Source organism: Pinus tabuliformis, chromosome 7 (assembly GCF_031772625.1).
Source record: "Pinus tabuliformis cultivar Carrire ecotype Pingquan chromosome 7, CPIR1, whole genome shotgun sequence".
Classification (NCBI taxonomy): Eukaryota; Viridiplantae; Streptophyta; class Pinopsida; order Pinales; family Pinaceae; genus Pinus; species Pinus tabuliformis.
In genome coordinates, this window is record NC_142293.1 from 967993858 (window position 1) to 968138036 (window position 144179).

General features: G+C 38.8%; 1 protein-coding gene across 1 annotated transcript; it reads left to right on the top strand.

The window, feature by feature from the left end:
- The first annotated feature begins 38804 nt into the window (after positions 1-38804).
- Positions 38805-104396, top strand: LOC149250832 (DIS3-like exonuclease 2). The gene is made up of 7 exons (XM_089459251.1): positions 38805-39327; positions 85718-86244; positions 86418-86471; positions 92065-92133; positions 100447-102741; positions 103094-103165; positions 103273-104396. Exons 1-7 carry the CDS (start codon positions 39198-39200, stop codon positions 103705-103707), a joined length of 3582 nt encoding a protein of 1193 aa, XP_089315377.1. The 5' UTR covers positions 38805-39197; the 3' UTR covers positions 103708-104396.
- The last annotated feature ends 39783 nt before the right edge of the window (positions 104397-144179 follow it).

Sequence of the window (144179 nt, forward strand, 5' to 3'; positions counted from 1 at the left end):
CACACTGTTAATGGGAGGAGCCTCCAATATCATAGCTCGTGATTTCAAAACCCTCTTAGACAAATACATGAGCTACTCAGGAGGTATGGTCAACCATATCAAGAGCTGCATCTATGGTTGGAACACTTCTACTCAAGTTCTTCATAACATTTCCAGCACATTTGGGGTCCCTTGCAAGTTAGACTGGGGGCATTTCACTTATCTGGGCATGCCAGTGAGTGCTGGTCCTCTGAAAGCTGAAGTATGGGATACTATCATAGATAAAATGAAAAGGAAAGTGCAACAATGGGGCTCCTCTTGGCTTAATCCAGCAAGCTGCCTACTTCTTCTAAAAACAGGTCTTTCTTCTTTTCCCTTATACCAATTCACGCTTCTGCAAGCTCCTGCCAATTTTCATCACAAGATGGAAGCCATCCTTCATCATTTTCTTTGGCAAGGGGGGAAAATGAAAAAAAGAAGTACAACCTTATAAATTGGAAACAGGTCATTCAAGCCCAGGAACGTGGAGGTTTAGGAATCAGATCACCTAAGCTCTTAAATCTGGCATTTGGTGGCAAGATTGTATGGAGACTCATTAGTGGCCAATCTACTTGGTGGAAAAATGTGTTGGAAGCCAAATATCTTAAATCTCCAAGGCAACACCTCTTGGATTATGATATCCCTAATAGAGCTTGCTCTAAAATCTGGAGGTTGTGCAAGAAAGCAATCCCCTTTCTTGCCCAAAACATTTCCAAAGTCCCCAAGGGTGGCAACAATATCAGAATCGAAGCAGACAAAATAATGGGTCAGCAGCAAACCTAGAACTTGTCATATTCTATCCTTCTTTGATAGCATAGGGTTTCATTGTTTGGACCAGATATCTTAGTGGGACACTCAATCATAGATTTGGACAGGATGGATCTTCCCAGACATACCCATTGATCTTGAAGCAAGTTTTGCTAATCTCCAAACCCATCTCCATAGCATTGCCCCAATAAATAAATAAAACAGTAATGATGGCTTCCATTGGGATCCTTCAGGCTCCAATTACACAGTCAAAGCTGCCTACCAGCATATCTGTAACAATGAATATCCCATGCCCATTTGGGCGCATTGGAAAATTACCTGGAAATCAGAGACCATTCCAAAAATAAAATTCTTCATTTGGGTCCTCCTAAAAGGGAAAGTTCTCACATCAGATAATTTGCAAAAACGAGGCATAATTGGTCCATCCTGCTGCCCAAACTGCCAAGCAGCTGAAGAAACCATCCAGCACCTTTTCATCGTTTTCCCCTTTGCTACTGCCTGTTGGAAAGAAATCTTTCTAAACACCCATCTCCCCTAGAGCTCCCATAACTCCATTGTTGAAGTTTTGCATCTTTGGAAGAGGAACTATCCATGGCAATGAAAGAAGAACAATATTGCTAGAAGAGTTTGGGATGCTCTTCCCTACTCTCTTCTGTGGAACATATGGTTGGCAAGAAACCATATGGTCTTCAAAGACAAAGAAACCAACATCAGGAAATTATGTAGCAAGGCAAGGAGCCTTACATTGGAAGCTATCTCAGTCAAAAGTCAAAAGAAAATTGACATCGTCGATCTCTGTGTTGAAGAAAGGAATTTCATAGGGTACTTGTTGGATAAAAGTAACAGTGGCCAAAGCGGGAGTGACATTAGCAGCCAATGCAACAACTCTAATCACAGTTGGAAAATAAGAATGAAAGATGAGGAGTTTTCCATCTGGCTCAGAAACTGTAACACTCACTATCTTTTCTTCGATGGGGCCTCCAAATCTAATCCAGGAATGGCAGGGGCTGGTGGAATCATTTGCAATGCCAATGGAGATATCAAAATGGCTTATGAATGGGGATTAGGCCCCCTCTCCAATAACAAGGCTGAAGCTCTCGCACTATACCAAGGGCTCATTCAGCTTCAAAAACTCGGCATAAGCACTGCAATGATCCTTGGAGACTCGGCCATCATCATTAGTCTGATGGTATATAATCGGAGTGCCTCCAATGTGCTCCTGCAACAAACTATTAATCGATGTCAAGCACTGACCCAGAAAATGAAAGAAGTTCATTTCTTCCATGTACTTCGCTCCCTCAACAAGGAGGTCGATACTCATGCAAATAGAGCCTACTCCAAATCCATAGGCAATCTTCGATTTAACTCCATCGAATCTCAAAATTACCTGCCATGATCAGAAGCAAATCAATCTTCAAACACGGTCGCAGAAATTTTTAATAACATTGGGTACCTCTTCACTGTCACTCGCAACGTCTTCAAGCTGAATCTGATCCTTCTTGCAGCAGAAATATTCATTGAATCTCATAATGATAAGTACTTTGCCACCATATCTCTGAAATCAATCTGCAAATCCCACTTCTGTCCCATCCCCCAAGGTGTTATGATTCTCTCATCCCTTACCCATGATTTATCTCTCAATTTACCCGTGACTTCCTCTCTAATCTTCCTTATCTCCTTGTCGAAGCTTACCTACATATTTGCGCTCCCCTTTGTTCAGAATCAAAACTCTCCCTTCCCTTGGCTGCATTCGCTTCATCCCTCGTTTGTTCCTGACCAATCCTATGTTGCTTTGAGCCTTCAATCTCCTTCCCTCAGGTTCATTCCTATTAAACCTTCACCAAGCTTTTTCTTCCCAGGCTCTTTGGAACAACACTCTTGCAGCACTCTACCTTTGTTGCGCATGGATAAATTAGTTTCGCCATACTCAATGGCGAGAAACGAAGACTGCTTACACTATGCCAATCTGCAGGCAGAACTGGAGCAAATTCGAGCTTACCAAAAGATCTTGGACACCAAAATCGACACCCATGCTCGGATCACTAAGGAGAAGCATGAGGTCGACCTCAATCTCTTTCTTCATAGAGTTTCATCCCTTCAGGAGCAGTTCAATGACCTTTCAAATAGATGCAGTCATGTCCAAGAGTCCATTGACATCCTGAAGTACATCATGGAAAAAAGTAACGTTCCTAGCACCAGCTCATCAGATTTAGGGAATGTAGGTGTCGAAGGCAATCCCGAAGAATCTACGGCCCACCAAATCAGTCATATAAACATTGATTAAGCATGACTTGCAAATTTTGTCTCCTACTGCTTCAGTTTGTTAGAATCTATACTAGTTCAGGTTTTCCAAAAGTCAAGAATGACGGAAGCAAAGGGGAATTTTGTCCCTCCTGCATTATTTCCTTACTTTGCTTCTCAGGCATAACGCCTTGTAACAACAGATTTTAGCCTCCCCAATCTTTTTTGAATAGAAACAGCAACCGATTATGTAAAAAAAAAAAAAAGATGGAAGAGTTGAAGGAAGGTTTGACAAACTCACTGCAAGAAAGGCTTCCTAGTGGTGACAAGGTATTCCATGAAAATAAGGATGAGGAAAAAAGGAATATGAATTATGATTTTAGAGACTTCGATAGTGGGTTGAAGACTAACTATGTTCCAAAAATCGATATGAGGAAGTTTGATGGAAATGATCCAATAACATGGATACTACATATGGAGCAGTTCTTTGATCTAGACGATGTGCAACACACAAAAAAGGTATGCATTGCATCTTTATATTTAGAACCCAATGAATTTGTATGGTATTGATGGCTTTGTTCTCATAAAGCACTAGTCACTTGGACAATTTTTACAGAAGAATTAATAACACATTATGAGGATACAAAGAGAAATATCTTATTTAGCCAAATGATAAATTTCAAACAAAAGGGTCTGTGGGGAGCACAATAAGGACTTCTAGAGATTGAATACCAAGGTAACTGATATTCCATCAGAGGATCTGATTAATGTCTTCATAGGGACTTTAATGGATAACATACAACATGATTTTCGCCTTTGGTAACCTAAGTCATTGGAGAATGCATTCAAGGTGGCAAGAAAAGTTGAAAGAAAATTTATGGTAACAAGGAGGTATACCACTCACAACTATAAATATTATTATTTCTAACTTCCCACAACCTACAAGTTGACACCACAACATTTGGAGTAAAAAAGAGCAAAAGGGCTTTGTTACAATTGTGATAGAAAATACACTAAAGGTCATAAGTATGTTGAGAAGAAATTATTTTACATAGATTGTGAAGAGGAGGGAGAAAATGAACAAGAAACATCAAAAGAAGAAGATTACACCAGGAACTAACCTCGGGGGCTAAAAAAGAAGAAATGAATCCGACCATATCTTGTAATGCATTGGCGGGAATTATCACTCCCTCAAACTCTCAAAATAGAAGGATATATACAGAAGAAAGAGGTAATAGTGTTGATTGATTCAAGTATTAATCGTAATTTTACTAATTGTAAGATAGCCAAGGATTTGAATTACTTTCTATACCCAACACTAGAGTGTCAAGTGATGGTTGCAAATGGAGGTATTATAAATTGCTTAGGGAAGTGTTATAATATCAATCTAACCATGGGGGATTATGTATTAAGCAATCTAATGCTTGCCATTCTAATTGGTGGTGTGGATGTTGTATTAGGAGTCCAATGGTTATAATCTTTGGGGGTAATAACTTTTAATTTTCAAGAATGTTTCTTGAAATTTTCTTGGAAGGAAAGGAAATTGAATTAAGGGGTATCATAGGGAAACCTAGAGAAATAATTAGCTCTAATGGCATGTCAAAGCTTTTGAAGGAGGAACAATGGGGGTAATTACACAATTATGTTCACTAGATGTTCAAACGTCTAAGTCATCCATTTCTCCATGTATCGAAAGAATCATTGACAATCATTCCAAGGTATTTGAGACTCCCAAAAGCCTCCCACCTATTCACAATCACGATCATGCTACTCACTTGATTCCAGGAAGTGTTCCTCCAAACATTAGACCTTACATATATTCATATGCCCAGAAGAGTGAAAATGAACGTATGGTTGTAGAAATGTTAGAGGTAGGTATAATTCAACCTAGCCAAAGCTCTTTCTCTTCTCCAGTAGTATTGGTGCATAAGAAGGATGGATCATGGCATATGTGTCCAAATTATAGAGAGCTCAACAAGCTCACTATTAAAGATAAGTCTCCCATTCTTGTCATTGATGAATTGTTGGATGAATTACATGGAGAAATTTATTTGATGAAGTTGAATCCTCATTTAGGATATCATCAAAATAGAATGAAGACATAAAACATTACGAAAACAACATTTAGGACTCATCAAGGTCATTGTGAATTTTTGGTCATGCATTTTGGCCTTACTAATGCAGTTTCCACATTTCAAGGTTTAATGAATTCCACTTTCAAACCCTTAGAATTTTTTTTGATGATATACTAATCTATAGAAATTCTTGGAAAGATGATGTTCAACATGTTGACTATGTGCTCAAACTATTGGAGGAGAAAGAATTGTATGCAAAATCCTCCAAATGTTTCTTTGGAGAACATGAAGTGGAATATTTGGGTCATATTGTATCCGATGAGGGTGTTAAGGAATACCCTAACAAACTTAAATCCATCAAGGAATGGAGAATTCCCACAACCTTAAGGCATATTCGAGGATTTCTCGGGTTGACGAGGTATTATCGAAAATTTGTTAAGAATTATGGGAAGATAAAAACACCCCTAATAACAATATTGAAGAAATATGCATTTTTTTGGACTCCAAAAGCAACTAAGGCCTCTGAACAGCTTAAAGAGACAATGTGCTAAGCTTCGGTATTAGCTACACCAAACTTCACAAAAACCTTTATTGTGGAATGTGATGTCTCAGGAAATGACATTGATGATGTTTTAATACAAGAACGAAGACCCATTGCTTTTGAAAATTGTCCAATTAAGGGAAAGTATTTATAGAAACCTACTTATGAGAAGGAAATGCTAGAAATACTACATGCACTGAAGAAATGACACCCTTACCTAATGGGAAGACACTTCAAGGTAAAAACATATCATGATAGTCTTAAATACTTCTTGGAATAAAGATTGTCTTCTGAAAAGCAGCAAAAATGGGTCACAAAGATGTTGGGTTATGACTTTGAAATCATCTACAAAAAAGGAAAACAAAATGTTTTTGCAGATGCACTCTCAAGAACGGACTAGGATGTGGAAGCATTTCTTTGTGCCATTTATATTATCCAATCTGATTGGATAACTGAAGTAAGGGATGAATGGAAGAATGATGAAGAGGTATGGACACTCATTCAAAAGTTGCAACAATATCCCAATGCATCTTATTCATTTATTTGGAAAAATGATTCACTGTGGTACAAAGATCGCTTATATCTATGTAAGAACTCCCAACTTAAACAAAATGTTCTTTTGGAATTTCACACCTCTCCTATAGGAGGGAACTCATGATTCTTAAAAAATTACTACATGGTCAAGAAGGGCTATTTTTTGGATGGAATTAAATATGATAGTCAAAAGTTTGTGGTGGAATGTTTGGGTTTCCAACAAATGTCTTTTACAACTATTAGCCTTTCTACGTCAACATTGGGAAGAGGTCTCAATGTATTTTATCATAGGTTTTCCCAAGTCTGAAGGAAAGCGTATCATCGTGATGGTCGTTGATAGACTTAGCAAGTATGCACACTTTTGTCCACTATCTCATCCTTTCAAAGCATGTACAATCACTATTGCATTTATGGAAATAGTTCAAAAGCTACATGGAAACCCAAAGATTGTTGTAAGTGATCGAGATCCCATTTTCACTATAAATTTTTGGACAAAATTATTTGCTTGTCTTGGTACTCAATTAGCTCATAACTCATCTTATCATCATCAATTTGATGGGAAAATGGAGATAGTGAACAAATGTTTGGAAGGATATCTTCGTTGATTTGTATATGATAAAGAAACATAATGGAGCAAGTGGCTACCCTTGGCAGAATGGTGGTATAACACTTTTTTCCATACTGCAACAAAAATGACCCCATTTATGGCGCTTTATGGATATCATCGATCATCGATCACATCGCCTTTAAGAGACAATTCTAAGGCTCAAGAAATGGAAGATCACATCGAGCATCAACAACAAGTTCTCCAACTCTTAAAGGATAACTGATCTCTAGTGCAGAATCGAATTAAACAACAGGCAAATTAACATCGTAGTGAAAGAAGTTTTGATCTAGGGATTGGGTATTTTTACAACTACAACCATACAAACAAATTCCCCTCAAGCAAGCTCAAAAGGATAATAAATTATCACCCAAGCACTATGGCCCTTATATTGCAAAAGATTGGTATTAGGTGTACAAATTGGAGCTACCTACATCTTCACGAGTACACCCAGTTTTCCCTGATTCATTCTTAAATAAGGTTATAGGTGACAAGCTTCCAATTCAAATTATATTCTAGAACTTGACGAGGAAGGAAAAATCATATTGGGGCCTGGATCAATCACAGAAAGAAGAATATGATAGCTATGGAACATATCAATTTCATAGTATCTCATTAAGTGAAACTTACCTATTGAAGACTCCACATGGGAGGATGAGTATTTTATTCAGAATCATCATGAACTACTCAAGCGTTGAGGACAATGTTTTTTTGAAGGAGAGGGGCATGTTAGGTCCCTATAATACTAGTGTAGCCCCCATATTGTTATTGTTGTGCCCCATAGAATCCCACTATTGTTATTGTTGTGCCCTTACATTATTATTGTTATGTAGGCCCTAATTATATTTTGACCCCTTAGACTCCTATATATACCAAGGAGGTATTGTCATTTGAATCATCCAAGAATTGTTCATTTATGTGATGTAAAAGGAGGTTTCCCCCTCGAAGAGGCTTATTTTCAAGTCGTTGATCTATATTTTCTTCTGTTTTGTGATTTGGTTACATAACACTTTCTATTGAGCCTTTAATAGATGTGACTTCTTCCCAATCAGATTGGTTTGAATGGAATCAAAGGATAAATCACTTAGTGAAAAGGGATTGTCTTTTTGTTTGATTCTTAGTCTGAGGGCATATTCCCTTTTTCAAAGTGAGGGCACCACCCAAACCCAAGGGAGAAGGACCATGCTTTGCCTCTGAGGCACCAACACTATTGTTATAACTATTTGCATATGTAGGCCACATGTGCGATGGGGGCATAGGGGACAAGGCAACAAAGCTACAATAAAAAGGAGATGAGACTAGGGACGCATGCTTCATCGTAAGGGTACCCTCACCCTGATCTAATCTGACCTTCTTATCCATAAAGGATTGGGAAACATCAATTAAAAAGATGCAGAAATAAATATACTGGAATCAATGCTTGAAGGCTTAGGTTCATCCCTTGCCTTGGCTCCTTGAGATTCTTGTAGAACAAAATGAGAAATCCCAACAATGTCATCCACCTACTTACCTAATTCCTTATCACCAACCTTCAACACAACCTTGGATTTTTCACCCTAACTTTCTTGATTCGCTCCACTTTAGGATATGCCTTATTATATTGAGCTTGAAGATGACTTGCCTAATGATAGAAGAAACAATGGAAAGGAAACTTCCAATAGTCAATTTTTTACTACCCTAAAATCCACTTCAACTTGAATCCACACACACCTCCTATCGACCTTAAAATCCCAATTTGAACCCAAACCTACAAATTTCCTTATCTTATTTCCAATAGGTTCCAAAAAATCCTTGTTCCAAAAAACTAATGGCAGCCTGGGAAGGATGGGCCACACCCAAATGATCACGACTAGAGCCTTGTAGGATCAAAATTCACCGACTATTTTTGGAGAACAAGACTCAAAGGGTCCCAACTCCACCGTCACCTGAGAAATTTCTCGTTATTACTCTTTGAATTGAAAATAAAACAAACCTAGTTGTGCACCAAAACATGAAAAAAGGGAAAATACCCTAACAAATGAACCCAATTGAGCTCCATCCATTGAAGCAGAGAATCCATAAATATTGCCTTAAGAGTGCATATATTTTGTAGAGCTTGAGTGGGCCAAATGGTTAAGAACATGGATTTTTTTCCCTTGGATATCACATTCAATTCTGAATGAGGGTATGGTATGTACAAGTGACCAAGCTATTTTATGCAAATATTAGTGTGAGGTTGGAAAGGTATTAACACTCTCATGCTCACTTACAAGCTAGAGAATGGGATGTGTTGTATTTCCTAGCTAACTAAGGGGAAAAATAATGCACACTTTCAATAGAAATAAAAATCAAAATAGTTGCATCTCTTTACTAACGACACTCCTTTGTTCACTGGCTAAGGGATTTTGAATTTCTAAAATGATGTAGAGACTCTTCCCTTGTTCCTCTGTTCGCTCAGATTAAGCACCCTCTTAATAATTCTAGTTACTTTCGTATTTTTCTTAATGTTAGCATGGCATTGGTTCGTTTGGAGATTGGTAGGGTGAGAAAGTTTCTAGATTTCATTTCTCGTGATTTGTTGTCTCTGCATTTGGAACTTTCAAATCAGATCTCTGCTCCCCTCTAGTCAAGGATCGAGGCATGCTCGACACTGAAATCTACTCGTCTAGAAGAAATCTGGAAAGTAAAGAAATCCAAGAAGTTCAGTAAGCTTTCAGAGAAATCGATATTGCAGCCTAATGAGTCTAGTTGCTTTCGTGGTCTTTCTAGAAGCATAATTAATTCTAATCAAATCTATGCTCTTTGATCTTGGGTTGACGGTGTTTCTCACCCTTTCGCCATTGAGGGTGAAGCTGGAACGATCTCGTGTTTCGGTTGTAATAACTTTGCAAATTCACCAGGTCAGATTCCCTTAGGTTCATTGTCTGTTAATTCTTCTTTGGTTTTTGTTGGTTTCGAAAATAGTGGAAGCGGTTCTATTAATAATAATTTTTATAATATTCAATTGAATAATAATAATAATTATTATTATTATTTGTATAATAATAATATTAATTGGTTTAATAGTAATAATAATAATAGTGATTGTATTTTCACTTCATATAGGAATAATAATATTAGGAATAGCAATAATACTTTATGTTTGGATGAAAAGGGGAGAAACAATTATTGCGAGATCTGCGACGGCAATGACTCTCTGTGACTGTCAAGATCTCGGCGACTTCGTCTACCCAAAGCCTGATTCCGTACGACGTTCAGTGACCTCTGATGCGCCGTCGAGAGTGGGGTTTCTGAACTTTCTGCTGAAGTTGGAGTTTCGAAGACGATCAGATCTGGAAACCTAGACGGCTCTTTTGATTGTCGTGTCTCCTCAGTTGGAATCCCGCGTTGGACAAGCACCGATCGGATTTAATGAAGCGGCTCTGCAAAGGACGGACGCGCGGATCGGGCGTTCGACATTTTGCTCAGCGGCTGTAGCCGATGGAGATGAAATCGCCGGTATTTTGGAATTAGAGAAGCTGTTGCAGTTTTGTTCAGGAAAGTACCCCTCGCTGAGTCTCGGTTTCTTCTTTTTTAAGAGGGTTTCTGGATCAAAGATCAGAGGCGCCATAGTAATGCAGTCCAGCGAAGGGGAGGCCCGGTTAATAACTCCGGATCTCTAGACTGAGAAGTGTCATTTAGAGAGGAGCTTCCAAGGGCTAGATCGAAGTTCTCTCATAGTTGGGCGATTAGATCTTGGGTTTCGAGCAGAGCTAAAGCATGGATCTGGGAACAAATCTATATTTTTTGCCACGGATCCCTCTTTAGCCGTAGATGGTTTCCTCAAGGCAAGGCAGATCCAGAACTCTGTTCATGAGATTAAGGTTTTACACAGATATGATATGGATTTGGATGGCTCGGATCTGGCAAGAATCGAGGTACCCCAGATTGCCAGATCTGGTTTTGATGGGACTATTCCCAAGTGATTTCAAATCTTTGTTAAAACGCCCAAGGGAAACACAACCGTGATCTAGATTTATGATAACGACAGTGTTACAAATTTGAAGAATAACATCGCCGTTCAGACTGGCTACCCGGCTGGGAAACAACACCTATTAAATGGGGGCATATCGCTGCAGGATTGCAGAACCATGCAAGATTACAACATCAAGTCAGGTTCTACAATCATTCTCAATATGATACTACGAGGAGGTGCCGAAAGCTTTGGAACTAGCTCGCAAAATAAAGGGTCTTTCAAGGAAGCAGTCAAGGGCAAAGGGAAAACAAACCCCACAGCTGCCACTAAACCCCCGGGGCTGTACATTGTAGATCAAATTCCGGAGAGCCCATCTATCTCCATCGATATACGAGAGGTAAATGATATATATTCAGAACTACAAAAATATGTAGTTATTTGTAGATTTAATGGTTTTTGGCCCAGAGCTGACGTATTGTATCAATGGATCCATACGGTCTGGACAAAAAATTGTGAAATCTTCCTATACCCTAAGGGGTTTTTTATAGTAAGATTTCACATAGAAGAGGAAAAGGAAATAGTCCTCAATCAAGGGCCATGGTTCTGGGGCAGTGCTGGACTATTCATCACCCCATGGTTTCCTGACTTTGATGCCAATACTATGGTGGTATCAAGGATGCCAGTATGGGTTAGGCTGCATAACCTCCCTTTACATTTTTGGCATCAAAAGGCTCTAACCGCTATTGGAAATACCTTGGGCAGAATTTTAAAGATAGATGCAGAGAGACATCTAAAAGGAATATTTACTTTTGCCAGAATATGTGTCGAGGTAGATCTCAGCCAAGGATTACCTGAAAGTATAATCCTGAACTTCAATAATACACAGTGGAAACAACCCTTGGACTATGAGAACACAACATTCAGATGCCGGGGTTGTCAACAAACAGGTCATTTGTACAATGCGTGTCCATGCCCCAATAAGAGTAAGCAGCAACAAAGGAAGCCGAAAGGATGGCAGAATATAGAGGATGCGTTAATGAAGGCAGCTACAGTAAAGAAAGAAGAACATAATGCAGCAAAAGATAAAATTCAGGATAATAAGGAAAAAGAGAACAATTTGGAAAAGGAACAAGAACTCCAGCTGGAAATAAGTGGTACCAAACGAACTCATAGCCCCGAAGGATCGGATTCAGACAAGGAACAGCAAATGAACATAGTGGAAAACCAGCTTGCCATTATTGACTCCACTCACAACACTGATGGTTGGCGAAAAGTGGAGAAGAAGAAGGGCAGGAAAGCTTAGGCTAGCTAGACTATTTGTTTCTATTTTCTCGCATTCCTGATATCAGGAACAACACATTTTTACTTTCTTCTTTTAGGAAAGATTGTATCATGTGGGCTCTATGATTTGCTCTCATACAGCCAAATTGAATGCTTAACTGCATATGCTATGTAACTTTTTATTTTAATAAAAAGTTCAATTTTTTCTTTGGAAAAAAAATACTTTATGTTTGGATAATAATAATAATAATTTCTATAATAATAATATCACTGGGCTTAATAATAATAATAATAATATTAATGAGGTTAGTGACTCTGTTTTCAATTTTGATAATTGTAATAATATTAGGATTTGTAATAAGGCTCTAGGTTTGGATAATAATGCTTGTTCCAAATTTCTTTCCTCTTCTAAAAATCGGGTTGTCAATCTCTCTAGCTTTTCTTTTGATCCCCCTGTCTTTAGTCTTTTGGAGAAAGATTTAAATTTTTCTCTTGCTCCTAGAAAGATTCCGGTCAACGATATCATCTTTGACATTGAATATGGTATTAAAGACTTACCGGACGTCACTAAAGATATCATTCGTTAAGACTATGCAGTTGTCCTTAGAAAGGTAAAGCCCCCCAAGAACAACATCAGCAACCTAAGTTTGATTCTCTCAAATCCTTAAACAATAATAAGAATATTGTTGTTCTCAAAGCCGACAAAGGTGGTGTTGTGGTTATTCTTGATAAAGATGATTACTGTCAGAAGATGTTGGACCACCTCCATAATAGTGGGAGCTACAAGAAACTCAACAAGGATCACCTGAAGAAGATTTCCAAAAGTGTGCCTCTTGCTATAAAGGCTAGTAGCTTGGTCAGCTCTTTCAGTCATAAGCTTCTAGAAAGTTTCCCTCTTACCCCCAGAATCTATGGCTTGCCAAAGATTCATAAGGAAGGGGCTCCTCTAAGACCCATTGTCAACATGATAGGAGGGCCAACTTATATTCTTGGTAAATATTTAGCCCAGAAGCTTAAGCCCCTTATTGGCCATACAGAATCCTTCGTCAAGGACTCTGCATCATTTGTCAATGAGTTAAAGAGCTTCAAGCTTGATCTAGATGACAAGCTTGTGAGCTTCGATGTGGTCTCCCTATACACTAATATCCCTATCAACGAGGCCATCGAAGTCATCAAGCACATTAGGGATCCTGATACGGCTAATTTAGTTGGTATTTGTCTTACTTCTACTTTCTTTTCATTCGATGGGGAATTCTATAAGCAAACTTGCGGTGTCGTCGTGGGTTCCCCCCTCTCCCCTGCGGTAGCTAATCTATTCATGGAGGATTTTGAATCAAATACCTTAGCTTCTTCTCGTCTTCTACCTAAGACGTGGAAGAGGTTTATGGATGACATTTGTGTCATCTGGTCCCATAGTAAGGAAGAGTTGGAATTGTTTTTCCTCCATCTTAACAATCAAACTAGTTCCATAAATTTCACCATGAAATTTGAAAGCGGTGGTAGTTTGCCCTTCCTTGACATCCTCCTCTCAAGGAATGATGATGGCTCTTTTTCTCATCAGGTATTTCATAAAAAAACTCATACAGAACAATATCTTCATGCTAATTCTCATCATTTCCCAGCTCAAAAGCTTGGTGTTCTCAACACCTTAATGACTAGAGCTTTAAGAGTTTCTGATGACAACCATCTCAATGAAGACAAAGCACATCTCCTAAATGTTTTCTTTAATCATGGGTATAGTAGACATCAATGTACTAAGGCTTTATTTAGAGTTGAAAAAGGTCCTAGTACTAAGAAAGATACCAAGGATCAATTTTCTGGTGTTCATCTTCCTTTTATCCAAGGGACCACTAACAAGATTGTGAGGATCCTAAGGAAGCATAAGGTGGCTTCAACCTTTAGGTCTTTAAATACCATCCAAAGCTCCCTTAGATCTGTCAAAGACCCAATGGACCCCAAGAATATGAAGGGTGTTTACGTTATCCCATGCTCTTGTGGGACTCCCTACATTGGTGAGACTGATTGCTCGATTAATCAAAGGATTCATGAGAATGTCGTTGACATCAAGCATGGCAGGACTCGCTCCTTTACATTGGTAGAGCATGCAGATAAATCTAAGCATCACATTTGCATTGAGGAGGCCCAAGTTGTTGCTAGGGTTAGTCATTTCCATCACCGTAAATTGAGGGAGGCCCTAGAAACTGAAAAAAGACCCAATACCTTGAATAGAGACGATGGTTGGAATATTAGTAGAAGTTGGGTCCCTCACCTGTCCTCCTAGTTTTTAAAGTTTCTTTTTGGGATTTTTTTGTTTGTTTGTTTATCTATGTAGGTATTAGTGTCCTTTTTATAGTATTTGTTGTTGATTTATTCTTCATTAGAGTTTATTTTCTTGATCCTTCGTGTTTTCTTAAGTATTTTATCATCCTATTCGTTCTTAACTCTTTTTATTATTTTTGTTATTTGTTTAATGGGTCTCAACCCCATATTTTATTGTTGACCTCCATTTATTTCTCTCTCTCTCTCTCTCTCTCTCTCTCTCTCTCTCTCTCTCTATATATATATATATATATCTTGTTTATATTTTTATATTTTTATATTTATTTATTTCCTTTGACTTGTGTATATTTTTGTTTTATTTTATTTATTTTCCATTATTTATTTTTATTTATTACATGATCTTGTCTCGATTAGGGTCTTGACTCATTTTTATAATTTTTGACTTCCCTCCTTGTTTAGAGTTTGACTTTGATTTTTTAATTCTTGTTAGTTGTTTTTTTTAATATTTGATTTTAATAAATTAATTTAAATATTGATTTTCAAAAGCTAACTGTTTAATATAGTCGTTACTTATTAATATTTGTTTTTAATAAATTAATAAACTAATATCATAATTTAAATATTATTTTTCAAAAACTAGCCGTTTAATTTAATAATATTTGTTTTTAATATATTAATAAATTAATATCATAATTTAAATATTATTGTTCAAATATAGCCGTTACTTGAAATTATGGTCTCTACATTGCTCTCTCTCTTTAAGCCTTTGTCAGGTCTCCCTCTTCATCTGATCCTCATAATGAACCACATTTGTTGGTTCGAAACATGTTGGCCAAAAATTTCTCTTATGTGATTTCTACCGAAAGACTTTGCTTAATTCATTATGGATCATAGAAGCGTGAATACAGAAAATGTTCAACAATTGCAGATAGTAGCATATCTTAAATTTCTATGAAAATAATGTGATGTTTGATGATGATTTTATTAAAAATATAACATCATGGCTTTATTAACAGAGCCCATTGAGAGTGAGGGGTATATTTTTCCATTTTTTTTTGTTTTGTTTGTGTGAATAGTCTTGTGTCCCTTCGTAGAAAAAAATTTCAGAATTCGACGTTTTGAATCCCAAAGAAGATCCATCATCAAGATAGTGAGTAAGAAAAGAAAAATTCAACAAAAAATGAATAAATAAATAAACAAAAACCTAAACCATCCACAACCTAAATTAAAAACTAGAATAATTAAAGACAATAAAATAGAAAAAAAAAAAAAATTACACACTTTTATTTTAATTTATTAAATAATGAAATAATTTGATAAAATAACTAATAATTATTTATTTTATTTATAATAATTAAGAACCAAAAACCTAAATAAATGAAATCTAATACATGTGATAGATCAAAAACCTAAATAAATAAAACCGAATACAATAATCTCATAAAAAACCATTATACCGTGTAAAAAAAAATGAAAAAGGTTCTTGTAAATAAATAAACCATTAATAATAATAATTATTAATTTATAATAATTATAATTTATTTATAAATAAATATTACTCATAATAATTTATTCATAATATTAATGATGTTTAAATAAATAATTTATTAATAATAATTATGATTAAATAAATCATTAATAATAATTATCATTTATTCATAAATAAATAATTACTCATAATAATTTATTCATCATATTAATGATGTTAAAAAAAAAATTAAACTTAATAATTAATGAATATTAATTACCTTAAAGGTAAATTATTAAAAACTAAAATTAATCTATTTAAGAGGAAGGTTAAGGAAAGAAAAATATACTTGAGCAGTTAACCCTCAGAAGAGGTGGCAGAGTTAATCTGATTCATTAGAGGAAACCAAGTCCCATTGATCTTAGTGCTACTATTTCTGTGGAGATTATGTGGATTTTTCATAATCTCTAGAGCTTCCCTGATTTTTCTTTTTCTTTTCTGATAATGATCTTCTCTAGCGATAATCATGGCATTCAAAGGGTAAGAATCAAAGGCTCTCTTCTCAAAATACTCCACGTATAAGTTTGCGATGATTGGTGAGAGTAGAGATCCCATCGCTACTCCATAAATCTGCTCATAATAGCACCCTTGGAAACTGAAAAAAGTGGAACGAAAACATATCTCAACAAGCTTTGTTGTTTTTGGATCACCAACCTCTTTAATAACGCGAACAATCTCGTCCAAGGGAATCTTGGTAAATAAGGACACCACGTCAAAACTTACAAGAATGTCATCTTGATTTACCCTTTCATCCTTATTAAAATTAACAAAATCATTAGAAATTTTAATAAAAGAATCATTGTTTCCAACGAGGGGTTTTAGGATCTTAGCAACATACTTTTCCAATTCATAAGTGGGGGAATCGGTTATGAGGGTGCTATCGAAACTACGATTACAATCTAAACACCAACTTCTGGAGATGTCTGCAAGGATTTTGGAGCCGCTCGCCTCGTCCTCCAAGCTTTATGCACTACCATTGACGCTGATGAGGTCGTTGAGGCTGAAAGAATTTCCTTCACCATAGGTTATGATGAAATTAATTCCTTCATTTCCTGTGCCCTCATTGCCGGTATCTGAATTATCAATTCTCTCGGTGGAGCTCTTGTTCATAATACCTTCTCTATTAAATTCATCCACGTCTTCAAGGTTAATGACCAGACCAATCCTGGATGGAGGTGGAACATATGGAATATTCCTACTAACAACATAAGAGCAAAAGTGTTGAGAAATGGCAATAAGAAATTCCAGTTTAATTTGTCCTTGAATTAAACTGTGAAGTAAAATAGAATTCTTTTCTCATAGCAATTTGAAAATAATTAATTAAGTTTAATTAACTTAATTAATTTAGGAAATTCAAATTGGAAGTCTTTTAGAAGACATGTATATGTTATCCCCAACTTATAAGAGTTAAGGATTTGTTATGAATGAGTTGTAATTAGTTAACTCGGTTTATTGAGTTAAGTCGAGTTAAATTAGTTCGAATCAGTTTCAGGAACTAATAGTGAGTAAACAGTCAGTTGGGACACTAGTGACCTAATTAGTGCTACTCTAATTAACTAAAGATTCCACCATCAGAAACTCATGCATGTTGATTCTAAGAAAGACCCGGTTGAGACTAGAGTGCAGGGACAGTGCACTATGTGTTTTAGATTTTGTTGAGTTGTATTGATAGTGCATGCAATCAGGAATTGATCCTTAAGGGATTGCGCTATTTTTAGAGGCTTTATTTCCCTTTAAATACAAGCTATCCTTCATAGGAATTACACATTGGAATAAAGACTTGGAGAGCTTGTGAATTGGCTAAGTTTTGGCCTTGAGCTTGCTTATGAGTTGGAGATTGAATTTGCTGAGTGTTGGGATTGTTCTAGAGAGAACAAGCATTGTAATTTCGTCTTGATTTTCCGGATTAATACAAAACCAGATAGTGGGGTTTTGAGCTATGGATTTCCCCGGATATTTATTGTGTTATGTGCATTTGATTCTCTTCCTCTATTGATTATTGTTTGCTCGATGTTTATGGGCTTCCGCTGTAAAGAATAGAAGTAGATTCTTGTCTCTTGTTTTAGTAGATTACATGAGCTTGTGAATCTATAGGATTTTCTACATGGTATCAAAGCAAGATTGTTTTTTGAGCAAAGAGTTTGCAGAGAAGTTCTTAGAATTTCTGTGCAAAATTTTTAGAAAGAAATTGCATATTTGGATTCCTTGGCAAAAGATACCCAAATTCAACAAAAAAAATCGGCCGAATCGGAGTTTGGATGAGGGAGATATCGCTGATTTAAAATCAGCTCTCTAGAGGAGATTTCGAAGTTTTGAGTTTCTGGGTTACAGTTGAAAGTCAAATTTGCATACATACTTTAGGATTGGCAGATGGCGTTCCATGGGTTGAGGCTCGAGTATGCCTTGGAAGACATCTCAAATTTTATAGCCTAGAGGGACATGATTGAGGTTGTGCTAGAAGATAATGGCTTGAAGGAATTCATTGATCAACAAGTCCCCAAGCCAATAGCTATGGATGCACAAAACTTGGCCGAATGGAAGAAGTGTGTGGCGAAGGCAAGGCAGATAATCCTTGAGGGAGTTTGAGACCACATTGTCTCGAGTCTCCATGGCAAGGAATCTCTGCATTCTATGTGGAGAACATTGACGAACTTGTATCAAAATAACAGTGATCAAAGGAAGTTGGCACTGAAGGATAAACTTCATAAAATCAAGATGGAGAAAGGCAAGACGATTCCAAAGTACTTGACCAAGTTCACTCAATGTCGAGATGAACTTGGAAGTGTTGGAATCACAGTTTCCGAGGAGGATATGGTGAGCCTTGCTCTTCTTGGACTCCCAAAGAGTTGGCATAGTTATCAGGACTCTGTCAATGGTCGGGAGAAGCTGCTAGATTGGGAACGACTATGGTCGGATTTGATGCAGGATGAGATCAGGAGGAACACCAAGGATGGCTCTTCATCAAAGACTGATGATGAAGAGAATTGTGCCTTAGCGATTAAGGCAAGGAAGGGGAAAGGTAAAATTTCTCATTCCAAATCAGATTCTTATCATGGAGGTAAGAAGAAGGACATGACAAAATTTAAATGCTTTCATTGTCACAAGATGGGTCACTTTGCTACAAATTGTCCATTGAAGAAGTCCAAGGAGAAGTCCTCAAGAGGAGCAGCGGGTGAGGCTTTGGCCTCCCAATTTGAATTGGAATTTTCCCTCATTGCATGCATGGTGTCTTCAATGATGGGAAGTGTTTGGTACTTAGACAGTGGAGCTTCTTTCCACATGATTGGCGACAAAGAGTTATTCAGTGAACTGGAGGAGAAAGATATCAAGATGCATATCGAGATGAGTGATGACGGTAAGTATAGTATTACTGGTGTGGGCACTATTACTTTTCAGAGGGAGCATGCAGCTCCACTCACCTTGAAGAATGTTATGCATGTACCCAGATTAACGAATAACTTGGTATCTGTTGCCATGCTTGAGGATAGAGGCTATGATGTGATCTTTTTGGAAGGAAAGGCGTTCCTTCGACACATAGCCACGGGTCAAATGAAGAAGATAGGGATTCAAGTTCAGAACCTCTATAAGATACAAGTAGAGTATTATGTTGCTTTGAGTTCAAAAGCGAAAAAGATGTTGAGACAAGACGTCAGTGAGTTGTGGCACAACCGATTGGGCCACTTGCATCATGGGGCTTTGAAGATACTGCAACAAATCTCTACCGCTCTTCCCAAAGGTACGCTTGAGAAAGTTGATACATGCAAGGGTTGTACTTTGGCAAAATACACCAAGTCTTCCTTTGGATACAGAGAGAGTCGAGCAGAGTCTATTCTAGAGAGAGTCCATTCAGATGTGTGTGGACCATTCTCAACAGTATCCACCGCCAAACACAGGTATTATGTTATATTCGTACACGACTATTCTCGTAAATGATGGATATTTTTCATGCAGAGAAAGGATTATACATTCACAAAGTTTTGTGAAATCAAAGCATTGGTTGAGAAAGAGTCAGGCAAGAAGGTTAAATCTCTACGAAGTGATAATGGTGGAGAATATGTCTCCAATGAGTTTAAGAACTTCTATGCAGCGAAAGGGATTAAGCAAGAGTTGATGACACCTCATAACCCTCAACAGAATGGGGTTGCCGACATGAAGAACAAGAGCATAGTAGGGGCAACAAGGGCGGTGTTCCATGATCAGGGCCTACCACTACACTTGTGGGCTGAGGCATGCAACACAACGGTTTATGTTCAGAACTATAGCCCACATCGGATACTTGAGAGTAAATGATCCGTTATTGAAAAATGTATTATAGACTTTATGTGAAGTTTGCTTATGTTACTTAGTGCAATATATCGAAAAGATTGCAAATAACATAAACACATAAGCAAATTGAAACATAAACATATGCATCAACACAGCGACAATTTGATAACAGAGTTCACCAGACTTCCTGGCTACCTCTCCGGGTCCTTAGCTTCCAGTGTGACCGCTTTATTAGTCTTCAAAATGCTTTTACAGGCATGAGCTCAAAAACAGAGACTCAAATGAGAAAAAGGATCTCACCATTGTGTTCAGCTCGAAATTTCGAGTCAAATGAGTATAAACTTGCCCATATTTGGCCTCTGTGACTTCCAGACCCCCTAGAAAGTCCAAAACCACCTCTGTCTAGAAAAACCACCTTTCTCATGCACAAAACCGCCTCTATGGAGGAAAAACCACTTCGGCAAATGTGCGCTCCTTTGGGCGAACTGTACCTGGAACAGTATTAAAAATGGTTTGTGACAGATTGTTGGCAAGTCTATCTAGCTTGGCGCATTGGCAAGAGGCTTTGTGTGAAGTCGTTTATATAAATGGGAGGTCGGCGGGTCGAATCCACCGCCCAACCTTACCGTCGTTTTACATTGGATATACATAGACTATGGTTCAGCCTGAGATATTTCTCCACTTGTTGTTGGTGATATGTGGTTCTGTGATATATATGGTATGTCGTTTAATATTGTCTGTTGCATGTGGGATAATTCACCAAAAGGACCGACGACTGTTGGGTTGACCCCGGCCGTTGGCGTTTTATTCCGACAAACTTTCCACAACACCATAAATATAACATCATTTGCAATCTTAACAAGAACCATCGTAGCCTGTCTGGTGTGGCCCCTCCAGCAAAAACTCATTCTTCTAGGAGGTCAGGGGTTCGATCCTCCTTGACCCCTAAAATTTTGGAAAACAGGTGATATTGGGCAAAATCTGGGCTGCCACGTGTCAGCACCGGATTGGTCCATATCAACCAATCAGAATCTGCCACATCACCTCCTTTGTTGACGTCATCCAGGACCCGTGGCTCATTCCAGGGTTGACACATATCCTTGCTGACGTAGGCGTTGACTTGGTTGATCATTGACCGTTGACTGACTACTGACCATTGACCTTTGACTTTTTGTCATTTGCCCTAATTTTCCCAAAAAATTTGACTGGTCATAACTTCTTCATCCGAACTTGAATTTACGGACCATTCGCTCTGTTAGAATTGTATCGACGAGCACTTCGACTTGATCCTACTTTCAACTACACTTGAATACTTTTATCTGGAGGCAAAACTGGATCCATTTTGGATTAGTAAAACACCAAAGGAAGCTTATTCCAGTAAGAGGCCAAATGTTGGTCACTTCAGGACTTTTAGGTCATCGGTTTATTGCCATGTGACCAAAGATGCACGGAAGAAGCTTGAACCACAATAGAGTTGGGGATCTTTGTGGGGTACACAGATACTCCCCACAACTATCAGGTGTACATGCAAACGAGTCGGATGACAGCGGTTCACAAGGATGTCAAGTTTGATGAGGAGACGGCCATGCGAGTATCTCTTGAGAGGGAGCTTGAGCTACAGGAGGAGGAACTTTTAGTTCCTAAGGTTGAGGAGCCTCAGATTGATGTGGAGCAGCCACATGCAGAGGTTCTGGGAGTGGAGACATCCACTCAAGCAGAGTCTTCCAGAGAGGGAAGAAAGTGCATTAGAGAGGCTGATAGATTGTTGGATGATGCACGGGAAAATGTGGGAGCACCCTCTTCTCAGCGCAGACAGAGGAGGTCACCAGAGGTACACTAGATACATGGCACTTATGGGTGCATGTGTTGTGACAAAGCCATCTTCCTTTCAGGAAGCAGTGTATCAGCTGGTTTGGGTTGATGCGATGATGGAGTATGACTCCATAGTTCGAAATAGTGTTTGGGATGTGGTCCCGAGACTGGAGGACAAGTCATTTGTGAGCTCCCGTTGGCTTTACAAGGTAAAGAAAATTGTAGATGGTAGTGTGGAGAAGCATAAGGCCAAATTTGTGGCCCGTGGCTTTTCACAGGTAGAGGGGATTGACTATGATGAGACCTTTTCTCTTGTTGCAAGGTACTCATCAATCCGATCTATTTTGGAACTATTAGCACAGATGGGTTGGAAGATCCATCAGATGGATATGAAGATTGTCTTCCTCAATGGCATAATTGAGGAAGAGGTGTACATAGAGCAGCCTGAAGGTTTTGAAACCTTGGACCATGAGTCACATGTGTACTGACTCAAGAGAGCATTGTATGGGCTGAAGCAAGTACCCCGTGCTTGGTACACCAGGATACATAGCTACTTCACTGGATTGGGCTTCACGAAGAGTGAAGCAAATGCGAACCTATATCACATAGTGGTGGAAGGTAAGCTTTTGATCATTGTACTTTATGTAGATGATCTCATACTAATAGGTGATGAGAAGCTCATCAAACCTTACAAGGAGGATTTTGCAAGAGAGTTTGAGATGAAGGACATGGGGCTACAACATTAGTTTCTTGGCATGGAGGTATGGCAGGGAGATGGGGAGTTGTTTGTTTCTCAAGGAAAGTATGCCAATGAGATACTTAGGAGATTCCACATGGAGAGCAGTAAACCCATGGAGACTCCTCTAGATGGTAACTAAAGGAAGGAGGATGCTACTTCAGGAGAAGTAGTGGAAGCTACTGTTTACAAGCAGCTTGTGGGTTCACTCATGTATTTGGTGAACACATGACCAGATATGTGTTATGCAGTTAACTAGCTTATTCAAGCGATGGTTAGGCCTATCAAGCTGTATTGGAAGGCGACAAAGCATGTATTGAGATACCACAGAGGCACTACTCAGTTTGGGTTGTGGTACAGACGGACAGAGGGGGTGAAGCTTCAAGGCTTCACCGATGCAGATTGGGCGGTGAGTCCATCTGACAAGAAGAGCACATCAAGAGGGATCTTTAGTATTGGGTCAGCTGCAGTTTCTTGGTACAACAGGAAACAGAGATCAGTTGCACTCAGTTCAGCAGAGGCAAAGTACATGGCTACAAGTCAAGTAACATATGAGGCTACATGGATAAGGAAGATCATGGTTGGTTTGTTTGATCAGAAGATGGATCTGACAATGATTTATTGTGATAATCAAAGTTGTATCAAACTCTCTGAAAATATAGTTTTTCAGGATCGGTCCAAGCATATAGATATCCGGTATCATCATCTCAGGTATTATGTATTGCGGCGGATCATGTTGTTAGATTACATTCCCACAGAGGAGCAAGATGCTGACATCTTGACAAAGGCGTTGCCAAGATGTAAATTCGAGTTTCACAGAGACAGGATCGGGGTAGTGGATAATCCCTTTCTTGTTGAGAGGGAGTGTTGAGAAATGGCAACAAGAAATTCCAGTTTAATTTGTCCTTGAATTAAACTGTGAATTAAAATAGGATTCTTTTCTTTTTTTTTCTCGTAGAAAAAATCGTAATTTATATTCATATGTGAAATAAATTACATTTTGTAGATGCTTAGAGCATATGTAGATAGCTGTCCATGAAATAGGACAAGTACACTGATAAAAATAAAAAATAATTTTACAAAACCATCAAGCCTATACTTTTCTTCCCTTCTTCTTCTCCACCCTTCGCCAACCCTGTGAGTCAGGTGGGGGAACAATGATGGCCTGCAGGTTCTCTTGTATGTTCACTGGAGGTTCTATGTCGGATTCTGATCCTTCAGATCCATGAGTTCTTTTATTGCCGCTCACTTCCAGCTGTGGAATTTGCTGCTGCTGAAAATGGTCCTCCACTTGAGGGTCTGGTGCTTTGTCTTCCTGTGTGCCCTTCTGTTCCATATTTATATCAGGTTCCTCTTGGTTCACTGTGTTTTCTGGCTGAGTGTCCTCTTCTTCCAGCGGTTCTGTATGCTGCCACCCATTTGGCTTTTTTTGTTGTTTCTTGTTTCCTTTTGGATTCTTTCTGGCCAGTGGGCATGAATTATGGAGGTGTCCTGTTTGCCGGCAGCTGCGGCATCTGAATGCCGTATTTTCATAGTCTAGTGGTTGAGTCCACTCCGTATTGTTGAAGTTTAATGTGATTCGATCAGGCAGCCCCTGACTCAGGTCCACTTCAACGCAAATTCTGGCAAAGGTGAAAATTCCTCTGCTATATCTATCTTCGTCAATTTTTAGGAATTTCCCCAAGGAATTCCCAATGGCAGTTAATACTAGATCGTGCCAGAAGTGTAATGGGAGGTTGTGAAGTCTCACCCAAACAGGCGTTGTTGAGATTTTCATAGTGTTTGCATCAAAATCAGCGAACCAAGGGGTAACAAAGAGGCCTGCATTTCCCCAAAACCAAGGTCCCTCATTGATGATGCTATCCCTTTCTTCCTCTGTATGGAAAGTTACAATGAAAAAACCTTTTGAACATAGACATACGTTACATTCTGGTGTCCAGTGGGAATAAATCCATTGATGTAAGGCATCAGATTTTGGCCAGTAGCCATTAATAGGATTCTTTTCTTGTAGCAATTTGAAAATAATTAATTAAGTTTAATTAACCTAATTAATTTAGGAAATTCAAATTGGAAGTCTTTTAGAAGACATGTATATGTTCTCCCTAACTTATAGGAGTTAAGGATTAGTTATGAATGAGTTGTAATTATTTAACTCAGTTTATTGAGTTAAGTCCAATTAAATTAATTCCTATCAGTTTCAGGAACTAATAGTGAGTAAACAATCAATTGGGACACTAGTGACCTAATTAGTGCTACTCTAGTTAATTGAAGATTCCACCATTAGAAACTCATGCATGTTGATTCTGAGAAAGACCCAGTTGAGACTAGAGTGCAGGGACAATGTACTATTTGTTTTAGATTTTTCTGAGTTGCACTGATAGTGCATGCAATCAGGAACTGATCCTTAAGGGATTGCGCTATTTTTAGAGGCTTTATTTCCCTTTAAATACAAGCTATCCTTCATAGGAATTACACATTGGAATATAGACTTGGAGAGCTTGTGAATTGGCTAAGCTTTGGCCTTGAGCTTGCTTATGAGTTGGAGATTGAATTTGCTGAGTGTTGGGATTGTTCTAAAGAGAATAAGCATTGTAATTTCATCTTGATTTTCCGGATTAATATAAAACAAATAGTGGGGTTTTGATCTATGGCTTTCCCCGGATATTTATTGTGTTATGTTCATTTGATTCTCTTCCTCTATTGATTATTGTTTGCTCGATGTTTATGGGCTTCCGCTGTAAAGAGTAGAAGTAGATTCTTGTCTCTTGTTTTAGTAGATTACATGAGCTTGTGAATCTACAGGTTTTTCTACATGGTATCGGAGCAAGATTGTTTTTTGGTCCGAGAGTTTGCAAAGAAGTTTTGAGAATTTCTGTGCAAAATTTTCAGAAACAATTTGCATATTTGGATTCCTTGGGAAAAGATACCCAAATTCAACAAAAAAGATCGGTTGAATTGGAGTTCGGATGAGGGAGATATCGGTGGTTTAAAATCAACTCTCTAGAGGAGATTTCGAAGTTTTCAGTTTTTAGGTTACAGGTGAAAGTCAAATTTGCATACATACTTCAGGATCGGCAGATGGCGTTCCATGGGTTGAGGCTTGAGTGTGCCTTGGAAGGCAACTCAAATTTTATATCCTCGAGGGACAGGATCGAGGTTGTGCTAGAAGATAATGGCTTGAAGGAATTCATTGATCAACAAGTCCCCAAGCCAGTGGTTACGGATGCACAGAACTTGGCCGAATGGAAGAAGTGTGTGGTGAAGGCAAGGTGGATAATCCTTGAAGGAGTTTGAGACCACATTGTCTCGAGTCTCCATGGCAAGGAAACTCCGCATGCTATGTGGAAAACATTGACGAACTTGTATCAAAATAACAGTGATCAAAGGAAGTTGGCACTAAAGGATTAACTTCGTAAAATCAAGATGGAGAAAGGCGAGATGATTCCAAAGTACTTGAACAAGTCCACTCAATGTCGGGATGAACTTGGAAGTGTTGGAATCATAGTTTTCGAGGAGGATATGGTGAGCCTTGCTCTTCTTGGACTCCCAAAGGGTTGGCATAGTTATGAGGACTCTGTCAATGGTTGGGAGAAGCTGCCAGATTGGGAACGACTATGGTCGGATTTGATGCAGGATGAGATCAGGAGGAACACCAGGGATGGCTCTTCATCAAATACTTATGAAGGAGAGAATTGTGCCTTAGAGATTAAGGAAAGGAAGGGGAAAGGTAAAATTTGTCATTCCAAATCAGATTCTTATCATGGAGGTAAGAAGAAGGACATGACGAAAGTTAAATGCTTTCATTGTCACAAGATGGGTCACTTTGTCCATTGAAGAAGTCCTCAGGAGGAGCGGCGGGTGAGGCTTTGGCCTCCTAATTCGAATTGGACTTTTCCCTTATTGCATGCATGGTGTCTTCAATGATGGGAAGTGTCTAGTACTTAGACAGTGGAGCTTCTTTCCACATGACCGGCAACAAAGAGTTATTCAGTGAACTGGAGGAGAAAGATCTCAAGACGCATATCGAGATGGGTGATGACAATAAGTATAGTGTTATTGGTGTGGGCACTATTACTTTTCAGAGGGAGCATGTGGCTCCACTCACCTTGTAGAATGTTATGCATGTACGCGAACTGACACAGAACTTGGTATCCATTGCCATGCTTGAGGATAGAGGCTATGATGTGATCTTTTCTAAAGGAAAGGCCTTCCTTCAACACATAGGCACGGGTCAAGTAAAGAAGATAGGGATTCAAGTTCAGAATCTCTATAACATACAGGTAGAGGATTGTGTTGCTTTGAGTTCAAAAGCGGAAAATATGTTGAGCCGAGACATCGGCGAGTTCTAGGACAGGCGATTGGGCCACATGCATCATGGGGCTTTGAAGATATTGTAGCAAATCTCTACCGGTCTCCCCAAAGGTACGTTTGAGCAAGTTGATATATGCAAGGGTTGTACTTTGGGAAAATACACCAAGTATTCCTTTTGAGACAAAGATAGTCGAGCAGAGTCTATTCTAGAGAGAGTCCATTCAGATGTGTGTGGACCATTCTCGACAATATGCACTGCCAAACATAGGTATTATGTTATATTTGTAGATGACTATTCTTCTAAACGCTGGATATTTTTCATGCAGAGAAAGGATCAGACATTCACAAAGTTTTATGAATTCAAAGCATTGGTCAAGAAAGAGTCAGGCAAGAAGGTTAAAGCTCTACGAAGTGATAATGGTGGAGAATATGTCTCCAATGAGTTTAAGAAATTTTGTGTAGCAGAAGGGATTAAACGAGAGTTGACGACACCTCATAACCCTCAACACAATGGGGTTGCCGAGAGGAAGAACATGAGCATGGTAGGGGCAGAAAGGATGATGTTGCATGATCAGGGCCTACCACTACACTTATGGGCTGAGGCATGCAACACATTGGTTTATGTTTAAAATCGTAACCCACATCGGATACTTGAGAGTAAAACACCAGAGGAATCTTATTCCTGTAAGAGGCCAGATGTTGGTCACTTCATGATTTTTGGGTCATCAGTTTATTTCCATGTGACCAAAGATGCACAGAAGAAGCTTGTGCCAACAACAGATTTGGGGATCTTTATGGGATACACAGATACTCCCCACAATTATAAGGTGTACATGCAAGCCAGTCGGATGACAATGGTTCGTAGGGATGTCAATTTTGATGAGGAGAAGGCCATGCGAGTATCCCTTGAGAGGGAGCTTGAGCTACATGCGGAGGAGGAACTTTTAGTTCCTAAGGTTGAGGACCCTCATATTGATGTGGAGCAACCTAATGCAGAGGTTTGGGAGTGGAGACATCCACTCAGGCAAAGTCTTCCAGAGAGGGAAGAAAGCACACTAGAGAGGTTGACAGATTGTTGGATGATGCACGAGAGAATGTGGGAGCACCATCTTCTTAGCGCAAACCGAGGAGGTCACCAGAGAGGTACACTAGATACATGGCACTTATAGGTTTATGTGTTGTGACAGAGCCATCTTCCTTTCAGGAAGTAGTGCAGCAGCCGGTTTGCGTTGATGCGATGGTGGTTGAGTATGACTCCATAGTTTGAAACAATGTTTGGGATGTGGTCCCGAGACCGAGGACAAGTCAATTGTGAGCTCCCGTTGACTTTACAAGGTAAAGCAAGCTGCAGATGGCAGTGTGGAGAAGCATAAGGCCAGATTTGTGGCCCGTGGCTTTTCACAGGTAGAGGGGATTGACTATGATGAGACCTTTTCTCCTGTTGTAAGGTACTCGTCAATCAGATCTATTTTGGCACTATCAACACAGATGGGTTGGAAGATCCATCAGATGGATGTGAAGACTGCCTTCCTCAATGGCATGATTGAGGAAGAGGTGTACATAGAGCAGCCCGAAGGTTTTGAAACCTTGGATCGTGAGTCACATGTGTGCCAACTCAAGAGAGCGTTGTATGGGCTGAAGCAAGCACCCCGTGCTTGGTACACTAGGATAGATAGCTACTTCACTGGGTTGGGCTTCTCGAAGAGTGAAGAAGATGCGAACCTGTATCACATAGTGGTGGAAGGTAAGCTTTTGATCATTGTACTTTATGTAGATGATCTCATACTGACAGGTGATGAGAAGCTCATCAAATCTTGCAAGGAGGATCTTGCAAGAGAGTTTGAGATGAAGGACATGGGGCTCATGCATTATTTTCTTGGCATGGAGGTATGGCAAGGAGATGGCGAGTTGTTTGTTTCTCAAGGCAAGTATGCCAATGAGATATTCATGAAATTCCGCATGGAGAGCAGTAAACCCATGGAGACTCCTCTAGCTGGTAAATGGAGGAAAGAGGATGCTACTTCAAGAGAAGTAGTGGAAGCTAATGTTTATAGGCAGCTTGTGGGTTCACTCATGTATTTTGTGAACACAGGACCGGATATGTGTTATGCAGTTAACCAGCTTAGTCAAGCGATGGTTAGGCCTACCAAGCTGTATTGGAAGGCGACAAAGCATGTATTGAGATACCTCAGAGGCACTACTCAGTTTGGGTTGTTTTATAGACGAATAGAGGGAGTGAAGCTTCAAGGATTCACTGATGCAGATTAGACGGGGATTCCATTTGACAGGAAGAGCACATCAGGACGAATCTTTAGTATTGGGCCAGCTCTAGTTTCTTGGTACAATAGGAAATAGAGATCAATTGCACTCAGTTCGACAGAGGCAGAGTACATAGCTGCAAGTTAAGCAGCATGTGAGGCTATCTGGATGAGGAAGATCCTGGTTGGTTTGTTTGGTCAACAAATGGATTCGACAATCATTTATTGGGATAATCAGAGTTGTATCAAACTCTCTGAAAATCCAATTTTTCATGATTGGTCCAAGCATATAGATATTCGTTATCATCATCTCAGAGATTGTGTATTGAAGCGGATCATGTTGTTAGATTACATTCCCACGGAGGAGCAAGATGCTGACATCTTGACAAAGGCATTGCCAAGATGTAAATTCGAGTTGCACAAAGATAGGATCGAGGTAGTGGATAATCCCTTTCTTGTTGAGAAGGAGTGTTGAGAAATGGCAATAAGAAATTCGAGTTTAATTTGTCCTTGAATTAAACTGTGAATTAAAATAGAATTCTTTTCTCATAGCAAGTTGAATTTAATTAATTAAATTTAATTAGCTTAATTAATTTAGGAAATTCGAATTGGAAGTATTTTAGAAGACATGTATATGTTCTCCCTAACTTATAGGAGTTAAGGATGAGTTATGAATGAGTTGTAATTAGTTAACTCAGTTTATTGAGTTAAGTCCAGTTAAATTAGTTCCAATCAGTTTCAGGAACTAATAGTGAGTAAATAGTCAGTTGGGACACTAGTGACCTAATTAGTGCTACTCTAGTTAACTGAAGATTCCACCATCAGAAAATCATGCATGTTGATTATGAGAAAGACCCAGTTGAGACTAGAGTGCAAGGATAGTGTACTATTTGTTTTAGATTTTTCTGAGTTGCATTGATAGTGCATGCAATCAGGAACTAATCCTTGAGGGATTGTGCTATTTTTAGAGGCTTTATTTCCCTTTAAATGCAAGCTATCCTTCATAGGAATTACACATTGGAATAGAGACTTGGAGAGCTTGTGAATTGGGTAAGCTTTGGCCTTGAGCTTGTTTATGAGTTGGAGATTGAATTTGCTGAGTGTTGGGATTGTTCTAGAGAGAACAAGCATTGTAATTTCATCTTGATTTTCCGGATTAATGCAAAACATATAGTGGGGTTTTGAGCTGTGGCTTTCCCCAGATATTTATTGTTTTATGTGCCTTTGATTCTCTTCCTCTATTGATTATTGTTTTCTCGATATTTATGGGCTTTCACTATAAAGAGTAGAAGTAGATTCTTGTCTCTTGCTTTAGTTGATTACATGAGCTTGTGAATCTACAAGAAGCTCATGTCAACCTCATTTTGTTTATAAGACATTTTTGAAAAACCGTTGTTCTCAATGCTGTCACTACCTATTCTTTTGCAGTTGCTAAAAGATTTGATATATTTTCCACTGCTCCTCTCCGGTTCTACTTCACCACTCTTTACAGATTTTTCTATCAAATTTCGAGATTTTATTTCAATGGTTTCAGATCTTCTATTATCCCCAGCCAAAATGCCCTTTCCTAATTCGATAACTTCGTTGGTAAATAGTTCTAGGGATATTTTGTTAGGAATAAAATTCTGATTTATCCCAGGATAATTCTTTCTTAGCCTAGACAACTTTTTAGATTGCTTATCTCTAGATACTTGACCTTCTTTTGGCGCCTTGAGCACAATTTTGACATCAGTTATTCTCCAAAGATCAAAATCAATGATATTTGCCAATTTTAAGTGAGAATCTAGAGCTATATAGCCGAGTCTGTCCAACGAAGCGCATGTTCTCCTAATTTCTTCATGAATCAGAGCTAAACTCAATTTCAAAAATGACTTTTCATTATTTTGATTTTGAAGTCCGTGATTTACCCGAGCAATAGGAGGGATGATGCCACCGTCACGAAAATCCTTTAGGAATTGCAGGTCCACGAGTCTTCTTTCAATTTTAATCTTAGATTTTGCGAGAGAACAAATCTCATTCCATGTATCCCCTCCGTACAAGGAAATAATGTTAAACTTTTGTGGTGTTCCATTGTAGAGAAAGATTTCGGATTTCCCACAGTGTTAAGTGAAATATGTCGACGTTTTGAATCCCAAAGAGGATCCATCATCAGGACAATGAGTGAGGAAAGAAGAGTCCAACGAAAGATGAATAAATAAATAGAAAATAAATAAACAAAAAGAAAAAGAAAAACCTAAACAGTTGGCCAAAACCTAAACTAAAAACTAGAATAATTTAAAACAAAAAATAGAAACAAAAAATCAAAAAATGACATACTTTTATTTTGATTTATTAAATAATAAAATAATTTGATAAAATAATAATTATTCATTTTATTTATAATAATTAAAGCCCATAATGTCATAGATAAAAAAATCTAAATAAATAAAATCTAATACAGTAATCTCATAAAAAAAGAGAACATTATTATTATTATTGTGCAATTTTAAGGTCACAACCAAGCCATACACCAAATTGGTATATGAGACCCTCTTGTTTGTGGGACAAGGGACCCACCTTCTACAAAGGCATACATACTTTACCCCTCTGGTTTTGAAGTTATGACCTCTTAGGAGGAAACACATGCTCTTAACCATTAGGCCCACTTAATCTGTATATAATATAAAAAAATGAAATAAGATTCTTATAAATAAATAAACCATTAATAATAATAATAATTAATTTATAGTTATAATTTATTTATAAATAAACAACAATAATTATTAATTTATAGTTATAATTTATTTATAAATAAACAACAATAATTATTAATTTATAGTTATAATTTATTTATAAATAAACAATAAGTATTATTAATTTATAATAATTATAATCTATTTATAAATAAATAATTGCTCATAATAATTTATTCGTAATGTTAATGATGATTTTTTTTCCAAAGTTAAATTTAATATTTAATGAATATTAATTATCCTAAACTAAACTATTGAAAACTAAAATTAATTGATTTAAGAGGAAAGTTAAGGAAAGAAAAATATACCTCATTCATTAAACCTGAGAAGAGGAGGCAAAGTTAATCTGAATGATTAGAGGAAACCAACTCCCGCTGATCTTAGTGCCACTATTTTTGTTGAGATTATGTGGATTTTTCATAATCTCCAGAGCTTCCCTGGTTTTCCTTTTTTGATAGTGATCCTCTCTAATGATAATCCTGGCATTCAAAGGGTAAAAATGAAGGGTTTTCTTCTCAAAATACTCCATGTATAAGTTTTGCAACAATTGGTGAGAGTGGATATCCCATCACTACTCCAGAAATCTGCTCATAATAGTACCCTTGGAAAATGAAAAAAGAATGGAATGTAAACATATCTCAGCAAGCTTTGTTGTTTCTGGATCAACAACCTCTTTAATAATGTGAATGGCCTTGTCTAAAGGAATCTTGGTAAATAAGGATACCACGTAAAAACTTGCAAGAATGTCATCTTGATTTACCCTTTCATCCTTAAGAAAATTAACAAAATCATTAGAATTTTTAATAAAAGAATCAATGTTTCCAACTAGGGGTTTTAGGATCTTAGCAACATACTTTGCCAATTCATAGGTGGGGGACTTGGTTACGACGGTGCTATCGAAACTACAGTTACAATCTAAGCTTAAGATTTCAGAGATGTCTGCACATATTTTGGAGCCGCTCCCCTCGTCCTCCAAGTTGTCTATGCTACCATTGACATTGATGAGGTCATTGAGGCTTAAAGAATTTCTTTCACCATAGGTTCTGATGAAATTAATTCCTTCATTGCCCTCATTGCTGGTATCTGAATTATCAATTCTTCGGTGCAACTCTTGTTCATAATAATTTCTCTATTAGTTTCATCCATCTCTTCAAGGTTAATGACTGGACCAATCCTGGATGGAGGTGAAATATACAAAATATTCCTACTAACAATAGAAGAACAAAAGCTTAGGCCAACCTCATTTTGTTTATAATACGTTGTTGAAAGACCATTATTCCCAACGTTGTCACTACCTATTCTTCTGCAGTTGTCACAACCTATTATGTCCCTTAGTTTGATAAAGTAGAAATGTTAGAAAATAATAGTATCTACAATAAAATATACAAATATTTTTTTAAAGGGATTTATATTTGTGATTCACAATTTATATCACTTCTATATTTGTATTCAAACAATTAATTAGTGATGTTGTTTCTACAAGTGACATATCAATTTCAATGATTACAAAAGTTAGTTAAATATAAATGATTTCAAAACCCATTGTTGAAGACCACATTGTTCATTTTTTTTTGCTATCTCTCTTCATGTTAATCCAACTAATTGTTGACTGGGCACTATTGTAGTTTCTATCACCATTAATTGATCTGCCTTGCCCAATAGAACCATGGGAATGGGGCTCATTTCTTGATCTTAAGAATTTTGTTTATATTTCCTCTTCCCCCTCCCAAATAAGTTTCCCTAAGTTTAGATTAATAGGAGAGGAGTTGTGACTTATGCTTGATCAATTCAATGTCTTCATCACACCTCTATAAGATAAAACAAAGGCATTTCTCAAAGCCATGAGATCAGGTACCTTCAATGTGTTGTTTAGCTCCAATAAATGGTTTTCCATCTTTGAATCTTTCTAGGAGGAGGGATTGGCCATTTTCCCCTTCATAAAGTAAGAAAACTTTGCTCTTGGACAAGAGGTTACTGTATATCCGTGATCAACACATAGTTTGCATCGAAAAACCATATTTCCATCATGAAAGTTGTGTCCAATGTTGATCTCTACTTTCCAACACAATTTTCCAAGAAAAAGTTTGCTTAAATCAACATAAATAGTGTATGTATTAGAACATACTTACCTAAAGCATTACAAATGGCCTTTGGGGTCCCATAGACTAAATGTTTCAAAGGAAGATTATGCAATCTAACCCATATCAATATCTTTACATATATTTTGTATGGAGGTCAAATCGAAAGTGTCATGGGTTCATAAAGAGACCCACGCCCTTCATGAATTAGGGCCCTCTACTTGTGATTTAAGCTTTCTTTGTCTCAATAATGAACTCCATGATGAAGGAACCAACACATTTGAATTGATAACCACTTTGTCCTCTGAGAAAGATTCCCAAGTCATCTATATCCAATATTAATATTTTCAACAAGGGCCAAAGACCATTGGATAGGTAAATCATATTGCATGACAAGAAATATTTTTACATTGGTTCAAGCTTCAAGATTGCCACTAAGATTTTCCTCTATGGAAAAGGACAAGGAAGGAGCCTTCGTAGGAATAAATTAGTGATTGGGTGCTGCTAGGTTGGAAGTGTATTTGGCATTAATTTGAAATTTTCCCAAACTTAAGTGGGTCTTTTTGAAAGAGGAAGTTTTGTTCTTGACAACCCATTTGAGCACTACAAATTTTTGATTGCTAGACGAGGAAATTGACCCTTTTTCACAATGCATCTTATAACAGCCTTAAGTATTTAGAATCCTGAGAAGGCTACTAATGTTTTTTTTTTGTATGTAAGGTAGTTCCCTTCTTTTCTATTCACATTAAGCATAAAGGCCAGATACACAATTATGGTGGCCTCAACCTGCCCCTAGGGGAAACCAGGTCTGTTGGCCACCTTAGTTTACTGTAGGCATTCCAAAACCAAAATTTGATAATTCTGTCCATACTGGCTATATAAACATAACATCTGAAATTACTTAATAAGCTTCTATGCAACATAAAACAATATTTATAAAGAAACAAAAAGCCTCCAGTGTATCGTCCTCCGCATCAGGCAGTTCTAGTTCCAGTATCTTTGTTTGTTTCCATGGGGAAATTCGCATGATCTTCCTGGCTTGGGACCAAACTTGCTATCCTGGACAGGGTCTGAGATATCTCTGCCAGCTTATTGTTCTAGTTGATCATAATGGTTTGGAATTTTTTCATTTCCTTCTAAACATTTGGGATTCCATTGGTAATTTCAACCATTTCTTTAGCAACTTGTTCCAAAGCCTTTGCCAAAAGACTCTTCAAAACCCAATAAATGTGTAGGGATCTTCGATATAGCGTCTGTCTCCCCCTTGTATTGCCTGGGTCACTAACTATAGCAGCCCATTCTTCAGTTTCCGAGCCCGACTATTCTTCTAGGACTCTTTCCTCCAGATTTTGAATTATACGACGAATGCCTTCTTCCGTTTCCTCTTGGTAAGCATGGGCTGCCTCTTGGCTAACAGTCCGAGCAGACCGCCTCTCTCTACGTTGATTCTCGGGTTCGAGAAGGCTACTAATGTTAACAATTAAACTACAATTTGTATTATCTTTTGTTTCAACTACAATATAGAGCTCTTTAATTAAGCTATAAAAAACCCATTTGGTGTATTTTTACTACTCTTTTAAAACAAATAGCACATTACATGACCAGTAATTTATTTCATATCCATCGATTGTTACACCTTGACAATTTAAATAACTTTTAAGGGAACTTTAACTAAGAATTTAAGCAGCACACTCTTTTGTGACTTAAGCATAAAGACATAGACAACACCTCTTTTTCATGGTTTTGAAACCACTCAATTGCCATGTAGTCCAACTAGCCAAAAAATTGCCTTTAATTATCCCCTTATCATGTATCCATAGTAGGCCCACTGACTAAAGAGTTTAGAAAACTTCTTGGCTCCAATAAATCTCTTCAATTTCCTAATCCTTTGTGTCAAGGGCTCCAAGAACGATGTTGCACAATGCTTCTATTGAATAGAATGCGACCAAATAGATAAAACAAAATTGTTTGCAAAAATCCATTAACTCAATAATTTTTAAATTATCAAGAAAAGGGAGGAAGAGTAATCCTGAATACTTCTTCATTTCCCATAGTTATCACTTCCCCATGTACATCCCCCTAAGCCTCCTCAACTACTCTTATTATTGGGCTAATTCTCCCACTCTTGAAGTCATACATAATAAATTGAGAAGGGCAAAAAGTCTTCAATTATATGTTGAATCATTAATATATTTGACATTTATATCAAGATAAATGAGAAACAACCATAACTCATTTATTGCCAACAAATGGCTATAACGCCATTAGATATTTTAAATTTTCTCACAACACCAATCAATTAATTTAGTGACTAATAATCCTAGCGAGCAACTAATACATTAACATAATCATATTATTGTACAATACACCATGGGTATTTCCATGTAGTTAGTGTACACATACCTCATGCATGTGTTAATAACAATGAACAATCAAGGATTTTAATGTGCAGTTCCATTGTGCTCATAGTCACACATGGATGTTAGTAATTGAGATAACGAATTATTTAATAACTTTTATAAACAAAAATCATAAATGATTTAATAAAAGTAACATTACATAGATATTCACACAACATTGATAAAAATGAGTTAAACATGTGTATTAATCATGGTAAGGAATCTAATTAAGATGCCTTCTAAGTAAATGATGTTATATGGCCCAAGGAATTGGCTCAAATGGTTGTTGCCAATATTGTTGGACATTTGGCTAGTTCCATGACTATAGGTGATAGATTTGAATCCCCTTGGGTGGGGCACACTAATCTTCATTGATGGATTTACTAGGGATGCCATCTACAAATGTGGGAAAACATCTCTTGCATTTTCACATGAGGTTTTCCTTGGAAAGAAGAAGAAGAAGTGAAGGATCACACAATCAGTGCCTATCAAGAACTTGACCAAACTCAAAATCATCTCCAAACATATAATTACCATTACTTCCATCTTCCATTTATTCCTCTTTAGCAATATGTTAGACTGTCAACTATACCAACCTAAGTCCATGTATAACCCTAAGGTGGAAGCATTCACTATATCGACCTAACTTCCCCAACATATGATCAATGATCATCATCATACATTTACGAAACCATGACTAACATTAGCTTATCACAACTCCAAGTTTCAAAAGGATACATGGTGGTAATGCCTCTACCCTTAATAACAAAATTAAGGTTAGTGCCTAACCATCTAATCCCAACCATTTTGTGCAATTGCCAATGTAAGAGCCATGCCACTATATAATCATTTTGAGAAAACCTCGTTTCTTGTAAAGACCACACTTGCCCAATAATCATATTAACATTTGAAAACATAATTAAAACACAAATCAAACTAATGTCACACAACTATCTTCCTAATGTCCACGACATCCAATTTCAATTGACACTACTTGCATGCATAACCCAACAAACTGCATATTAGCTAACTAATGCCCCATAAACACACATATACAACATTTTTTTTTAATAATCCATTTCTATGTCCCCATGTTCAATCAAACACCAAAATGAAATAACTTAATTATTATCATTGTAAACATATAATGACAAAATCATATATATCAACAAATGGGCGATATCAAATAGGTTTAGATGTCCAAAAATGAAATGTCTTCATTAATCTAGCTGGGTCCAAACATATACTAACCAAGGCTAAAATCTGGGGCATTAAATCTCCACATAATTGAAGCACTAGTTATAGAGCCACTTCCTTCAAAATGTTATATATTCATACAACATACTCGCCTTTTAATTGCTTGTTGACAAATAATCACCTTTATTGGTTAATGGGATTCCCCTCCTTGATTTGAACCTTTCCAAAATTTTGATCCTCACTTACCATGAGAGTGTGTTCTTAGGTGGTTCTTAGAAAGTTTATTCACAAAGAGCTAAAATCCCCCATCCAGACAAGGGCTTTACTTAGGAGTAGGATTTTGCTTTCGACATCATCAAACTGAAGAGAAAATCCTAGGGAGTTAGACACAGGCTTCAAGCTCCTTTCGACCTTGTCTAGCAAACTTTGAAGAAAGGGATTTGGGCCTGCCATTTGAGACAACATTAAAGAAATAAATTAGACGAGCCTTTTCTAACATACTCCCGTGTTCATCAAACATGTCCCAAGTAGATTTGTCAACAAAAATGTTCATAGAAATATTATTGGCAAAAAAATCAAACACCCTAACTATTACATATAACACGTTCATGAAAATATTTCCCAAAAAAACAAATACCCTAACCATTACAAAATACACCTCGTAAGAGAAACCAATGCCCTAACCATTACAAATTACACCTCACAAGTTTTCTTAAAATAGTAAACTAAAGTTCAATCACTAAAAAAGATAACCCAACAATGAAAGACAACCAATTTAGGAATCACGAGAACATCCTCCTAATAAATGTTTAATTAAAAGGTCTCTTCATTATATCTAAAGAAATGCTATGTGACAATTTATTTTCAAAGACGAGAGTAAACCCTAGTCTTGTGCCCCTTTCCTCGAAAGCAAATTTGGGAAAGGGGAGCATAATGCCTAAAATATACAATAGTCGGTGGCTTATTCTTCACGAGTACAGGACAAAAGGGTTTAGCACGGCACATGTTCACCGCCAACCACTCCACCAGCTTTATTATTTTTCACTAACTTTGTCTCATAGAGGAGGCTACTAAATTTAGAATATTTCCATTAAAAAATAGTTGTTCCACCGGCCCTCAAATTAGCAAAAACCGTGTGATGGTGACCCCACTGCATATAAAATATAAATAAATAACGTTGTTCACATGCAAGAATAGTTCGAGTCGTCAATTTCTCTTCCTAGCGGCAACAATAAAAGCATTTTTCTTTGCTCTTATTCGTCTGAGATTTCGTTACGCCAATTGCCGTTAAGCTGCCGTGAGATTCGCCATCAGCCTCGTGTCTATTTGATTCACAGCCAACCCCTTCCAATTGTTGCAATTTGCCATTACCAGCATCTGTTAAGGAGAACTATTGCTACCTCAGAGCTTTTCTTCGATCCCTTTTGCTCGAATTCGTGCAAAGTAGTATATACTGTAAGATTTGGTCACAGGGGACCTTTGCATTCGATTCGGGCGCCTCGATTTGGTTTTCGAAGGGGAAAAGATTGAAATAATTTGAGCTGATTTCGAGGCATTTTGGCTTTGAAATTTGCCTGGGTTGTAGTGTATTACATTGTTCGAGAATGTGTAACGGGGGAAGGGAGAAGAAAAGCGAGAATGGATCCGGGCGAAGGTCATACTCTGATAGAGATGGAGGCGGCGGTGCCCATTGCCGTGGCGGTGGGGGTAGCACAGCTAATTTTTGCGTCAGAGGTATGTAAACTTATGGCTTTCTATATTAGGGCATTTTTTCTGGAAAATTTATATTTATAATATATAAATATATATTCTCACCGGTACAGTATATGTGGAATTTGCATAACATACAGATTGTCCAATAACAAGGCCTATAAGAAACATCATGCCCTTTTGATCATAAACATAAAACTCAATAAACAAAAAACTAGATATATGGACCAAAGACATACATGTATATGGATTAAACCCAGAGACAGACTTCCTGATAAAACTGATACTACCCGGATAAGTTGCAAAGATCTAAACGCCCATGGAGCGTTTCTTCTCCTTTGGTCCGATGGTGTTCTTTTTTCCATGTAAACTGGGTGTACATTCTTCACCATCTTGTTTTGCAAAGAGATCCGAGTTGCACTATACAGCTCATATGGATAAGAAGTGGAAGTCATCAAAATGGGAAACAATTGAGGTGCACGTATTAAAAATTAAATAATATACAATAATGAAATAATCTCCCTTTAATGTGCTAACAGTTTCTTGAGAAGTACTTTTGTTTTTTTATTGAACTTCACTTTGTTATTCCTGTTTCTTTTGACCCTGTCTTGAAGCTTTCTCCCAAATTCACATATAGCATTGTACAACATGACCACAGAAACTTGAATTCTCTTGGGTGTTTGAGCCGGGATTTAACGAAATGCAAGTACCCCCTTATTGTCCATTAAAAGAGTGAAACCACTCCTTTGAATTGCAAGGGTCATCAGATTTTGCTTATGTCACTGCTGCTGCTCTTGTTAGGTATCTCACCCTTTTACTTGAGCTGGCCATTCTTCTATTGGAATAGGAAGAGAACAAGAGAATGGAAATTGGAACCATGGTGGCTCTATCCTTGTGCCTTGAATAAAATCCTGCTACATTAACTGAGGAACAAGTGCATGAAAGGCGGCAAAATCATATGTCCAGCCATTCCTGCTGCCAACCCAGTATATCTTAGAGCGTTTTCCTTTAATTCTGGGTGAGTGCCCCATCATAGTGAGGAAGGGGTAGGGAAAATAGAACAAAAGGGGGTCATGGCTCCCAAAGTGCTCACGTAACTCAACCTTCGACTCCTTTTTCTCCACCAAGGAGGGACTTATTGTAAATTTTCTACCCTAGGTAACTGCTGTCCTTATGTTATCTTCTTTGTTCGCTTATCTACTCAACTATTCAGCTGTAAACGATACCTCTTTGTTTTGTTTAATTTATGTTTTTTTGAAACTCTAATATACCAAAACCCTAATCTAAATTTGAGATGTATGATTGAGATTAAAAGACAAGATATTCCACTTTATCTTAAGTGAATCACAAAATAGAATGAGTGATGACTTTTCGAAGCTGTTGCGAATGGAATGTTTTAAAACCACTTCTTGCACATTCACATTTAAACCTTTGCAAGAAGTTCCTGCTCGAGCTATGTTTCTCACCACCCATAATAGAGGAAGATATTGTTAGTTTTTAGTAGCATCGGATGTGCTCTAGCCATGCAAATTGGTGGAGAGGCTAAGGCACATGAGTTCTAAAGAATCTAGAAACCGTTTGGTGAAATTCCATCCGGATTGTATTTTATTAAAATAATTAATATTTTTAATGGGGTTCTTAAGTTTGAACTTAGGAAAATTAAAATATTAATGGGTATTACTCAAAATATGGGTGAGAATGATCTAGAAGGCGGATCAAGTCATGTTTTAATCTTAGCTATTGATCAGAGACTTAATCTCAGCCGTTAAAGTCTCAACGATAAAAGTATAAGGAGGAGGCTTGGGGTTCATTTAGAAACACACACGGAGAGAACAAATTGATTTGGAGTTCGATTTCTGGGGCTAGGAAGCTAAGAAATTCGAACTAGGTGATCAGTTGCAGCAGAGGGGCAGGGATAGTTTGGGAGTACAAATGGAGAGGCGGAGAGAAGCTACTGGAGGCAGAGTAGCAGCTAAGAGGACTGATGCTGGGCCAATTTGGGCCCATGCAGGCTTGACGCAAAGCCAGAAGGGCCAGCGCAGAAACAAAAGTTGCCGTCCACGCAGAAAGCCAGAACTGCCGGGGAATTGTTAGAACAACCGGGAAGGTTGACGCAGTGGGCAGAAGAGACAACACAGAGCTGAGGCAGAGCTTGTAAGGCTAACGCAGGGCCAACGCAAAAGTAGCCAGGGTTAGCCAATTTTGCTGTTGGATTAGCCGGAATCTTTCAGGTGAAGTGAGGTAAAACTCACTCAGTTTTTCCGCCATTGTATTTTCTCTGTCACTGGTTTGTCGGGAGGGAAACTTTCATTTGTATTCAGAATTACTGCTTAATAATAGAAAACCCTCAGAGCTGCAGCATCGGTTTTCCTGCATTGGGTTTTTTCGGGGACTATTTTGTCCAAAAATAACTGTGTCCTATGTATCTTATTCTTTGCTCAGTTTTTTGTTTCATGTAATCAAATTTAAAGTAGTGTAGGCTGTAGAAGTAATTTGCTTCAGTATTTAGTGAATAACTTGATAATGCATATTAAAACCAAGTAGGGGAAGTAGATTCAGATTTGCTGCAGTAGGGGTTCCTTGAGGTTTAGGAATTTTCACAGATATACTACCCTTTGAGGACGTTGCATATTCTGCCACTGCCTAGTCTGCCAACCAATTGGTCACTTGGTTTGCTGATCTTCACAAATGGACAAATCTGCACCCTTTGAAGGTTTTCCAGCTTCTCCACACCATGACAGATTGGACTCCAACTCTCATGAATTGCTTTTTGATTTTTCATCTAGAAAAATGAGTGAGTTTCGAGTCTCGTTCAAAAATTACCTTTTTCATTTATAGGGTAATGACCTCCTTTGTCCCTAGAAGCAAAGTTTCATATTTTGCTTTATTATCAACATCTTTATCCAGGAATTTCTATAATATACTCTGATGATGTGTCCTCGATGATTCCTAATCTCACCTCCCAACCTACCCAGTTCAGAGTTTCCTTTAGAGGCACCCATTCCTCTTGTTGGGGTGGCCATATCTAAAGGTTTGTTTCCCAAAACCTTCATTTTCTGTTCTTTATAGGAATATATTAGGGAAAATTATTTTAGACTGTCAGGTTGTTATTGGAGAATCAGTTTAATTTTGAATGTTTGTATACAATTTTGGTGTTCTCCTTGAATATTTTTCAGAATCACAATTTCCAACTAATCGCAGTGATACTTTATCAACATGGTCAATTATAGATTTGATGCAAATCTTTTGCTCTCAAGTTAAAATATATTCACTATATTGCTTAACTGAGATCTGTAATTACATTGTTTGGAAGCACGGTATCCCAATGCAGAGAAGAAAAGTTTCAGGACACAAGATTCTAATCGAAGTTGCCTGCTTTTAAATACTGTAAATATTCCTCACACTAGGTCACTGCTGTCATAATGTCCTCTCATGGAATAACACAACAAAATTTATTTAATAACATAATTAAATTTCTGAACATTGTATCAATCACAGAATAGCTGGAAAATGAACAATGGAAGCAAAACATACATATGCAGGTTTTTCTCCTTCGACAAGGTTTCTAATTCCTTTGATCAAAGTTTATAAGGTGACCTCTGCAGCTTACTTGAACCAGCAGCTCTTAGTTTAATAATTAATTCTAGTTCTGTAGTCAAACTGATGAAGACTATACTTTAACTGAAGCTCCAACTCTACACATGCTAACTTGATGATTATTCCAGTAAACTGGACATAACTCATCCTAACTGAAGTCTAACTCATGAGCTCACACTCATACTGGGAGAAGGACAATTCGAAGTCTTCACTGGCTAAGGCACAAACCAGAAGACCTCTCTCGCTCCATTTTCAACATGGAGCGAGGTAATTTACAACCATTCCATGGAGCTTCTTTTGGAGCTATCAATGCACAACAAACAAACTGGATTTGTCGATGAGATTTCAAAAGGGTTTGGGATAGTTGGTACCAGAATTAATTCTTAGTTTTGCATCTGCATACAAGACTTCCTTCCCCTAGGGTCACATGATTGTGTGTGGTGTGTGCACTTGTAATGCAATGCCACAAACAACAGCATAGGCAGATTTGTGGAGTTGAGAGATTGATCATTGTGCAACGAAGTGGATATGATCTCACTGTAAGGGATGCTTCTAAATGACTCATGAAAAAAAATGATCCTGTAGTGTTTTTTCTTACATAATGTCTAACTCTGCCTTCTTACAAGATTTGGTCTAGTGATTTCTTCATTGTGCATGAATCCAGTGATGGTGATGGTGATGGCTCTATTTTTGTCTAGGTAGTCGTCTTTGAAGCTGCACAATTGTCTCCTAAGCAAAATCATGGTTGAGGCATGATGCATACACTGTTCACCATCACATTAGTTGTTCTTGGAATTGGAAACAATTGTCTTTTTCTCATGGAGTATGAATTCAATACGAAGGTAGTATTCATTCCCTCAAATCAACAAGAGGTTTGTGACCAAAACATAAGTAAATAATCTTTCATTTTTGACATAAGCAGTTCTATTGGTGCATTTTAGGTAGGAGTTTACACCCTCATTGAGTTGGCCAAATGGAGGATCATAAATCAATACTTGATGGTGAGTGACGTGCATTTTAATTATCCTTCTAATTGCTTAGGAAGACAACCAAAGGTCTGCTCATTTAATTTTCTATCTGAGATTCGTTTGGAACTTGCAAATCACTGTGCACCATATATGCTAGTGCAATCTGTTATGTATCTTGAGGTTGTAGTATTCTAAACGCTGTTACAGTGGCAAGATAAGGATGCTTTCACAAGTCACCACTAATTAAAGCACACCGCACTTTGACAGGAAAGTAAAACACTTTTGCAGGAAAGTAAATACACTTGGATGAAAGTAAACTCTGACAGGAAAGTAATCACACTGGCAATTATGAGGTGACTTGCTCCAGTTTAATAATATTTTTGTTTGCTGTAACAATTTATGCAGTAGCATGTGTTTATGATGCAATGAATGACACACAAATAACTCAAAAACAAAGTGCAAACATCAAGACGTCATATTCACACAACTCGCAATCGTTCAACTGCTATTGTGCTGAAAACATAGCAAAAATAACCTACAGGCGAGTTGCAACAACAGTTGAAATTCCCAGAAACATACAAATCTGTATGAAATTAATTAGTCAATCGATTAACCACGAAATTAATATTTGAATTGTATAACCTGGAGTTGCAACAACAATTAGGCAATGAAATTGCAACATAAGAACCATCAGAAGATAACAAAGTTGCAGCTAAAGGAAAATAACAGAATTGCAACAAAGGATGATTAACTACGAATTAACAAAAATATGAATACTACCTACATGCTAATGCTACAAGCAGTAGCAGGCTAAGGAGGGTGCCCTACCTCCTTGGATGAGGTACCATTAAATCTTCAATTCACTCGATGAGGTACCATTAAATACCATCGAATAATTGGAGCAAAGGATACTTTTATTGCGGGAAATGCAGAAATTACATAGTGAGCTTTTACAATAATTTTTCTGCTCCCCATGCTTTGAGAGAAGTTGGGTATTTATACAAAATATTGCTATCTAAGCTGAGTGAAATATCGGATAGCCAGCCTGAGAGAATCAGGTGGCTCATCCTTTTGCAATGGTCTTTTCAGAATTTGTCAATTTTTAAACAAACGCTAACTCGGATCAGCTAGGTGTTGTTGGCAGGTGAGTTGTCCTCCTTAATTGGTCACCCACTTGCCTTCGTCGTCTTCCATCTTTGGAAACGCATGCTGACTGTATTGGAGCATTGGCGAAAGAGTTGGCGAGATATTCTGGAGTTGCAGCAAGGTGAAATTTGGGCAATTCAAGAATTGCAACAGCTTCATTGGGTCACGGGTGGTTTGTAGCATGGTTATCCGTGGGAGTAGTAGTACTAGAGTTGCAACAGTGTACACTACAGTCGAAGTTGCAGCAACTGTGTGCTACAAGTGGAGTTGCAACACTTGCACCCATTTGGTTGGTGGAGTTGCAACATATGTGTGTTGGATAGCAACACCTGCTGCATTCTTGGTAGGGAATTGCAACACCCTCGGTAGGGAATTGTAACACCTGTTATGGAATTGCAACTTTAGTCATGGGGTTGCAGCCGGAGTTGCAACATCGTAGAGGAGTTGTAGCCACTGACCTTTGCTCCTGTCTGACAGTGTTAATATAAAGAGTGACAATTTTACAACATAATGTATAAGAATAAGTATAAAATTGGCGTAAAAGAGACTCTCTATACCTTCACCAAAATAGGGCAATCATGGATGGAAAAGGGGCAAGGAAGAAACGAAAAGTGGAAAAATATATGAAAAAAGTTCTAGACGGGTGTTGAAAATGTGCCAATTTGGGCACTTGTCATCTCCTCCCAACCAAAACTATTGCATGTTCTCTATGCAACCAATGATCAGCCAGAGTTAGAGAGAACAGGGCTCCCATGGAGATCATTGCTGCTAAAATCTGCCTGTCTTGCCTCATTTGAGAATAGGTATCCTCCCCACTTCTGTATGGCTTCCCAACAAACATTTTCCTTTTTATTGGCCAACTTATACTCTCTCTTGTAAGGCTTGTTTGGCAACCATGTCATGGAATAGTGGAAGTTCAACCTGATCCAGTTGTTCCCACATTTCCTCCATGCAACTCACATATTTTTGCACTCTTTCCAAAGCAACCTGAAAATTGCCAGGGTTGAATGATTCTCTTTGTTTGATGTTCTCCCTAGCTTGCTTTCGTCTTTCTTTGCATCGCTCCTTGGCAGATTTCTCCAGTGAGTTGTTTTGGTCCATGCAATATGCAATGGCCTCTTGCTTGTTTCATATTGCAAACTCTGCCTTTGGGGAAGAAGAAATCCAACTCCTATGGTTTTGAATGTGTTAATTTTAGGTATGTTCTATGCTGATAGCAAATTTACTTCAATTTTCCACATTAGCTCATTATCAATTCCAGATTAGCAATCACATTTAGCATGATAGTAAAATGCAGATAGAACATAAACATAAATCGCAAAAGACAACCCAAGACAAGAGGACACAAGATGTGGCGCTAGCCAGGCACAAACCCAATGTGGAGAAACCCTTGATCAATTTTTCTTATGTGTTTTTCAATAGTTCAACAGAGAGAGAGATAGTACATATACATCAGAAGTCAACAATTTGACTTATCTAAATAAGAGCAGAGATCTTCTCTAAGAAGATGTCACATGAGATAGCTGATCTGGACATAGGTGATTCCATCACTTAGCTGTACCTATTTGTGCTGCACCTCACTGTGCATCATGCTGGACTGCATTACTACGCTGCACACATCATACCATGTACATCATCACTGTGCTGCACCATGCTGCACCATCACTGAGCTGTACCTCATCATTGTGCACTATGCTGCACTACACACAACTGTCTCTAACACCATGCAGCATCCAACTGCTGCTTCTAAAACATGTTGCTCCATGCACCTTACAGCATCGTGCTGCTGCAATATACCATATCATGCTGCACCCCTTTTGAGATATTCAGCACTCCATGTTAACCCAACATGTGGCTCCCACAGGCTGCTCCGAATCTGATCCAATTCTGGTCAATATCAAAGCACCTCTAACACTGCTCCAAATCTGCTTGACACTTTGCTGTTCTTGACTGTTCTGGTTAGGGCACTTGGGCATACTGCTGCAGCCCTAAACTCCTCTCAACAGTCCTCGAACAACCCTCCAAAAACTGCAGACTAGGCAAGGAGAGATGCTCCTCCACGCTGACTGTAAGGGCTCAAGACAGTCCTCAAATCTGCCCACGCTAGATTAGCAGTACTGCTGTCATTTATATTTGCACACTGTTGTTTGCTGCAGACCTGGTTAGGGTACTTTACGTAGCCCTAAACATACCCCACAGTCAACAAGCCAACCCCATAAGGACTGCGACCCATCTTGGAAGGCTTCCTCCCATGCCACGCTGCCTTCTTAGGGCACTGTCCATCCTTGACAGCCCTCACGCAGTCCCTAACTGTGTGCTATGGCCTGTGGCCTAGCACAACAACCTTCCTGTAGCTTCTGCCTCCACAAAATGTGACCAAACAATCTCAGAACAATAGCGTACTTCCCTACTAAGACTCGGCCTAGTAGCCTGCTCTCTCAGCGCTTGAAACAACAAGATTCCAGCCCTCAAACAATCTGCACTTGCCTCAGCTTCAGCCTCCTGTAGCAGACTTCAGACCCACCCTTCCATGCTGTCCAAGACGGTGGCAAGACCCCTCTCTTCCTGCGGCTAGCCTGTCTCAGTTTCAGAGCTATTCCTTTGAGAACGTTGCACACTTGGATCAACAACGTCTAGGGCTAGGGCAGACTCTTTAGGACAGCGTATATATAGCAATGTTGCATTAATGGGTATCGGGATTAAATCGGCGCGGGGGAAAAATCGGAATTATCGGAAAAAATAGTTTGGTACAAAAATATTCATTTTTTTTCAATTTTTTTAATATCTAAACCATCTACAACATAAAATAAATACATTGACACATAAATATGATAAAAAAACTAATATATAAGATGTTTAATATCATTTCTAGCGCTAAAATCACACGTAACATTGAATCATGTCCTGAATAGTAAGTCCTGACTCCTGAGTCCCAACTCAGCCTCAAAATATCAACAAAAAATATGATAATGTATCTCATCATGTCATAATGTCATATACAATAAAATGAAAGTCTAATCCTATTGATTTCCTCTGCCCCTCTTGCGAGAAAATGCCACAACTTTCCCTTTCCCTCTAGATGTAGATGCTGGTGCTTGTGCTGGTGGAGATGGCAGTGGAGTTTGATGTGCTCTAGAAGCTGAAGAACTAGAAGTAGGAGCTATAGGAGGTAGACCACGTCTTCTACTGGTGGCAGGGGTAGCCCGGCAGGTGGTGTCACCTGGAAACATTACAATCTCCCAATCCTGAAATCCTGAAAAACTGATAAGTCTGTTGGACTTCGAATGAAATCGAAAATTCTACTTTCTCCATATGAAATCCAATGAGGCCGGAACCACTCTCAAACATCCTGAGTCATTTCATGGTAATGTTAAAAATTTAAGTAAAAGGATGAAAATGAAGATTAAGGAGAATGTCACTTTTACTTTAAGAATTTAACATTACCATGAATAGCATATCAATACTAGGGCCTAGACTTGATCATTAAGCTGCCCCACTCAAAAATTATTTGTTTCTTTAAAAAAAAATTGCATTTCAAACATTTAGCATCCCTTATAAAACCTCGCTGCCCCGACTGCTTGGCGATTTTTAAGTTTTTTCGTGATTTTTTCAATAAAAACCGGCAAAAAAAAATACGGCGATTTTTCCGTTTAATTATCGCGATTTTATTGTCAGAGGGAAAAAATCGCGATTTTTTCATTTTATTGCGATTTTCACAACACTAATATATAGCTCCTTCCTTGACAGTGAAGATGGTTCTCTTTTCATGACAGTGTTGTAGTTAGGGCATCATCTTCTTAGGGCAGCGTATACTCTTAGGATCTCTCCTCCCATCAAAACCCAAAGACAAGTGGAGAGGAAGAGATCACAAAAAGAATGTGTGTCCAAATGACTTTCAAGGCACCTCTATTTATACTAAAATGTTGAGCATAAGAGGGGGCAATTTGGTTGCTGGCCGACCTTGATGAATTGTCCCATAACACAAATAAATTCATATCTCCATGAATACTTATCGGAATCGGATGATCTTTAGATAAATCCTACACCTCTCGATGAGAGGAATCCAAGAAAAATATCAGCTGCCATAAATAAGATGACCCACATGGAGTTTGGCCCTAGTTACCAATTTTAACACTTCCTCTCAACTAGGGAGAACTCCATCCACTGATCTATCTGCCACACTGTGCTATCTTTGCCATCAGTGCTCTGCACTGCTTTTCTCTGCTCCGTTGAACCATGAAGAAGAAGAATTGATCGAGAATGTCTCATACCATTCTCTACTGACCCGAAGTCAGTCCCATATGAAGAGAGTGTCTCATACCACTCTTACTGATCCAAAATCAGTTCCAAATAAAGAGTGTATCATACCACTCTCACTGATCCGAAATCAGTTCCAAATAGAGTGTATCATACCACTCTTACTGATCCAAAATCAATTCCAAAAGAGAGTGAGTTATATCACTCTTACTGACCCGAAGTCAGTTCCATTGATCCTAGATCAATATCATCCTAGCATAGGGAGTACGGTAGATACACGATGCGTCCATCGATACTACTATGGTCCCTATCCTCATTTCCCTACTCATTGGCCGGATGAGAGTTACTTCCCATGAGTCCCAGACTGCATGGGTAGGATGTCTCAGCAGGAGAATGATGAATCATTCATCTTGCCTACATGTCGCCATGGGGTATCCTAGGGAAAGGCTGAACCACTCACCTTGTACACAACAAATCACTAGGGGAAGGCTGAGCCACTCACCCTATGATTTTGTGTCTCGGTAGGAGAAGGATGAACTACTCATCTTGTCTACATAGCAGACCACTAGGGGAAGGTTGAACCACTCACCCTATGGTTGCTCATCGCTCCATGATGTATCTTCAAGCCCCCTGGAGCTCCTAGAGCTCAATGTCCATCTCATACAGGACCTTCAGGAGAGAGTCTCTCCACGACTCCTAGTCGTTTCTCGGAAAGTCACAAATTTGACCTTTCCCAGGGGCTTCATCTGAATATCGGTGACTTGCACATCAGTTCCAATACGAAGGAGCCTCCATGCTCCTTGTTGTACCATATCCCAGATAAAATGGTGCTTGATGTCTATATGCTGGGAGCAATGTTTTAAAAATTGGAACAGGTGACCGGACCAGTCCACCTAATGAACTGGGTTTCGAATCGGAATTGGTCGAACCAGGACTGGTTAGGTCTAAACAAACCGGTTTTAGAAAAATACATTAAATAATTATTTTTTAATGAAACAAAACTATTTTAAGATTTAAAACCATGATTCCAAGCCAATAGAGACAAAATATGCAAAGTTTGCTCATTTATATACCATGTCAACATGAATATATCAAAATGGCACCGAATGCAATACATATCATCGACAAAATAGTAAAATACATAAGCAATGAGGCTCTAAATGGCCTATAAAGTCCAAAAACAATGTTGCAAGCTATGAGGCCATTGGCCTGCTACAAGTCTACAATGTACACATGATCAATCATCAAGTTCATCACCACTACTAAACATAGGATCATCATCAGGAGCTACATAGAACAATGTTTTAAAACTCTGACTCGGTTGAGGGTCGACCTCGACTTCGACTCTGACTCAGTATCGACTCGGTCGGCTCGATTTCAATGACTCAGTGGTTGTAAAAAATACATTAAATATTTATATTTTTATAAAATTAAAAAAACATAATTTTAAAGATTTTCATTCATGTTTCCAAACACATAGCATTAGAATATAGATAGAAGACACCATATGATCAAAGTAGGCTCATGAATATATCCATTATATCAAAATGGCACCTAGTGCACTGTCCAATACATACATGATGATGATATAGAGATCAAAACAAAAACACATAACCAAGGAGGCTAGAAATGGCGTTATCCTCCAAAATGGATTGTAAGTCATCAAGGAACTAATACCAGGGTCCATGAGTGTTCCTCACTCCAAGAAAGTCCCAAAGTGCATGTGTACATCTTCAAAAGGTGCATCCTCCACCATGATGTCATCTAGGAGAGACCCTATGTCACCCTTTTCAAGCATGTGAGTGACATGGCAATTGGCACCCCTAAGGGTAAGCATTGCTGTCAAAGAGGGATGTGCTAGCCCTCCTAAGTCATCTCAATGATAACCATCCTCATCTGTGCTTTGGAAGAAGGCACCATCCACCAAAATAGGGTCAAGGCCAGCCAGGGGGCATCTTCAGTCCATTTGGGCACATCATCAAATAGTCCAATGTCCAAGCTTTTATGTTTAGTGTTTTATCATTTGGAGGCTCATCAAGGGGTGTAGCATCACGTGGAATCAACTCAAGGCTCGATGCTCATCTTTGGAGGGCCAAGGTTGGGGCCACAAAGCTAGGTTTGCTTTAAGAAAGGGGCAAAGAACCTATTGGAAGGTTTTGAAGAAGAATGAAGCTATCCCTTAAGGAATCTCTACTACATATGTGATACCACCTAAACAAAGCTCTCAAGATCAAGCAAGATAAACTTATTTAAGGACAAAAAACCATTAAAGTATCATTGTGAAAACCTTGGAGGCCCCCAAAAGCAAAAAAAAAAAAAATTGTTGTTTTTTAATTCACGGGCCGCTGTCATCCAACCTGGCCGGCTCGGTAATAACCTGGCTAGCCGAACCGGTTCACTGGCCGAGTCGATCCGGTGAGGCCTTGACTCGGACCAACTTGGCCGAATCGGTTCCGAGCCAGCTGAATCTTAAAACACTGACATAGACATCATCTAGTTTAGAGTTTGAGGATCCTCAGCCTGATCTGCAACCTTAGTAGCAATGCCACCAATAACAATAGAAGTGGACCTAATGGAAGCACGAGTTTGTCAACCTGCACGACTAGTGCCTTCCATTGGTTCTTTTCCTTTTCTTGATGCCGCTACTGATCCTGGTTCTGATGCCGCCACAAAATTTGCTTCATCCCCTACTAATGCCATGTCGATATCAAAATCAGCATCAAGCACAGGATCTTCAGTCTCCAGCCATTCTGATGTTGGATCAATATTGTCCAACACAATGGGATCTAGATCAGGGGTTTTATTCATAATTGGGTTCCTTCTTAGTCGAAGGTTGTATTGCACAAAAACATGATCATTTAACCGTTTTTGTTCCAAACTGTTTCTCTTCATGTGTATGCACTCAAATACAGACCGATTGCGCTCACAACCTGAAGTACTGCAAGTTTGGCTAAGGACTCTAATTGCAAACCTTTGCAATTGAGGACATTAGCCACCAAATGACTCCCACCAATGTGCTACAAAGAAAAAGACATTAATTAGTAACACATTTTATAATTTGAATTGTAAATTTATAAACAATTTTAACTTGAAAAGAAAAACAAATTGGAAATTGGAACTGTTTACCTGGTTGATCCACATCTCTTGCCATCTTTGCCAAGTTTTTGCCAAAGGTACCACCTATCATATTGAAAACAGTAAGTTGTCTATGTATTTCCAACTAGTCTGCATGGGTAGGGACCATGAGATCCAAGCAATCAATCAATCCAGCTCTGACCTCCCCATCCTCTAGATCTCCCAGCCGATCTTTATAATGATACTTTGGGTTCAAAAAATATTCAGCTACATGTATACGACGATGGAGTTGATTGTTCCATCTGTTATCAATGATCTCCCATATACGGCTATATTTAGCTAACCTGCACTTGTAAGCTGCCCGTATCTGCTCCTTTGCTTGATTCATAGCCTCATAAATGTAGCGCATGGCCAATTTTTCCCCATCCACCATCCTTAGCACCTTAACAAGGGGCTTGTTAATTTTCACAAGCTCAATAGACCTTTTCCAAAAATAATTGTCAAACACTTTCTTTTTGGTGTCTTTTCCATCTTGTCTACGAACCCACCGAGATTCAGTCCATTAATCAGAAGAAAACATTTTCTACAGGTTTTTATGTTGACCATTGAGACATTGCAACGTGAGGAAGTGAGTTGCAAATCTTGTAATTGCAGGCTTAACAAGCTCTTTGCCCCCAGTGTTTTTCCTCATTAGGTTCAATACCCATGAGTGGTTGTAAATGTATTTTGTAATGCACTTGGCATGCTCCACAGTTTTTTTTACCCACTCCACTTTGCTTATGTCCTCAAGTATGAGGTCTATGCAATGTGCAACACATGGAGTCCAAAATATGGTCCTATATTTGGACTTAAGCATCTTTCCAGCAAGAACATAGTTTGAGGCATTATTGGTGATGACTTGCACAACATTCTGCTCCCCAACTTCTTGAATAATGTCATCCAAAAGCTTAAATAGAAGGGTTGCATCCTTTACCTTATCAGATGCATCAACTGATCTTAAAAACATGGTTCCTTGAGGGCAAGAAATAAGGAAATTAATGATAGTGCGGTTCTTTCCATCAGTCCATCCATCTGACATGATGGAACAACCTGTTTTGAGCCATGAATCTTTTATACTCAGCCAAATACTCATCAATGGAAGATATCTCTTTTTGCAAAAAGAGCTCCCCTCAAGTCATGCATACTAGGGCCTTTGAAGCCCTTTCCTGCAGCTATAACAGAGTCCCACATAGATTGGTAATAAAGTGAGCGAGCAACGTTAAATGGGATAGTTGAATCATACCACCATCTAGTAATGTATTGATGAAAAGTTTCTTTGCATTGTTTTTTCCAATGTTGATCCAAAGTGGGTTGACGACTTGGCTGGGAGGAAGTGGATTAGAAGAGGCAATGTTGACATAAGATGAGAAATAACTTTGGATGTTTGTTCTCTTTGTTCCTTTTGATAGTTGGCCAAAAGAAGGATGAGCACAATGAAAGGGGTCATTGGTGGAAGGGATAGAAGAGGAGTCTTGAATCTCATAATCATCATACCCACTCTCTTTCATGGCTTCTAATAATTCCCTCTTCCTTGCAATGTCATCTTGGATGGCCTTCTTCCTAGCCTTATCCTCATGAAACTTTTCAAGCTTGGAAAGGTATTCTGACCTAATAGGACCTAACACTGCATTTGGTGCATCACATGGCTTTACTTGGCCTCTTAACCCAGCCAAGTGTTGTTTCAATCTAAGAATACCCCCACCTCCAATTGATTTATGGCATAATTTGCATATCATTTTTCCATCAATTACATCACAATGAGCCCATGCATTGTCCTTTCCTTTTGGAGCCATGTTTGCTTGAAATAATTACAATTTGCAAAGAAATCTGCCATTTAAAAAAAAATTGCAGCTAAGAAACATGGAAAACCAAAGCTAAATTTAGGAAAACAAATGCACATGTAGCCTACAAAATTTGATAGCATAGAACTAAAGATTTGATAGCATAGATGATAGAAGTTAGAAGTTTATAACACATAAAAAAATTAATACATGGAGAGCAGTCAAATGAGGAATTTTCAAGTGAAAATCCTTACCTGGAAATGCAAACTAGCTTCCTTAGCCTCCTCTTGAAGATGCCAACTCCATTGACAGCTACAAACTATCTTCAAAATAGCTCAAACTCCAACTCCAAGCCTCCAAGATGACTACTCCAGGAAAAACTCAACACTCTCCAAGCTCGCAAGCAAACTCAATACTCCAAATGAGACGTGTGAGACAATGGGAGGGAGAAGGGCCTCTTAAAGGCTTGCAGAGGGTGTTTTTGGAGGGAAAGGACTCTTACTTTCCCTCCAAAACACCCTAAGAACCTTGGAGAAATCACTGCGTGGGTCCTCCATGGCCGTGGCAGCTAACCGGCCTGTTTAGGACGGAACCGATCGGTTTGACGACAAACCGGCCGGTTAGGGCAAAAAAATGGCAAAGTGGGGACGTTGACTGGGTTTTTAAGCCGGTTTGACCCGTTGGCCTTGCTAACCGGCCGGTTTGACCGGTAACCAGTTCAGAGCGACCGATTTTTAAACACTCGCTGGGAGCGATCATAGAACATGGGATTCCTCAACAATCAAATCCCCCTCTGGTTGTCACAGAAGATGCATTCGGCCTCAACGGTGCTTAAAGCAACTGTCTTCTTCTTCCTACTCGTCCAGGATATTGAAGCAGAACCCAAAGAGAATCAACACTCATAAGTACTCAGCATTAGAATAATCACGCAGCTTCACAGTTTCGGCAGTGTATCTCAATCCATGAGAGATTGTGCCCTGAAGATATCTCAAAAGATTCTTGGCACCAATCTAGTGAGGCTCAACCATATATGAGCTCAACATGCTAACTGCAAAACATATATACGGACGGGAGTTCACCAAGAACATCAATGCTATAAAGAGTTTAAGAAACCCAGAGGCATTTCTCAAATCAGGTCCGACATCACTACTGCATAACTTCTTAAAGTTAGGCTTTATCGAGGTATTCACGGCCCACGGGCTTGCAGTTCACCATTCCAAATCCGGAATCCAACTCCCTCTTACTTCTGCAAATGAGAGGGTCTGCACCTGTCAGAAAGAGGTTGTCCTCATAAGGTGCTAGTATGAGAGGTCTATCATCCACAACCTTTAAGTAGTGGTTTGGATCGGCTTCATTAGACAACTATCAATCGTCTCATATCAAGCTTGGGGTGTTAGCTCTAAATCATAGAGGGCTTTCGTCAACCTGTATACATGAGATTCCAAATCATGAATCTCAAACCCCCTGGGTTGTTCCAAATTTGTGTACTTGCTACATGAGGGGAATGGTCCCCTTTTGAATTTTCCTTTGGTACATTTTGGACATGTACCTTCGTGCTCTTCTTGAATTCAGGTATCTCTGTCAACATCTGTCTCACATTAGGAGTGAGCAAACCTCCGGTGCTACAGAAGAGGTGTTACATGACATGGTTCCCATTGGACTTATTGCAACTTCATACAAATTGCCAACCCTGAATTCAAAAGCATCTTTATAGTTACTTTTTCAAATACGTACCTTTCCATCAATGAATGTCTTCCATTTCTGAAATGGACACCAAGTTCTTCTTGAGATCAGGTAAATATACCTTGATCCAATTAAAGAGTAACATTCCCTACACCCCTTGTGGGATAGGTGGCATCGTGTCCAAGAATAATCTCCAAGTTGTTTCCTTCTCTGTCAAATTAGAGAGAACTTCCCTGTGTCCGGTGAAGTGCCTTGAAGCACCATTATCAATATACCACTTATCCAAAGTGTGTTCAGAGGAGAGGTAGTGAAGAGGGGCTGATATGAACTCCCCTTGCTTATCCAAAACAACATTTGATTCTTCATACCTGGAGATCTTTGAAGAGTTTTCCATTTTCCCTGATGACCATCATTCCTTTTTCCTTTGCCATTGTACCTATCATTCCTTCAATCATTGAAGATGCCCCTGGAACAATTGTTATTGTCATCAAGTGATGTGTCCCTTCTATTCGGACACTCCTTTGCATAATGGCCAAACTTATTGTAAGCAAGGCATTTGCCTTTCCTTCCACCCTTAGTGTACTTTTTCTTTGTAGCTGGTACATTTTATGAAGGCTCTGGGATTTTACCCTTCACGTAATCTAACACTTCTTGCTCTTCCAATGTCAGATTCAAAGACATCTTCCATTCATGACCGGAGCTTGTCTTCAGTCGGGAATTGGGATGAGGAACCCATTGAGCCTTTGACCTTGTCCAACTATGTTCGGTGATTGATTTTTCACTCTTGCTTGGGCTTTGTCTTCGCCTCAGCTTTGATCCCATGTTAATTTTAGGTATGATTTACGCTGATAGCAAATTTACTTCAATTTTCCACATTAGCTCATTATCAATTCCAGATTAGCAATCACATTTAGCATGATAGTAAAATGCAGATAGAACATAAACATAAATCGCTGAAGACAAGCCAAGACAGGAGGACACAAGATGTGGCGCCAGCCATGGACAAACCCCAATGTGGGGAAACCCTTGATCAATTCTTCTTATGTGTTCTTCAATAGTTCAGTGGAGAGAGAGATAGTACATATACATCAGAAGTCAACATTTTGACTTATTTAAATAAGAGCAGAGATCTTCTCTAAGAAGATGTCACATGAGATAGCTGATCTGGACACAGGTGATTCCATCACCTAGCTGTACCTATTTGTGCTGCACCTCACTGTGCTGCACCCAATCATCATGCTGGACCTCATTACTATGCTGCACACATCATACCATGTACATCATCACTGTGCTGCACCATGCAGCACCATCACTGAGCTGTACCTCATCATTGTGCACTATGCTGCACTACTCACAGCTGTCTCTAACACCATGCAGGATCCAACTGTTGCTTCTAAAACATGTTGCTCCATGCACCTTACAGCACCATGCTGCTGCAATATACCATATCATGTTGCACCCCTTTTGAGGTATTCAACACTCCATGTTAACCCAACACGTGGCTCCCATAGGTTGCTCCGAATCTGATCCAAATCTGGTCAATATCAAAGCACCTCTAACACTGCTCCAAATCTGCTTGACACTTTGTTGTTCCTGACTGTTCTGGTTAGGGCACTTGGGCATACTGCTGCAGCCCTAAACTCCTCTCAACAGTCCTCGAACAACCCTCCAAAAACTGCGGACTAGGCAAGGAGAGATGCTCCTCCTCCATGCTGAATGTAAGGGCTCAAGACAACCCTCAAATCTGCCCACGCTAGATTAGCAGTATTGCTGTCATTTATATTTGCATACTGTTGTTTGCTACAGACCTGGTTAGGGCACTTAAACAGCCCTAAACATACCCCACAGTCAACAAACCAACCCCATAAGGACTGCGGCCCATCTTGGAAGGCTTCCTCCCATGCCATGCTGCCTTCTTAGGGCACTGTCCATCCTTGATAGCCCTCACGCAGTCCCTAACTGTGTGCTATGGCCTGCGGCCTAGCACAACAACCTTCCTGTAGCTTCTGCCTCCACAAAATGTGACCAAACAATCTCAAAACAATAGCGTACTGCCCTACTAAGACTCGGCCTAGTAGCCTGCTCTCTCAGCCCTTGAAACAACAAGATTCCAGCCCTCAAACAATCTGCACTTGCCTCAGCTTCAGCCTCCTGTAGCAGACTTCAGACCCTTGCTTCCATGCTGTCCAAGACCCCTCTCTTCCTGCGGCTAGGCTGTCTCAATTTCAGAGCTATTCCTTTGAGAACGTTGCACACTTGGATCAACAATGTCTAGGGCTAGGGCAGACCCTTTAGGACAACGTATATATAGCTCCTTCCTTGACAGCGAAGAGGGTTCTCTTTTCATGACAACGTTGTAGTTAGGGCATCATCTTCTTAGGGTAGCGTATACTCTTAGGATCTCTCCTCCCACCAAAACCCAAAGACAAGTGGAGGAAGAGATCACAAGAAGAGTGTGTGTCCAAATGACTTTCAAGGTACCTTTATTTATACTAAAACGTTGAGCATAAGTGGGGGCAATTTGGTTGCTAGCCGACCTTGACGAATTGTCCCATAACACAAATAAATTCATATCTCCATGAATACTTATCGGAATCGGATGATTTCTAGATCAATCCGACACCTCTCAATGAGAGGAATCCAAGAAAAATATCAACTGCCATAAATAAGATGACCCACATGGAGTTTGGTCCTAGTTGCCAATTTTAATAGGATGACTTTTAGAGGCATGTAATGTTCTCCCCTTATCCATAGGTTACTCTCAAGATTGTGTTTTGCAACTGTTGGAATAACGATTGCCGTTAGACCAAAACTCTCGAGCATTAGTCTCGGCTACAATCGCCAGTGTTAAGATCCATGAGAGGCGGTCAGTCCATGTCATGAAACACACTAGAGCGCTGAACCCAATGTTCAACAATCTCCCCTTCAACGCGATCTGGGTGAGTTTCAAACTTGAGACCTTTCGCTCTGATACCACTTGTTGGAATCACAATTGTCGTTAGACCAAAACCTCCATGCATTATCTCCACTACAATCGTTAGAGGTAGGATCCACGTGAGGTGGTTAGTCCATGTCACGGAAAACACGAGGAGCGTTGAACCCAATGTCCAACATCAACCTTGTAGGATGAAAACCTAATTAACTTGGTTGGTCACAAAGGAAGTAAAAGCTCTTAGCGAATATCCCCCACATAGTGATTGCAGTTCCAAACTTTCTCATGAAGGATCAAAACATTGTTTTGATATAGTTCACAAAGAAGGTTTTTTTCCTTGAGAACATCTTCATGAAACACACGGGAGTGCTAAACCGAATGTCCAACATCAACCTTGTAGGATGCAACCTAATCAACTTGGTTGGTCACAAAGGAAGTAAAAGCTCTAAGCCGAATATCCCCCACATAGTGATTGCGGTTCCAGACTTTGTCATGAAAGATCAAAACATTGTTTTGATATAGTTCACAAAGAAGGTCTTTTCCTTGAGGGTGCACTCTGAGTATGCCATAAGAAAGGTGAATGGATTGGTGATCTCAAAAGTTTTACCAATCATAAGTGCATTTTTCTTGGAACAACATAAATTTCTCATGCAAGAACATATTGTATTGAAGGGAAGTAGGTTTGCAGTTGAGAGCTGCTTTCATTAGCATGCCCAGTGGAATCTTTTGGATCTCCAACTTATTGATTTTACGTTCTAGCTGGGCTACCTCATTTCTTTCCTCCTTTGCTTCCCATTTCATCTTGTATATCTCTATTATTTTTACCCATTTGTATTTCATCCCTTTAACAATCTTTTGCTGCTTCTTTAGGGGAGTCATTCCTCTTTCACAGGAAGCCATCAATTGTTTCCAGTTATCTTCCTGTGCCCTCACCCATCTCCAAGGGGTGTTAACTCGTGTCTCTTTATCTTCCCCTGTCTTGGTTTACATTTCAGTTTACTGTTTGGGTGATTTTATCAATAGTGGCACATGTGAGACTTGTGACTTGGATTCCCACATCCCTCTTTTATCTTTCTTCATCTTGGGTTGTCTCCTTTTGTTGTTGAATGGGTTCCCCGGTAGCAAGAGAATTTGTTTCTTGGGTTAGATATTCCAATCCCTTAAAAGATTTCAACTTCCCTTGTTGGTTCTTGTGTAACAACAAGGCTTTCATCTTCCTCTTGCTCTACAACTTGTTCTGCCCTTGCTGGTTCTTGTGGAGCAATAGGGGTTTCACAAGGTCCCATCTACATTTCTACAATTTCTTCTATTCCTGCTTAGTTCTCGTGGAGCAATAGGGGTCTCAAGGGTTTCTTGTGTTGCGGCAGGAGTATACTCGGTTCGTCTTTTCTTTGGAATGTGGTCATAGGGTGGTCTTCTCCAAGTCAACCCTCTCACCCTTTTGGTAGTTGGCTTGTTGGTTATTATTTCTACGTCACTATCGTGGTTGCTTTCCCCTTGTGGAGTTGCAGCGCTTGACCTCTCTTCTTTGGTAGGTACTGGTGGGTATTCTGTGGCTAGAGGAGTCACTATGATGTAGCCTCCAATTACAATTCATAGAATGTTAGCTTTAGGGGTTTTTGGAGTTGCAGCCACAGGATCTACGATTGGTGCCTACACAAACTCTTCCCACGTCCTTCCTACTCTATTGAAAGTCTGTTCCAATAATAACTTGATGAGTCCATGGTGTGAAATGACATCCCATGGTTTGCTCGACCTCTGTGCATAGGTCACCATATTCTATAATGTTCTGAGTAGGAAATACGATAGGTTGAAGATGCGATCATGCTTGAGATGGTTGAGGAGTTTGATGTGCTGGAGATAAACAATGCCATAATGTCCTTCATCTGTGATGTAGCTCTGCACTATATGAGCTATGTTGTCCCAGGGGTGTGGTAGGGATTGACGGTTGAAACTTGTCCCTTTCTTTGCTAAAATATCTCCCAATTTAAGAATTGTTGGATGATCTTTGGTTTGGAGGTTCTCCTACGATACCACAATTCTCCTGTCCGGGAAGCCCGAACACATTTATGAAAATTTCCTCAATCACATCTACAACGGTCCCATCAACCTCAATTTGTTGGCCCTGAAATTCAAAGCAAACTCAAGTGCCACATCATCACTCTACCCATTTAGTCTTTGCACATATTCCATCCATCTTGCATGTTGAAAAATGGCTTGAATATGGTCATAAGCTTCCAATAACAATGCCTTGATAGGTTCACAATGAATGAGAGAGCCCCTAATGGTACTTGTTCTTTTCTTTCTCTCGTTTGTTACTACTGCAAGGGGGAATGGTTGCTTAATGGTTTTCGAGGCAACTTCTAAATTCAGGTTGGATAGAATGCAATGTAGGGCGATTGACGACGATAGTGATAATAGGAAGGGAATGCCACTTAAAGCTTCTGGAAAATCATTTCCATTGGAGTATTCATGGACTTACACTCAGTCATGCCAAACCTTTCTAGTAGTTTGACAACATATTTTCCTTGAGAAAGGAAAACCTCACCAGATTTCTGCGATACCTCCAGCTCTAGAAAGTAGTGCATCTAACCAAGATCTTTCATTTCAAATTTAGAAACTAACTCCCTTGGACTGTCTTAAAGTAAAGTTTTGGATTTGCATTGCTTCTTGATAAAACCAAGCTTGATCAAGAAGCTACATATGCGAGCATACCAAGCTCTTGGAGCTTGCTTCAAATCATAAAGGACTTTCTTTAGTCTACGCACATGATTTTTTGGATAATGTACTTCAAAGCCTTATGGTTGCTCCACACATACTTCTTCTTTAAGGAAGCCATGCAAAAAAGCAGTCTTCACATCCATTTGGTGAAGAGACCATACTTGGCTAGTAGCTAGAGCTACAATAGATCGGATGGTGGTGTAACGGGCAACAGGTGCAAATTTTTTGTCATATTTAGGCCGATAGGCCTTTCCTATGCATCAACTTTTCGTCAACACTTTTACTTTGATCCGTTAGATCAGATGAAACACTTTCAACCGTTGATCTGAACCAGAAAACAAAACAATGGAAAATCAAGAAAGCACGGAAAGTCAAGAAAGCACAAAAGCTCAAAAAAGATTCTATGCAAAAAAAATCAAGAAAGCACGAAAAAGATCATAAAAATCAAAGATCGAAAGAAAAAAGCTCAGAAAAGCAAAGATTTTTGAGGATTTTTAATTTTTAAATGCAATGTATTATTAATTTATTTTTATAATTTAATTGAAATATAAATTTTAAATTTTAAATTTAAAAATTAGTTTAGATTTATTTTTAGTTGTAAGTTTATTGTGTGTTAAGAGGGATTTTTTTTGACACTTTGATTTTTTAAGAGCGAAAAGAGATTTGATTTTTTTGGCATTTGGTAGATGTAGAGTTAAAATGAATTTAGATTAGTTTAAATATTAACCTTTAAATAACTCACATTAGAGAAAAATACCATGGGAAAAAACCATAGATTAAAAATATGATAAGGAAAAACCATGGGTTGGAAAATTTTATATTTTATATTTTAATTTTAATTTGACTAAGTCAAAATGTTAAACATTGTAACATCTCTCTAAAATAATTAAATTCAATTTAATTCCATGCTAGCTCCCATCATTTTCCTGCTCAAAAGATAGGTGTTCTCAACACCTTAGCTACTTCGGCGGGCGTTGCAAGTTTATGACGAAAATCACCTTGAAGATGAGAAAACTTACCTCCTGGAAGTTTTTAATAAGAATGGTTATAGTAGGTCTCAAGGTCTTAAGGCTTTTCAAAATGCTGAAAAGGGTCCTAAGAGTAAGATTGACCCCAAGGATTGGTCTTCCGGTGTTCATCTTCCCTTTATTCAAGGGACCACGGATAAAATTGCTAGGATCTTGAGGAAGCATGAGATTCATTCTTCTTTTAGACCTCTTAACACTATATGAAGTTCTCTTCATTTTGTTAAGGACCCGATTAACCCCAAGGATTAGAAGGGTGTTTATATCATTCCCTGTTCTTGTCGAGCTCCTTATATTGGTGAGACCGGTCAATCCATTAACCAAAGGATTTGTGAACATGCTGCCGACATCAGGCATGGAAGGTCTCGCTCCTCCGCTTTGGTAGAGCATGCAGAAAAAACCAATCATCACATCTCCATTGAAGAGGCTAAAGTCATTGCGAGGATTGACCATTTTCATTATCGTAAATTTAGAGAGGCCTTAGAAATTGAAAAAAAAAGACTTGTTAATTTAAATAGAGATGATGGCTGGAGTATCAACAGATGCTAGATTCCTGCGCTTTCTTCCTAAAAAATTATTTTTATTTATTTATAGATTAATTAATTAATTTTTTTTGTTAATCCCCATATTGCTTAGTTTATGACTCTCTTAAATTATTTTTGGTAATATGAATAGGATTAAACCTTAATATTAATATAATAATATTCATTAATAAGATTATATAGGGTTATGAATCCTTTCTCACTTGAGGGGGGATGTGAAAAAGAGAGCGATGAGGGCTCTGTCGGTAGGAGGACTCGAACCAGGGCAGCCTAGGCCATCGGCCTAGGGTGCTGCAGACTAGACCTCATTTTGGATGACGAAGACTAGGAGGTACGGGGTGGGTCAGCAGGTTTTCTGTGGAGATGGTCCATACAATGGCCATGTAGGCTGTGGGTTGGATCCAGGGTGCTCAATCTGCAAGGATCCCAAGGAATATGTTTACTGGGACAAATTTCATCCAACTGAGAGGGTACAGTGGATGATTGCAGAGGAGGTTTTGGGCGGGAATTCTTCCTTCGTTTCTCCCATGAATCTCAAAGGCTTGATCCAGTACACAAACCCCACCCCTTCCCCCTTTGATCCTTTGTTTACGTAATAGATTATACCCTAAATTATTCATTAATCGAGCATGTCCAAAGGTATGAATCAACAATCCAACTGTATATATTTGTGATGCTCACTGGTGCAAATTTTTATTTTTTCACAAATGCGTAATAGCGAATAGATTTACCTTAAATTATTCAACGTCCAAAGATATCAATCAACAATCCAGCTGTATAGGTATATGTGTGACGTTTACTGGTGCAAATTTTAATTTTTCACAAAAGCAGAATCGTTGTCAGGGTTTATCGGGAAGAGTTGTGGCAGTGTAGGAAACCAGGCTGATTGAACCAATATCTCTTCTAAAAAAATTCAACAATTCCAATTTAATAATCCTATCGGCCTCTATTTGTACCTTTTGGGACAATTGCTAGTCTATTCCCTCTTTCTGAGAGAAACCTCTGGCCACAAATATAGCTTTATATTTTTTAATACCGCCATCATCACCATGTTTAATTTTATAAAACCATTTGAAGATACAACAAATTTACCATGGGGTCTTGGAACCACTTCTCATACATCATTATGAATGATGGATTCATATTCTTTAACCATTGCATCTTTCCACACTTGGGCCTTTACAGCCTCTTGAAAAGTGCACAGTTCAACTTGAATAATGTTACTCGTGGCTACAACATATCTTTCGAACTGACAAGGTTTCTTGCTTTCTCTGAAAGTTCCTCTGGGGGCAACATGTTTATTAGCGTCTTCAAGAGTGTTATGAAGCCATAAAGGTCTCCTTTTAGAAGAAGGATCACATGGAGGAGGATCCAAAGGATCTATGGGTTCATCAACAAGATCAGTTTTAGCTTCAGGATCTTGTATTTCAAATACATCATATTTACTATCAACATTAGCAGGAGGAATAGGAGTGTCTCTTTTTTTTCCAAGAACCACATCTTCATCAAATTTTACATCCCTGCTAAATTCTATATTTCTTTGACTTGGTACGTATATTCTATAAGTTTTAGAATTGTCACAATAACCAACAAATGTACCTTCCTTACTTGAAGCTTCCAACTTCTTCCTTTTCTGATTTGGGACATGGAAGTAGATAAGGTAGCAAAAGATCCTCTGGTGCCCAACTTCAGGCTTCTCGCCATTGAAGGCTTCTTCAGGAGTCTTGTTGTTTAGGCCACAGTGAGGAGATTTATTTTGAACATAGACAGTTGTGTTCGTAGGTTCTCCCCATAGAAACTTTGGCAATTTCTGATCATGCAACATAGCTTTGACCGCTTCCATGATAGTTCTATTCTTTCTTTCGGCTACACCATTTTGTTTTGGGTTATATGGTACAATGGTCTCTTTTCAGATTCCAGCCTCTTCATAGAGGTCAATGAAATTAACGAAATCAATGAAATCAATGGAAGTGAACCCTCTAATGAATCCATGATTTGCGAGGAAAATCATCCACAAAGATAATATAATACAAGTAACCACCAAGGGAAGTTATAGGCATTGGTCCTTGTAAATCTCAATGTACAAGATGCAATAGGCATTGGTCCACATAAATCTCAACGTACAAGATGCAAAAGGCATTGGTTCAACTTTTGCTTGAAGGGAATGGTTCCTTCACTTGCTTTCCGCTTGCGCATCCCTGGCAAACACCATCATGATTAGATTTGAATTTTGGCATTCCGGAAACCATCTTTCTTACATGAGGTAATGCTTTTTAGTGCAAGTGAGCGAACCTTTGGTGTCAAAGTTCACTTTGATGATTGATGTCATGGATTAGTGCATGAATAGAGCTTCCTTTTATTTTGTATAGGCCTTCATATCTAGATCCTAGAGTAAGGGCATTGCTCGTGTTGGATCTCAATGGCGAAGTGAGAACTTTACTAATTATGAAAGCAACTTTCATTCCTTCATCTTGTAAAGCAAATATGGACACAAGATTTTTCTTTAAACCAGACACATAAAACTTCTTGAAGAGTCAAAGTTTTACCTTGATCTAGATGGAACGAAAAGAAACTGATCCCTTTATGGGATAGGTAGAGTTATCTCCAAGAATTATCTTCAAATCTGTCTCCCTCTCTACTAGATTAGAGAGTACTTCTTTGTAACCAGTAAAGTGCCTTGAAGCACCACTATCAACCAACGAAGGAATGATAGTTTGCTTTGCGAGCAAAAGGAGCTTCTCTTCTTTGTAATCAAATTTGTTGGAGCGAATGTTGAAGTTAGATTTTGATGCTCTTTTGTTTTCTAAATGGTCATGAGCATTTGGGCCATGCTTGCGACAATTGTAGTATTGGACTTGTTGTCGCGCAGATTGACACGACAACGCTCAGACCGGGGGCTGTCACTCTGATCCCCGATCCCTCCGTTTAAGCCTATCTCCCGCGGCTAAGGGGGGTAGTCCCTGTGAGATGATGAGACCAACTGTCGACCAGTTGGTTGGGAGACACGAGACATGATTAAGATAAGCACTAAAATGATTTGATTAGTTAGCAGACCAGTGCCTTAAGAGATTGCGGTTAAAACGATTACTTGTTAAATGATATAAAAAATATGGACCATGAACAGTAATCATCTATCATCAGCTAAATCACAATGCTCTTAGAATGACCAAAACGATATCCAGCAATTGAGAATTTTCAAAAAAAGATGAATGCTCTAAACCACCACGAATCATAAACCATTAACCAAATATCAATTTCGCATCTCGACTTGAAAATTCAGCATGAAAGATATAACATGAAAACAACTGAATCTGGCAAAAATAAAATTTCCACGAAATTTTTATATTTTTTTCGAATTTTTTTTTATTTTTATTTTTAAAAAAAACTAAACTAAACTAAAAAATTAAATTAAAATTAAAAAAAATCTAACAATTTTTTTTTTTTGATTTTTATATTATAAAATGAAAATTTTAAAAAAATCCTAAAGATTATAAAACTTTATCTAAACTAAAACTCAAAATCTAAATCTAACTAAGATCTAAAACACTAAAATCTAAATCTAGAACTCTAATTTAAAGTCTAACTAAATCTAAAAAAAGTTTTAATAATTAAAATCTAAATTAAACTAAAAAAAAATTAAACTGAAATCTAATTAAAAAACCTAACATGGAAAGGCTACCATAAAACGTATGATAAACAACGAATAAATGAGAGAATGACGGAATGGTCTCACGCATACTATGACTACGGAATCAGGCTATGAACAAGTCGCACAATCCAAAAGACAAAACACTGATACGTGACCCCAGCAAAAATGTGACGGCAGCCTATGTTATCAAAATCGTGACCTCGATTTGAACCAGAGAAACTGAATGCGGAAACCATGAACAGCTAATGCCGGCAGAAACAAACGATTTAGAGAATACCTGGAGACAATTGACGCAGCGATTTGAGGAAAACTTGAATCGATTTTACCTGGCTCGGAATGATTCCCACAAGATATTGGAAACACGATGCTGCAGTTACGCTTGAAAATTGAGAACGATTGCTTGCGCATACAGAGAGGAGATCTCACGAAATGTTCATGAAACGTGAGTGACAAATGACGGCTGCGTTTATGGGTCGGTCCTCCGTTTTTATGCAGATAAATCCTCTGAGAAAGAGATGATGGACCACCGCATTAGATAACAGACTGTCGGCGGCTGGCATCTGGTGCTGAGGAATCCAGCGTTGGATGATCTTTCCAGTAAATTGATTTGAAAACTGATTGCACCCTCAACGCAGAATTATATCAAGTAAAAATTTCAAGCGAGCTTCCTCTGGCCCTATGGCGGTAAATGCTTTGCTGCTTGACCCTCAGATCGTTATTTGATATGCGTTTACGGTTTAAGGGGACGGCAGAGGCTTCTGACGGCGGTCCTGCAATTGCGAAAAGACAAAACCCTATATCTGCAAAAATAAAACAAACTCAAATGAAAAAATCTGTGCAAGGCAGAAATTTAGAACCCTAGAACAGTTTAATTAGTTTACAGTTTTGGCCCCTTAATAGCCAGATTCAGCAATAAGTACGGAAATATTTTAAAGAAATAAAAATTTAAGGTTTTCACTGTGAAGAACTTCAGAAAATCTCTCATGCAAATAGAAAAATAAACCGAATGATAGACCCAGGATCAAATCCAACTGGGCTCAGCAAAAAAAATAAAAATGCTTGTGGGAGTTGGCTGGTTCAGCCGAGAACTTCCCCGAACGCCCACAAAATTCCTTCAGAAAATGTTTTTTGCACAGCTCAAAACAACCGTCAATAAAGAGGGCAAAAATGCTGCTAGATCTCAAACAGTAATGGAGATACCTGCCATTACTTCAGAAACCCTAACAGCACCCAAACCCTAGCAAGTGAACAAGATACCTGTGCTCACAATACTCTACAAAAAGCTATTATTAACGGCTGAAAATAACATATGCAGAAAATTAAACAATCTCACAGCATTTCAAGAGAGTAACACCAGCAAGATATGGACCCCAAAGTCTTCTTTTATTAACCAGAAACAGATTTACAAGAGAGCTTCTTCAGTCTTAGACTCACAGATCCCATGATCTGAAAATGACCCCTAGCACCCTATTTAAAGGAAATGATCCCAACGGCTAGTTCGAGTGATCCATGTAGAAATGATCTCGACTGTTGATGAGGATCAAGACTTCTCTTGATCTCATCCGTCGATTTATTCACTTAAAATATTATTATTTTATTAGTTAGGGTTTTTGCTTTATTTTTTAATTTTTTTTTTATTATTTTTATTATTTCATTTTTTAATTTTTATTTATTTTATTATTTTATTATTTTTATTCATTTTTAATTCATTTTAAAACGGATCATCGAACTAAGCCTTCGGAATCATCACCTAGGACCTAGGACTTAGGACTCATGAGGGGATTTAAAACATTTTTCGACCCTCAGGACACATTGCATCATGACTTTTACAATTTACATCTTAAGGGAGAAAACCCCATTTAACATAGACCCTCACAAATCACCCAGTTCTGCGACACAACTATAATCTAGCAGATCAACACACTAGGATTCTCCTAAAATTCCAATGACAAAATCCATCCCGGCTTTGGGGTCAGGTTTGAAGGAAAACTCTGCCGATCCATGGATCGGTGAGACGAAAAACCTTCCGGGACGTAGATTACCACTAGAAAGTTAGGTTCACCTAGGCAATTCACATACACGACTTATATCTGCTAAGATTATTTACAATTAATACATGCAGACTGGGTTTACAATTAGATTGATCAAGCTGCTGATGACTGCTGGATGGCACGGACACGCTGATCAGGTGCTGCCCCTTTCTTGCAAAGAAAAAGGGGGGTGTACTGCATGGGTAGTTGATCGGTAGAGGTCAACAGGACTTTTGATAAGTCTCTTGTCCATTGAGATGAGATGTTGGGAGCAAACTTCCTTGAATAGTGCAATCCTCTTCTTCCTTTCTTCTTTTGCCTTGTACAACAAAGGCAGTACGTTCTCCCTCCTCATGCTTGAGAATTCTCCCTCTGGAAATCATTCTAGCTTCTTCTTGACTACACTTTCCCAGGAGCTCATCAAATTTAGGAAACTTGTCATTATTATTGATTGTAGTAATAAAAATTTCCCAAGAAGGAAGATCTCCAAGCCTAATCAGTATCAGTTCTTTATCAAAAACAACTTCACGAGAAGTTGACAACTAATCTTTGAATTTTGATATTCTCATGAAGTATGCTATGGTTGAATGGTTTCTTCTTTGTTCATCTTAACATCTTTGAGCTGATTCTTCATAGCAAGAATTTGACCCAAGTTGTTCACTTGATACATTCCAATAAGCTTGTCATACATTTCTTTGGCTTTCTTAAAATTGGAAACATAAGTGATGAGGTGGTCTCCAAGAGAGTCAAGGATAATCTTTTTAGCTTTGACTTTTCATTTCTTGTATCTGACCTTGATAACAACATTGGAGTTTTCAGCTGGCTTTACTACTACTCCTTCAACATACTCTAGAACATCATGTTTTTCAAAAGTAATATCCAATTTGGCCTTCCAAGAGAAGAAGTTTGAAGCATCAACCAATTTCTTTTCATTCTTAAAGTAGGAGGAAGACATGTTGATCTGTTCAAAATTTCAGCTGCAAATAGAAAGGGAAAACAAGAGATATTTCAGCAGCAAAAGGGAAGAGAAATTTTCGCAGAAAATGAGCAGCGAGTAGAAAGAACAACAAGAGATAAATTTCTTTTGGCTTGTGTATATTTTTGTTTTATTTATTTTCCATTAATTATTTATAATTTAGTTTATTTCTATTTCCATTAATTATTTTATTTATTAAATGATCTTGTTTCGATTAGGGTCTTGACTCATTTTTTATAATTTTTGACTTCCCTCTTTGTTTGGAGTTTGACTTTGATTTTTTTTAATAAATTAATTTAAATATTATTTTTCAAAAACTAGCTGTTTAATATAGCGGCTACTTATTAATATTTGTTTTAATAAATTAATAAACTAATATCATAATTTAAATATTATTTAAAAAAAAACTAACCGTTTAATATAGCCGTTACTTATTAATAATTTCAATAAATTAATAAACTAATATTGTTATTTAAATATTATTTTTAAAAAACTAGTCGTTTAATATAGTCGTTACCTATTAATATTTTTTAATAAATTAATAAACTAATATCATTATTTAAATATTATTTTTCAAAAACTAGCTGTTTAATATAGCCGTTAATAATATATGTTTTTAATATATTAATAAATTAATATCATAATTTAAATATTATTGTTTAATTATAGCCGTTACTTGAAATTATGTTTCTACATTGCTCTCTATTTAAGCCTTTGCCATGGTCTGCCTCTTCATTTGGTCTTGATGATGAGCCACACTTGTTGGTTCGAAACGTGTCTGCCAAAAAATTCCTTTATGTGATTTCTATCTCGGTCCTGATGATGAACCACACTTGTTGGTTCGAAACGTGTCTGCCAAAAATTTCTCTTATGTGATTTCTATCGAAAGACTTTGCTTAATTCATTATGGATCACAAAACCATGAATACAAAAACATGAGATATTTCAGCAAAAAGAGAGTTGCAAATGGAGCGGACAACAAGCTATATTTCAACAGAAAGAGAGCTGCAAATGGAACAAACAACAAGCTATATTTCAGCAGAAAGAGACTTGCAAATGGAGTGGACAACAAGCTATATTTCAGCGGAATGAGCGTTGCAAATGGAGCGGACAAGAAGCTATATTTCAACAGAAAAAGAGCTGCAAATGGAGCAAACATCAAGCTATATTTTAGCAGAAGCGGACAACAAGCTCTATTTTAACAGAAAGAGAGCTGGAAATGGAGCTTGTCTTTTCCAAAGCTTTTATACGATGTTGAAATTTTGATGTTCTATGCTGTTACAATCATACAATGGAAGATAACCAAGAATTCAATGAGACATAGTGAAGTTAGGTCATTGACCTGGGCAAAACCCACAAGGGGGAAAACCCAACTAGATTCTTCTTCTATTAGAAATCAATTGTTCAACACTGAGCAGAGATACAAAGTACAATGAGAGAATGAAGAAGTTCACCCAAATCTAAAGAAGATCTTTGATAGCAGTAGCTGATGCAAACATTGAAACACTTTGGTTCTCCAAGATCTGCTCTTTCTCTCTCTCTCTATATCTTCTTCTAGACTCTCCAACTCTCTTTCTCAAGTTCAAATTCTCCTTTCACAAGCACAAGTAAGTGTGTCAAGTGAGCATGATAGGCACACATATATAGGAAGAGCAAGGAGGCCGAATTCATGAAGGATTAACTCCTATACCTTGAGGGGGAGTTACATATGCCAAAATAGGAGTGTAACTTATGCCATAAAGGAGAGGAGTGTAACTTATGCATTTAGGAGAAAAGTGTAATTTATGCATTGAAGAGGTGTAAGAGGAATCTTTTTATGACGAGTCATTAAAGTGTGTAAGAGAGTGTAAGAGGTGCATAAGAGCATTAAAGAGAGAAATGAATGAATCCATTAAGAGAGAGTAACACATGCATTAATTGAGAGGAGTTACATATAACATGATTGAGTCTCATGATTGAGAGACTTGAATTTCTTTTTAATAATAATATAATAATATCATAAAGATAATAATAGTAATAATAATAATAATAATAATATTGATGATTAAGTTAAAAATTAAACAATTTAGATTGATTAAGGACAAGTTAAGTGATTTTCCATAATGTATATATGATTACGAATTGATGGAAGGTGATTTACTATTTTTGGAAAGTCATGGTTGCAAAGATAGACATGACTTTCTATTTTTATCAGGTCACTTTAGTAAGGTCAGAATTGAGATTCTATTCAAGGAAATTCATCCCATAGCTGTCAACTTTCAACAATAATCACTTCTTATGATTTCTTATGTTAAACTTTCCCGTGTTTACTTTCATCATAAAGAAATTACATAGAAGATCTCAACAATAGAAACAAAAATGCTAGTAGGATCATAAAGAGACAATTAAACACATGAGACACATAATTTACCTTAGGAAAACCTACTTGGGGGAAAACCCAACCTTTTCCTTAGAGAAATTTTTTCAATTTAACGAGAGATACAATTTGATCTATGTTGCACAAAACTTCTAGGAACCCGATGTTTCGGGTTGTACCCATACCCAAAACTCCGAGACTTTGCCCAAACTCCGTCGAAACTCGACCATCATGTAATCATCTATGAAAGTTAATATAGACTTGGATTTTCTTCTAAATTGTCATATATGCGTCTTATTTCCTTTTTTCTTGCAAGATAATGTGTTATTCACTTATTTATATGTTATACACACACATATATACATATATGACGTTTCAACCGACCTTTCCATTTTTGGGAGGTGATGTTTGTTAATTTTAGGCAATAATGGTATGTTCTATGCTTTAGAGCAATTTTAATTCAATTTCTTTATTAGCCAGTATCAATACTCAGATTAGCAATCACATCAACATGATTGTAGAATGCAGATAGAACATAAACATAAATAGTAGAAGACAAGCCAAGACAAGAGGACACAAGATGTGGCACCAACTAGGGACAAACCCCAATGTGGGGAAACCCTTGATCAAATCTTCTTTTAGTCTTCAATAGTTCAGCAGAGAGAGATAGTACAATTTACAAATCTGATAATTTATAATAGCAGCAAAAGAGCCCTAACCAGAAAAGTCAATGCTGGTCAACATGGCAGATTTGATCCTCAACTAATTGGTCAACTTCAGTCAACTTCGGCCTCCAAACAACGAGATGAATCAACCCTCAAAACAACCCAGTCAAAATCTGGTCAAACAATCCACCTGCCCACAAAGATTCCTTTCTTCCTAGATGCACCCAATTTGCTTCTTTTCTCTTTCGACACATGAAAATATATGGGACTTACAAAAATTCTAAAATGAAAGACATCAGGTTTCTTACCAGTGAACATTTCTTCGGGAGTCTTGGAGTCCAATGCTTTATGAGGGCATTGGTTTTGCACATACACGACAATATTTTTGCAGCTTCAGCCCATAGGAACTTTGGAAGACCTTGATCATGAAGCATGGCACAAACTGCTTCTACAATAGAGCGATTTTTCCTTTCAGCCATACCATTATGGTTAGGAGTGTATGGTGTTGTAGTCTCCCTGTTAATGCCAACTACTTTGCAATAGCCTTGGAATTCATTGGATTCGTACTCGGTCCCATTATCAATCCTCAATATCTTGATTTTCTTCTCGGATTGGTTTTCGATCAAGGCTTTGAAACAGTGTTGAAAATATCGCTATCGGCAAAATATCGGCGAGGGTCCAGAAAACATCTTATCGACAATATCGGCGAAAATATCGGCAAATATAAACAAGCGTAAAAAATGCATAATATATTCATTTTTTCTTCTTCAGATTTTTAAACATATAAAGCAATAACAACATGAAATAAACACATTGACACATAAATATGAAGAAAGCGCTGATATATGATGTCAAATAGAAATGATACATCAAAGGCGATACCAAATCGTGCCGATCCCTGATAATTGTCCAATCAAGGACTCAAATGTGGAGAACCAATACAAAATAACATCACACATATAAAAGTATCTCATCATCATGAGTTATATGTAGCAAAACAAATAAAACTAGCAGCTATCTATCTAAAATCACTGCCCTCTCCCCCTTTTATGGGAAAACATGATGTGCTGTTTGCCAGGCTTGCCCCTAGTAGTAGAAGGCCTTGGCCCTGCCTCTGCACCTAATGTCAAATAATGAGTGCTAGGTATGGAGCTGTGCTCTCTCCTATATCTATAGAAGATGTTGTTGATGCTAATGCTCCCATAGTGTTCTCCTCCTCCTCCTCTTGCTGCCCTTATTCTAATGGATCATCTGGCTTTAACCATGAAGGTGACTCCTCCAAGGTGGGCTCCTCAGACTCCACCCTCCACTGAGACAATACATCAATATTGTCTAAGGAAATGGCATCTGGATCCATTGGTGCTTCTATTTGCCTCACTCGAAGTCGGATGTTGTAATGCACATACACTAAGTCATTGAGGCGTGCGAACTCCAACCTGTAAGAGTGTCAAAAAAACTAATGGGTCTTGACTCTTGACTCCTGACACTTGAAGGTCATAAATTAAAAATTAAAAATTACAATAAGTGTAATTGCTCAATTGAACGCTGGAGCTCAAAGTTATATCTGTTGTGCTTTTTTGCATTTATTTCTCAAATACACTCCAATTGCGCTCACACCTCGAAGAGCTACATGTTTGACTCAAGATTCTTATGGCTAATTTCTACAAATTTGGTGCCCTTGCACCATAGCTTCGCCACCAAATATCTACAACAAAATAAAGAAATAAAAAATTCAAAAACTTAAAACATAATTAAACTTTCAAATAAAAGTTACATAATTGAATTTAAAAAAAATAGAATTATAAGGAAATTCTAAATTGAAAATTCTAATTTCTAATGAGTGATGACTTGTCACTTACGTGGCATGAAGAGGGTCCTTTCCCTAATAGCATCATCAAAGCCAAATAGGCCAACACAATCCTGATAAAAGTGTATCTCGCGATTGATTTTGCTACGAAGCTTAGGATCAAGTACCATCTTATGAATACAGGAATGGAGCCCTTCCATCACCTCGCCATCAAAATCAAAGCCGCATTTGTATGAAAATGCGGGGTTGAGGAAGAGTGCTGCTGCATGAATGGGTCGATGAAGCATCCCTGTCCACCGACTATCAATCACATCCCATAACATCATATGCCTATCAAGGCCAACTAAACCCTTGTCTGCATAATAAGAACGAATGGCCTCCTTGGCCCTATCCATGGCCTCAACAAATAAGCCATTGCAGGCTTCTCCCCATCTACCAATCTGAGAACCATTACCATAGGTTCACTAACTGAGCCTGCTTATTCTACTCCACGCCAAAACGTCTCAGAGTACACCATTTTTGCAATGGCTTTCCCATCCTGTCTCCTGCTGTATCTACAATTACGCCAGTCATCAGACACAAACATTTGCTTCAACTTGAACTGACATCGAAGCAAAGACTGAAGAGTAATAAAGTTTGTGGCAAAATGTGTGATCGCAGGATGCCACAACTCCTTGTTTCTAGTGAACTTCCTCATGAGGCTAAGAACAAAAGCATGGTTATAAATAAACTTGGGGACGCTTCTATCCATATCAACCACCTCTTTAATGAAGGAGAGTTTCCCCATATCCTCAAGCAACAAATCGAAACAATGTGCTGCACACAGAGTCCAGAACAGTGTGCGATGCCTCTCCATAAGCATCTTGTTGGCGGACACATAATTAGCTGCATTGTCTGTAATGACTTGCACCACATTCTGTACACCAATCTCCCGAATGAACCCATCTAACAACTCACATATCGTTGCTGCATCTTTGATATGTTCTGATGCATCCATTGATTTAATAAACAAGGTACCTTTAGGACAATGTACCAAGAAATTTAGAAGGGTCCTACCCTTCCTATCTGTCCAACCATCAGACATCACTGTGCATCTAGTAACTTCCCATGTTTTTTTCAACTCCGCCAATCTAGAGTTGATGTCCTGCTTTTTGCTTGAAGAATTGCCCCCCGCAACTCCTCATATGTAGCACTTTTGTACCCTGGGCCGACAATAGTGATAACGTCACACATTGGCTGCCAAAATGGATTGGTTTTGGTGATGCTGAGAGGTAAGTCGCTCCAGAAATGACATCTCCCCATGACTCTATCTGCTTCTTGCTTCTCCTTTTTTTAACAAGTGATTTTATGCCAGGTTGTGATCCATGTCCTGTTTGTGGAACAAAAAATGATGACCTCGCACTAGTAGTAGCAGGTGATGCTGTGGAGCCCCTCCCACTACTCTCAGCTTCAAAATTAGGAGAAGATATCCCGAAAGATCTACCTGCACATTCAACCTTGTTTCTTTCTGTCTCTTCCTTCTTTCTGTCTTTTTCATCAATTGCCTCAAGATCTTTTTGTATAAGCTCCGGACTAGAAACTATACAAATCCCAACATCATGTCCAGTGCGTCTAGCCAGATGGTATTTCAATTGTGTAACCCCTCTTGTCATCCTGGTCCCACACAATTTGCATGTAAGATATGCCCGATTTGTCCCACCATCAGGCTCCCCATACTCCCAAAATGGGTCCAAGGCTTTTGGCATATTTGAATTTTGTAGTGAGTGAACTCAAACCTAGGGCATCGAATTTTTTTGTTGTTGGAATTAATAAGTAATATCCAGCTCATTTTACAAAATTATTTTTTTGCTACATTATTTACAATGTGAATTCAATGAAAAATTATAAATGACAATAAGAGGGGGCATTTGAAAGTTAAAAAAACTAGAGTTTTTTGTCCAAATATGGAGAAAACCCTTGCATTTGCTCACGGACATGAAAATCATAGCAAATGGAAAAAAAAAGCAAAATGTTTGTAGGCAAATAGGCAAGCAAGAATAATCCTAAAACTATCAAAAAATTCATTAACATAGGGGTTTATTTGAACATACCTGTTAATGGAAGAAATGAAATTGTCTCACTGTTCTTCAATCTTAGATCAATAAATTCTTCGTTTTTGGTGGCAATAATGGCTATTCAACATTCAAATCCTCCTTGGCAGCAAGCACATAGCTCTCCCCTTCCTTCTCCAACAATCAGAAATGAAAATGAATGAAAAAAAAACAAAATCGGCCTTTTCTAGCCGCGATGACAATTTTTTCCTGTGTCTGGGCGATATTTTGCGTCGTAGCGTGATATTTTCCCGAGATATCGCTGATATTTCGAAAATATCGCGATATTTTCAAGGAGACAAAATATCGCGATATTTTCTCGACGATATCTAATCTCCTCGAAAATATCGCGATATTTGCGAATATTGGCGATATTGTCAACATTTCTTTGAAGTGTCAGAACACGCTGAACACTTCATCCTTCTTCTTCAAGAAGTAGCTCTAGGTCTTGCGAGAATAATCATTCGTAAAAGTGAGATAATATAAGTATCCTCCCAAAGAGTTTGCAGGCATCATACCAGATATGTCGGAGTGACCAATTGCAATATATCTGTGGTTTTGCTATTACTTGAGGGGAATGGTCCCCTCATAAGTTTTCCTTCGGCACATCCCGGACATACACCTTCATGCTCTACTTTGAACTCGGGCATACCTGTCACCATCTGTCTCACATCGGGTAGGGCTTTATAATGAAGATGGGTAAACCTCCGGTGCCATAGTTCATATTGTAGAGATGTGTTGCAAGACATGGCTTCCAATGGACTTCCTCCAACTTGATACAAAGTGTCAACCTTGAACCCAAGAGTAAACTCATCTTTCAAATTTCTTTTCCAAACATGTACATTTCCATCGATGAATGCCACCTTGAATCCTTTGTCCTCCATGGCTGAAATGGACACCAGGTTCTTCTTGAGATCAAGTACATATAGTACTTCTTGCAAATGAATAGTGTTACCTTGATTCAATTGAAGGATAACATTCCCTACTCCCTTCACGGGTTAGGTGGCATCGTCTCCAAGGATGATCTCCAAGTTTGTCTCATTTTCTACCAGATTAGAGAGGGCTTCCTTGTATCCAGTGAAGTGCCTTGAGGCACCACTATCAATCAACTTCCCAAAGTGTTCGGAGGAGAGGCATTGGAGAGGGCCGATATAAGATATTACTGTTTTTGCTTATTGTTAACGACATTTGATTCTTCATACCTGGAGTTCCTTGATTTCTTGGCAGTTCAACCATTTCCTTGATGTTCTGCATTCCTTTTTCCTTTGCCATTGGACCTGCCATTCCTTTGATCGTTGTTGTTGAAGTTGCCCCTGGAATGATTGTGATCATCATCATGCGATGTGTCCCTTCTATTTGGACACTCCCTTGCATAGTGGCCAAACTTATTGCAAACAAAGCACCTGCCCTTCCTTCCTCCCTCCCTTAGATCCAAGCTTTCCATGGAAATGACCTTTAGACCCTGCATTATTTCTCCTTTTGGCATGAGCAGAGAATGCAGTGGGGTTGCTTCTATTAGAAGGCATTTCTTGCTCCACCATTCTTGTTTCATCTTGAATGCATCTCAACATCAATTCTTCAAATCTTGGAATTCGATCACTGTTGAGGACGGTGGTTATAAATACATACCACTCAAGTGGGAGTCCTCCGAGGGTGGTGAGAGTAAATTCCCTGTCAGGAATGACTTCTTCAATCGAGAGTAGATCATTCTTGATCTCAGTAATCCTCAAGAAATATGATTGAATATCCTTGTCCTTGCCCTTTTTAATATCTTTCAACTTATTTTTGAGAAATAGAATTTGATTAGCATTACTAACCTTGAACATGCCGACCAACTTGTCGTAGATCTCCTTGGAGGTCTTCAATTTGGAGATGTAGTCCACCAGATGCTTGTCAATGGAATCCTTGATAATCTTCTTTGCTTCGACTTCAACCCTATTGTACTTGGTCTTCGTAGCAGCCGGTGCATTTGAAGGAGGTTTAGGGATTTTATCCTGCACAGAGTCCATCACTTCTTTTTCTTCCAAGGTCAAATCAAGACTTCCATCCATGATAGTCAGATTTATCATGGAGCTTGTCTTCAGCCGGGAAGTAGGACGAGGAACCCATTGAACTTTTTGTCCTTGTCCAACTGCGTTTGGTGATTGATCTTTCACTCTTGCTTGGGCCTTGTCTTTACCTCAGCTCTGATACCATGTTAATTTTAGGCAACAATGGTATGTTCTATGCTTTAGAGCAATTTTACTTCAATTTCTTTATTAGCCCAGTATCAATATTCAGATTAGAAATGACGTCAACATGTGAATAGAACATAAACATAAATAGTAGAAGACAAGCCAAGACAAGAGGAAACAAGATGTGGCACCAACTAGGGACAAACCCCTATGTGGAGAAACCTTTGATCAAATCTTCTTTTAGTCTTCAATAGTTCAGCAGAGAGAGATAGTACAATTTACAAATCTGATAATTTATAAGAGCAGCAAAAGAGCCCTAATCAGAAAAATCAACGCTGGTCCACATGGCAGATTTGACCCTCAACTAATTGGTCAAGTTCAGTCAACTTCGGCCTCCAAACAGCAGGATGAATCAACCCCAAAACAACCCAGTCAAAATTTGGTCAAACAGCCCACTTGCAGTCAGCCCTAGCTGTAGTCAACGCTGGTCAAAGTCAACATTTAGCCTTGATTTCTGTGCCTAGAAATGCGGCCTGCCCAAACAGAGATAGCCCTCATAACGCAGTCAAAGGAGGTCAACGCTTGGTCAAACTGTCCAGAAATTCGGTCTCCTGAAATTTCGCTCTCTTGAAATTTTGGCCTCTTGATATTTCGCTATCCTGAAATTTTGGACGTGTGGAGAGAGAGAGGGCCAGAAATCCGTACCCAATCAATGAGGAGAGGGAGAGAAGTGTGAAGATGAGTATGTCTAAATGAGGTTAAGGCATTATGTATTTATAGCAAACGTTGAGGATGAATACACTTGACTGTTGGGCTTCTGAGCCTATATAAGTTTGCTGGCCGACCTTGACAATTTGTCCATAATCAAAATAAATTCATAATTTCATTTGTACATGGCGGAATTAGATGATATTTAGATCAATCCTACACCTCTCGGAAAGAGGAATCCAAGAAAAATATCAGCTGTCATAAATAAAATGACCCATGTGGAGTTTGGCCCTAGTTGCCAATTTTAAACGTACCCGTTTTGGAAACTCCGAAATGTATCGGCGTTTTGTGCGACTTAGAATTTGATCTTCCATTCAAAAACAAAGTCAAACTGACCACAAACATACCTAGGTCAAACTTGGTCAACCAGAGACAATTTCGGCCTGCTGCCTCAGAAATCGGTCTGCTGCTGCCTCAAAGATTATGTCTGCCCAGATTCTTGACTTGCTCTTTGAACTCGTTCTGCCCTTGTCTTTCTCCTCCTTTGCTTGAACAGAATGGATCCGAATTGCCTCTCAGTTGATTAAGTCTAATGGTTATATACAATGATTGGATGAACCCAAAGTGGTGTGTCCAAAGGGTCAGGCCGACTTGACATTTGTGGAGACATAAACATTAAAATTCAAAAAAATGAAATTCTCTTTCTTGAAGCTGACATGAAGAACATGTCTTGTATTTATCATTACACATATTAGAAGTGCTAAAATATTAAATATAAACACCGACCGTAGCTACAAAAATCCAACAGGATCCAACTTGGTCCTCTTCTCTATCGTTACATGGATATAAATTGGAGATTCAAAGATGTGGGAATGACTCATATTTACATGGATATAAATTGGAGAGTCAAAGATGTGGAAATGACTCATATTTACACCTGTGCATGCCTCGTATGGTGTCTTGTCCTCCAGGAGCTTATGAGGACATTTGATCTGGATGTAGATTGTTGTGTTTCATGCCTTTAGCCAAGGAGAGATTGGCAAGTCTTGGTCATGAACATGGCTTTAGCAGCCACTATGATGGATTCTTCTGCTGTCCAACCCCATTCTGCTGTGGGTTGTACATAACTGTTAGTCCCTCTTTTTTCTTGCTTCCTTGTAATAGCCCTTGAACTCCTGGGAGGTATGCTTACCCCTTTTGTTTGATCTTAAGACTTTGATCTTCTTCCCTCTCTGGTTTTCAACTAGAGCTTCAAACTTTTGTAACCTGCTATAGACCTCATTCTTGGCTTTTAAGAAGAAGATCCAAGTCTTGTGACAGAAGTAGTTAATGAAGGAAACATAGTGCCTGCTTCCTAAAGTTGATGCTGCTGACATTGGTCCAAAATCTTCTGGATGCACCAGGTCTAATATCTCCTTAGACCTATGCTTGCTGTTTAGGAAAGCATCCATGACATGTTTTTTAAGCGTGCACCCTCTGTATACTCCATGTCGCCCAATATTGATGCTTAAGACTTTCAAGTCTTTCAACTCACTGCTCAGAAAACACTATTTGAAATTTGATAATGTGTCTGACGATCAAATTAGAGGTACATCTCCACATCTTGCTGTGGTTTACACATTTATTTGTGTGTCATCTTGAGAAAGTGTTCAAAAGAAGATTTGATATGTAACCTCTTTCTTTACAAGAGGTAAATTGATGATGCCATTGGAGGTTGGTCTGGCAAATAAATTCCTTAAGACTTTCACCAATATATAGGTCTTTATTCTAGCAACATTATGAATACTCCTGTCTTCATACATTCTAAAGAAACTTTGCTATGGAGTTTTTTTTAGAAGCCTTAGAAAGCTTATCAATGCATTCTGTTCAGTTCTTGGCGCCTCCATCATCAGTGAACTTTGCATATTTTGGACAGAGAAAATGACGTGAGAGACCTTATCATGCCGAGGAATTTGTTGTACAATCACCTTGGAGCAGTGGCACATGCAATGGTTGTTAATCTGTTTTGGAGCATTTTACGCCAACTTTGAACTAATGGCATCGGAATATTTTTGAGATAATAAATGAAGGCTGTCATGGATTTACCACTTTATATGCAATATTTGACTGTAAATTTTTAAGTTGTTGAAGTGAACAAAATTGTCAGTGATGACTAGTTGCAAGTGAGGAAATTCATAAAAGAACAGAATTCTTGACAATTTGCATATAAAAGCCACTGGGGGAGAAAAAATAAAAATCCTCGCTCAACAAAAAAAAGGATGAAATTTCAGATGTTAGTCTCTTAATCTTCAACTTTAAGGTAGCCTTATTATATTTATGTCCTTGTTTTAGGATAACAATGGTATGTTCTATGCTTAGAGCAATTTTACTTCAATTTCTTCATTAGCCCAATATCATATCTAGATTACTAAAATGCAAATAGAACATAAACAATAACAGTAGAAGACAAGCCAACACAAGAGGACACAAGATATGGCACTAGCTAGGGACAAACCCCAATGTGGGAAAACCCTTGATCAATTTTTCTTATAATTCTTCAAAAGTTCAGCAGAGAGAGAGAGAGTACAATTTACAATATTCACTTGCCCAAACTGATAAGTCAAAACAACAGAAACAGAAATCCCTAACTAGACAGTCAACGCTGGTCAACAGGACTGAAATTGACCTCCAAAACAGCTCAGTCAACCTTGGTCAACTTGGCTTCCAACAGCAAGATAATGCAGCCCAAAACAGTTCGAAAATAACCAGTCAAATCTGGTCAACAAAAGTCACCACAACAACCTGAATTAGGGCAGTGAACGAAGGGGTCAAACTACCTTGATTCAATTGAAAGGTAACATTCCCAACTCCCTTCACGCGATAGGTGGCATTGTCTCCAAGGATAATATCCAAATTTGTATCTTCTCTATCAGATTTGAAAGAGCTTCCTTGTACCTGGTGAAGTGCCTTGAGGCACCACTATCCATCAACCAATTTCCCAAAGTATCTGAAGGAGAGACAGTGGAGAGGGCAGATATAAGATAAAATTCCTTTTGCTTAGAATTTACAACATTAGACTCATCATACCTGAAGTTTCTTGTTCTTTTAGAAGCTCGATCATTTCCAAGTTGAGTAGCTGAAGCATTCCCTTTTCCTTTGTTGTTGAACCTGCTATTCCTTTGATTGTTGTTGTTGCCCCTGGAATGATTGTGATCATCATCATGAGATGTGTCTCTTCTATTTGGACACTCCCTGGCATAGTGACCAAACTTGTTGCAAATGAAGCATTTTCCCTTCCTTCCATTTTTTAATCCCGATTTTCCTTGACTTTGCTTCTTTCAACCTGCATTGTTCTTTTTCTTGGCATGAGCGGAGAATGCATTAGGATTATTCCTATTCAAAGGCATCTTCAATTCCATCATTTTTGTTTCTTCTTGAGAACATCTAGTCAACAATTCTTCAAAACCTGGAATTTTGTTGTTATTGAGAATAGTATTGTTGAACACATGCCATTCGAGAGGAAGACCTCCAAGGCAATGGGAGTGAGCTCCCTGTAAGCAATAGATTCACCAATCGAAAGAAGATCATTTTTGATTTCGGCAATCGTCATGAAGTAGGATTGAATATCCTCACCTTTTCCCTTCTTTATATCCTTCATCTGGTTCTTGAGGAAATAGATTTGATTTGAATTGCTAGATTTGAACATGCCAACCAACCTGTCATATATCTCCTTTGATGTATTCAAATTGGAGATGTAAGCAACTAAGTGCTTATGAATAGAATCCCTGATGATCTTCTTGGCTTTGACTTCACCCTTCTTGTACTTTGTCTTAGCAGCAGCCGGTGCATTTGAAGGAGGTTCCATAATCTTTCCCTGCACATAATCCATGACATCTTGCTCTTCTAAAGTCAAATCAAGAGACATCTTCCATGCATGATAATCAGAGTTATCATGAAGCTTATCATCAGACTTGAAGTAGGATGTGGAGGCCATTGATACTTGTTCTTGATCAGTGATTGCTCTTCACTCTTGCTTGGGCTTTGTCTTCACCTCAGCTTTGATTCCATGTTAATTTTAGGATAACAATGGTATGTTCTATGCTTAGAGCAATTTTACTTCAATTTCTTCATTAGCCCAATATCATACCCAGATTAGCAATCATATCAACATGATAGTAAAATGCAGATAGAACATAAACAATAACAGTAGAAGACAAGCCAACATAAGAGGACACAAGATATAACACCAGCCAGGGACAAATCCCAATGTGGGGAAACCCTTGATCAATTCTTCTTATAATTCTTCAAAAGCTCAGCAGAGAGAGAGAGAGAGTACAATTTACAATATTCACATTTTCAAACTGATCAGTCAAAACAACAAAAACAGAAAGCCCTAACTAGAAATTCAACGCTGGTCAATAGGGCTGAAATTGACCCCAAAACAGCTCGGTCAACCCTGGTCACTCGGCCTCCAACAGCAAGATAATGCAGCCCAAAACAGTCCGAAAATAACCTGTCAAATCTGGTCAACAAAAGTCAACGCAGCAACCTGAATTAGGGCAGTCAACACAGGTGTCAAACTGCCTCGGTTTTTGTGCCCAGAACAGCGGCCTGCCCAAACAGAAGTCTCCCTCACAAAACCGAAGTCAAACAGGGTCAACGCTCAACAATAAAAGGATGAAATTTCAGCTGTTAGTCTCTTAATCTTCAACTTTAAGGTGGCCTTATTATATGTATGTCCTTGTTTTTGGAGTCTAGTAATGAGTGATTCAACTTCATAGTCATCACAGGTTATGTTATTCTTATTACACCTTTGAAAGGTTGCCCATAGCTACTTCATAGAAGTATGCAATTCACAACATATATGATGCAGTTCCGAACTGATGCAGTGAAACCTAAATAAATTGCCTAAAAGCTGCAATAAGAAGAAGAGGGGATGGGACCAATTGGTTGCATTCTGTTGATAATAAATAATTAACAATTTAATTCATGTGATTAGAAATTTATTGCTTATATACACCAAAATAGTTTGAAAAATGAGAACCTTGATTTGTTTTTTGGTCAATGGGTCATGATTAAGACTCAAAATGCAATTGAGGAGATACAGTTTATAATGATCTCATTTGCCTCAAGTGTTGTTTGTTAACTGTGCTGGAAAAGTTAAAACAAAACTCTTAGATAAGTTTTAGTTGAAACAATGAATTCACCTATGTGGCTATATTTTTTCACAATCCCAATTCTCATTCCTTTTTTGGACATAATACTGTACAATATACTAACGGGATCCTAATCAAAGAAATGAACTATTCAATACAGTACACGGAAGGTATTTAAAGATCATTTGATTCAAACTATAGATTCTTTCTCAGCCCATAAACATCATCGTAGAGAATAACAAATGTAAATGCAACCCAAATTTCATCCGCCCATAAAGAGATTTCAGTACTAAAATTGGAGGCTTCTTGCAATGTGTCACCTCAGTGAAATTTTCTATATATTCATATTATTCTGATGTAGATTTCCTTTTAATTCTATGTTACAGAAGTGTTGATTATTCCTTGTGGTACATCTGCTACATATTTAAACTAGCAATGCTTCTTTTATGCAACATGTCTCACTTACCTTCTTTTGTTTACACTTCTCATATGTATAGAAATAAAATGACAATATAATATATAATCAATGGTATTGTGTAGAATATATGCAAAATCTATAAAAAATTTAACCGTTTTTCCACTTTTACCCATTTACTAACATATGGAAATTCAAAACATATTTTGCAATATCAAAGCAAATGACATGTTTCTTTTCATGGCAGATTTCATCTCAGTGAGATTTCCTATATATTTGTATTACTCTGATACAGATTTCCTTTTACTTCTATGTTACAGGAAGTGTTAATTACTCCTTGTTGTACATCTGTTACGTATTTAAAATAGCAATGCTTCTTGTATGGAACAAGTCTCACTTACCTTCTTTTGTTTACACTTCACATATTCATTTATGCAACATGTCTCACTTCTTTTGTTTACACTTCACATATGTATAGAAATAAACTGACAATATAATATATAATCAATGATATTTTGTAGAATATATTCACAATCTATAAAAAATTTAACTATTCATCCACTTTAACCCATTTACTGACATATGAAAATTAACAGCATATTTTGCAATATTAAAGCAAATGAAATGTTTCTTTTCATGGCAGACTTCGCAGCAAGTGGTCCTCTATTAAGACAAGGATCTGTTGATAATGTATTTGTGCCTACATATGAACTGGATCCAAGATTATCTTACTCTCTTGCCATGGAACATAAATGGAATGAATTAGCAATGATGCCAATGCAGATCCATAGCATTCAGTATCCATTGGCATCTTCAACAGAAGCACCCTTTAGAGGTCTAGATTCAAGCTATTTATATAGGTCATCCCCACAAAGGTATTGTAATGGTGCCAATATTATACATTCTAATGGTGCTCATGATATTGGTGGGCATGCGTTTTTATCAAATCCTTTCTGGGAGAAGAGAGAGGGGCCTTTTGAACAAAGTCAAGGTTTTCCTCTGCCAGTTGGTGCAAAGTCATGGCCTGAGTCTAGATTTGCAGGTGCTTTGAATGGCTATCTTAAGAATGAATCTTTGGCATCTCCAAGATCAAACAGCTTTCCTGATATGTTATCAAAGAAGTATTTCACACCTCACATGCCAATTGAGGCCATTAATGAAGCTTTAGAGGTGCAATTCCATATTCTTGTTTTCTTTTTCTTTTGTAGATATAATCAGTTACAAATGAAGCTTTATATGTTAGATACTTTCTTTAATATGACTTCTCCAGTTCCTTCAACGTTTTTTAAGCAATTTCACATTTTCCTGATATGCTAATTTGGTTTCATTTTTATAAATTGCAGAAAGGGAAAGCTTTTAAGGCTATATTCCGTGTTAATATGCACAATCGTCTCGAGGTATGTATTTTTCAATATATTCCTTTTGATTATAGTTACATGCTAAATTATGAATGTAAGGGTGAATATGACAAAATGACACCAAGTCTGATACATAATTGAAAGAAAATACATAAACATTGAGGTTCTAAATGGCCTCTATAGTTCAGAAACCATCACGCTACAACAAATAACTACATATCATTAAAATTATCCCCTATATTAGGATCCTCATTATTAGTATCACACTCTGCCTCCTTCTCTGGCCCCTGCCTCTGCATTGATCCTCCAAGGACATCAATGCTCTTGCTCGGTGCTAGTTGTGGATCCAAGTCCATCCACTCAAAGTCATCAGCTTTAAATGCTACTGGCTGAGTTTCCTTGACCCATTTCGAGGAGGGATTTGCATCATGTTTTTTGTTCAAAAACTGATCACACCTCCGTGGGAATTGTACTGCATGAAGACAAAAGCATTAAACCTGGAAGAGCTGCAAACTTTTGCAGTTGAGAGATTTACTGCCAAATGATGCCCACCAGTTCCTTGCGAAAATAATAAGTCTTAAGACAGAAAACTTAGGAAATTGGTTTGTAACTTTGGCTAGAAATTTCCATGACTGAAACAATGAATGCTTGAACTTAAAAGCTTTGGATCTGCTTACCTAGTTGGTCCCGATTTCTTGCACTTTATTTTTTAATCCTTGTATGCTTCTCTTATTTGGTCATTGGCCTGATCCATGGCAACTTTGACAATCTTTTCTGCTCTAGACCAAAAGTTGTTGTTAAAAAAGTTCCCACAGATTTCCTTCCCATCAACCTTGCTGCTCCACTGAGATCTAGTCCACTCATCAGGAGCAAATATATTTCTTGAGTTGTTTAATTGGGAATGAGAGATTGCAATGTGAGGAAGTTCATTGCAAATCTGTTGATGGCATGCCTAACAAACTCCCTGTGCACTCTGTTTTTCCTCATCAGGTTCAATACCCTTGCATGCCTGTATTTTGTATTGCACGTGGCATGACCCACAACCTTCACCCAATTAGTTTCCTTTTATCCTCAAGCATGAAGTCTAGACTGTGCAATGCATGAGGTCCAGCAATTGGCTCAGTGGCTCAGTTATGAGTCATGACATGTACAACATTCCCAATCCTCACCTCCACAACCACCTCATCCAAAAACTGAAATAATGTGTGCATCGTCCCTTGGTTGGATAGTACCAGTTTTGGAATTATAGTTTGTCATGGGCAAGAAACAAGTCGTGGGCAGGAAACAAGTAAATCACGTATGGTATGAGACCTTTCATTGGTGCATCCATCTGACATGATGGTACATCCCATTCTGATCCATGATTCTTTAAAATCCTTTCAATTACTCGTTTATGGATTCAACTTCATTCTGAAAGTGCGTAACCCCCCTGCCCCCGCCTCCTCAAGGTATGAAAACCAAGGCTTTCGAAACCCTTACTGCATGCAACTATGACATCGACATAGGCTGATAACAAGGTGAGTAGGCTGTACTGAAAGGGATGTCTACATCACCACTTTCTATCCATGTACTTGAAAGCTGATTCCTTGTATTTCTTCTTCCTAGGGTAGGGGTGGTGTTGGATACATGAAAGCCATCAATCCTCTTCCTTTTTTGTGTATGGTTGTCATGAACTTGAATTGTGCTACATATCCTAACGGATCCCTAATAAAAGGGTTAGAGGACAACCCACAATAAGTTGTTTGTTGGGCAATTTACCCAAAATGGGGTTTAGTACCAAAAGGAAGAAATTATTATTTATTCTTAAGGTCAAGAGGCTTCCAGAGGTGGAGAAAAGCCTGATCTAGGCAGGTCGAAGTGTTTTAGGACTGCCTGAGATGAGCCTCACGCAGAACAGTGATAAGAAGGGCTAGATTGAAATGTTTTAGGGGACTGCCTGAGATGAGCCTCACGCAGAACAGTGATAAGAAGGGCTAGATTGAAATGTTTTAGGGCTGCTGTAGCAGCCACAGGAGGTCTGGAAAGTGCAACACATCTTGTGAAGACATTTTCCAAGAGTAGCCATAGATCTGAAGTGGAGAGCACGTGGAAGCCTAATTCTGTGGTTGAGACTAAGTCTGCCCTAGAAGAAAACTGAATGGTTTTCTCCTAAAGCCAAGTTGCTGGACATATTTGGCATGGCATGGTTCTGTAGCTTGATGTCTGTGTTTGTGGGTAAATGAACAGGTAGCTGGTGTGTGTTCTTCCTGAAGTATTGAAGAGGGCCATAGCTCTAATGTTCTGTGGAAAGGGAGGCCGAAATGTCTGTTTTATAGGCAGAATCTAGGGCTGAGTCAGCCTAACTTCCAGCGCAGGAGATAAGCCTAGGCAGAGGCCGTTATAGTGACTGGCAACCCAAGTTGGTCCAAACTGAGGTGGCCACAGGAGGTTCAGACCCTAGTCTGAAGTGGCTGCAGAAGACTTGTCCAGGGCCGAGTCAGCCTACCTTCCAGTGCAGGAGATAAGCCTAGGCAGAGGCTGTTATAGTGACTGTCAACCCAAGTTTATGGTCCAAACTGAGGTGGCCACAGGAGGTTCAGACCCTAGTCTGAAGTGGCTGCAGAAGACTTGTCCAGGGCCGAGTTTCCTAAGTGAAGTGCTACAGAAACTGAGATCCCTGAGGCCTAAGCTAAGGTAAGGGTGTGTAGTGGCTAAGTCTTGTGTAGATGGTTGCAGAGTTTCTCCATGGAAGTCTGTCCTTGAAGGAGTGAGAGGACAGTAGTGTGTTGGAGCTGATATACAGTGGTATAGGTGCAGCTAACAACTGTGAGATTTCTGGTGGAATTGTGCCCTAAGTTCAGTCATCTTGGAGCAGCAGGGGGACTGTTAGAAGACAGAGATTTGAAGACTTTATGAACAGTGCTTATGATGTCGCAAACCACTGTTAGAGGGCACACTGATATAGGTCTATGTTCAATAACATTGGAGGAGCACTGTCATTGATAGAAGGCAAATTGATCAGCTGATATGTGCAAGTGTATCTGAAGCAGCAGAGGACCTTGTGAGCAGCTGAGGCAGAGGTATTGGAGCAGCAGTACTCTCTGCATGTAGAGGAGGCAAAGGACCTGCCAGATGTCAAGGACAACAAGAGTAGAAAGGGCTGATCTAGAGGATCTACTTCAGCAAGTAAGCTAAGTGTTTGTTCTTGTCTAGTTCTTTGTGGGCAGATTGCAGATCTGATGTTACAAACTGCAAGCCCTAGTGTTGTATAATATGTACACTGTTCGTATTAGAGGTTGAGGGCCATGATCCCTGATACGGAGCCCCATGATCCTTTTATTAATGAAGTAATAAAATTATCAAGCATTGGGCTCAGATCTATGTGTACTTTGTTGATTCACTGCTGAAGATTTCCAGTGTGCAAAGTGCTAGTAGGTTGAGGTATTTCAGTGTGTTTATGATCGTGTTTTTAGACATAGACCTAATTCTGGAGTGCCATGGAAAAATCAACAAAGTCAAGGAAAAAGGTAACATTCCCATAAATACTGGCAAATTGCTGTTTCGCTCTATGAGCCCCACCCCCCGCCCCCCCAATTTATTTCCTTCTTACAATATTTGCAAATTCTTTCCCGTTGATCACATCATAGTGGCTCCACACAAGGCCTTTCATATTCTTGGGGGCCATGATAGTGTGTCAAACAGTATAAAGAAATCTGAAAACGGAAAACCTATCTTTATATATTTGCTAAAACAAAACAAAGCCAGCTGATGCCAAATCCACCAAAAGCATCCCACAAACAGTGCTGAATCATCTATAAGCTTGCTTTGAATGTACTCTTCAATGTAGCTCCACAATCTCCAAATGCTCACAGATAACCAATGACCATGCTTTCTCGAGGATTATTTTTCTTGATCTCTGTCTCATATGCATCATTCCCAATTTAAAAGACATTATTGTTTTTTTTCTTAAATTAACCAGTGTTTAACCGTCTTTTTTCGAGGATATGCTTCTTTTATCTTCGTTTTTCTCTGGCTTATGCATTATTCCCGTTTCAATCAATTCAGTTTTAAACATTTTAAGGAGAAATGAGTCATGACAAGTAGCTTCTTAAAAGTTCAACAAATAAAATGAGAAGTCATTTTTTCATCAAAATCATAAAATTTTAAAAGTAGTGAACCTCAATGATTTAAAGAAATCAGTATTTTTTGAGATTACCCAAAGGTTTGTTTTTCTTGTCAACCGCCTCTTTGTCCTCCTGAACTGATTCCCCCACAGCTGTTGACATTTCCTCTTCACCCCAGTGGGTCTCTAGCAGAATGCTGTTGACCTCGATTCCCCTTGCTGAGTTTTTTTCTAGGAGTTTTCTGTTGGTTGTGTTCTTTGAGAATTGGAACGGGTCCACCTCATATCTCTAGAGTCTACAGGTGAAATTGGAACCACTAAATTCTCACCTGTTTTGCTGTGTATTTTTCCTTTCGTGCCTCGTTTTGTTATATATTTTTATCCTTGTTATCCTCATCCCATTCTCATAGCTGACTCTACACTTCAAAGGGATATTTTCATGGTTAACTGTCCATATCTGAATATATAAACTGTCCAGCTCCAAATATATCATATACGATCCAGCTTTTTGCACAATACATAGAACCTTAGACAGTTACATTGGTCCTTAATAGATCGTTGCAGTTTTTTATTTTTTTGGAATCCAATTCAAGATTGTTAATTATGGTGTTTGCTATATCCCCATAAATATACAAATTGGGTATTCATAATGTAACACCTTAACGCTACTTTTCAAAGAGGGTGAATTCAATTCAATCTTAGGTTCCTTAACGTCCTCAAAAGTCCCTGCTCCTTTGGACATGAAGCTAACATTATTATTTTTTGGGGAAATACTACTTACAGATTCTTTTAGCTGTCCCTTAAACCTTTTGCTAAGCTGCCGCCCTATGAGGAGTGTATCTGTGCTGTCCTCATTTGGACCCACATGCGGGTTTTGAACTTAGTCTCCGCATGAAGACAAGCTTGATTGCCTCGCTGTTTGCTGTTAGACCACACTCCTGTGGGAAAAGCAAGCATCTTAATAAAAGGACATTGGCCATCAACTGTATTGAGTTCATGAGGGCCTCCAACCCCCATCCTGAGTTATCCCAAAATCTCAAAACCTTTTTGACTTGAGAAACAATAGCTTTCACAAGGAGGAAGCTTTCACATTTGCTTAGGAAAAAAGCATCCACACAACCTTGGCAAAGAACCACTGCAAAACAGAGCAGTGTAGGGGACAGCTAAGCACCATGCAGAAGGGAAAGTTGACTGCAATGCCCCATTACCTTGACTAACTAGGGATACCTGCTGGTAACCTAGCCATTACATTTGGAACAGTTTGCCTCAAATGCTAAATATTTCTCTCATGACAATTTAAATACATATTTTCTATTAGTTTCTTTAAAGCAAATGTCCTTTTTATGGCTTGTTAAATCTCTGTATGTAATATTTTTCTGAAAGGAAAAATTGTTGTCAGAGAGTCTCATGATGATTAAAATTTCAGAGAATAATTGATTTTTGATATTCAGAATAAGATTGTTCTAGGGTCCATTAGTTATTTTTCATTGAAAAGTTTCCACAAATTAACCTTGGTTCTGGGGTTTGCAGGGCTATTGCACATTAGAAGGTGTGCCAACTGACATCCTCATTAGCGGAGTAGCTGCTCAAAATAGAGCTGTAAGTTCTTTCTTTTTATGACTAACTATATTACCCTCATTTTTCTGGCAATATGCTTATATTTCAGAGTTTATTTGAGTTATTTTAGAGGCAATTCTTCCCTTTTAATACAATTAAGTATTGCAATTCCCTTGTTTCCAGTTATTGATGGCTCTGATTTTTGTGCCGTTATTATCCCCAAGGAACTGTATACATGGCTAACTTGTTCTAACCTTAGTCTAAAACAGACATTTATTAGAGTCAGTGACATGCAACTATTCATGATCACTTCAATAGACAGCAATACCCAATTGAGATTGTATGCAAATGCTGCTGCTCATTATAGTTATGATTTTATGTTCCCAGTAGGTAATGGTAGAGGTTTCTCTCTTTTTATGCCATCACATCCAGAGTCCAGACACCCAATGGTGGATACTTTTCTAACATATAACTATTGTAATTTGAGATTGACTTGCTATCGATTTGTAACTTGAGAGTTGAGATCAACTTGCCACCAATTATGGTGGACCCCAGTGGTAATCCAAGCACTCTTTTAATTTCGTCATGCAAGTAACTTCTGGTAAAGTCATTGAAATATATCTATACCAGTAATTAAGTTTATAATAGTGTGTCTAATTTGGGTTGATGTGGCACAATTTACCTCTTTTCAAGTTTTTCTTCTCAGTTACTGCACATCAGCCCATCTGGGCCCACAAACTACCAAGTATGAATTAAGATTGCTTCCAGAAGAATCATCTGGGACCCATAATCTTGGAAACCTGTGGCCATTACCTTTTATCTAAAGAGGCATGCAGCCCCTCACTCTGACCTAACGACAATGATGGTTTTACTACTTTGGACACAGTCTATTTAAAAAAACCAGCATCATGATGGTTCCACTACCTTGGACACAGTTTATTTCCAAAAAAACAGCAACATTATATTTCTACTACCTTTGGCCACTCTCCATGAACTGAATATTTGGGTGATTTGCACTCGTTTTTAGGTTTAATGGTTGCTCTTCTGCTTTCCAGAAGTGTATAATACTATGAAGTCCTTTGTTTGAATGGTTTCTGTATCTTCAGTTCGTTGACTACCTTTTTAATCACCTTTTCTGCTTCCAACAGACCATATTTTAGAGCTGTTTCCAACCTACTGCTTCCTAGTTATATTGTTTAAGGTTTTCCCAGTGTCCAAATTATTCTTCAATTCTTCAACATCTTCAACAAGTCTTCATCAGATTGATCTCCAAAAATGATGTATTTGCCCATAATGAATGAATCATAACTGGTCTTGTTTTAAGTCTACCCATATGTTTTACGGTTTTCTTGTCTTTGTATTCAGTCTCATGTCATTGCTGATTTAATCCACAACTGACCAATAAATGATAAATGATAAATGTTATTAGATGTTTGATCCTTAGCGAGTGACGAGGAAAGATCCACAGCCATATCGATATTACCAACAATCTAGATTCAGAAATCTTGATTCAATCCACAGTCACCAAGATCAAGAATTTGACGCCTAATGGCTGACATATCTATTCAATACAAGAATTATGATTTCCTAGACAGAATCTATGTCCTAGGTTTCTTCCTATATGATGCAGGGCTACATTGCTGATGATGGACATGAAATATTTTGACAACCTCTATGTGCAACAAAAAAATAATAATTGAAAAGACCCTTAGCACCTCAATGAGTTACATATTAAATCTAGAAAATGAAGACAGAAAAATTGCACACTAGCTTGATTAAAAAGTTCAGTTATTTCAACTAACCTGACACCTACCAAGTTCAACTTATTTATAATTATCATCTTTAATAATTTGACACTTAATCGACAGCACAATGAGGTTGCACTTGGATGACAAAATAACAGAATCATAGAAGACAGTGTACAATGTGTTAAAAATGTAATTTTCGCTTCTGTCTTGCTGGGATATTTAATATATATCTATTTCTTTACATTGTGATGTTTGAACTTTGTATGCATGTAAGTTGTAAGTTGTAACACATGAAAGTTGCAGCATTTTGAGTATCAACATCATGATTTGCAATACCTGTTGCCTGAAGAACATAAAGATTTACTTCCAAGGCTTCTAAGCTATTCTCATGTTGGTCTCGGGTCTACCCTTTGTGTAGTCTAGCCTATTTCCTTTGTTCTAAATGTCAATGGCAAAGTATTCTCTCTGGCTGTTTAATAACCTATCTAGTCTCCATATCCTTTCTTTACATTTCAAAATTATTGTTGTTAAAGTTATAAGTTGACTTGCACTACCAGCAGTTATATAGTGTTCATTTTCATCTTTTGAGTTTGACATACATCTATCTTCTACATTTTCATTGTGAGGGTTGTTAGATTTTAGGTAAGTTCAATCAACATCAGAAAAAGGTATTTAATCTTGAATGGTACAGATCCAATCAATGTGTAGTTCTGGGTGGTCAAGCAAAAGTACTGTGTATAGAAGGGTTCATCTTTGAACAGGTTCTTAATATCACAATTAACAACTGCAAGCTTCCAACTGGGAAGCTGCTTCACTTGGTTGCCACTAGAATGCCACTATCTGGTTGCCTTGTATATTGCCTTACGCTATTATATCTGTGCCTCATAATACATGTTTTTGCACATACAGTGTACAATTGCAACCTCCTTGAAGTTCAGCAACTGATACTTAAATTGATTCTCAATATTTTGATAGGAAAATTTCTGACAGGTATATGCTCAGTTATCTACACCATCATCCATCCTTTGGTTGTCATAATGCCATTGGCTATTCTAGTTTATAAATTCATCCAGACAATCGTCCAAACTCTTCTGAGTTCTCCTTATTGGCAATTAACAGCTGAAATTTAGTCTTTTACACTAACGACACAACCACTACATAGTCGCATTTCATCTCCAACTATGAATGGTATGTTTTATGATACCTAAATTATCTTTGATCTTATATGAATCTAATCATAAACACTAAATTATGTGAAATGTGAAATTATCTTGATCTTTTATGTATTTACTATTTGCTGCTCAGAAAGAAGAAAATATCCTTGTAAAACATAGAATGAAACTGTATGTATCTTAGTAAAAGTTTTCGTCTTGGATTTTCCACTGCAACAAACTCCTAACAGACTGACATTTGAACAACAATCAATTGAAGTCGTCAGTTAAGAATTAGTATGTTCACAATCATATATGGTTGATCCAAAAACTACCAGTTGGACTTAACAATTCAGTTAAAACTTGAACTCTGACATTCTGCTAGATCCCGATTTCTCATCAGCCTTCTGGCTTTCTCAATTGACTCATGCAAAATCTGATTGGTTCTTAAATCTCCTTTGATGAGCCCTGATGGTGGATTCCAGTTGGTCATAATGTCCACTGGCCTTAATCTCTGTTGGTCTTTGCTTCAATGATTACTGAGTTGATATCTCAGTTTCCTGACAGTAACAACCATTTTCGGGATAATTTTTACAAATTATAACTATGTATCTTGTTATAACAGCACAACATTCATTTTTTCAACAGCATGGAAAGTGAGTGTCTTTTCTGCTCGTTGATTTTTTCCCAAAATATAATCATGTATCTCATTGTCCCAATGCAACAACAACTGGTGACCATCTTCCATATTGATCTACATCATTTCAAGCATCTACTTCTTCGTGGAGTCTTGCAAGATTGTGCTTATGCCTCTGACCAGATGATGGTTTTATCTAAGAACTTGAGAACTAGAAGATGTGAGATTAATGTTTAATGACATCAAATGCTGTCAAAGATATCAAAATCAATATCAATAACATTAGCTAGCCTTGCATCTCCCTCAGCATGATATGGGAATATCTGATATAATATAAACACATTGTGATTGTCTATCCACATAATTTTAAGCGTCTGCTTCCTTTTGGAGTTTATCTTGCATATTTACCCTCATGTCTCTGATCAGGTGTTAGTTGTATCTAAGAACTCAAGCACTGGGAGATGTGAGTTTAACATTTAATGGCATTAAATGCTATAAAGTAACTCATATTAAAATCAATACCAATAATATATCATAGCCTTGTAAGTTGTATCTTCCTTAGCATGATATGGAAGAGCTTATACAAGATAAGATAATTTTATTAATTTCTGGCAATGACCAAAGAATTAGTTAATGGGACTAGAAAAGATACCCAGTAAACATTGGAATATGGCAGTGTTCTGATCCACTAAATTGATAGAATATGAAAAGATACAAATTAAAGGGGACTAGGTGAAAAAAAATACATTAGAAAGGGTGAGCTGAAAGGGTAAACCGTAGAAGTAGTAAGGAGAACACTGATGAATATTAATAATGGTAGAAGTAGAGTGGGGAGCACAAATATCTTTGTCATCATACTGCCTCGAAGGGATTGATGCAAACCCTGATATTGTTCTCTGGGGAATGCCCAAGGCTTTGAGGGCTTGGTTGGGTGAACTTAGGGGGAGTCTAAGAGTAATTCGTCAAAACTCTCCTAACATTCGATGCTGAAGAGAAATCTGATGATGGGTGGTTGGATGCTCCATTCAGGCCGGTAGGAACACAACACAAGGATCATGTATGGACTGTATGACCATTTGACCTCGTGGTGGTAAGTGGTCTGCTGAATGAGTGGGATGATTTGCGTTGTCCTACATGTCTAATGTTATCTGGATGCTTTTGCTGAGGAGTTTGCATGATGCTTAGTACCTGATTGAGATAGGCTAGAAAAAGGACGTGATGAGCCTAGTGGTGCAGGGTCTGGAAAGGTCCTGCAAGGTCTCTTGTTTGTGAGTGATTGCCTCACAAAATGGGATCAAATTCTTATCCAGGCAAGTGAAACCCTAAGGCCATGTGACCAATGAGATTGTCACGCAACTTCAAAAATGCTCATAATAGAAGGCCATATTGAGACCAGGAATCTGAAGAGGTGACTTGTGGTCTTGATGAGTACCTCAAGGGAAGGTGGCCTTTAACATAAATTTTGGACTAAAGGAATGAAGCTTCCTTCTAGAACTAGCATCAACTATGTCAATAGAGAGTCGAGACCCAAGGAGGTATCCCCCTCTGAAGATCAGGGGGCTAAATAGGGGCATCTCTTAACTGAATTTTTTTATGCAGTCGAACCAATATTGGTTGCAATGCTACCTCAGAATAGAGATCAGGTTATATTATATGAATCTAAAATTAAATACATTTGTTGATTTCCATTTTTCCCCAAAACTGCAAAAGTAAGAAAATAAGAGTGTGTATTGGGAGTGTTGAAACTTGAAAGCGTCTCTAAGAAAAGAAGCAAGAAGAGAGCATGAGATGAATGGAAGGCTTTACAAATTGTAAGAATACTATTAGGCACAAGAATGCCTCAATAGTTGGCAATAAGATTCATATTGGCCACTGGTTAAGAACTTTGGAGTCTATGCTGTCTTTTCAACCTTCTATTGGAGACTTGGCCATGAAGTCTCTTGCTGCAAGAAGACCGGTTTGTGATAGTATTCTTCCAAAAGTGAAGTGCCTCACAAAGGAACAAGGCAAGACATTCTCTAGAATCCACGTTCGCTGGGAAACCTTGTGTTGGAGACTTGTCCATGAGGCCTCTTGCGTGGGAAGATTTGTTTGTGAGAATATTCAATCGGAAATGGAACATTTTACAAAGGGACAAGGTGAGATATCTTTGATCCTCCTGTAGGAAACATAATGAAAATTCTGGATTTAAGACCTCTGTGGTTTATTATTTTCGAATTAGTCACCGGAGAATCCACAGTAAGAACCATTTTCTGCCAACGTTTCAAATCCCAACCGGGATCCATCATCAGGACAACTTGAATGCTTGATAGAAGAAGATCTAAATAAGCTCTTCTTCTATCAAGCATTCAAGTTGTCTTGATGATGGATCCCGGTTGGGATTTGAAACGTTGGCAGAAAATGGTTCTTACTGTGGATTCTCCGGTGACTAATTCGATAATGAAAATTAATAGGTTTCTTAAATGAATCTATCAATGGACATGCATGTGCTGATTATATACTATAATCCAATGGTGCTCCAGTTAATGGTTGCCTCTATGCAAAGATCAAATCGCAAGGCATATATTGGAATGTCTGCTGGTGGTATCATTGTAAATGTTGCTTTATTCAATGCTTCATTTTTCGTTGTTTTGGAGGACGGTGGGGGATGCAATATGGTCCTCTGTCACGCACAAGTGAATCAGATTTTGAATGGATCCCAGTCCCACGCAGATCCATGCTTATATCCCTTCTTGATATGTAGTCGTGAGGGAACCCAAGATGTATTTGAAAAGGATTTAAATGGGATACATGAATAGAGTGTAGAAATTTTCTGCACTAGGGCAATTAATGCAACAAAGGAATTTCACTTCTTTCCTAAAGGTTTCCTTTATCTTAACCCTGTGAATTTTCAGCCTTAAGGATGTCATGAAATATAAATAAAACAGCAGCAATAGCAGATGATATTTCACCTCCTAACAACCCCAATCAACAAGGCAATCCAAGAGAAAATATATCACTGTGCCATCAAATTTCAGCCTTCTAGGGAAACTTATCATGCATAAACAAGATCTGATATTCACTTTATGAAAGCCGTAAATATGAAAGCAAATCTGGCCTATCATCTTCAGCAAGACATACAAGTGCATGGAAATTACAAAACATGAAGGAATAGATGGATGAAAATCAAATCTGCAATAGAAACAAATTTGGATTGCTGAAAACTTCATATATATGTATAAAGATGAAGTGATCCCCAAAACCCTAGCTAGGGTCATCTTGAGGTTAGTGTATTTTTACCTCTGTTTATGATTTCTATAAAAAATGTGAGCAATTTATATGGTCAAGGGAGTTGAATTGCCCAAAGCCACTTGGGGGTGTGCTTTGCACCACCTGTTTTGTTGTAATATCTGTTAGTTTTCCTTTTCTAAAGGCTAAGGACAGCGACTGAAAATTATTAATCTGATCCAAATGCTCATGCGAGAATGACACATTGTTATGGATAACATATTTATTCAACTGTGGCAAAGTAGTCTTTTATCAGTAAAATACCTATCAGAGATATACCCTGTGAGAGGGGCTCTTAATTGTTGTGCTCTAGCTCAGAATTATGTTGGACCAACTAATTGTTATGATGCCGATTTGAGTGAATTACCAAATCATATGCACCTTTTCTGTATCCATTGCTTTAAGGGAAAAGCAGGCAAAAATTTATTAAAACCCTGAGATGAAAAATATTCATGAGGAAGTTTCCTAGCTCATTATTAAATTTTGCATGACAGGCATGAGCGATTCTTTCAGCTTTAGCTGGAAACAATGTCAATCAACTGTAAATAAAATTTTGAAAATAACAATGTACCTTACAGCCCAGATTGGGGGAGATGTGTCAGGAGTGTAATTGTCACATCATCCTTTTGTATATAAAAGAATAATATTCGATAACAAAATAATGTTAAGTCTGCACTTTAAGATGGATCTAGGCTGGTTAACTTCCAGTTGTAAAATAATGTGTACTGTATCAAGATTCTTGTTGAAAGGAGCCAATATAATCTACCGTGTCTGATGCATAGAGAATATAGAAATTAGTAGACAATTTAGAAATATACATTTTGAAAGTGTCTTGCAGATTTTAATTCTTCAATTTTGTGTAGTATTTCATGTCTCCATTCTCAATTTCATTGGAGGACTGAATTCTTGGAATATCTATAAGCTATTTTTGACTTTCTGAAATACCATCCTTGGTTATTAAAATGCCAATTGAAATGATTTGCATTCCTAGTAGACAGTTGCTAGATTTACGCTATATCATATTTCACTGGTTTTGAGTTGTGTAATTAGCCATTGCTTTTGCACTATCATCTATGTCCCGATCTTGCAATTTTTCAGTCCTGATGCTGATGTGAGAGTGATCTTGGTTCATAAATTTATAATACGTATTTAAATTATGACACCCTCCTTGGAATCGTGCTTTCTTGACTATCATCATCTTATGTCCCGATCTTGACATTTTCAGTCCTGATTTTGATGTAAAAATCTCCATTTAAGATTATGTGGAGCATTTCTGGTGTTGCGAATTTATTGTTGTTCTTTTTAAAGTTAAAGTGATATGACTGGGTTCTAGAATTGTGTTAAAATGGCTTCCTTGTCAATTTGAAAGCTTTCAGTCGATGATGTCTAATTGATGAAAAACTTAATTCATATGATCCATGTTTGAAATATGATAACCTCCTTGGAAGCTTGCTTTCCTGTACAATTACATGATTACAAAACTGTGGAGTTTGAAGATCTGTGACTGGGGCAGAATTCTTACCTAAAGTTTTATTTCTCTCATTGTTCTCAGGTAGAAGGTGATGTGGTAGCCATTGTATTGGATCCAGTATCTTCATGGGCCAAACTGAAATGTGCTTCAAACAAGCCGAAAAATGATTCAGATTCTGGGGCTGCCAGCAGTATCTTTCTAGAAAGCAAGGAATCTTTGAAAACCAAATTGAAGGTGGATAGTTCGGGAAAAACTAACTGTCCCGAGTTGCTAATCAATGATATTTCAGATGTAAGTGATCAAAATGGTTGGTCGGGTAATGACCATACTGCTTTCTGTATTAACAAAGGTGCATGTGTTAATGAAGCAACAACTAGTATATTATGTGATGCTACTTCATGTCAAACTGCTGAGCAGCATTTCTCAACCAGTAAATCATCTGAAGTTGGGTATAGTTATGACCAACAAGATAAGATGGCAGAGGCATTAGCAACTGTTGCTTTGACTGTGAAATCACTACCAAGTAAACGACCCACTGGTAGAGTGATAGGTATCATTGAGAAATCTTCACGTCGTGAGGCAGTAATTGGTTTTCTTGAAACTAAAAAGTGGCTTGCATATAAGGAAGGACCAAAGGGAGGATGCTTCAGGAGTGAGCAATCGCCACAGAGTTATTGCAAAGGATCGGCATCACACAATGGGGGAAGTTCTATCAAGTTGGTACCCACAGATCCCAGATTTCCAAAAATGACTGTCATGGTGAACTCTTTACCAGGCAATCTGAAGAACCGGTTGCAAGAAGGTGACCTCACACTTGAAAGTGAGTTGGTAGCTGCTTCGATTGAGGTATGGAGACCAGAGAGTTACCTTCCTCTTGCAGTTGTTAAGCATAGTCTGGGACAAGGTGGAGAAATCGAAGCACAAACTGCAGCAATTTTGTTTGAGCATGCAATTCACAGTGCTGATTTTCCATCTGAGACACTGGCCTGTCTTCCAAAGGTTCCATGGAAAATACCTATAGAGGAGTTTAAAGTGAGGAGAGATATGAGAAATTTCCGCATATTCTCAATTGATCCCCCAGATGCAAAGGATCTAGATGATGCATTGTCAATTAAAAACCTAGGGAATGGTGTCATGAGAGTGGGAGTCCATATTGCAGATGTTTCCTACTTTGTCCATCCCGAGACTATGTTGGATAGAGAGGCACAAGACCGTTCTACAAGTATCTATCTTATCCAGCGTATGCTACCAATGCTGCCTCGCATTCTTTGTGAAGAGTTGTGCTCATTGAACCCAGGAGTTGATAGACTAGCTTTCTCGGTTATGTGGGATATTAATCCTTCAGGTGATGTTCTGGATCACTGGATTGGGCGAACAATAATTCGTTCATGCTGCAAGCTTTCCTATCAACATGCACAGGAGATTATAGATGGCATATTTGACTGCAGTAAAACTAATGGCAGTGAAATGTGCTACCCAGAACTACATGGACCATTTGATTGGCAAGATATTGTTGCAGATGTTCATAATCTGCATAAAATTGCTAGGCAGAGAAGGGAGAGCAGGTTTGAAAAAGGGGCTTTGAGACTGGATAACTCTAAGCTTGTGTTTGTTTTAGATGAGGATGGTCTGCCGTGTGAAAGTATGCTTTATGAGAGCAAGGATTCAAACATGCTTGTGGAGGAATTCATGCTTTTAGCAAACACAACGGTTGCAGAAGTTATTTCTAGAGCTTTTCCTGACTGTTCCCTGCTGCGCAGGCATCCGGAACCCAATATACGGAAATTAAGAGAGTTGGAGGCATTTTGTAATAAGCATGGTTTTGATCTTGATGTCTCCTCTGCAGGTGCACTGCATCACTCCCTGGAAAATTTGAGAGAGAAATTGAAAGATGATCATTCTTTATTCAGTATTATTCTTTTGTATGCTACAAAGCCAATGCAGCTAGCAACGTATTTTTGCACAGGAGAGTTAAGGGATAAAGAAAACGACTGGGCACATTATGCGTTAGCCACCCCACTGTACACTCATTTTACTTCACCAATACGAAGATATCCTGATATTGTTGTGCATCGTATTTTGGCTGCCACTCTAGAAGCTGAAGAAATCTATCAGAAACTGTTGAGCTCCACATCGAAACTAAATCAAAGAATGGATAAGGCAGATAGATGCTTCACGGGTACTGTTTTTAACAAGGAAGCAGCAGAATCCCCAGTTGGGCGGAAGGCGTTAATGACTGCTACTCTGAAGCACAAAGTGCCCAGAACTGCAGATCTTGCATTGGTCGCAGCACATTGTAATGAGAGAAAATTAGCTAGCAGAAGTGTGCAAGAAGCAAATGATAAACTTTATCTCTGGGCAATGCTGAAGAAACAGGTAACTCCTAATTTCGCTGAAATTGCAGTGTTGATTTACTCTGTCCTTTTGTTCACTGTGCCATTTTCAGTTCACTGTGTCATCGTCTAAAAACGCTGGGATGATTATAAGAATTTTTCTGTTTGATTCCTTTTGGAAGTTTTTTTTCTTTTTTTTTGTAGATATTGAATGAATTTTTTATTATAGTATTCCAGCTTCACAAACCTTTCACTGTTGCTGTTTGATACTCTTATTTACGGACCTTGTGAAATGATATAAAGGCTGTCCTTTTCTTACAAAGTAAGGTTACATTTTGTTGACAAAGTACATTAAATCTATCTATTAATCCTCTCCTCTGTTCCATTTGTATCAGAAATTGATTACAGATGCAAGAGTGTTGGCGTTGGGTCCGAAGTTCATGTCTGTTTATATCCATAAGTTGGCTGTAAGTGATTAATCGTTTCAGTCTCATGAGTAAATTGTAGCCCAATTAAAGTTTAAACTTCAGGATGTTGATGATGTTTTTTCCGTTCCATGATGGGAAATTTGCAGATGGAACAGCGCATATACTTTGATGAAATTGAAGGACTTGTCGCTGAATGGTTTGAGGCCACGGGGACCTTGGTGCTGGATTTTACTACGGATAAATTTTCACAGAGAACAAGTAACCAGGGAAAAAATCGGAAATTTGAGGCTGTTTCCCTTGTTGTAAATCCTGCAAATCTAGGCGTCTCCAGCAAGAAGCAAGAGCCTTATAAGGATATTCTTCTGGAAATTGAGGATAAATTGAAGGGTGACCTTTTGACTACTGACAAAATAGAATTTGACTTAAAAGACCTTGCCAACCAAAAGAATATTGAACCTGCTGTTTTACCATTGACCTTGCGGCTTCTGTCGACAGTTCCTATTTCAGTATATGCAGCGGGAGGAGAAAATAGCTCCCCAGAAATTGCCGTGCGGCTTTTTCTAAGTTCATACCTTAGCTAGTTGCACACGATATATGGCATTTCAGCTTTTTGCTTGGTCAGGATCTGTATATATCTTCTAAATGGATTTTCATTGGTAGGAAGCCCTGTCATCACTAAAAGTTTTACATTGTATACTGTACAGAACTCAGCTGGTTATTTTAAACTCCAGTTGAACATTTAAATCTCTCAGGCCTATGAATTCTGGGACTGCTGAGGCAGTGGTTGTTATTTGCCATTGTAATCATAATAATTCAAGCACTAAGATGCTTGAAAGTAAGCACACTGGCTGTGTTGTTTATTGGGACAAAGTCGAGGCAGAGAACTCGCACAGATGTAGCTGCACATTGTCAAGTCAGTTGGCAAGATTAATCATAGCACATGCAACGCTTCTTTACAGCATTCACGTATGGAACAGCCGCCTTTTAATGTGCTGTTTCCACAAATACTGTTTCTGCAGTGTTGGGAATTGTTGCCCTGATTTTTTGTGGGCCGTCTTCAACAGATATAAGCAGGCAGAAATTATTTTCCTTCAGCTAACGGAGTAGTTGGCAGTGTATGCGCAAGTTGCATTTCACTTTGGCCGTTGTATATTAAGGACATTCACTTGCTATTATTTTCACTTCAAGCCAGGGCACTTCTGTAGTCCTGTTTAATGATATTCCATTGTTCTGCTATGGTAAAATGAGGAGACATTGATTCTTGTTTTCATTATGTTTTCTCAGGACATAACTGCATTCCAGCCGTAGATTGACCATTATTTTTTAATAGATTCATCATTGACCATTTTTCCTGATGTTCCCTAAAACTTTGTGCAAGAGTTACAATATTCTTTAAGGCAAACATTGATATGATATTTCCTTGTGTTAATGTTTTGTTCTTAGATAGTAATATAAGAACTGTGCCTTCAAAAAGGTTCTGTTCTGAAACTTTACGAGCCGTGTACAAGTTTTTCCTTCACGATTTTTTTTTTTCTTTTCTTTTCTTTCCTCCTGCATCTCTAAATAATTCACATTGAGAAAAAGGAGATATGAAAACCTTTGCAATATGTGAAGAAATGACATGAAAAAATAATATACATTTAGAAAAAGGAGATATGAAAACCTTTGTAATATGTGAAGAAATGGCATGAAAACTAGTAGATGATAGAAATTTATGGTTGGGTTTTAGATAATCAGTTTAGATCTATTTTAACTGCGGATCTACCAAGAGTCGAGAGGGATCAAATCTCATTATATGTAAATCTTTTTTAAATACAAAATTTGAAAAAAGATTTACATGTTAAGAGATTTAATCCCTTAGTAAATACATGATTAAGATAGATCTATAGTGATATTACCTTTAATTACTTTTCCCTTTGGAATATTGAAATATTTTATTAAAGTAAACATTAACACACACACATATATATATACAAACAATTTATATAAGTTCTATCAGATATATTTACAAGAGAAATAAAAGTTGAAATAAGAGTTGTTGTTGGTTTTTTTTTTTAAAGTTATATAGAATTATATTATTTAACATAGACATTAAAATATTATATATATTTATTATTCAAAGAGTGAAATTGAAATATCAACAAATCAAATAAAATGAAAATGAAATATCAAGAACTCAGTTAATTGTTATGTTAATTATTCAATTTTTATTTTTTGTTTTGGTCCACATTAGTGAAAATTATTTTAATAATTTTTTGAGGACATGACATACTTACAAATGACTCTCATACTGGATTGTAGAATGAGCCTCTTGGCTCAATAAGAGTCAAAACAACTTTTCAAAATACCTGATCACAAAAGTGTAAAAACAAGGGCCTTAAACGGTATAGTTTTTAAGGGTTTAGCTGCACTCGACGTTGAGCTCATTCACATCCATTTCATGAGAAAAATTAATAAAAGCAAAGCGCTGATTAAGTAGCAGGTGTTGTAGATTAGGTAAAGTGTGCTTCCTCAAGGAAGTCAAGTCAAGATGTTCTGAGTTTTTGATACATGAGAGCCTTAGAAAGAAAATAAAATTATAGTCATGTTGATACACTGATCGGAAATTTTTAAATCTATACTCTGTATTTAGAAAATTGGATGGCCTACTGCCAGCCCCATCCATATCTCACCAGGCTTAGTGTGGTCACCAGGGATGAAATTTGACGCAAATTGACCGTTACAGGGAGATTTGCCAGGGAAAGATTGGAAAGACGGTTACCTTTTGTTATGGAAGACTTAGGGTTTATGTTTTAATTGAGTTGAATAGATATTGAATTAGTGAAGTCGGAGGTGTGTGGCTTCAGTAGCTGATCCTCCTTCTCGAGAGTTTAGGTATTGAACGCCGCCCTCTAGGTATTGAACGGGGTAGATTCTAATACCATGTGAGCCAATATAATTAGACTTTCAACCATGGTTAGTCCATTTACGTAGAAAATGTATTTACTATTGATTAATATATAGTGTAATAATATTTCTAAGTTGTAATAATAATATTTTATTTTTAATTGTTTATAGGGTGTAGAATAGATGGTGACTGAGTCCATAGTCATGGGTCATGGCTACTCAAGTCACAGGATAAATGTGCTAGTCATCTAACTCACATTACTTAATAAACATTTTTTTAATTATTAAATTATATTTACCTCTATAAATAATTTAGAGTATTTTTTTTGAATAATAATATAATAATATCTAAAATATTTATATCTTCAATATATTTAAAAAACCAATAACTTAATTTTATTATTAAATTATTTTGTAAATTTTATTAATAATTTGTTATTGAGTATGAGGCTCATTCTACAATCCAATATGACGGTCATGCATAAGCCCTCTAAAAATAATAAAAATATTTTTCATTAATGTGGACCAAAACAAAAACAAAAATTGAATAACCATATAAATAAACAAATAATAGATATAATTTTCACTAATGTGGACCAAAACAAAAAACAAAAAATGAATAACCATAGAAATAAACAATTAAAAATAATTTTTAGTAATGTGGACCAAAACAAAAACAAAAATTGAATATCCATATAAATAAATAATTAACAATCTATTAACATAACAATTATGAGTTGTTGATATTTCACTTTCATTCTACTTGATTTGATGATATTTTAATTTCACTCTTCCAGATATATATATATATATAATATTTTAGTTTAACATAATATAATTTTATATAACTTTAAGAGATAAAATAATTAAAAAAAACTTTTATTTCTCTTATAAATATATCAATATAGAACTTAAATAAATTGTTTGAATATATATATATATATATATATATTATGTGTGTATATGTGTGTGTTAATGTTTACCTTAGTAAAATATTTCAATGTTCCAAAAGGAAAAGTAATTAAAGGTAAAATAAGTAGTTACTTCTTAATAAGATAAAAATGTGCATCTCATTCAGTTTTTAACATGCACTATTAATAACAATAAAATATTCATAACTATAATTTAAACAATGAAAAAATGTCACTATAGATCTATTTTAATCACTTATTTTTCAAGCACTAAATAGATTAAATTTCTTGACATATAAATAAATTTTCAAATTTTGTATTGTAAAAGGAAGTTTGCATATAATGAGATTTAAACAATGAAAAATTATCATGATAGATCTATCTTAATCATGTATTTATCAAGGGATTAAATCTATTGACGTGTAAATCTCTTTTCAAATTTTGTATTCTAAAAAGAGGTTTACATATAATGAGTTTTGATCCCTCTTAGCTTTTGGTAGATCTGTTGTTAAGATGAATCTATGATGGTATATATGAATTGTGTGACATGAAGTTGATTCCAACCTCTAGCTGCTTATGTATACCCCTTTCGCAGACATGTGAATCAGGGTATTTGAACTGCGTGCACATAACACTTCATTTTCATGGCCATCACCAATTGATTTGCCCTCGAAAGCTGTTCATGTTATAATATTTATAAATTTATCATTGCGTTAAACTAATTAAATATCAATACATAAAGATAGATGACATCAATGTCTAAATATTTTAAAGATGTAAGACTTAAAAAAATCTAAATCTATATTGTTAAACTAATTAAATATCAATACATAAAGATAGATGACATCAATGTCTAGATATTTTAAAGATGTATGACTTAAATAAGTCTAAATCTATATTGTTATAACCAGTTTAATTCATATTAGGTTATAAAATGTATAGAAATCATTTCTTTTTTTATGAGGAAAGAAATTACTCTCTTTAGCTCGAAGGCTACAGTGAGATTATTGGTACTAGGCCAACTCACAAGTATACTCGTTTAAGAGTTCACAAGACTCAAAGCCAATACACCAACATTCATAAATATAAAATCATTACAACAATATTTATTAAAGTATTATAGCTTATCATACTCAATCACTCAAGGTAACCCTAACTAACCATATACAACTCATAACTAACCATATACAACTCATTTCAATGATAAACAAAAATAGTCTAGTAAACGTTCAAGCCAATGTGGCCATCCAACTTGAAACAAAAAAGATTTCTAGTTTTAACGGCCAATGTGGTGTCATTCCAATTCCTTAACATGATGAGAATCATAAGTGTCACCCACCAAGAATCCATCGAAAGGTGGCAGGGAGTATTAATTTTACACCAGAGGCACATTCCAGGCACATTCCAGGCACATTCCACTTGTGACTCCGTCCCACAACATCATGGAAATTAAATCTCCTTGTCTTATCACACAACATTAGGTAGCATTGTGTAATCAACATGTAGGTTGATGGTTCCTCGCTCATAATTGTACTCAGCTAGTGCAAGTTCGTCTGTTTCTCATGTCCACTGGGCCTCAGGCCCCAATTTCCTCTTTATTCTCATTGTTGTCTTGGTCGCTCTATTTGGAATCAATGAATTATAACGAGCTTAAGCAAACTCACTCTAACTTTGGAAATATGATGACACCATTAAGGAATTCTACTTCTTGCTGCAATTGCTCAATGAATTGAGGCACTTGAGGCGACAGATGGTGCGAGAAGCCTGAACAGAGAAATGTCGGTGTTAGCACATCTCCATTTGAAGTGGCATGTTGATTTACTAGAACTTGTTGTGTTAACATTGGTAAATGTTGGGAATGCTCCCTTGCCAGACCTAACATTGACGACTCCTGTCCTGCTCAACACACCCCTCTCACAATTCATCCTCTCTTGGGTTCTCCAATCGCTCCAAGTTTTGTCACAACCACTCGATGACCGATTCACGTAAGCGCAGAATCCACCAACGCTTCTCCCATAATTCAAGTAATCAGGCTTGATAAGCACTTCTTGTTTTAAATATATATGACGAGGACTTTATTCTTTGTAGTCCATGTCTGTCAATGGTTTTTTAGCCCAAATCTGACTAGTTACTTTTATGAATTTTAGCTTTTTAAGAATTAAAATTTTCTTGTTCACATGTTTTCAAAAATCACTACTTCAATTAAGAAGTTATGATCCCTTATTTTAGTATACAAATCCTTACTATGTAACTTCTTCCCTTTTGCATAATTTTTATTACTAAATAAAATTCTTTAATAATTTTTATTACTAAATAAATTTCTTTAATTTATACAAAAATGAGATTAATAGTTGTAATGCAACTTTTATTGTTAATTAATTGATTAAGGCTATGCCTTTTTGTGCAGGGCTCATATTTTGTTGCTTTTCAAGAATGCCCATATTTTTGTAATCTAACGTTATTTTCATGTCGGCACCTCAATTTTGCACAACGAAAGCCACTTTTGCAGAGCTTTCCTCTGCACCTCTTTATCTTGAATAATTCTCCACATTTCCGCACTACGTAGAATTTCTATAATGCACACAATGAAAGCTTTATTTGCATCTTTGCATTCCTAATGTTTGCATTTCTGCAATCTTCCATTTTGTCGTTATTTGAGAAATGCTCACATTTCCACAATCTACCGTTATTCGCATGACTTTGCACTTCAATCTTGCACAATGAAAGCCACCTTCGCATCACTTTCCTCCACACCTTCGTATCTCACATAATGAAAGACATATTCGATAGCTTTGTTCAGACTTCTCCACTTCGCGGAATATTTGTAGTGCGCACGTTGAAACTTTATCCGTATCTCTACATTTCGAATGTTTGCATTTATGCAATCTACCATTTTGTTGTTATTCAAGAACACCCGTATTTTTGAAATCTACTCTTATTTCTGCGTCCAAACCTCCGTATCCTGCACAATGAAAGCCACCTTCGCATAGCTTTCCTCTGCACCTCTGTATCTCACATAATGAAAGCCATATTTACATAGCTTTGTATGGACTTTCACACTTTGCAGAATTTCTGTCATGCACAATATGAAGTCTTTATCCACATCTCCACATTCCAAATGTCTGCATTTCCACAATCTACTATTCTATCTGCATCTGCACCTCCATATCCAACGCAATGAAAGCCACCTTCGCACCTTAGTGTTTCCGTAACTCGCATAATGAAAGCCATTTTTGCATAGCTTCGTTCACACTTTTGCACTTTGCAAAATTTTCATAGTGTGCACAATGAAAGCTTTATTCACATCTCTGCATTTTGCACAATGTGTTATTAAGGTTGTCTCTTTATTAACCGAAGAATTAGTGCAAATGTTTATCTGATTAACACCCGTCACTATTACAGGATCCAAACGCAAGGATGTTCTCCATATCATTTGTGCACGTCAAACCATATACCGAGAGAACCAAGGATTACTGATGAACATTAGTACTATTGACGATAACATATGACATGCAAACTGTTGAAAGCATTTAGTACTAGAGCATGCGAGAAAAGACAAGTATGCAGCACAACGATATATGGAAACGCTGTGTCAAGACGGAAATGTTTGCGAAGATGCAGGAACTTGCAACGACATATGTGACTATGGTGCAGACGACTCTACACTCAATATTGAAGAATTAATTAAGGCTTAGAAGTACTATTAATATCTATTCATCGAATTGATGCACAATTACGCCATCACTCAAGTGCTTAATTACATTTATTCTAATGCATTGTGTCATGTCCCTTCTCAAACACATTTGTAACAGGGTGCTGCTACAGAATTTTGCACAATTTTGGCTAAGGAAGAGAACCCATCATTTTCAACTTAGGGACTTAGGAGGCAATTCGACTTTATTTGGTTGCTAGTGGAATGTGGGGGCCATCCACATGGGAGTTTGAATTGGCCCATTCGAATAGCTTGGAGGAAAAGTCAAATAGGTGGATGGGGGGGCGCACATGAGGCTAGGGAGGCCCAAGGAGTTATAGGGAGGGAGCAATTCTCATTTTGGATGCATTCTTACACCTTGCAATCAAAATTACTTCGTTGTTCGCTTTGCTGTTTAGCTGAGTCAACCGGCTGTTTAGCCATGAATCTCTCAAGAGGGAGATTCAACCTCTACTTCGGGGGACCATCTGTGCCCGCCCTAGAGAGGTAGTTCCATAAGTATTTTAGGAGTTTCGGGAGTGTGTACAAAACTACCATTCAACCACAACAGAGAGTGCATATTTCTGGCTAGCTGGAGAATACGCAGGGGGAGTTTGGAGCTATTAGTGATCAAGCATTTTCCGAAAGAGTTAGAGGATTGGGAGAGAAACAAAGGGCTAACCTTTCTTGTGATTTTTTGAGCCAATAGAGCCAGGATCCCAACAGTTCGATTTACAGTTACCTAGGGCCTAAGTAGAGAGCCACCACTAGGCTCACGTGGGAGTTGGAGGAAGAAATTGTAGAGTTGGAGTTGGCCGACAGAAGTAGGAGATCACTTGGAGGGCCATTTGAGGAAGATTGCTGGAATTGGGAGAGGAGATTGACAGGATCTGTCACAGCGACAAAATTCGAAATTGGAGGAGGGAAAAGCTGTGAAAGGTCAATTTTTGAAGGTTGGAACGAAGGGAAACCCTTTCTAGGTTTTTTCTGGGTTTTGGGCAAGGATCACACTCCTATTTTTATAGAATTTTCTAGTCATATTTAAGGGGTCAAACAGGGGTCCCAACTCAACCAACAACTAGAGGAGCTAAGGGGAATTTGTGCCAAAATTCCAAGGGCAACATTTGGCCAATTTCTTCGTGGGTTTTTCTGGGTTTAGGCCAAGGAGAAAAAAGATGAAATCTCATAATTTTTTAAGCACGGAAAACAATGATTCCAACCCTTCGAAGTCAGTAGACAGAGTAGTTTTTTGGGGCAGCGCAATTAAGTTTGGTGCATTAGTTGTAGCAACCTTTAGTTCAACATTTTCTCACCTGGGTTTTGTCAAGCTTGTCCATTGAGACAAGCCCAGGTGCACCATTCTATTTTACTACTGTATTTTTCTCCTAAAGAAGTAATAAAATGGCTCAACAGTTCTCTATTTCCATTGTTTCGATGGGTGCTTAATGTATATTTCATTTTTCTGATTGCTGAATTGTTTGCATGCTTTGTATATCACTTACATTCCTGTTTAGGATAATTACAGTGGTATCAGAGCCATAATCTTGGCTCAGCCTGTGGGAAAGATTAGAATCAAACAACATGGCAGTCACCTAGAATGAGGTGGTGAGGATACAACAAATGATGACTGATGTGGGGAAGAAGTTGATTCATTCCTTAGTTGGGAATCTAGGCATGATTGCAACTGATCTGGAGTTATTGGGGGGAAAATGGAGGGCATGCCAATCATTAGGTCATGGCATTCATGTGTCCTTCTCTTTTTGGGAATTTTGTGAACTAAGGGGTACGCATAAACCAATGGAGATTCAGTGGGATTTTGCAGGGATGATGAGAAGTATTGAGAAAAAAGATGAAAGAGTAGTTGAAGGGGCCATGGTTGGCAAAGAGATAGTTGAACATACACCTATTGATGAGGTATTCAGGGTTGTGACCGAGTTCTTAGGTGATAACAATGCACCACAAGTTAGTGAGGTGTCGGAAGACAAATCCACTGTTGTTGAGGAGCCGATAGGTACAAAGGCCTTTAGATCTATGACAGAGTTGCCAAACAATAGTCACCTACAGCTGACTGGTGAGCATATCGTGCATATTGGGTTTTCTATGGAGGAGTAGTCAAAGGCTCATGTCGAGCCCGTGATGGAGAAGGATGTGTAGCCATCCCTTGGGCTAGCCATTGATGAGGGACAACGTAGAGGTCACACGTTGGGTTTTCAACACAGTTCACTTCAGAGGCCCACTGGCAGGGTCTATAGCGTTATCAACCCTCCCTTATGCGTTGGAATGAGGGAGGCCGAGTTGTCTAGACGTACTTGAGGGGGTGAACAGGTTATCAAGACTTAGTTGAGCATAATGCCACATCAGCGTGGAGGGCTTGTTCCTTCCACAAATGATTACACATTTGATCTCTCCTTTGGGATTAGATGGCAAGAGGTACTGAGTTGGTACTTGATGGAGCAGGTTAGGCGGTTGGATACATCCATGACCACATGTCAGCAGAGGCCATGGATTACCAGAGAGACTCAAGGGCCAAACTATTTTTGGGATCGAGGTGGGATTTTCCATCACATCATAGAGCTAGTAGGTAATGGTAGTAGCTACGGGATGGATTTGATGCTTGAGCGCACCCACATTTTTAGATCTCCATCAGATCCCCAGTCAACACTAGTGATAGGATGGTTTGACAGGCAAGCAGACATATTTCATGAGTTGTCTTGGCATATTGACAATGCGTGGAGTCATAGGGTGACTAGCTTACTCTGGCAAGAGCTGGTAGGAGGAGGTGGCATCGACATGCTATCAAGCAGGGCATTGTATGGAGAGAGTGATCTCTTACTAGCATATGGGACGCAAGGATTATTGAGGATAGGCACAATGGTGTCATTTTCGTTAGCATGTGGGGAGTTGCGTCGCTCAGGTCTTTCAGAGCAAAAGGGGGGATGTAACCCACATCATGGAGGGTGTACTAGCAGAGAGGTGGATATTGTGGCCCATGCAGGATATTGTATGTTATAGGGTGGTACGAAAGTGGGCAGTGGTATACAGGACTACACAGAGTTATGTCATAGCATCCAGTGTTATGTAGAGGGATGCAGTCTGATACATAAAAACCCAGCATTAGGCCATAACATCTAATGGTGTGCAGGGTTGTGGAGCGAGGAGCATGGAGATGCAGGGTGGTGTGCCATAGTATGTTGGACTGCGTTGTGGAGTGGGAGTGCCTCACATTGCATTGAGTACATGCGAGGAGTGACAGGTACAATGGCACATGCGGGACCCAGGCCAGTACAAGATGGCATAGCCGTAGCTGAGGGTATCTAGCAATGTATAGGGGTAGGCCATGGTGTACAATGGCATGTCCAGGAGTACTATGATGATCGATGGCATGCAGGGATGTATAGTGCTACATAATGAGGTCATGGAGTGCTTCCTCTAGGGAGACCCTTAGACGAAAACACCGGGCATACCTTTGGGCGTAGTTCACTCAGGATAGATGGGGACACAAATGAGTAATACTTGATGGTATCCATGGGGACTCACACGCCTGACCCTCTTCTACATCCCTCATAGGCACAGTCGATTTTGCTGTCGACTTTTTGCACTTTGGGCATGAGCCACGGGGGACGAGGAGCTCACTCGAGATATTTGGGAAGGGGGGAGACTTTTCAGCAGTGCTATTGGGTTGGTGTGTCAGTTGACAGCCATAGGTTGGGGTATGAGGTGATCATCTGTAGGGGTGGCATATCGTTCATCACCGAGCCTATGTCTAGGGCTCTAGTCCCGAGGGAGACATGTGTCACTCTTTTCTCAGGGCATGTCGGGACTGAGCATGAGCATAGGATAACGGTTATGACTGAGGTAGTTTCCCAATATGTGTCCGGGCTCCAGACCTTATATTGGCACATTATTGAGAGGGTGGATGGTAGACCCAGAGGAGATGGTTGGCATGGACAGGAGGGAACCACATACCCTGAGTCGATTACGAGTATTGGATACCCATCTTTTGGTTCCATTCAGGGGGTATCTCTTTGGCACATGTGGCTTCCAACGATCATCAGCGCTACATAGTGGCAGGCACATGGCAGATTAGCATGCATCAGATTAACCCACGATATATGGAGCCTATATAGTGATCACATGTAGGGACCCACGACGAGGGCCAGAGGGATTCCATTGGTTGACAGGGCTATGCTGCAACAGGTCTGGCTGTGGGATGCAGGGATTTAGTTGATCGATAAATCACTCGTGATGAGTGGAGTCCTGGAAGAGAGTGATATAGTTCGCTCTTGGGATGACACATGGGGGTTCACAAAGGGTTCATCATATGGGGATGTAGACATTCTCTGTTGCTGCACAGGTTCAGAGTTAGATTTGGATGGGTAGGCCTGGGTGCCATGGAGATGCCTAGGCAGGGTGTGTCTCGTCTCTTTCAGTATTCCACCATCGAGTTCCAGGAGAGTAGGATACTGATTACGCACGATGGGGAGTATGACATAGTCAGAGTAGCGCAGTGTCAACATGGTGGCACTACTCTGGGACTAGCAGGGATCTGGGGCATCACAACTCTTCACAACTCAATAAACTTTATGGATGCACTGACTACTGCAGGGGGAGATCATACATATCTTCCATTGGGCTTTAGTGAGTCACTGATGGAGTAGGGGACTTCTGGTATTTTCACCGGGCATGATAGTGAGTGGAGAGAGGGGAGCTTCATGTTGGACAGGATAGCCTGGGATCCTGGTATTGAAGGATTCTTCCATTTTAGGACAGTGCAGAGGTTAGGCACGATCCAGTGACACATCTGGGACCCTAGCACATTTTGCAGTGACAAGGGGGAGCAACAATTAGAGAGGTTTCTTTCTTAGGCATTGCTTGAGGACAAGTGATTTTTGGTGCATTGGAAGAACTTGCCGGATGAGGATGCCACTTGGGAGGTTGAGCACATTTTGGAGCACCCAACTTTGAGGTTGCTTGAGGGAAAACAACATCTGGGAGGGGAGGACTATCATGTCCCTTCTCAAACACATTTGTAACAGGGTGCTGCTACACAATTTTGCACAATTTTGGCTAGGAAAAGAACCCATCATTTTCACCTTAGGGACTTAGGAGGCAATTCGACTTTATTTGGTTACTAGTGGAATGTGGGGGCCACCCACATGGGAGTTCGAATTGGACCATTTAAATAGCTTAGAGGGAAATTCGAATGGGTGGATGGAGGGGCCCACATGAGGCTAGGGAGGCCCAAGGAGTTATAAGGAGGGAGCAAATCTCATTTTGGATTCATTCTTACACCTTGCAATCAAAATTATTTGACTGTTCGCTCTACTGTTTAGCTGAGTCAACCGACTGTTTAGACACGAATCTATCAACTAGGAGATTCAACCTCTACTTCGAGGGACCATCCATGCCCTCCCTAGAGAGGCAATTCCATAAGTATTTCAGAAGTTCCGGGAGTGTGTACAACACTACTATTCAGCCACAGCAGAGAGTGCATATTTTTGGCTAGCTAGAAAAAATGCAGGGGGAGTTTGGAGCTACTAGTGATCAAGCATTTTTCCGGGAGAGTTAGAGGATTGGGAGAGCAATAAAGGGCCAACCTTTCTTGTGAGTTTTGGAGCCAACAGAGCCAGGATCCCAGCAGTTCGATTTACAGTTATCTGGGGCTTGCATAGAGAACCACCACTAGGCTCACGTGGGAGTTGGAGGAAGGAATTGTAGAGTTAGAGATGGCCAGGAGAAGCAGGAGATCACTTGGAGGGCCATTTGAGGAAGATTGATGGAGTTGGGAGGGCAAAGATTGACAGGATTAGTCACAACAACAAAATTCGAAATTGGAGGAGGGCAAAGCTGTGAAAGGTCAATTTTTGAAGGTTGGAACCAAGGGAAACCCTTTCTGGGTTTTGGGCAAGGATCACACTCCTGATTTTATAGAATTTTCTGGGAAGTTCTAAGGGGTCAAACAGGGGTCCCAACTCAGCTAGCAGCTAGAGGAGCTAAGGGGAATTTGGGCCAAAATTTCGAGGTCGACATTTGGCCAATTCCTTCGTGGGTTTTTCCGGGTCTAGGCCAAGGAGCAAGGATATGTAATCTCATAGTTTTATGAGCAAGGGAAGCAGTGATTCTAGCCCAAGTCAACAGACATAATAGTTTTCTGGGAAAGTGTAGTTTAGTTTGGTGCAGCAGTTATAGCAGCCTTCAGTTCAACATTGTCTCACTTGGGTTTTGTCAAGCTTGTCCATTGAGACAAGCCCAGGTGCACCATTATATTTTACTATTGTATTTTTCTCTTGAAGAAGTAATAAAATCGCTCAACAGTTCTCTATTCTAGTGTTTCCATGAGTGCTTAATGTATATTTCGTTTTTCTGATTGCTGAATTGTTTGCATGCTTTATATATCACTTACATTCTTGTCTAAGATCATTACACATTGTGTAATGATTATTGACTGCAAACATATCAATAAAATTGTATCTATCAATATTATAAAACGTTATTTTTGACATTTATTCAGGGAATCAACTTATAATCAATAGATCGTTCAAGTTCTTAATAACATTTACTATTTGTAAACAATTCAAGATTATGCACAGGTCCTTGCAGCTAGTATCTATCATATAATGTTGAAATGATGTGCAGATCTCCTTCGTACACTTTATTCACATATTTCTTCTGCACAAAGGAACTTCCTCCGCATCTCCGCACATGCGTAATGATGATTCGTTGTAAACATATTAAAAAGATCATATTTATCAATATTATAAAATAATATTTTCAATATTGATTCGACGAATTGATGCGTAATCAACACACTTGTAAACAAGTCCAGAAGATGCACAGGGCTCTACAACCAATATCTGTTATAGCAAATTGAAACGATATGTTTCACACACTCCTTGCGCACATTGCCTTGTTTTCCAATAACATTTTGGTGATTAACAGATATAAAAGAATAATCGACACACAATCATGCCATCCTTCAAGTGCTTAGTAACATATTAAAATAATAATTAAGGCTTAATCCTACGATGACCCAAAGGTCCATTCCTGGCTAACATAAGCATTTATTTGGTGAATCATTGCACAATCATGATATCGTTTCAATGCTTAATAGCATTCACTCTAACACATTGTGTAATGATTACTGCTTGTTAACAAATCAAGAAGATTACATGCATTGATATTATAAAATAGTATTTTTTTTGCAATTATTCAATGAATCCATGCATAACCATGACCTCACAGCTAGTTTTCGTTCTAGCAGAGAGGAAGGATATGCAGAAGAATGATATATTTCGTAGAGCCTTTTTTCCCTCTTTTTTTACAGCTCCGCATATGTTACCCCTTCGTACATATCAACTTTTCGTAGTATAAATTAATGTATATTAAAAACTTAATTAAGGCTTAATTCCATTATTAACATATATTTTTTCAGATCTTAATAGAAAGTACTATTGAAATCGTAAGTGTTTGTAGAAAAGTAACAGTAAGATCATTATATATTTAGAGCTTATGTGAATTCAAGCATATTGAATTTTGCTAGTAGTTCTTGTTTCCTGATTCTTGTTCATTCGTGCTACAGAGTTGTCGCGTTTTTACGCTATTTATAGTAAGAAGAAATTGTAACAGGTTTTTCTTGTCTAAAGGTTGTTCATGTCAGAATGAATAAGGGAACACAGAGGAATGAAATATGGACCCTTGTTCAAAATCTAGAAATGAAATAGAGGACGAAATTCAAGTATTATTGTTTCAGCCTTGCAGAAAGCAACATGACACAATATACATCACTAAGTAAACTCATAATATTTACAATATGAAGAGGCAAAGTTCAATATACAAGAAGGAATTAAACAACTAGACCTGTTGACATTTCTAATTCAGCTTATAGATGCACTCTTTATGGAAATATCATTTATAGCACTATTGTCTTGTCTGCGCAGTTACCATCTTGTTGTAAACGAGGACGATGAAGAAGTTGAGAGACCTTTGTAATGCAATACAAAAAGAGGCAATTGTTTCTAATTGTAGTTTGTTCAATGCTCAAAGATAATAGCCATTAAATATAAGAAATTAGAGAATGGGGTGACAACAACTCTAGGATTTGTTGTGAAAAATACATAAGTATGTGTAAAGGACTCAGTATGAGATTTGTGTTTAGTTAGGTTATGTACATATGAAACGAGCTTTTCAAAACAATGTAACCATGATCATCGCTTCAACAATATTGCCTTAGAAGTGATGTGGGTAGATCTTTATTTGCTATATTGGTTACTTAGACAAAATGATATTGAATATAATAAAGCATCAACTGTTATTTGTCCAAATTGCATGAATTATGGGCTTTGTTCTGATTGCATGTAATCTAGTTACTACTTACTAATTTTTCTATTTGTATTTGTGTCAATATTGAAATTTGCAATGATTATAGAAATATAATAATTATGTATTAATTGTGCTTTTGCAATTGCAATTGTTTCCATAACTATTGAAAGGAATGAAACTAACAGATGATATAGATTTATTATGCATATTCGGCCTTGAAAATAGAAAACTGATAAAAACAAGTTCAGTTTTGTTATTGGCTTTTAGCAAATTGAAAAGAATGCTGAAATGTGTGAATGAATGCATAAATATATATATATATATATATATTTTAACAGAAACGGTTCAATTTTATTTATAAGAAGAGGTTGGGCATGCCAAACAACCTCGATTACAGTTTATTGAGAGAATTCTGAATCTATAGAGCCCTCAAATTCTGGCTTTTGTAACAGAGATTAGCTGCTGCTTTTACGCAATTGGCATGGTTGAGAGATGCTTGCTATGCTTTTGTCATCTTAGAGTCCTGTCTTACATTTCCTCCTTTTTTTTTGTTGCTTTGGTACTTTCCTGGGTTAAGCTAATTCCCGAATAAAATTTAATCATGGTCCAATTATAAAAAACCCGCATATATTAAACTGTATTCATATATAACCCGTCCCCACCTCCGATATACCCAAGCTCTCATTCAAACCTGACCCCACTTCAAGGTTAAAACCCAACCAAGTTCAACTTGTGATCACCGTCAGATCTTCCTCTGTCCAGATTTGACGCTTATCGCGTCCCTCTCTGTCCGGCCCTTAACACCCCAGGAGCGCGCGATATGGGCGGTTTTGTCCCACCACACGTCAGCCACTAAGTGGCATCACGTCCATTTTGTAGAAAACTGCTCAATAGCCAAGAACGGTGCGATGAATACCGCTTACCACTCCCAGCGTAGTTAACTCACCTCATTTTACAAAGCACGATGACTGTTAGATCAACCCCACCCAGATCGGACACTTGTCACGTCCCTCACTGTCCGGTCCTTTACTTGATCCCACCTCCGTGCCTGACCCCAAAACAAGGATAATACCTCGCCAAATACAATGTGCTATAACTGTCTGATCTTCCCCTGCCCAGATCTGATGCTTATCGCGTCCCTCTCTGTCTGACCCTTAACACCAGAGGAGCACATGATATTGGCGGTTTGACCAGCCACATGTTAGGCCCTAAGGTACATCGCGTCCGATTCATGAAATACTGCCCAACAACCAGAAGCAGTGTGATGTAAACCGCTTACCACTCCCTGCGACTTTAGCACCCCACCTTTTCCATCGCGTGATGACCGTTGGATCATCCCCCTCCCCGATCCAACTCATTGCATCCTTCAAAACCGTCCTCTGGTTGTATACAATTCTGTGCCCTATTAAAACACCCAAAAACTGATGGCCCATGTGAAAACCTGTAGCCTATCGAGGAGTGGCCCACTCTTTCTCGACAGTGAAAGTTTGTCTGTGCGAGCCTTTGTTCTGCGGAATTCTGTCCTTGATCAACTCTCCTTGTCTGTTAAGGAAATGGGTGCCTTTCAGGTTCTTCATCATTCTTTACCAACATACCTTGAGTTAGAAGACATCCAATATTAGCCATTATATTAGCTTCCTTGTTCAGAGATTGCAGGATATGGTAGAATGAGCAGGATGTGAAGTTTTGAGCCATCTTTCTTATTCTTTCAAGGGTCTTTTTTAGAGCAGAGCTATTGAGTTGTTCGCCAGTGTTAAGGATTTTAATCAGGATTTCAAAATCCCCAAAGATTTGAAGGTTTTCCCCTTTGTTCCTCTGGGCCAGCTAACACACTTTGAGAAGTCCGAGGATCTCGGCTTGGTTGTTGGTGCTCTGACCAAGGCCCCAACTGAAGTTGTATTGTTTTTGTCCATCTGTGGAGTAAATTGTTCCTCTTGCCCCTGATATCCTCGGGTTTCCTTTGGAGGCTCCGTCGAAGAAAACCATGACTTTGCCCTAATTTTTCCACCAATTTTTAAATTCCGCCTCAGAGATCTGGAGATGCCACTCTGGATTATGTCTAGACAAGAGGGTATTCTTCTTGGTGCTGGCCCGTCTAAGGGAATCACTTAGCAAACTGAGCTCTTCAGGGAGAAGTGAGTTGTCTAGCTTATGAGGTCTATTTTCAAAAGTTTCCAGCAACAAAGCTTTGGCCTTAGCAGCCACTGTGTTGGTGGATTGAAGTCTGTTGTTGAAGATGGCTTCATTCCTAGCCAACCAGATTCCCCAACAGATATATTTTGGTATTGCATTCCAGATTTTAGTCCATGTTGAGTTGCTATTCAAAGAGTGAGGATAGCGTTCTTTCCAGGTTGCGAAAATACTAACAACTGAAGACTGCTGAGGGATTTGGGCATTGAGTCCCATAGTTACTTACAACCAAATCTCTTGAGAAAAGGGGCAGTCTATGAACAGGTGATCGATAGTTTCCTGATCCTTGCAGTAGAGAGGGCATCTGTGTGGACCCATGATTCCTCTTTTCTCTAAGTTGTCCCCAGTGAGGGTCCTTTTGTGCATGAGAATCCAACAGAAGAAGTTGATTTTTGGGAGACCAAATGGGTCCCAAACAAGCTGCCAAAGCTTTGTATTATGGACCGATGTTGTTGTTCCTGAAGGGCTACAAAACCCAGTCGAGCTGAGTAAACTCCAGACTTCCCCCAGCCCCACTTGTCCCTCGAATGGAGATGCACAGGAGCCAGACCAGTGAGTTTAGCTAATAATTGATGGAGTTGAAGGAGCATCCAATCAGGGGGGCGATGGAGGGCCGAGTTACTCCAGTTCCTTGCTGAATCCCATGTGCATATGTCAGCAAATTTGTGGACACTTTTTTGGATGAGCTAGTTATGCAAATCTACTATTTCCGGTGCAAGATATAGGGGATGGAGTCCCATGATCTTGCCATCCCACAACCTAATTCTTTTCCCATTTCCTGGAATTCTGTAGAGCTGTTCTTTGAAGAATTTCCAGCCTTGGCTGCACAATTTCCACAACGTGGTTCCTTTGTGGGAAGCTCCTTCTTCCATATTCTTTATTGAGAGTCTGGCAGATATTTTTTAATTGGAACTTGACTTACAGGGTTTCTTTGGTTTGAGAAGATTTTCCAGAGGATCTTCCTGCCCATCGCTAGATTAACCAACGCAGGATCTCTTACCTATAGTCCACCTTCAGATATTGGCCTTTTTGTTGAAAATAGCAACAAGAAATGCTAAAAATAGCATTGCTAAAGATAGCATTTAAGGATATTCCAATTTTAATTTGTCCTTGAATTAAATTAAGAATTAAAAATTCAAATTTAGTCTCACCAGCTGTTTGAAAAATAATTAATTAATTCATCTTAAGTTAATTAGTTGGAAAATTTTCAAACATGAAGTCTTTATGAAGTCATGCAATAGTTATCACTTTGATTGAGGAAGTCATCCCTTAATTAAGGAGATAAGCATGAGTTGTATTTGAGTTGTAATTAGTTAGCTCAGTTAACTGAGTTAAGTCCAGTTAGATTAGTTCCAAACAATTTGTGGAACTAATTGTGAGTTCAGTCAGTTAATGCATGCATGCATGCAACTAGTGTTCTCCAGATAAATGAATATTCTCTCATAAATAACTCATGCATGTCAGTTTAGACAAAGATCCAGTTGAGATTAAAGGCAGGGACAATGTACTATCAGTTGCAAGAATTTTCCTATGAGAAAATCTCTTGCATGCAAAAGGAATTCATTCCTTGAGGATTGCGCATTTTCTACAATAGGTGAGAGCAATGTGTGTGATCAGTGTCACACTAGGTAACAGCTGGAGCACCCAGGGAAAACTGCGCAAGGAAATATGAGGCTTGGAGGACAGAGGAGAAGGCATATGTGTTGTCTATTCTGTCTATGAGTAGCAGTGAGGGATTGTACTGCGAGCTGGATAGTTGTGAGAGCTATATCTTGTGTAATCCTGAGATATTTCCACTTGTATGATAATAAAGATAGCGGGGTTTTTAGCCGAGGCTTTCCCCAGAGTATTCTTCTATGTTTCATGTGTTATTAATTATTCTTCTCTATTATATGTGTTTTGTTTGATCTTTCTCAAATCAATTAAGCTTCTGCAAGTTTGATTGTAGAAGTAGGTTAAGTATTTTGCTTTAGTACATTGCATAATCAGTTTAATCTACAGTGAGAATTTCTACATGGTATCAGAGCAAAGGTGATCAGAGCTGTGAACAACATACTGAGAAGGGAAAAGTTCGAAGTTTGAAGTTCTTGATTGCAGGTACAAAATCGATTTCTTATCACATCTCAAAGTTCATCAATGGCGTTCAATGGCTTGAGACTTGAGTATGCCCTGGATGGTAGCTCGAATTACATAGCATGGAAGGATCGCATGGAAGCGGTATTATAAGACAATGGTTTGAAGGATTTCATTGATCAAGAAATCCCCAAACCAGCGGCAGCTAATGCCCAAGAATTGGCTTAATGGAAGAAGTGTGTGGTGAAAGTGAGGAGGATTCTTCTGGAGGGAGTTTGAGACCATATTGTCTCGAGTCTCCATGGGAAGGAGACTCTATTTTCAATGTGGAAGACATTGAAGGACCTATATCAGAACAACAACGACCAGAGGAAGCTGGCGCTCAAGGACAAGCTTCGGAAAATCAAGTGTGAAAAGGGCGACACTATTTCTACATATATGAACAAGCTCACCACCTATAGTGATGAGCTTGGTAGTGTAGGAATAACGACAATTGATGATGATATGGTGAGCCTTGCTCTCCTTGGTCTTCCAATGAGCTGGAATAGCTACCAGGACTTAGTGAATGGAAGAGAGAAACTGTCGGATTGGGAACGACTGTGGTTGGATCTGATGCAGGAGGAGATCAAGAGGAGCATCAGAGATGGTTCTTCATCTAAGCATGATGATGAAGAAAATCTAGCCTTAGCAAGTAAGGAAAGGAAATGGAAAGGGAAGGCTTGCCATTCCAAATCGAGTTCTTCTCATGGTGGGAAGAAGATTGACAAATCTAAAGTGAGATGCTTTAATTGTCATGAGGTGGGCCATTATGCAACTAATTGTCCATTGAAGAAATCCAAGAAGGGATCCTCGAAAGGATCAGAAGGTGAGGCACTAGCCTCTTAGTTCGAATTGAATTTTACCCTCATCGCATGCATGGTTTCATCGATGGTGGGTTGTGTTTGGTATCTGGACAGTGGAGCCTCATTCCACATGACCGACGATAAGATTTTATTTAGTACCTTGGAGGAGAAAGACCTCCAGATGCGCATAGAGATGGGCGATGATGGAAAGTACCATGTTTCAGGTGAAGGTATAGTTGTTTTTTAGAGGGAGCATGGAGCTCCTCTCACCCTGACTGATGTAAAGTATGCGCCTGGACTGAAGAAGAACTTGGTATCAGTCACGATGTTGGAAGAAAAAGGCTATGATGTAGTCTTCAGTAAAGGAAAGGCATTCCTGAGACACATAGCCATGGGTCAAACCAAGAGGATTGGGATTCGAGTGAAGAATCTCTACAAGCTGGAGGTAGAAGACTGTTCTACATTGAGTTTGAAAGTAGAATTGGTGCAAAGCCAAGATATTGGCTAGTTATGGCATAGGTGGTTGGGCCACTTGAATCATGGGGCCTTGAAGATAATGCAACAGATTTCTACCCGACTTCCAAAAGGTAAACTTGAGCAAGTAGACACATGCAAAGGTTGTACCTTGGGAAAGTACGCCAAGTCTTCCTTTCATGATCGAGACAGTCGCGCTGAAGCAATCTTGGAGCGAGTTCATACAGATGTGTGTGGACCATTCTCGACACCCTCCACCATGAAACAAAGGTATTATGTGATTTTAATTGATGATTTTTCTCGTAAATGCTGGATCTATTTCATGTAGAAGAAGGATCAAACCTTCTCAAATTTTTGTGAGTTCAAAGCTTTGGTTGAGAAAGAATCAGGAAAGAAGATCAAGGCCTTAAGAAGCGACAATGGTGGAGAGTATGTCTCTCAAGAGTTTAAGGACTTCTGTGCAGTAGAAGGAATTAAAGGGAGTTGACGACACCTCATAACCCACAGTAGAATGGGGTGGCCGAGAGGAAGAACAAAATGATTGTGGGGCAGCTTGGGCGATGCTGCATGACCAAGGCCTACCACTTCATTTGTGGGCTGAGGCATGCAACACAGTGGTCTATTTGCAGAATAGAAGCCCGCGTCGCATACTTGGGATGAAGACACCAGAGGAAGCTTTCTCCAGGAAGAGACCAGATGTGGGTCACTTCAAGATCTTTGGCTCATTGGTATATTGCCATGTGACCAAGGATGCCCAAAAGAAACTTGAGCTGACAACAGAGTTGGGGATACTTGTGGGGTACACTAATACACCCCACAACTATCGGGTGTATTTGCCTACCAGTCGAAAGACAGTGGTTCGCAGAGATCTTAAGTTTGATGAGCAAAAGGCCATGCAAGTTTCCCTTGAGAGGGAGCTCCAACTAAAGGCTATGGAGAAACTTTTGGTTCCTAAGGAGGAGGAGCCTAAGATTGATGCAGAGCAACCGCATGCAAAGGTTCCAGGAGTGGAGACATCCACTCAAGCAAAGTCTTCCAGAGATGGGCGGAAGAGAGAAGCTGATAGATTGTTGTCAAATGCGAGAGAGAATGTGGGAGACCATCTTCTTAGCACAGGCAGAGGAGGTCACCTAATAGGTACATTGGATACATGGCCCTTGTTGGGGAATGTGTTGAGACCGAGCCATCTTCCTTTGAGGAAGCAGTGCAACAACCGATTTGGGTTGATGCTATGGGGGAGGAGTATGACTCCATAGTTCAGAACAATGTTTGGGATGTGGTTCCAAGACCGGAGAACAAGTCAGTTGTGAGTTCCCGTTGTCTTTACAAGGTAAAGCAAGCTGCTGATGGTAGTGTGGAGAAACATAAGGCAAGGTTTGTTGCTCATGGTTTCTCACAGGTTGAGGGGATCGACTATGATGAGACTTTTGCTCCTGTAGCAAAGGTACTCATATATCAGATTGATGTTGGCACTATCAGCACAGATGGGGTGGAAGATCCATCAGATGGATGTGAACACTACTTTCCTCAATGGTAAGATTGAGGAAGAGCTGTACATAGAGTAGCCGGAAGGTTTTGAGACCTTCGATTGTGAGTCGCATGTGTGTCGACTCAAGAGAGCTTCGTACTGGCTGAAGCAAGCACCTCGTGCTTGGTACACTAGGATCGACAACTACTTCACCGGGTTGGGCTTCACAAAGAGTGAAGCAGATGCGAACTTGTACCACATCATGGTGGAAGGTAAGCAGTTGATCATTGTTCTTTATGTTGAAGTTCAGATATTGACAGGTGATGATCAGTTGATCATGTCTTGCAAGGAGGACCTTGCAAGAGAGTTCGAGATGAAAGACATGGGTCTCATGCACTACTTTCTAGGCATGGAAGTGGGACAGAAGGATGGGGAAGTGTTTGTGTCTCAAGGCAAGTATTCCAATGAGATACTCAGGAAATTCCACGTGGAGAAGTGCAAGCCCATGCAGACTCCTCTAGCAGGTAATTGGAGGAAGGAGGATGCTAATTCAGAAGAAGTAGTAGAAGCTACTGTGTATCGGCAGCTTGTGAGTTCACTGATGTACTTAGTGAACACATGACCAAATTTTTGCTATGCGGTGAACCGGCTGAGTTAAGCTATGGTTCAGCCTACCAAGCTATTTTGGAAGGCAAAAGCTAAGCATGTTTTGAGATACCTCAAAGGCACATCTCAATATGGATTATGGTACATACAGTCAGAGGGAGTGAAGCTACAAGGTTTCATAGATGCAGATTGGGTAGGGAGTCCATCAGATCGGAAGAGCACACCAGGAGGAATTTCCAACCTTGGTTCAACTACAGTTTCTTGGTACATAGGAAACAGAGGTTAGTTTCACTCAGCTCAGCAAAGGCTAAATACATGGCTGCAAGTCAGGCAACATGTGAGGTCTTTTGGATGCGGAAAATTCTAGTTGGTTTGTTTGTCAGAGGATGGATCCAACTGTGATCTTTTGTGATAATCAGAGTTGTATCAAAGTCTATGAGAATCCAGTATTTCATGATAGGTCCAAGCACATCGAAATTCGGTATCATCATCTCAAAGACTGTGTGCCGAGGAGGATCATGATGTTGCAATGTATTTCGACCGAGGAGAAAGATGCTGACATTTTGACTAAGGCATTGTCAAAGTGTAAATTCGAGTTCCATAGAGACAAGATCGGGGTGGCAGATAATCCTTTTCTTGTTGAGAGAGAGTGTTGAAAATAGAAACAAGAAATGCTAAAAATAACATTGCTAAAGATAGATTTCAGGATATTCCAATTTTAATTTGTCCTTGAATTAAAATTGAGAATTAAAAATTTGACTTTAGTCCGACCAACTGTTTGAAAAATAATTAATGAATTCATCTTAAGTTAATTAGTTGGAAAAATTTCAAACATGAAGTCTTATGAAGTCATGCAACAATTATCCCTTTGATTGAGGAAGTTATCCCTTAATTAAGGAGATAAGGATGATTTGTATTTGAGTTGTAATTAGTTAACTCAGTTAATTGAGTTAAGTCCAGTTAGATTAGTTCCAAATAGTTTTTGGAACTGATTGTGAGTTCAGTCAGTTAATGCATGCATGCATGCAACTAGTGTTCTCCAGATAACTGAATATTCTCTCATAAATAACTCATGCATGTCAGTTCAAACAAAGACCTAGTTGAGATTAAGGGCAGGGAAAATGTACTATCAGTTGCAAGAATTTTCCTATGAGAAAATCTCTTGCATGCAGAAGGAATTCATTCCTTGAGGATTGTGCAGTTTCTACAGCAGGTGAGAGCAGTGTGTGTGATCAGTGTCACACTAGGTAACAGCTGGAGCACCCAGGGAAAACTGCGCAAGGAAATAGGAGGCTTGGAGGACAGAGGAGAAGGCATATGTGTTGTCTATTCTGTCTATGAGCAGCAGTGAGGGATTGTACTGAGAGCTGGATAATTGTGAGAGCTAAAGCTTGTATAAGCATGAGATATTTCCACTTGTATGATAATACAGATAGCAGTGTTATTAGTTGAGGCTTTCCCCAGAGTAATCTTCTGTGTTTCATGTGTGATTGATTCTTTTTCTCTGTTATATGTGTTCTATTTGATCTTGCTCAAATCGATTAAGCTTCTACAAGTTTGATTGTAGAAGTAGATTAAGTATTTTGCTTCAGTACATTGCATAATCAGTTTAATCTACAGTGAGAGTTTCTACACTTTTCACTATGTCCTAGCTTACTAAATGGAAATTTTTTTGGTTCCCCTTTTCTCCTTACCATAGAAAATTTCGAATCAACTTTGCTAACTATTCGGTGATCATTTTTGGAGCCAAAAGGAAAGAAGCCTGGTAGTGTTATAGACATTTTTGTGCCTTATAGCATTGAGCATGAAATTTCCATAATCTAAGGGATCCAAAGTCCCTAAACATGTTGTTCCTACCCCTAGAGGAACAAGGCTAACAAACCACAGCAATTCACAGAAGTTCTCCACTAGAAACTGCTCAAAAACATGTCAATTCAGGATCAATTCAGTGGCTCCACTAGCTGTCTGCGCTGAATGTCAAAGCCAACACTGGGTACCTACACTGCAACGCAGGTAGAAGCACTACCAGGGTGCGCTGAGCGAGAGTTGACAAATGGCAAGTTCCTTCCAAGAGGTGTCAAGACCCAGGAAGCTTCCAGAATCTTCCTCAATGATACTTGCCTCAGTGAATTCGACTAGTGATGAGTAAGAGGTTCCCAATCTCCAAGTGGAAGCAAGAACCTCCAAGTGGAATCAAGAACTGACAGAGGGAGAGGACACTAGTCAGATCTCAAGCTGACTCATCCTCTCTCCAAACATCTATATATGGATCTCTCCTCCATGAGATCTTGAGGCTGGAATTTTGTTATTGCAAAGAATTGCTGTTGGTTTGAGATTGGAATCATTGGGTGCTTAATTCTTTGAAGGGGGTGAAGATAGGAATTCCATTTGCTGAGAAGGAGATGCTGGATTGGAGCCCTCTGGGTTGTATCTCTTCCTGAACCTTGTTATTCATCAATAAAGCTATCTTGGTTTCTCCTATATACTGGTGTATCTTTGATGTATGATTGCATTAGTATGTTTAGTTTATTTCTAATCCTGAACTAGTTATGAATATGAATCCATGTCTTGTGTAGTGTTCTCTTCTTGTGATCTTGCAGAAACCTCTTGAAGCTGGGCGAGCGAGAAGGCAAGTAGCTGGGAACCCTCAAAGAGAAGAGAGACCGGATCGAGGGACAAACGGAAGACACCGGTTAGTCCATCTATCTCTCTTCATTCTTAATTCATAAAGGAAGAATACTAGAATAGCTGTCTCTGTTTGTTGCTAAGGCACTGTCACACCTTAGGTGGATAGGATTGTCCTGCATAGGCATTTTTCCCCACAACAAATTGGCGACTCCACTGGGGAGATCTGTTTAGTCATTTTATTTGTGTTTCCATCGTTGTTTGTTTCATAGACTCAACAGAAACAATCGAACTGCATCTGCTATTCTCAGATGCAAAGTAGACAGCTGCTGCTTTGATCCAATCACTGGATTTGTCTATGATCTGAACAATGGATTCACAAATGATTTGATGATCCTTTGTGATAGATCTTAGTACCCCCTCAAAGCATCCCTTTGATTGTACCTTGCTTGTTGCTTTTATTTGGCCTGAAACAGTAGATTAATCAACAATCTGTGACCCAGAACCCAGTGAGAAACTCTCGTTTCTCCTTTAGCGCAGACCCTGTGAAGAGGTTCTACATTTCAACGCAGGTCCCGTGAAGGCTACCTGCGCTGAATGTCAAAACCCCTGTGTTGAGGTTGCGCTGATCCAGTTAAGCCTTGTGCAGCTGGGGTTCTCTGCTCTATTTTGCCTTGTTTTGATCTCTGATTTTTGCAGCCTGTAACCAGCATAGGTACCTGTCTGATAACTCCTTTTCTCTGCTTAAATTCCGCCTCCTTTTGTACAAAAAGACTGTGAGTGTTTTTATGTGTTTGTGGCGTCATTTACAGTTTTCCTTTGCATGAGTGAAATAGTCATCCTGTAGCCCTTGATTCAGATCTGTTGATTGTGATCTTAGGAGAGAGTTCATTGGCTGATTACAGTTGATTATACATTTACTTTTGCTTTTGGTTTGAGTTTGTCTCTTTTAAGTGTCGAAACAAGTATTCATTTCGGAAATCGTTAAGTGTTGTAATCTCTTCTACCCTCTCCGATTTCGGAAAAAGTAAACTTGTTTGTATTAGTCATTTAAAAGCAAATTCAAAGTTGTACAAAAAGCTTTCTTTGTAGGCATCAATACTAAGAAAGCGGAAAACAAACACCTGCATTGTGCATTTGCATTTTGATAGTTTGCATGATTGATTTAGGAAAAGTGCATTAGAGTGTGCTGATTGCTCTTTGAGAAAAGATGGTGTCTTTCTTTTCCCTTAGTAGCTAGGATTTTCAAAGTTGAAAAGATATAAAGCTTGCTTATCATCTTTAGACTGCATTTAAGAATTGTATCATACATCTCGTGGTGAACCTCAAAAGGCAAACTTCTAAAAATATCAACCTAAAATAAATTGAATGAACTTAACAACGCTTTGCAACATAACGCACAACATAGAGGTCTAGGCTAGAGACGTGTTCCGGCGTCGTAAAGCCTGGTGACTGTCGATCTCGTTGATGGTGGGTGATTCCTCCTGAGGGACGATAGCGCCAGTACGGATTGTGCTCCCACGTACCGTCGCGTATATATTGGGAGACCCCTATAGGCATAAAACCTTTATCCTTAGGAAGCCATGTCGGCCACCCTACTGATCGCAATGCACTGAACACAGCATTCAGGAAGATCGACCGCCCGTACCCTAAAAAGTATTCTGCGGTTTTGCGAAAAGTTTGGCACACCCTCTGCCTAGAACTCCAGAGCAGTTCCTTTTGGCCTTTTTCAGACTCTATAACGGAAAAAGTCCATCCGAGCATTTGTCACTTCGGGCTCGTTAAAACATCGAAGGAGACTAGAGTCATCTTTAGCTTTTCTCAACTCTTTAAAATTGAAAAAGCAAGTTGTGTCTAAAGCGTCGTTAAAATTTATTTTAAATGGAACAATCACCCCTATTCCTGCGTTGATCTTTAGGTTGAGAAAATGGAGCACACCAACCAAGGAATTCCCCTTGGCGGAAATCCTAGTCCCTTCTCCTCTTGGGGAGATGTTGGTGCGCCCTATATGGCCACATTGTCGCTTCCAGGACTGACAATTGGCCTGGCGGTCTGGCTCTTCTCGACCAATGTCGTTCAAAACACCACTATTCCTGAACAGTTGAATCAACAATTAAATCAGTCCAGAGCTGCCCACCAGCCTTCCACTTCCTATAATTCTTCCTCTCCTCCCTCCTCTTCACATGATGGAGCTGGCCAAGCCAAAAGCCAAGCTCCTAAGGAGAAGAAGGAGAAGAAGAAGAAAGAAAAGAAGAAGAAGGAGCCAAAAGCGACTGGGAGCAAGCGAATGGCGTCTAATGAAAATCCACACACTGCACTGACCAGGCCTAAATCGCCATGTGTCATATGCAAGGGAGACCACTTCCACAGAGATTGTCCCTGCATCCCTCGGATACTAAGGGACTGGTCTCCCCGTTTGCACAATTCGGTGGCGTCAACCTCTGATAGCCATGTTGACAGCTCACCGTCAACTAGTGAAAGTGAAGTCACAGGACAGAGAGGGAAAGCTAGATTTCCCTGCAAACTGTGTGAAGGCGACCATGCCATCCACCGTTGTCCCTTCTTAGATGAGGCTAAAAGAGTTTTGGAAGATCGCCCGGTTTTACCAGTGCAACTTCCTCCTGGATATCAAAAACTCCTGCCAAGTCCTTCACCAGTTGAGAACCCGGCTGGCCCGCTTAGGTGGTCAGCCGAAGCACCTATCATTGAGGATGAACCGTCTGAATCCATACCTGAAGAAATTCAAAAGGTTGAGGCGGCAGTTGACCCGGTTTTGCCTTCAGAGGCTCTATCTTCGAATGATACCATCACAGAAGAGAATAAAGACGACACCGTCCAAATTCTCTTCATCAACACAGACTCCGACGAACAAGGGGGAAATTCACCCATTCCTTTATCGTAGGAAGGAACTTCGTCAGAGTCATACCCAGCCGTCTATTCGGTCCCACCACCAAGCAACCTAGTTGTCTCGTTCGACTGGAACCAACTAGGCAGACCCCGTTTTCCAGCAAGCATACCATTCAAAATTATCGTTCAAATATATAGAATGGTAATGGCTGGCACCATCATTGATGAGGGGGCATTTGTGAGTATCATTTCCTCTATTGCTTGGAAAGCGCTTGGTTCGCCAGCACTTTTGCCTGAAATGAGAAATCTGACGGGCTTTGATAAAGGAACCAGTCGACCTTTAGGGATCCTCCCCAATGTTCCTATCACATTGAAAGGGAAGACCGTTCAAATGAACGTGATGGTCGTTCAAGGACCCTTGGATTATAACCTACTCCTTGGACGAGACTATATATATTGCATGGGAGCCATCGTCTCCTCACTCTTTAGAGTAATGTGTTTTCCGCACGAAGGAAGAATGGTCAAGCTCGTAGACCAGCTTTCATTTCCCGGATCACGCATCGCAAATAGTCATATACCATCCCTAAATGGTCTCTTCACGCAAGAAATGTCTCAACCCATGGTCCGTCCTCCCGATGAGCGCGAGTAATTCGGAAGGATATGACTGGAACCCAGGGGGCATGCGTCCTGGTCTGCTTCGGCAGGAAAACTTTGGGTATAGGGTAGGTTTCCGCGGGAGAATATGACTAGTCCGTACCCCATCCGTGGTTGGAAGAGGGGTTGTTCTGGAATAAGATTCTCTTGTCAAAGTTATGTGTTTGGCGCTCGTTGTCACTCACCTTTGTCTATCTCGGTAGATATCGCCGAAGAAGTGTTTTGTTTGAAAGATTAACGAGACAATCTTTGGGTAACCTGAAAGAGGTAGGCCTCTCCCGGTAAAACAAATGTTTTATTGGACTAAGAAGGGGTAACCTTGAAATCGTACTTTATGCCTGGGGGCATGCAAACCTTTTGGAGTGCAAGCAAGGGGCGACTATTTATTTTTAAAATTTTTAGGTCCTCCCTTTAAACCTGTAGGTCTAACCCTTTAAACTCGTAGGATTAGTCGTTTCCGAACTTGCATAACGAAAGGATCCGGAGCAAAGCTTTGTGAGATGAAGCTCCATAAAAAATAGCATCTTACATGGGACATTCTTATCATATGACTGGATAATCGAGCAGTTTTAGCACACAGTTCATGCTCGTTAAAAAATAAACGCAAGATCCGAGCAGTTTTAGCGCATAGTTCATGCTCGTTAAAAAATAAACATAAGATCGAGCAAATGTTTCCACCCGCATTTAAGCTCGTTAAAAAATGAACTATCCTGGTAAATAACCACAGTGAATGTAATATTATCAGCCATTAAAGCCTCGGTCGTGTTTGCACCGTCACCTCCACTTTTCATTGGCCGATCGTTCACCTCCATATGTTTGTTTACCCATTTGGAGGAACAGCTGCGAAGAGTGATTCCACTAGCCATCCTTGTGACACTGCCGTGATTGGAAAATTCCAACCTGTACCTGGAATCAGCTGCTAACCCGTTTTATCACTCGTTCCTCAAAAGACGAGTATTCTTTAAGCTCTTTTCATCTGAATCGTAAAATATGAAAAGATTGCCGAGTCCTTGGCCTTCCAGCTCGTTAAAGGGACAGGAAGTGCTATCCCTCCTCTAGATTTTAATCTTTTTGGACCTGAGGGATTATTGCACAAAAAGATCGAGCGCTTGTTTTATTCAGCTCGTTAAAACTATCGAAAACTCATCCCTTCTGTATTGTTTTATACTTTTTCGGACTTAAGGGATTAGATGACAAAAAAGGACTTTTGGAGTTAACTTTATGTATCTTTTCAGACTCTCTAAAAATGAAAAGAACTGAGTTATCTTTGTCGTTAGACTCGTTAAAATCATTAAATAGCGACAAACTTGTCTTTAGACGAGAACGAGTTTCACTATCGCTAGGCTCGTTAAAACATAGCGATGGGCTTGCCCGAAGGGCAGGTTATAGAACAAGCATATGTTATCCTCCTCAAGCTTGACAAAAATAAAGAGGTACTGGTCAGTAATGACTGGGGAAAATTTGGAGAAACTCAAGAAAACTTTGATGGTAGCAAGTCGCTCTTGAACATGACACTTTTCCTCCGTACCACAATCGGGTTGGGTTGTTTCATTCACCGGTTACATCACCATGGTCTCGCCATACCATCCATATTTGGGGTAATGCTACCGATCCATCGCATCAGTGTCGCCATATGTTCAAGAGAAGTCATTCAGAAAAGTCAACCGTGTCCCATCCACTGCCGTACATTATGTTTCATCCTTTCATGACCGCCACCCTGAATCATATGTCACAGATCGTTTTCACCTCCATCAAAATCATTAGCTCCGTTCCGTGTCACTGATGTGGGATTCATTAAGGCCCTCCTTTGACGGATCGCTTCTTGTCGACATCAGCTCATTATCCAAGAAGTTGATCTAGGAACAACCCCTTCAGTACTTTGAAGCTTGCATGCCTCAATGGCAAGTTTCTCACTTCCGGCGACAGGTATACATCAATGACCTTCGACCGAAAGATTTTGCGTGGTGTTCGACGCCAAGTCCTTTATTCACACCACGTAAATTGTACTGCAGTACCTTGAGGGTCATTATCATTATCGGTGATTCCTCTCGCGCTTGTTAACGGTTTACCTCATTGACCGGTAATCAAGCGATGTCTTTCCATGTTCGACTTCAGAACATTTCTCACATGGATCGACTTGTACTTAGAGTGAAGATCGAACGAGTTTGAAGACCCCAGATCTAGTTTCATCCATCCGGGCTGCGATATATATTCAGAAAAGATAAAGACATTGACATGTACATCATTGCAACAGATAATCATCCTACCCAAAGGATGATAATTTCATCAAAATTATCAGTCTACCATCAGACGATTGTCTGTTTTATGTACAGAAAAATGAATTTATAAAGCTGAGCATGGGAATGCCCGCCTCAGCTAGATCACGAAAGCAGTATGAAAAATAATGTATTGTATTGTATCTTATTACAGGTCTCCTCCCACCATTGGATGAACTTCGGATCCTCCTGATAAAGTATTTCACCCGATAAACGACCTCATACTTTAGGGGGCAACTGTTATAGACATTTTTGTGCCTTACAACATTGAGCATGAAATGTCCATAATCTAAGGGATCCAAAGTCCCTAAACATGTTGTTCCTACCCCTAGAGGAACAAGGCTAACAAACCACAGCAATTCACAGAAGTTCTCCACCAGAAACTGCTCAAAAACAAGTCAATTCAGGATCAATTCAGTGGCTCCACTAGCTGTCTGCGCTGAATGTCAAAGCCAACACTGGCTACCTGCACTGCAACGCAGGTAGAAGCACTACCAGGGTGCGCTGAGCGAGAGTTGACAAATGGCAAGTTCCTTCCAAGAGGTGTCAAGACCCAGGAAGCTTCCAGAATCTTCCTCAATGACACTTGCCTCAGTGAATTCGACTAGTGATGAGTAAGAGGTTCCCAATCTCCAAGTGGAAGCAAGAACCTCCAAGTGGAATCAAGAACTGACAGAGGGAGAGGACACTAGTCAGATCTCAAGCTGACTCATCCTCTCTCCAAACATCTATATATGGATCTCTCCTCCATGAGATCTTGAGGCTGGAATTTTGTTATTGCAAAGAATTGCTGTTGGTTTGAGATTGGAATCATTGGGTGCTTAATTCTTTGAAGGGGGTGAAGATAGGAATTCCATTTGCTGAGAAGGAGATGCTGGATTGGAGCCCTCTGGGTTGTATCTCTTCCTGAACCTTGTTATTCATTAATAAAGCTATCTTGGTTTCTCCTATATACTGGTGTATCTTTGATGTATGATTGCATTAGTATGTTTAGTTTATTTCTAATCCTGAACTAGTTATGAATATGAATCCATGTCTTGTGTAGTGTTCTCTTCTTGTGATCTTGCAGAAACCTCTTGAAGCTGGGCGAGTGAGAAGGCAAGTAGCTGGGAACCCTCAAAGAGAAGAGAGACCGGATCGAGGGACAAACGGAAGACACCGGTTAGTCCATCTATCTCTCTTCATTCTTAATTCATAAAGGAAGAATACTAGAATAGTTGTCTCTGTTTGTTGCTAAGGCACTGTCACACCTTAGGTGGATAGGATCGTCCTGCATAGGCATTTTTCCCCACAACAGGTAGATAGGAAGGGATGAGAGAACTGACTTGACCAGAGTGAGCTTCCCGGCTGAGGTAAGGCAGTGACTGCCCCAAGCAGTCATTTTAGCCTTTATTTTGCTGATAATTTCCATCCAATGAGGGGCCTTAGTGGAACCCAAGGTTAAAGGCAGGCCAAGATACTTGAATTTTTCCCAAGAGGCATATCCGGTGAAGCCCAGGGCTTGGGCAATCCTGAGAATAGATTGTTGGTCTACCACCCAGCCATACACTACACTTTTTCTATTGTTGACCATAGCTCCAAAGACTCTGCAGAAGCTTTGGATTACTCCACTGAAGGCTCTTGCTATTTTAATGGAGGCTCCTCCCATAAGGATAGAGTCATCGACGAACAAGGCATGATTGATTGGGTTTGTTCTGGGTATCACCCTAATGCCAGGGAGAGTCCCATTGAGCTTCTCATCTATGAGCTTTTGGCTTAGAGAGTCTGCCATCAGAATATACAGGAAGGGGGAGAGAGGGTAGCCTTGCCTGATTCCCCTTGAGGCTTTGAAGTAGTTTTCTAGCCTACCATTTACTAGAGGGGCTATCCAAGGTTCTCCAATGCATGCTTTAATCATTTTTACAAATTCAGAGCTGAAACCAAATGCAGAAAGAACTTGGAGGAGGAATGAGTGTCTTACTCTATCGAAGGTGTTCGCCATGTCCAGTTTGATGAGCATACCTTTCTCTTTGCGTTGATGGCTGGAATGGATGATTTCCTACACCAGTTTCACATTGTCTAGGATGTGCCCGCCTTTGACAACCGCTCCTCGATTGTGAGAGATGAGTTTGTCCAACAGAGGCTTTATTATATTAGCAAGTAACTAGGTGAGTATTTTGTAGGATGCATTGCAAAGCCAAATTGGTTTGAATTTGTCGAATGTTTCCGGGTTGGCTTCTTTGGGAATTAGGACTAGGAAGGTGGAGTTTGTGCTTCCTCCCACTTTGGTTTTTTGTAGGAATCCTTTGATCATTCGGTACAAATCAGCTTTGATGATATCCCAACAGAGTCTATAGAAGTGTATTGAGAATCCATCAGGTCCTGGGGCTTTTTCTGGTTCCATCTTCCATATGACATTGCTAATTTCTTCTTCAGTGAATGGCATCAGGAGAGTTGCATTTTCCTCCTCGTTAACCATATTTGGAATGTGCTTGAGGAAGTCATGAGCTTCCTCATCATCCTCCGCGTCTTCTACTTTGAACAACTTCTTGAAATGAGAGGTTTCCACCTCTTTTATCAGAGTCGTGCCTTTCAGAACAATCCCTTCTTGCGAGGTGATCTCGACAATGTGGTTCCTGGAGAGGCGGGTTCAAATTTGCTTGTGGAAGAAGGTTGTATTTTTGTCTCCAGACGCAAGCCAGAGATTGCGTGACTTGAGCCTCAAATATTCTTCCTCTTCTCTAAATGTTCGGAGAGTGCTAATTTGGCGTTCTTGCTCCCTATGAATTTCTGCTTTGGTTATGTCTTGAGTCTCCATACCCATTTGGAGATCCAACAAATGCTTAGTGCTATGTTTTCGTTGTGTAGTGGGAGAGACTGTGGGCCTTTTTATCCATTGCTTCAGGGCTGTTTTGGTGGATTTTATCTTTTGCTCCCAAACATGGCTGGGTGATCCAAGAACATGAATGGACCATGCCTTATTCACTGTATCCAAAAACCCTTCCCTGTTTTCCCATAGAGGGCAGAACCGAAAGGGGATTGGTCCCAGGTTTTCTTCTTCTTCCAACAGAAGGAGGATGGGTTTATGGTCCGAGTTCCACTTTGGCAGAATTTTTGTGGAGATGATCATCTTCTCAGAGAGGAAGGAACTCTGTAGAAGGAATCTATCCAACCTGGCTGAGATATGCTCCTCCCCTATTATATTATTAGTCCATGTGTATAGTCCTTTTTTCGGCTTGAAATCCATTAAATCCCATTGTTGAATCAGGTTTTCCACTAAGGGAAGGAAGTGATCCCTGCTACTGGTTCCTCCTATTTTTTCCTTTGGGTCTAGGATTAGATTGAAGTTTCCAACAATAATTATATTATTGAGGGAGTATGCTTCCAAAAAATCAGTCAAAGTTTGCCAACATTGTTCCTTTTCCGCAAAGAGGACAAGTACACAGAGCTTAAAGAGTGCAATGTTTATCTTACTTGATAGGTGTCGGAGTTCGTTGTAAATCCAGTGCTGCGTCTGAAAGGAGCTCTCAAGCAGAAATTTTTCAGACTCCCAGAGAGTGGCTAACCCACCACATGTACCTCTAGCACTTACTGCTTTTCCAGCTTTTGTTTTCCATTTTGCTTTGCTGAGTTCTAGAAGGGCTTCGACTTCTATTTTAGTCTCTTGGAGCATGAGAATCTCGGGAAGTTCTGATTTTAATAGGCTCTTGACTGCTTCAACTTTTGATGGGTTCCCCAGTCCTCTACAATTCCAAGAGACTAATCACATTATTTACTGGTAGGGGTTGGGGAAACACCTCCCTTGGGAGGCCTAGTTCTAGTATTTCTGTTGATAGACATTTCTATAGTGGCCTAGATGCCTTGCATTTTTTGTCTCTCTGCTTCTTCTTCTCTAGCCTCTCTGTGAGATTTCCTCCCCACTCTTTTCAAGGGCCTCTTAGATGTTTCATCTTCCGAGGATCTCGATATCTCAGGGGTATTCTTTCTTGTCATATCTGCATAGGTTGGGAGCTAGAGGCACCTTTTGGGGATGCAATTTGGACTGATTCCTCTTGCCATTTGTTTTTTTCCATGTTATTTGCCTGTTGTTCATCCTCTTTATCTGCTGGGTCTTGGAGATTTTCTGGTGTGCTGAGTATATCAAAGGGGTTTGTTGATATGTCTGCTATTGGAGGGATTGAGCTTCCTTCTGCTTGGGTTTCAGGAGGAGAAACCCTCCCAGTGGATATGACTTTCCCTTTATTCCTGTTGCTCTGCTTAGTTGGCCCTGATTTATGAACCTGAGTCCATTGATCTCCTTTTCCCTTCTCAACTCTGTCCTCTGATTTTTTTTGCAATGCTTGGCAAAATGCCCATAGGCATGGCAGTGTCGGAATTTAAATGGGAGTTGCTCGTAGTCTAGGACTTGTATGTGTGTCCAGTCAGCCACCGTGAGTTTAATGGCTTCAGGGAGACCTTCCTCCAGGTCTACTTCTACACAGATTCTCACATAGGAGTCTTGGTCTCTTCTTTCTACTCGGTCGATGTATTTGCCTAGCTTGTTGCCTATGGTTTCTAAGGATTTAGGGTTCCAACAGTGCAGAGGTAGGTGGGGCAATCGCACCCAGACCGGAATGGCCGAGGGCACATCCTGAGTCAGGTCGAAGTCTGGAGTCCATTGATTCAGATAGAGACCCTGAGGCCCCATGAAATAAGGGCCATTTCTAAATACGAGGTTCCTATCTTCTGTTGCTTCAAATACGAATAAAAAGAAGCCTTTGCCAACGAAGTGGCCTTTTATTCTTTCTTCAACCAGTGAATGCTAGTTCCTTTTCACCCAGGCTTCTACCGCTTTAGGTGAGGATCATAATCTTGTGAACTAGCCAATAAGCCCTCATTCTGCTAGGTTTAATGTCGCTTTGCAGGGTTCTTCAGTCAGTAGAGCGACTGTGGGGATGGACTGCATTTTTTTTACAAACTTCTACTGGTTTTCGATTGCTGGTTGCTTATTTCATGTTGCAACCAGATTCTAGAATGCAACTAGCTCAGGTGGCAAGGGAGTTTCCTTTTTGCGCCCCCCTCCTAGGGCCATGACTCTAAAGCTTTGCGCAGACTCGTGGATGGTTGTGTATCTTTACGCGCTCCCCGAGCTTCCTCCTATCGGATTGGAGGCTGTACTAGGCTCCCGCTATCTGGTTCCTCTCGCGCAGGCTGCTCCTAGTCGGTCCATCATTAAATAAATAATTTTAAAAACATCTTTATTTCTGTATTTAAATCAATTTATTTAATTAAAAAAATAAATAGTTTGATAAATTGTATTATTAAACTTTGTGAAAGACCCAAAACATCTGAATGATATGTCAGGTACTTCACTGGTCACAAATTGCAATGTGACACACAACCATTTCATTATTAAATATGTGAAAGAAGCTTTGACTGTGCAGAATAAGCTTTCATTGTGGACACAAAGTTTTCATTATGTAGAGTGCATATTTCTTAGTATTTGTTCAATATGAATTTCCAGGCTTTGCACAATGTATGAATCCACACCTCCACTTTTTGCACAATGTATCAATGACAACAGTGGAAAGAGATGCTATACAAATCTTAATATTCCATTATAATTCTAAGACAGATTGTTGGGAAGCCGCATGTGCAGAGTGCAAGGGTGCGAAGATGCCATTCATTGTGTGTAGTGCGTATGCGAAAATAACAACAAATGATAAAAATGATCGTCAAAATTAATCATTCTCGGAGAACGAAAAATACCACATCTCTGCACTCTGTAAATTGCAATGTGAGGCATAACCATTTCATTGCTAGCCATTAAGATATGAAAATATATATGTTAATATTAGGATTAAGCCTTAACTAAGTTTTTAATCTTCGGTAATCTGCGCTTCATACAGTTCATATGCGCGAATGAGTAAAGTATACATAGGTGTAAAAAAGAGGGAACAAAGGTTTTGTCCCATATATCATTCTTCTGCATATTCTTCCAGTTTTCTAGAATGAACACTGGTTGCAGAGACATGTTTATGCATGCATTCACTGAATAAATGCTGAAAATACTATTTTATAATATCGTTTGATTTGTTAAAAAACAATAATCATTATACAATGTGTTAGAGTAAATGATATTAAGCATTGAAGCAATATCTTGATTACACGTTGATTCATCAAATAAATGCTTACATTAACCATAAAGGGAAATAGAGAAATACACAAATTAAGTTAGGAAAATATTTTCTGGTTTGCGGAAAGACAGGGAAAAGAGGTTTTCACCCAGAGCAGGGCAACGACTAAATCAATGGTGATCTACATTGACGTATGGTATAACCAACGAATTAAATAAAGGTATATAGATACATTTTTTTTAAAGGAACGATTAAATTTCTATTAATCAAAATCGAATCTAGCCAACACCACTACATTCAAAAGCAACAAAATTTCCAAAATCCTCCAAAATTTCTCTAACTACAATCTTTGGATATGACGAGATGCATCTTCCAGATTGACTATACCAGTCTTCTTATAAATTCTCCAAAATTCTCCATTAATACTAACATACCTACATAACATAATATAACTATTGCTATGAAAATGACTACCCGGTGCCCTCCGCATTGTTCTTGTCGAGTTCTTCCATGTATGCCTTGTTAGCTGCCTCCTGTTGGGATGAGTATGACGGCATATGCAACCCTTGTGCTTGTTACAACTCCTATTTGTCGAGAAACAACAGAGGGAGAGCCCCACCATCACCAATAGCCATGTCTTGCTGAATGTTATCACTAAGGCCAACCACTTCCTTTAACACATTAATGACTGCAGTCTCCACCTTAACCTCATAGTTGTCTACTTTATAATCCAAATTTTCTACCTTGGTTACTATTACTTCCACCACTACCTGTGCGTTTTCTACATATTAGACTAAGGCGAAATGGGAGCGAGCCTCAGAGATAATCTGCCCGCCTATTGTGGAAATCATCTCCTCAATTTCCCGCTTAAAAGCCCGATCAATCTTGTCTGGAGAGTCACCAACACCATTTACTGATGAAGAAATCATACCTTCGACGCTGAGAGATGGAGAGCCACTGCACATGGAGGCTGCACAACCATCCTTTTATAACCAGAATTAACTCCAAAACGTTGGCGGGGGGAATTCCCTTCAAATTTAATGTCGTTCTCATTCTACTGCCCTATGCACAATTGAGAATTTATTGATACTTGGGATGGATTGTAAGCACACACAATAGAACTAGATCGTCCTTCCTCGACCATGGTACTCCCGAATCCTAATCTACTAGCTTTCCTTAAAACCATGCCAACACCATCCCACCTGTCCGCATGCGTGACATTGCACTTCACATTTAACCACTTGTTGCTTGAAGGGCCCATCATTCTACAAGAGATATTTTTGAAGAGAAAATGGGTTTTGGAATGACTGCCATTATTATGCATCTTTTCAGACGTTAACTCCTCCCTAATAAGATTCCACCATATCAAGGACCTTGATTTATTTGCATTCATGGAATGTGACATTTAATGATTCTACCGTTCGCTTCCAACCGGTCTCCTTGCTCCAAGTTAACCCCGATGTTAGCTTGAGAATTCGCCAACATGTTATTATCTTGCTTAATATGGAAGAACTCCAAGGATTCAAATTTGTCCAAAATCATTTGAATTCTTTGCAAGGTTGGCCTTGTATCAAATTCCTTGCAAAACTTCATTTCGTAGCGTTTTTTAATAATAATGAGATATTCTCCAAAAACACTTAATTGGAGGATTCCTTTAGCTATTTCCATCTTAAGCCCTTGCCAAAGTCCTAGTTCTTCCACCTAGTTGTTTAAGGCAAAACCCAACCCCTACGCAATTTTCCATCGGGGCGAAAGATAACCTATCCCACTCCTGCCTCCCTCAAATTCTCTTTCGAAGATCCATAAAAAAAGTGTTGATAATTTCCCAACGATTTCCTCCATTCTACAAACTGATCTCTTAGCATTCAAATGAGGAAGGGAATCTTCCCTTGGCAATGTTTAGATTTTCCATATTGATCTGGAGACTTTTTAACCTTGAGCCATTCTCTCTCAGCTTCCGATAAATTGGCCATATCTTTTGGGTCGAATCCTTTTGAAGAAATTGCTTCAAATAATAGCTGGGAGCATTTCCAAGCAGTGGATGAAATGACAAGATTTATTTCCTTGAATATAGCATTATTCCTTGCGATCCAAATTGCCCAACAAATATATTTCATAATGGATACCGAACACCTAGAAATAATTGAAGAAGGATGTTATGTAAAAATTAGTTAATATTATGTAAAAATTAGTTAGTTATAGTTTATTTGGAAAAAGGGCATGATCAAAGATCATGCCCGTTCACCAAGAGGCACCTAAGGCGGTATATAGCTCAAGCTTCTCACAAAATGTAATCATCATTCAATTATTAATAAGATATTTTACATAATCCTATTTATTACTGAGTTTTATACTTCATCTGGTATCAGAGGCATCGAATCCTCCTCATGCTGGTTTCACTCACGTGGGAAACACCAACAATTCATTCGCCGCCTACTTCATTCTCCATTATTCTTCATATTCGCTGCACCATACCCCTGCCACCCATCAAACCATCATCCTCCTTGTCCATTATTTCCTGTTCACACCCCACACCATCCAGACTCGACGTATAACGTTGTCGTCCCTGCTACACAAGCTACCGGTACCTCTGTCGTTGCCCACACACTAAACCCGCTTGTCTCGACTGTCGTTCCGCTCCGTTGTGCCTCGCCCCAATAACATCTGTGTGATTCCGTTGTGCCCTTGCCCTCAACTCCCACTGTCGTGCTTCTACTCCTATCCACAGCCCGCATCGTTAGCCTTCCTCTATTTCCCATTGTCCGTCGTCCGACTGTGCATCTGCGCCAGTCTTCCCATCACCCGCTGCTCGACCGTCCCAGCGTTGTCCCCACCGTCCGCTATCCGCCGTGTTATCTGCCCACGTCTGCCGCCAATCAATGTGGTCGTTGACTCTCCGGTCATGTTTTCCGTTTCATTTTGATTAAATAGCATAAAACCTAAATTCGATATTGATTTTTCATTATATATGGTTATAATATATATATATATATATATATATATATATATATATATATATATATATATATATATATATATATATAGATATATATATATATATTATATTAAATAGTTATATATTATATAACATATATT

Bases quoted from the DNA above. Each gene is read 5' to 3' on its own strand.
- LOC149250832 (XM_089459251.1), top strand. From the start codon at position 39,198: ATGTGTAACGGGGGAAGGGAGAAGAAAAGCGAGAATGGATCCGGGCGA. The intron at 86,472-92,064 runs GTATGTATTTTT...TGGGGTTTGCAG, and splicing joins ATATGCACAATCGTCTCGAG to GGCTATTGCACATTAGAAGG. The intron at 102,742-103,093 runs GTAACTCCTAAT...CATTTGTATCAG, and splicing joins GGGCAATGCTGAAGAAACAG to AAATTGATTACAGATGCAAG.